General features: G+C 49.0%; 1 protein-coding gene and 2 pseudogenes across 1 annotated transcript; all 3 read right to left on the reverse strand.

The window, feature by feature from the left end:
* Positions 1–30,301: 30,301 nt before the first annotated feature.
* On the reverse strand, positions 30,302–70,025 carry LOC149367144 (uncharacterized; annotated as a pseudogene).
* Positions 70,026–80,822: 10,797 nt separating this feature from the next.
* On the reverse strand, positions 80,823–81,885 carry LOC149367145 (uncharacterized; annotated as a pseudogene).
* A 10,051-nt stretch (positions 81,886–91,936) lies between these two features.
* LOC149367146 (uncharacterized) lies at positions 91,937–96,190 on the reverse strand. The gene is made up of 6 exons (XM_089572805.1): positions 95,592–96,190; positions 95,094–95,471; positions 94,159–94,244; positions 93,519–93,699; positions 92,593–93,278; positions 91,937–92,385 (listed from the first exon to the last, which is right to left on the reverse strand). The coding sequence occupies exons 1-6, from the start codon at positions 96,092–96,094 to the stop codon at positions 91,937–91,939; spliced, it is 2,283 nt and encodes a 760-aa protein (XP_089428931.1). The 5' UTR covers positions 96,095–96,190.
* Positions 96,191–144,179: the final 47,989 nt, after the last annotated feature.

A 144,179-nucleotide genomic window follows, 5' to 3' on the forward strand; every position in this document is an offset into this window, starting at 1 on the left:
GAGTTATGTTGACCTGAAAGCTGTGTATTGCTCTTTTGATGTGTTTTTGAGTTTCCGTGCATGTTTGCGTTGGATCAGTTATTGCGCGAAAGAGTCCCCACGTGTTCCGGCTTGACATTTGCCACGCGGCCGTATTGCATCGGACCAATCAGTTGGAGTCGGTGAGTTGGGCCGCATACTCAGCCGCTCGTTGAGAGAGCTCGGCGATGCGAGCTCTAAGTTTCCGGTTGTGCTTTTGCCGGCGCCACCGACGGACGACGCAATGCCGGGCCTCCCACAGGTGGAGCAGGTGGTTGTCCACGTCCGAGACCACCTCTGAAAGCTGAATTTGAGTTTCGGAGGAGCGAAGGCCAGAGACCAATTGTTCTGACCAAGTCTGGTAGGCTTGCTCATGTATGGCTGTCGCAGAGCTATAATTCTGCTTGAACATTGTCCAATCTGGGAGTCGAGCTTGTGTTGTTGGTCGCGCGAAAGGATGGGTCCTAATCGTAGTGTTCAAGAGTCAGTGGTCGCTGCCGTGGGTTTCATCGGTGTTGGTCCAGTCTGCATACTGATTGCTGCGGGTGAAGGTCAAGTCCGGACATGTATCCCTAGTCACGGAGTGGCCTATAGGAGTTGGGTGGACTGGGTCGGTGTGAAGAGTGAGGCCCAGAGTTAAACGCAGGCTCCGCCAACGTGCGTCCCCGCTTCTCATCACGGCAGTAACCCCACATCCGAGCGGGAGCGTTGAAATCGCCCGCAGGCAGGAGGGGTTCCCGACCCGCAACTCTCAGCGCCCGGCTAAAGAGGTCCGCGAATGATATCTTCGGCAATTTCCGATTGCGGTATACATTTAGTATGTGTAACGGTGAATCCTGCTTGCGGAGTGGGAGGAGGGTCACCTTTACATCGGAGTATTCAAGTTGCATGTCTATGTCGATCTGGTTGGCGGTATAATTTCTATGGACGCATACACAAGACGAGGGGTCCTGCTGGAACGTTGTATAATTTGTTAGTGCGGCGCTTTCCCTGGCTCTTGGAGAGCAACCACGGCTGACAAATGCTCAAAGGTTGAAAGGAAAAGGCGGAGGTCGGCCCGCTTGGAACGGGACCGAAGCCCCCGACAGTTCCATTTAGTAATCGTAATGAGCAATCGTATGCGTGGAGACGTGATCGCCAGCAATATTCACTTCGTGCGATCTTCTTTCTGAGGTTCGTGCTTGCATGGCCTCCGAGACAATAAACACTCCTACCGAGGCAGCCTTCGATTCACTATGATTCTGTACTGGGATGCCTTCGATGGGCGTTCTTTTGTTGCGGCATAACAGAAAATCCGCGCTGTGTTGATAAAGAAAAAATATCGACAAGACATTGTTTTTCTGTCTTAAGTGGAAATTCTTTTGGGTAATGCACTATTCTACAGGGGTACTGTTAACTTTGCATTGCCGCACCATAGTAGGGAGTCGCACGTACGTAGCAAACGCAAGGTTTTGTTAATACACGCACAAGTTTTTGCTGATTGGCTGGAAGGGCGCTATTATTAATAAACAAGGCAATCACATGATGTCACGATAGCATACATCAAAAGCTGATTTGCTAGAAAGAAACCAAATCTCATAGGCAAGCAAGTGATACCAAGGTCGTACTTCGCCCTGTGCTAGTTGGCACTTTTTAGTAACTTACACGTTCAGTGCTAAGGGCTGGGACAAATAGGAAACAACACATGACTAGCGCCAGTCAGGTGTTGGGTGTTATTTGTCCCCCTCCTTAGTGGTAAACATTTCAGTTAGCATGAAATTATGTTTGGATGCCACAGAACCCACACTGATGTAGAGTAAAGAAACCAATCGTCGTTTTTGAACACTTTGTCAAGTGATGCATGACCGTCATAGAGGGAATGACTATTCGTAAGAGAAAAAACAAACTTTGACCGTAAAGCGACTCGATACGAAGGTATGACATTGCATATCTATCATTTATTTCGAAGAAACCCTTGCCTCTGGTCGCTTATTGTCTTGTGATGCTACGCCGTCAAAGATAATTCGGTTACTGACAGCCGTAACACCTCGAGCCGTACGGTGAATCATCGCACCAGGCAGAGCTGCATGCCGTGTTTTCTAAACAGCCTGTTGAGCCAACTTATCTAATTTTCGAAGACGTCCAAGCACCCTACGTAGCGTCATTGTGCGCTGTGTTGTACGGCATGACCGAAACTGCGCTGCAGTCGCTGGATCGAAATAACATCATCGTCATCAGCCACACCGAAAAGCTAAAAAATCATAAGGACATCTTCGCTATTACTCATGGTCTAAAGCTCTGTCCGCGACTTTGCAGCAAATTGGCGTCATTTAATCGGGACCAATGATTCCTGCTTGATGATTTTGCTCCAAGTTCGGCACTTTGTGGTATTCCATTGTGTGTTGAACCGTACTCGCACTTTCATTTTGTACCCATACAACATTAGCTGCATCTACCGCAGACAACCTTATCCGGTAGGGACAGGGCACCTCCACAAATATCGGCGCATGTGTTTTTGTTTCAGAGCCAAATCCTCAATGTACAACTTCCCGTTTCGATGTGGATGAGGCAATGGACTTTAATGCCTTAGAAGGTCAAGCTGATCTCAACTGCGTGGTCATATGGCCCAATCTATGGTAGTATGACAACGTGATCATATGACCATGACCAATGAATACCTGACTTTGATCTTAGACCTTGACCCTTGACCGCTTCCTTTGAGCTCGACTTGGACCTTGGCATTTTATTTGAGACAATGGGCACCACATTGACAATGACCTTCACTGACTCCCAAGGTAAAACCGAACTCAACTGCTTGGTTGTATGGCCCAAGCTATGGTAGTATGACCGCATGATCATAAGACTATGACCATTAGGTACCTGAATTTGATGTTTGACTTTAACCCTTGACCTTGAGTTTCGATTTGAGACAGTGGACATCACTTACCACAGAGTTTTCACCTCTGAGTTACCCAGCCTCTAAGTGGAAGCTATTACTTTACAGAGCGTAAAACAGCCTTCACCTTAGTCAAGCCACAGCAAGGTGGTGATGAAGAATTTGATTTGCAATAATAAAACGTTTATATCAAACGAACCATGTCTCAACATGCTAAACAATGCTTTCGCTCCTATAACGAGGTTCAAGTCACGTGGTTATCTAGGCGAATACGTGATTAAATGTTAAACCTGATAACGTGGTCAAATCTGTCTGGCTTTATCATCTGGTTATCGTCTAGTTTATCTGTCTGGCTAAATCGTTCATTGTATCCGCCATTAGCAGTCGGGACTGGTTTCCCCACCAGACGGCGCTACGAGGGGATATTGGTTGGGCATCGGTCGAACAACGGGAAGGTAAGAGTAAAATAGTATATGAAGAACGCATGAGGAAATTGGGCGATAACAGGTGGGCAGCTAAGGTATTTAAATATTTATACAGAAAGAGCGTTGACTCACAGTGGCGGAAAAGAGCTAGAAAACTAACCAGTAAGTATGCAGGTCATGATTACGGAGAAAGAAAGAGCATTAAACGACAGGTTAAAAACGCGGAAGTTAAAAATTGGATCAATTCAATGGAATAGAAACATAGTTTAGAACTATATCAATACTGGAAAAGGCAGAAAGCAAAGAATTTTTCTATGATAACTCAAGGGGCAGTGCCCTACATTTTGAAGCTAGGTCAGGGTGTCTTAGAACGCGCAGCTACAAAACGAAATTTAACGAAGAAAATGACAAATGTGCAGTGTGTGGTAGATCTGTGGAAACAATTGAACACCTCATAATCAAATGTGATGGTATCCATCCGGATGTCGATGCAGGCACAGTCACTCTTCCTGTGGCCCTAGGGTTTAAAGATAACAATGGTCATATAAATAAATCTCCAGTGGAAGTTAGCAAAAAGCGATTGGAGGATTGGTGGCTGAAAAACAGAGATGTGGCATAAGGTTAGAATTGTAGGAAACCGTAGGTAAAGATGATGGCGATTCTTAATGAGAAATTCTAACACAGTAAACAAAAAAATAAAAAAAGAAAACCTGAGCATGGTGGCAATTGCCACCACCCCGTTTCAAAGGGGGTGCTCTCGTCCGTCCATCCGTCCGTCCATCCGTCCGTCCACCGACCGACCGACCGACCGACCGACCGACCGACCGACCGACCGACCGACCGACCGACCGACCGACCGACCGACCGACCGACCGACCGACCGACCGACCGACCGACCGACCGACCGACCGACCGACCGACCGACCGACCGACCGACCGACCGACCGACCGACCGACCGACCGACCGACCGACCGACCGACCGACCGACCGACCGACCGACCGACCGACCGACCGACCGACCGACCGACCGACCGACCGACCGACCGACCGGCCGACCGACCGACCGACCGACCGACCAACCAAATCCAACCAACCAAATCCATGCATCCATCCGTCCGTCCGTCCGTCCGTCCGTCCGTCCGTCCGTCCATCCATCCATCCATCCATCCATCCATCCATCCATCCATCCATCCATCCAACCATCCAACCATCCATCCATCCATCCATCCATCCATCCATCCATCCATCCATCCATCCATCCATCCATCCAACTGCTGGTAACTACGTTACCAGCAGTTGTTCGCTAAACATTTCCTTCACCAGATGAATCTAATAAATTTGAGGCCCCGCTGAAGAATTGCGCGCAGAGTGCTAACTGTTCTCGTTATTGTTAAGTTCTGGTTATTGTTAAAGTTATCGGGTCCCGCTTCCATCGCCTACTAAATTACCTAGTTTCTAGTTCTTATACTAATAACTCATGTACGCATCAGTGCATGTCTCTAAATCACTTCACTGAGTCAAAGACCACAACACATTCACTTTGTTCATAATTAAATAGCTTTAAGGCACAAAAACAAACAAGACACATAGGTAGGTGACAGGACGAAGCGCCATCCTGCTTCGTTGTTGACACATAAGTAGGTGACAGGCGCTTCGTCCCGTCACCTACCATTGTGTCTTGTCTGTTTTTTGCGCCTTAAAGCTGTTTAATTATGAACAAAAACCAACTAGCCCAGAAAAAGCGCTCGTAGACGATATTCACTTGGTTCACACTTGTTCAGTTCGAACAAAAAAAGCAGACTTTTGTTGCCTAATAGTAGCGTGCCCACACCTATCTAAATTAACAAATTTTATTTTTAGGTCATTTATTTATTTATTCTTTCCTGCCAATGGGATCACTCGCTGACGGCCAACAAAGCCTACGACGGCACCGCGCTTTTCTGATGCATGGGACCCCTAAGGCAAACGCGTTAAAGCTCGAAGGAGATGGGGCCGCGGTGGGGAGTGAAAGAGGGGGAGCTTACGGCGCGAACAGGTGAGAGAAGTCGCGCTCAGTTTGCGCTGATTCTTGCGTAGTGACTTCTTAAACGCTTTTGCAGACAGCCGTCATGCTGCGAAAGACCCTTACGAAATTTTTTTACACAGTCCACAGAGTGTCCATAGACTTCTCTCTATAATGTTTACAGACTCTTTATAGACAGCCGCCGCGGTGGCTCAGTGGCTATGGTGCTCGGCTGCTGGCCCGAAAGACGCGGGTTCAATCCCGGCCGCGGCGGCTGAATTTCTTTGGAGGAGAAATTCGAGGCCCGTGTACTGTGCGATGTCAGTGCACGTTAAAGAACCCCAGGTGGTCGAAATTTCCGGAGCCCTTCACTACGGCGTCTCTCATAGCCTCAGTCGCTTTGGGACGTTAAACCCCATAAACCAACCAACCATCTTTATAGACAAATACAACGTTCACACCCTAGAATCCCGAAGGAAGGTCTGACGCCTCATCTTGCTTCATCACTGCCTGCAAGGAAAAATAAAATTTAAGTTGCCTAATTGGGTCAAAGCTCATTGTACGAGAAGAACCAGACAGAAGCAGGGACACTCACTACACAAATTTTCGCCCGCACAAGCACATTCAAAAATAGTTACTTCCCTAGAACTGTATCCGAATGGAATGCATTACCTTCTCATATTTTTCTGTCCAGCAATTTTGTAGCAGAGTTGGAACGTCATCTCTTTATTTCACGAGTTTGGTTTGTTTTGTGTTGCGATGCCTGTCTCTATCTTCAATTCTGATTGATTGTCTGACTTATTATTTTTTTTTCTCTATGCATATGCTTGTCATTTTTTGTATTGCAAAATATTTGAATGTGTCCCTCCTGCTAGGACCATGCATGGTCTGCTGTATTTCAAATAAAGTAAATAAAGAAATCCTAGAGAACAGTCTAGAGGCAATACAAATCCTCTGGACAGTCTATAGACAATCTTTAGATTTATGGCCATACACTTTAAGTTTACTTTTATCTATAGACAGTCTATAGACTATGACTAGACAAAAAATTATCTGTAGGAAGGCAATGGAGTCTATAAGAAGTCAATAGAATGTCTATACACGGCTTTCATAAGGGTGGACCGCAACCACCTGCGAAAAAACGACTGCGGTGGATGCAGTGTTTTATTTTGTTTTTCTTTATTTGTAGCTCACAGAACCCAAAGAGCATTGGGTGACAGGGGCATATAAAAAAAGAATTTCCCGAAAGCAGACGATACAACGGACGACCCACAAGGGAAATACACGAAAGAAACACAAAGTTGACCGAAAAGGAGTAAAAACAACACCTGAAGATGGAAATTGAACATACATACAAAAGTCAAAACGCAAATATTCGAAAAAATGATAGCCCAGTACAAATGAAACAGTGGTATATCAAAAGAGGGCTGAGTCGGTCTGGTTGGTTCACGTTGAATGTACGACGAAACAGCGTTGACAGACTGGACGGAAGAAGAAGAGACAGACACAGGCGCTGTCTCCAGCGCATGTGTGTCTCTTCTTCTCCCGTAAAGACCGTCTGCGCTGTTTTGTCGTATAACAGAAAAAAAAAAAACATTTACACAAACTGGAAACGTAGTACAACATTTACAACGATACTAAAGTGATAAATGCATATATACGAGGGGGGACCCAAAAGGAACCAGATTTTTTGCATAAAAACGTTATTTATTAACTCTTGCACAACATTCCTTCAGGCACCTTCAAAGCACCATCCATGAAATGCGATGCACTTGTCAAGTCTTTTTTACCACTGTTTGAAGCATCTGTGGAACTCTTCAACTTTGATATCGTCCAGTGCCCTTTGCGAAGCTCTTTGTAGAGCCTCCACATCACCAAAATGCTTCCCTTTTAGAATTTTATTCATTCTCGAAAAGAGAAAAAGTCGCACGCGGTTAGGTCTGGTAAATATGGAGGTTGGGGAACGACAGTCCATTCCCGAGAGGCCAAATAGTGGGTCACTCGTAAGGCCGTGTGTGCGGGGGCGTTGTCGTGATGAAGGCACTTGTCACCTGATCGCCAAAGTTCCGGGCGTTTCCTGGGCACATCCTCTCGCAGACGTCTTAAAACTTCCAAATAAAAGCGCTGGTTAACAGTCTGGCCAGGGGGAACAAATTCTTGGTGCACAATTCCGCGAACATCAAAAAAGACAATGATCATTGTCTTCACGTTCGACTTCAACTGTCTTGCTTTTTTCGGTCTCGGAGAGTTGGGAGATTTCCACTGGCTGGACGCCTGCTTAGTTTCTGGGTCATAGCCGTAACACCAACTCTCATCAGCTGTAATGACTTTGGTCAAGAAGTCTGGATCACTTTCAATCTCTTTTTTTAAATTCCGGCTCAAATTCAATCGAATGTTCTTTTGATCCTGTGTGAGAATGCAAGGAACAAATTTAGCGGAAACACGTCTCCTTTGCAACTGCTCAGTCAAAATTCGCTGACAGAGCTCCAACTCACACCTGTCTTTTCTGAAATTTGGTCGATCGTGAAACGACAATCTTCGTTCATTTTTTGACTGATTTTTCAACGTTTTCATCGTTTCGAGACGTTGAAGGACGCCCAGAACGAGCATGGTCTTCGACACTCATCTCACCACGTTTGAAGCGCCCAAACCACTCGAAAACCTGTGTGCGGCTCATAGCATCCTCCATAAAAGCCTGTTGCAACATTTGGTAAGCTTCTATCGCCGATTTTTCAAGCAGAAAACAAAACATCAAACACACTCTTTGTTCTTTTAAATTTTCCATAAAGATTTCGCAGGCGGAACAAAATGACTGCAAGCGAGACACAACACTACGCTCAAATGTTTACTTACAAACTTATGTCGTCTACGCAGCTGTTTCGTGAAGGTGTCTACTAACCCCATCTAGCGCTAGAACTCTCTACTACGACTACGAATGGCAGCGCGCTCTCAGTTCGGTTTTTTTTGGGTCCCTCCTCTTATGTGCTTTTAAAACACTCCACGATCAGAAAAAAAAAGATTATGTTGTCAGGAAAATCATTCCAGAGCTTAATTGTCCTGGGTGATGCAGGTGATTTAAATGGCTGACTTTTTCTACATAGTATACATACGGTTGAAGTTGAGAGTATTATGTAAGAGCCAGGAGGAGCGGGGAAGTGATTCCAGAGGCAAAAATGAAGGGCGGGTGTAAACGTATCTATGAAATAAACACTGATATGAAAATGGACGACGAAGTTCAAGTATCCGCATATCATTGAGGCGTTTAAGCTGGGAGACACTACAGAGGTAACTAGAACTGCTGAAAATGCACCGGGCTGCCCTGCTGTTAATGTCTCAAGCATTTGAATGAGATAGTTTTGAAGGAGACACCAGATATATAAAGAGAATTCAAATTGTGGACGAACAGATGTTAGATATGCTAGTTTACGAACAGAGCTAGGCGACCTTTGCAGGCTTCGGCGTATGAAACCCAATGCCCTCGATGCTTTGTTGCAGACCGTTGATATGTGACAAGACCATAAAATATTTGTTGTGAACTAAATTCCGAGATATTTGTGCGACCTAACTGTCCATAGGAAGTTATTTATAGGGTAGTTGAAGTTATAGATACAATGCTCGAAGCAAAAAGTCGTAGATATACATTTTAGTTAGGTTTAGAACCATGTGCCAGTTTATACATCATTCCATAATGGCGTTAACATCACTTTGAAGGCTTAGCTGGCCAGTCTCTAGAGTGTTCTTACAGTAAAAAACACAGTAATCTGCGAATAGACCTAAATGGGATGAAAAGTTGTTGGGAGGGCCGTTAATGTCAAATAAAAAAGTAATGGGCCACCGCTGTGGCTGAGCGGTTACGGCGTTCGGCTGCTGACCCGAAAGACGCGGGTTTGATGCCGGCCACGGCGGTCGAATTTCGATGGAGACGAAATTCTAGAGGCCCGTGTACTGTGTGATGTCAGCGCACGTTAAATAACCCCAGGTGGCCGAAATTTCCGGAGCCCTTCACTGCGGCGTCCCTCATAGCCTGAGTTGCTTTGGGACGTTAAACCCACACAAACCAATCAAAAAACAAACCTAAAAAATAAAGATCCAAGTTCACTTCCCTAAGTTACGCCCGAGGTTAAGTCACATAGTGATGAGCAAGAGCAATTAACAACTGTGAATTGTTGACGTAGTGAGGGAAAGTTAAGAAGCCAAAATAATTTAAGAGAATCAAGACGAAATGTAGATAATTTAGTAAACAGTCGGCCGTTTGCAACTCTGTCAAATGCTTTTGAGGAATGTAAAAAAAACAAGTCGGTTTACTGGTTATTATCATGTTCCTCAGCTGCTGGAGTATCAGACAGATACTCTAGCAACTTCTCTGTTTCAGGCTGTACACATTGAAAGGTTTGCGAAAAACCGCGCTCTGCCTTGCCCAAGTGAGCCGATTTTTTTTGTGTGTGAAAAGATTCTCGGCCTCTGAAATGTCGCTTAGGTAGGTGCATGGCTGATCATGTTCGATTTAGAGCAAGATCTATAACGAAATTGCTAATATCGGTTTTGAATCAGTCATGAATCGGCAGTTGAACACTGAACCGGAAGATACATAGACGTCTATGGGGGTCGTTCGCGGAGGTTACGCTGCTGATCACGGGAACGGGTTCACGTTATTCAAAATGTGCGGGCCTCGCACCTCGTGGCCCGTTCCAAACAAAGACGCGTCGTCCTTTGTGGCTTCAGCGTTCTTCCTTGAAGGAATGAGAAAAGCACGTTAGTGGTTTTTGAGAAGGCGAAATGACACAGTAACTGCCTCACTGTTCGGCGGATACCTCAACCGCGCCGTTAGGGAAAGAAGGAAGGTCGAAATGAAATAAGATGTGCCTTCTTTTTCTTCTTTTGTAGTTTTAATCATTAGGCGAATAATAAAGGAGGAAATAACCTTACTTTTCGGCGGATACCTCAACCGCGCCGTTAGGGAAAGAAGGAAGGTCGGAATGAAAGAAGATGTGTCTTCTTTTTTTCTTTTGTAGTTTTAATCATTAGGCCAATAATAAAGGAGGAAATAACCTCACTGTTCGGCGGACACCTCAACCGCGCCGTTAGGGAAGGAAATAATTTCGACCACCTGGGGATGATTAACGTGCCGTGACTTAGCAGGGCACACGTGCGCCTTATGGATTTCGCCTCCATCGAAACGCGGCCGCCACGGCTGGGTTGGAATCCGGATACACCGGCTCGATAGCCGCGGGCCCACTGAGCCACCACGGCGGGTACGTTGCAACTCGTTCTCGCCAAGGACAGGAAATCCGGGCGATGCCACCGCAACCGGGCAAGGGTTACGTCGCGCCGCTCTACACCACTGAGAGGTGTTCGTTCTGTGCGATAGCAGAGACCTTCAGCCACAAAGCGGCAACGCTTCGCCGCATTCAACTCTTAACGGTAGCTTAAGAATCTTCCAAGTTTCTGCCTCAGTATATCGGCAAATCAAGCTGTGTTCGAATTTCGGAGGAGGGAGTACCGTAATTGTGGGTCAAGTTTTAGTGCGAAAGCACATACTCCGATGGATCAACCCCGAGCAAGGTCTTGGGATGTTTGTATGCTAGCGGTGTTTGTATGTAAATTGGTAAATTGGTTTTTGAGGAAAGGAAATGGCGCAGTGTCTGTCTCACATATCTCGGCGGATACGTAAACCGCGCCGTAAGAGAAGGTAGGAAGGTGGAAGAGAAAGAGAGAAAGAGGTGCCGTAGTGGAGGTCCCCGGTATGATTTCGACCACCTGGGGATCTTTAACGTGCACTGACATCACGCAGCACACGGGTGCCTCTTGCGTTTCGCCTCCATCGAAACGCGGCTTGCTTGTGCTGTTCCTATGCTTTTGGTGTTTGTGAGTTTGTGCGAAGTGAAAGTAAGATATAAAAACAAATGAAATAAATATCCACGACTGGGATTCGAACCCACGGCACAAGAACAGGTCAGCTTCGCTGGCAGCTGCGCGAGAGCAGTGTGATATCGCCGCAGGACAACACGCCTGATTTATGTATTGTAGCATATGGAGGTATGCAGAGTCGGAGAGGTTCGCCAACAGTTTCACTGTTATGCGAACCCGACCCGGTGCCCCGCCTCGGCGCATTTCAACCAGGGCCGCCTTAAGGTCATGCAACTCAAAAGGGGCGTCTAAATCCTGATTTGGCTTGCCGGAGTACGTGTACTCGGGCCCAACCGGGTCATTTGTGCGGCAGAGATACCTTTCGCACAAAATGTCCGCAAGTTGCGCCGTCGTACCTTGGTACCCGTGCAGAGCCCGCCGGAGCTGTTTTTGCATGTCCCCTTTCGTTTGAGAAGGGTGGATGAGGATGCGCAACAGACGCCAAGCCCCCTTCGAGCTCATCTGACGCACTGCCGAGTTGCAGCGTTCTATCCAATTGGTGTCTGTGAGCTGGGCGGCACATGCCGCAGCCTGCTCCGTAAGTTGTGCAATGCGAGCTCTAAGCTTGCGATTCGTCTTGTGTTTCTTCCATCGTTTTGTTAAGCTCCGGCGCGCCTCCCACAGATGCACGAGGTGATTGTCCACTGCGGGGATCTCGTCGGTGGTGTGAAGTGTTTGCGTGTGTTGTTTCTGTATGTTGGTGACCTGTGTTGCCCACTCCACATAGCCGTCGGAGAATAGTACCGGAGGGACGTCCTGAGTTCGAAATTGGTGCCAATTGTTTATTTTCGCCTGGCCCCATTTTTTACGGGCTGCCTTCGCCAAAAGCGTGATGCGGAGAAGGCAGTGGTCGCTGCCCAGGGTATCCCCCAGGTTCTCCCATGTGGCGTTTGTAGTGTTCCTAACCAGAGATAAGTCAGGACACGTGTCCGCTCCCACTCGAATGGAAAACATCGCTTGTAACGTTCATCCCCAAAGCAGGTAAAGCCGTGACTACGGACAACTTGAGACCACTCTCATTAACCTCGTGTGTGGGAAAGCTCATGGAGACGATGGTCCGGGATCGCCTCTCTCCATACATGGAGGGTAAGGGCCTCTTTGCAGACACTATGTTCGGGTTCCGCCCGCACATGTCTGCACAGGATGTCCTACTCCAACTACACAGGGACATAATACGACCCACAGCCATGCAACAAAACGACAAGGCCATTCTCGCCCTCGATCTTAAGGGGGCGTTTGACAATGTTAAACATGGCACCATACTCTCTAACTTGAACACCACTAACTGCGGGGCGAAGGTCTTCGCCTATGTCAGAGACTTCCTCTCTGCGCGTCAGGCACTCCTCCGGATCGAGGACGAGGAATACGGCCCGTACTCTATGGGTACACGAGGTACACCAGGGGGGGGGGCGGTGTTATCACCGCTGCTTTTCAACATCGCCATGATGCACCTGCCCGGCCGACTGGCTCAGGTGGATGGCATAAAACACGCACTCTACGCAGACGACATTACAATCTGGACAACCGAGGGGAGCCTTGGGGAGATGGAGGACCGCCTTCAGCAGGCCGCGTCCATAGTCGAAGCATATGCTGCCGACTGTGGTCTCCAATGTGCTCCCGCCAAATCAGAGCTTCTACACGTCAGGACAAACCACAAGGACAACACGTCTCTACACATATCTCTGTCGGGCGGTCCCATCAGAGAAGTGGCGGAGCTCCGGATCCTGGGTCTGTTCATCAATAACAAAATTAGGCCGGACTCTACTATAGCGAAACTCAAGAGCATAGGTGAACAGGTAGGGCGCATGATCCGCCGTGTTTCCAACAAGCGGGGTGGTCTGCGGGGCAGGGACGCGCTACGGCTCGCCTATGCCTTCGTGACCAGCCGGATTCTCTACGCCGTGCCGTACCTGCGCACCACCAAACAACAAGACGAGCGCATTGACGCCATCATCAGGAAGGCAACAAAGCGAGCACTGGACCTCCCGGTGGCTACCTCCAACGCCAAACTGAAGGCGTTGGGAGTGGTAAACTCCTATCAGGAGTTGCGGGAGGCCCACCTCGTGAACCAATATACGCGGCTATCGCAGACGGTGCCTGGGCGCCGCCTGCTAAACCGCTTACACATCCAACACACATGCATACCAGAGGGGCGGAGAACATCCCGGTGCTGTGGCGCCACATGCTTTTGGTCGCTCCGCTCCCGCGTAACATGGACATGGCTTCACATGAAGGCAGACGACAAGCGCGGGTTCGCACGCTTGAGAGGCAATATGGCTCTAAAGAGGGCGTCTATTACATGGACATCACAGGGCCGTCGCCCGCGGGATTCTTCACGGCTGCCGTAGTCCACCGGGGAATGAATGTCGATGGGCTATCTTTTCGGGCCCCAAATTCAACACGAGCGGAGGAAGTCGCAGTAGCTCTCGCTGCCGCCGATCCAAAATCGGAAATGGTTATCACAGACTCTCGCCGGGCCTGTAAACATTATCTTGCAGGCGAAATATCACCTCTTGCCTCGCAAATTCTAAGACGCGCTCTCGCCGATCCAACTCGCACAAAAGTGATCTGGGCTCCTGGCCACCAGGGTCTACGAGGCAATGAGGCCGCTGATGCGGCCGCCCGAGCGCTCACACACCGGGCTCCTCATCCTAGCTCTCATGGCTCAGAAGCTCATAAACCGCTTCTGCGGTTCCGCGAAATCCTAACTTATTATTGCGACAGCCACCGTCTCTACCCGGCACCTGCCAAGGGGCTGAGTAAGGCGGATGAGCGAACTCTGCGGCGCCTGCAGACAGGAACCCTTCTCTGTCCTGCAATAGCAAAACACTTCGATCCGAAAACAGATGGGCGCTGCCCGCACTGTGGAGAGATCTGCGATATCTTTCACATGGTGTGGGCATGTACTCAGAATCCTCACCTTCCCCCCTCCCCCACCCCCACCCGAGAGGCATGGGAGACTGCCCTCCTCAACTGCTCCACACTGGGGTCCCAAAGGGCTCTGGTCAAGCGGGCGCGAGACGGGGCCTCGTCATGCGGTGTCCCGGACTAAGGATACCGACCATGCAGCAGGGTTTTTTTTTTACCCTCAAGCTCTCTTTCATTAAAGTTTTTCACCAACACCACCACCACCCAACACGCCTCGGGTTAAACTGCAACACACTCTCGCGCAGTGCATTAAACATCGCCTCCTTGAGCAACTAATACTGCTATAAAACTAATATTCGCGCTCTGAGCTATGCGGCGGTAGTGACAGAGGGTAGGTAGGTAAAAACTTTATTGATGAACCAAGTAAGGGAAGGAAGTAGGGAAGGTTTGGTTGACTTGGGTCTTAATCCCGGTTGGCGGCCATCAGTCCATGACTTCTGGCGACCTTCTTCGCCCGTTCCACCAGCTTCTTCTGTGAGGCCGGCTCGGAGCTAGAGACCGCGATCTCCCAACCTTCTAGGTCTGTGAGGTTCCAGCGAGATGGTGGTTGGAGGTCTCGGCATATGAAGAGTATGTGTTTAAAGTTTGCTCTCGGAGCCTCACAAAGAGAGCATTCGGGCTTGTATTGATCCGAGTGTATTAGTGCCAGATAGGCCGGTGAAGGAAACGTTCTGGACTGGAGTTGCCTCCATATAGTCTGTTGTTCCTTCGTGAGGGCGTGGTGTGGTGGTGGATATGTGAGCCGTTGCTTTGAATGAACATTCCCAGAATGCGGAGTTTATGTACCTCCGGTGCTGGGAGGACATCGACCTTCACTTGTATAGAGGGGTTTCCCTTTTTGTGACCGTCCGCGGTCGGGTGGAGCGGCAGGATTTCGGATTTGGTCGTCTAGCATGCGAGGCCTATACAAGCCGCGCACTCGGCTACCGCGTCCGCTCCCGCGTAGAGGGTTTCCTCCATTTCGCCGACATTTCCCGTGGTCGTCCACAGGGTGATGTCGTCTGCGTAGAAGGAATTGGACAAATGTGGGATGCGCTGTAATTTTCGTGCCATCGGTATGAGGGTAATGTTGAAGAGTTGTGGAGATAAAACGGAACCTTGGGGTGTGCCCCTGCTTCCTAGGGGGAAGGGGGAGGATTCCGCGGACCCAAAACTTATCTCCGCCGTTCTGTTATTGAGAAAAGCGGTTATGTAAGCGTGTGTTCTAGTTCCTACGCCTAAGTCAGATAGGGCGCTTAGTGTGGCTTTGTCCTGGACGTTGTCAAACGCTTTCGTGAGGTCCAGGGCTAGTAGTGCTCTCGTAGGCCTGGCGTGTCTGGGGTGTAGAATTTCTTCGGAGATCTGGAGCATCACGTCCTGCGTGTACAGGTTGCTTCTAAATCCCAGCATCGTATGGGGGAAGATATCCTGGTCGTGCATGTGGTTTTGGAGACGGTGGAGAATAACGTGTTCGAGGAGTTTTCCCAGGCATGAGGTGAGCGATATGGGACGGAGGTTCGACAGTTAAAGTCGTTTTCCTGGCTTTGTAATAAAGGTGACCTTAGGGTGGGTCCATTCCAAGGGGAGGGTGCCCTCCCTCCAGTGTTTGTTGAACAGTTTGGTTACGGCTTGGATCGAATTTTCGTCCAGGTTCCTTAATGTTTTGTTCGTGATTTTATCTCCACCCGGCGCCGACGTGGTGCGCAGTTTGTGCATAGCTGCTCTCACTTCCCACGTCGATATGTCTTCGTCGAGCTCGGGGTTCGGAGGGCTTGAGTATTGGGGGAGTGGGGTCCTAGGTGTGCTTGTGAGATGCCTGTCTTTTAAGTCTAGACCAGGGTGCTGTCGTCCACATCTAATTTGTGAGCGATGCGGGTTACGTAACGATTTTGGAAGGCTTTAGTGTTCTCTGGTTCCAAGAGGCAACATAGAAGTTTCCACGTGTCTTTGAGTCCCAGATTTCCCTCCATGCGGTTGCAAATCTGGCCCCACTGCTGACGGGTTAAGCTGCATGTGTCTCGATCTTTTTTACTAAGGCCGCTAGCCTTAGTTTTGGAGGTGTATTGTGTTTGTTTTTGAGCGACCTTTTTTGCATACTGGAGTGTGCTTCCCACACGTGAAGAAGTCTGCTGTCCACCATGTCCGTTTCCGGATGGCTGGGGACTTGGGATGTGGCATTTCCGACGTCCTTCGTGAGCGTATGCAACCATGTTGAAAGATGTTCTATCTCAGCAGGGTATTCCTTCCGAAGATTCCTGAATTTGTCTCAATCTGTGATTGTAAGTTGTCGTTTTACAGAGGGGGTGATTGAATTCAGTACGAAGGTTGTTTGAATGATGTAGTGATAGCTGCCTAGGGAGATCTGCATGTTGATCCACTGACATTGTGCGATGTTTTTGGTAATTGTGTGATCTGGGGTGGTGGTTAGCTGCACGCTGTTTCCTATGCGCGTGTGCTGTTGTGTATCGTTAACGAGGGTTAGGCCCTCATTTTGCATTAATGTCCAGGGTTGTGATCCATTTCTGCAGTTGTGCTTGTAGCCCCAACTTATGTGTCTCGCGTTAAAATCTCCTAGAATTATTAGCGGGTTTTTCGCGCTGATCTTTAACGCTTTTCTAATGACGGCGAGGAGGCGGGCTCCGCTGCTTTTTGGGGCGCTGTACGTGTTGAGGATGAATAAGCTAGAGCTTCGTCTAGTTTTTGGAAGGGGCTCTATCAAGTGGTAGTCTATATTTTCTTGTTAGAATCGGAGATCTGCAGCGGTGTAGGCTCTATGGGCAAGGGTGGCTATCCGCGGGGTGGTGCATGTGTTTGGTTGTTGAGGGTGTAGTTGAGGAGTTTTGCAGAGGTTTGCGTCTCCTGCAACGCGATTACCGCTGGGATCTCCGCTTCGGAGAGTGATTGTATGTAGAGCTGCAGGTTGCTGCGTTTAGAGCGGTAACCTCTGCAGTTCCACTGCCACACTCTAAGTTCCTTGCGTGTTGCTTCCATCATGAACTAGCTTAGCGGGGGCGATTCGGTTGAATGTGGGTTGGGTGGAGGAGAGTTTGTCTAGGCTGCTTTGATGGTGAGCAATGATACCATCTTGTGCACTCATCTTTTGCTCGAGCGATGCCAGGCGGCTATTGACTCTTGCACAAGTTTTGGTTTCCTCGGACATGTCTTCTATCTTTTGTTCGAGGATATTAATAGCCCTAAAGGTTGTCTCGAGGGACATTGCGCTATCGGCTGTGGTAGAGGTCGGTTCCTTAGCCTTGCGTTTCACGGGGAGGCATTGTGTGGGGGAGCTTGGTGTGCTGGCCACTGGTGTAGGAGTAGGTATATCTCTGAGGATATCCATCTTTTCTAGGGTGGTTTATTTTTGCATTAGTAGTTGAAGCTGCTTGCTAAGGTTCTCGATTTGTTGGATTTGTTGCTGGATTTGCTTGTTCTGTTTTTCTAGCTGTGTCTTTAGCTGGTTATTCTCCCGGACCAAGGAGGGAGATCGCGGGCTCCAACTCACCTGTTTTTCGGACGCTTGGCCTCCGCTGCCCAGGGTTGGGAAGGACGTTAAGCTGTTCCTTGTTCCTTTCGGTGGAGTAGAGTTGTTCCTCGTTCCAGACTTAGATCTGGAGCGGGAGTTGGCGCGGCCTCTCGAGTTAGACCGCTGCCGGCTTCGTGACTGTCGGTGGGTCGACGACTGCTCCCCCTCCGTTTCTTTGGTAGAGTTGGCGGTGGTGCCTGGTTTCTTGTTGCCCAGGCGGTTGTAGCGAACCTTGCATTCGTTTCAAGCCGTAAAGTGTGATCCGTTGCACAGGATGCATTTGACGTCGCACGTGGGTGGCTCGGCTGGTGGATGATTCTCCCCACATCTGCAGCAGAGATTTTGGCGAGGATCCGAACACACGTCGCTACGATGTCCGGGCTTCCGGCAGTTGAAGCATGCTTCGGCTTTCGCCAAGAAGGGGTAGCAGTTGTAGATCGCCCCGCAGAATTTGAGTTGCCCGGGGACCTTCTTGGTGTTGATGAAAGTGACAAGGATCGACTTCGTCTTGCCCAGTTGCCTCGCGTCGGAAATGGTGTAGAAATCACTCTTGTTGTAGGTTTGGAGGTCGTAGACGATCTCTCCTGCCTGCTGGTTATAGATGGCGTTGTAGAGTACGCCTCGGATGGCGTTGTCCGGTTGAGCTATGTAAGCTTTCACCGGGAACGTCGTGTCCCCGACGAGTAGGGAGGTGATCTGCACGTAGCGCGCCGTGCGCTCTTCTGAAGGCGTACTCACAGTGAACGAGTTGTTGCGGGTATTTATACGGATGATGTCCTGTTGACGTACAGCTTCCACGGGGAGATTCAATATGGTGCACAGAAAGGAGAGCAGGAAGCCCCCGTTGTGCTGGCGAAGGTCTAGGCCTCCGTTGGGTCGGAATATAACTTTCAGGTCTAGGGTAGGCAATTTCGGTAGCGGAGCCTGGCGATTGAGTTTAGGTAGAGTGGGCGAAGACGACTTGCGTTTTTGGGGCTGGGCCGGTGTGGCGAGACTGCCGGGTGGCGAAGACTTGGGTAGCCAGGCCGTGGCAGAGACGGCTTGCTTGGACGAGAACGAAGCTGGGTGCGCTAGCTTGCGGGCCGTAAATGCCGGGGTCCATCTCGGATCGGTAGCAGACTCTTGGGGCGTGATGTCTTCGCCTTCAACTTGGTAAGCCATGCTGCTGCAGGCACGCTCGACGTCGAGAGAGGACATGGCGGTGCACGAATCGTGTAGATAGGCCTGGGCTAGGCCAAGGCGTTCCGTGGTCGAGCTATGCCTGGCTCGAGGACAAGCGAGGCGTCCGCCCCGCGTTCGGAGCAATACTGGAAAATTTAACGCAAAAGTCGGGCTCAAAAGTCCCGAGACGTGGATGAAAACGATGTGCAACAACTTTACGAACAGACTGCAGCAGCTTTTAGGTCATGGGTCCTTGAAAAACCGCACAAAAGAGTAGAAAATTCCGGAGCCGACGCGACACACGTTCGCTCGCTCTAATGGCCACCTGGCAGTCTCCTGTAATTCTCTCGTAGTGACACAGAGAAGGGCTCTGCATGCATTGGTTTGGAGGTCATGGGTCCTTGAAAAACCGCACAAAAGAGTGGAAAATTCCGGAGGCGACGCGACACACGTTCGCTCGCTCTAATGGCCACCTGGCGGTCCCCTGTAATTCTCTCGTAGTGACACAGAGAAGGGCTCTGCATGCATTGGCGTGGGCAAAGTTGCGGCAGAAACACGGCACTGGAGCAATACCCTTTGGCGTTTACAACATTGCTGCAGAGACGTGGCACTAGAGCACAGGCCACCGGCGTACATTACAAGTATATTGACAATGACGATGAAGAAGTTGGAGGCGCGCATAACTGGCCCCCTGGTTGAGTGGACACCTCAATCGCGCTTTCAGATGCGCGGTGATGGTGTCCACGTGCGAAAAACTGCGATTTCGCACAATATTTCATGCTTAGCAATCCTAAAGCGCCTGCATTTTTTTCCCTAGGTCTCCATTTGCGGCCCCGTTGCTCTCAACCCTGCTCTGGGGGTTCATTCTTCACTATTTGTAAATCACTCGGTTTAGTACGTATCTTATTTCTCAGTCAACCTCCCTATCACAAAAATTTTAAGCTATTTTTATATTGTTCTATATATTGCTCCCTTGGATAGCCCTAAAAAAAGCAGACGCATGTTGACGTGCGTGGTCTCTAATTGGCATCTGAAAACATTCCTCTGAGGTAGAGAAGTCACAGAACAAAGTACTGGAATGCAGCAACAAGGAAACTGGCCAAAATTCAGGGGGAACTTTGACTGTCTAAAGTGGGTAGAGGCGGAAGCGTTTTCCGTACCACCTTCGCTGTTTCTGTGGCCCTGGTGGTGTCACATATATTTGAGTACTAATTACTAAGTGATGGCAAATCACTAATTGTTAATTACTGATTAATGCCTGCATACTAATTAACTGCTAATTAATGACGCTTAAGCTTCGCCTTTAGGAGTGGAACGCGACAGCGCGTTGTAGCGCTGCCAGGCAGTCCACGGAACGCCACCACCCGTTCGGCGCGATGCCTTGCCCTTTGAACGCAACGCTTTTTGAGGAAAGGAAATGGCGCAGTAATTCTCTGTCATCTCGGTGGACACCTGAACCGCACCGTAGAGGAAGGGAGGTGGGAGTGAAAGAAGATAGATAAAGAGGAGCCGTAAAGACGAAAATGAAAATTATATTTGAGGAAAGGAAATTACGCACTAACTGTCTCACATATCTCGGTGGACACTCGTCAAAATTCTGGGGGACACATTTTGACCTAAAGTGTGGTCACTGATGTGTGGTTAAGATGTTAAGCTTCGCCCCTAAGAGTGGAACGCGACAGCGTCTTGCAACGCTGCCAAGGAGTCCATAGAACGCCATCGGCCATTCGGTTCTACGCCTAGCTCGTCGGTAAATTGGCTTTTGAAGAAAGGAAATGTATGTGTGTGTCATTTGTCGGTGGACACCTAAACCTCGCCGGAAGGGAATGGAGGAGGATGAGAGTGAGTGAAGACACCGTATTCACTAGACGCGCCTTTGTTCATGTTCATGCGTGGAGAATTTTGAAAGCACGGTCTGGAATATACCCTGGCTCAATATTGCGGCAGGCGCCCCTGGAGTCCGTAATAATGACTCGGGACTGGATTTGCGGCGGCCAGTGCAATGGCGATCTTTTCCGCAAATGTGATGTTTGGGGCACGGAAAGTAAGGCCCTGAACTGTATTGTTTTGGTGGATGACGGCCGCCGTGTACCAACCCTCATGGTGTGGGCCGGCCGCATCCACATAGAAGACACCTGGCATATGGCCATATTGTTGAGAAATAGCCTCCGCCCGCGCGAGACGGCGACCATCATGGGTGTCTGCAGTCATGTTCTTCGGAAGGGGTCGCACCTGGAGTGCAAAGCGCCAGGCTTCAGGGATGCGAACCCGTTCTTCTGTATGTGTTGAGTAGGATATGTGTAAGCGGGTCAGAAGGCGGCTCCCCGCAGGTCTTTTGCTTAGGCGCAAGTATTGATTGTTAAGATGAGCTTCTCGTAACTCCCCAAATGTGTTGGTCATCCCCAGACCGAGGAGACGCTTGTTGGACGTCGTTATGGGGAGGTCGAGCGCTCTCTTATTAATCTTGCGGAGAACTACTTCTAAGGCATTCTCATCGCATTTGCGTAGGTGGAGGTAGGGAGCCGAATATAAAATCCGGCTGGTCACGAATGCATTGGCCAGCCGCAGGGCATCTTTGCATCGTAGCCCCCCCCCTTTTATTGGACACCCGGCTGAGCATCCGACCCACCTGGTCCCCCACCTTACGTAGCTTGTTTAGGGTAGTGTCTATCTTGCGCCTATGATGAATGAGGGTATCTGTTCTCGCTTCGGCGAGCGCGGCTTCGGCCGCATATCTGTTTTTTGAGCCGCGTCCGTTCCGGCGGACGCAGTTGTTGCTGCGACGCGCGTCTTTTCTTTCCTTTTCTCTTTCCTCTGATCTTTTGACTCTCCTCTATCTGCACGAGGCAGTGGTGTTGGCTTGGCTCGAGCCAGTAGCAGGCCCGTGCAATTTCCTTTTCATCCTTCTCTCAGTCACAACAACAACAACATGATGAATGAAAAGCCCCAGTACCCGGATCTCCTCGTGTTCAGGTATCGGTCCGCTAAGTAGGGAAAGGGCAATTTTGGTTGTGCACTTTGAGTTGGGGCGTATGTGCACAAATTCAGATTTGCTCGGGGAGCATTCAAGACCACAGCGACGAGCGTATTCGTCCACAATAGCTGCCGCTTGTTGCAGGTTGGTCTCGATGTCTCCAACCGATTGTTGTGTTGCCCAGAGGGGTATGTCGTCCGCATACAGAGCGTGTTGCACATCGGCGACCTCTGCCAGCTGGGTAGGGAGCTTCATCATGGCCAGATTAAATAGTAATGGCGAGAGGACAGCTCCCTGTGGGGTCCCTCGTGTGCCAAGTTGATATGGGCCATATTCTGTGTATTGCAGCCGGATATAGGATTGGCGATCTGTAAGGAATTGTTTGATATAATTGAAAGTATTGCGCCCACAATCTGTTTGCGACAAGTGGGATAGGATGATCTCGTGGGTCACATTGTCGAAAGCCCCCAGCAGGTCAGTGCGACGACTACTTTATCATTGCTGGGGTGCTCGACGGGGTCGAGAATCTCCTTGTGAAGTTGCAACAGGAGATCTTGTGCTGACCGGTGTGGGCGGAAACCGTACATGGTGTCTGCGAAAATGTTTTGCTGTTCCAGGAAAGCCGACAGTCTGTCGCGGACCATAGTCTCCATCAGCTTCCCAACACACGAAGTGAGGGAGATGGGCCGGAGGTTGTCGGTGTTAATGGCTTTACCTGGCTTGGGAATGAAAGTTACTAGTGCCGTTTTCCAATCTATTGGGAGTGGTGTGCCTCCAATCCAGATAGTGTTGAAGTAATCGAAGAGAGTTTCGTAGGCGAGATCTGGGAGGTTGGCAATAAGCTTTACCGTCACCTTGTCCCGGCCTGGTGCTGTACCTCGCTTCATTTTAGCCAGGGCTGCTTTTAGGTCATGGTGCTGGAACGGTTGATCCAAATCCGCGTTCTCGGAACCTGCATACGAGTACGCCTGACCACGGGGATCCTGGTGTATACTCAAATATTTGTCGCGGAGCGCATCGGCCAGTTTGGCCGTGTCTCCAGTGAAGTTATGTATAGCCCTTTGAAGCTGTTTTTGTGTCTCAGTACGGGTTTGTGCCGGATCAATAAGGGCGCGGAAGAGGCGCCACGTACTTTGACTCGACATTTGCCGAGCTGCAGTGTTGCATCGGTGCACCCAATTGGAATCGGCGAGTTGGGCCGCGTATTGTGCCGCCTGTTGGGTGATATCCGCGATGCGAATTTTGAGTTTCCGATTGTGTTTTTGACGGCGCCAGCGGCGGACTAGGCTGTGTCGTGCCTCCCAGAGGTGGAGGAGGTGGTTATCCACCGCCGGGCTCGCCTCTGAGAGTTGAACATTTTGCTCGACTGATTTCAAGTGGGATACTAGGTGTTGGGACCACGTTGAGTATCCTTGGTCCATTATCGATTGAAAATTGGTGTAGGTGCTCCTAAATTTGGTCCAGTCGGGTAGTTTTGCATTGGCCTGTGGTCTTGTGAGTGGCTTGGTATGGATTGTAGTGGTAATTATGCAGTGGTCGCTACCGAGGGATTCCTCGGTGTTCCTCCAATCTGCATAGCGAATATTTTTCGTAAAGGTGAGGTCCGGACACGTATCGCGTGTAACGGAGTTACCTATACGAGTGGGTTGCGCGGGATCCGTGTGAAGAGTAAGGCCCAGTGTGGAAACAAGCTCCGCCAACTTGCGTCCGCGTTTCTCTTCACGTGTGTACCCCCATAAGGTGCTAGGAGCATTAAAGTCCCCAACGATTATGAGGGGATCCCGATTCGCGACCTTCAAAGCCCGGCTGAAGATATCTGCGAATGTAACATTTGGTAGCTTTGGGGGACAGTAAATGTTGAGTATGTGCAATGACGGGTCCTGTTTGCGTAGCGGAAGGATCGTCACCATAACATAGGAGAAATTAGCGCTAAGATCCAGGTCAACCTGGGAGGCCGTGTAATTTTCATGTACGCAGAGGCAGCTCTGCGCATCCTGCTGGTACACCGTGTAACTGGCAAGGGTGGCGCCATTTCCTGGCTCCTGAAGGGCCACCACAGCAGGTAATTCTGGGAAAGTTGTAAGGAAAAGGCGTAGATCGGCTCGCTTTGTGCGTGCCTTGAATCCGCGACAGTTCCACTGTACAATTTGAATAGGGATCGAATTGCTTCGCGGATGCTTCCTATTTCTAGGGGCGCCCGCCATGATCAAGGGTAGAGTTGTGAGTTTGGAGAGAGGAGGCTTGAGAGCCAGTGGCTCCAAAGAGAGGAGCGTTCTCTATACTGAGGATGGCACAGGGGACCTCTTCTTCTTCTCCGGCGATTCGACGCCTAGACGCTTTGAGCTGCCGGCCTGCGAAGGTTTTGAGCAGGCCAGCGCGCTTGGGAGCGCGGGTGAGTTGAGCGAACTGAGCGGTTATGAGGTTTGGGATAGAGGCCGCAAGGTGGCTAATTTTGTTGAGTGCCGCCGTAAGTGTGGCATTGATTTGCGCTTCCAATGCGGATATTCTGTTGTTAACTTGAGTTTCGAGCGCGCTCACTCTCGCCTCGAGTGCCGTGAGGGCATGCGCAGCCCGTCCTGAAGGGGTTGCATCGCTTTCCATTGCCTCTGCTGCGGGTGAGGCAGATGTGTGGTTGGGGGAATTTTGCCGGGCCTCCGCTATTGCGAGGCGCTTTTGAAAATTTGCAACCTGCTCGCGCAGAGCAGATATTTCTTTTTGTTCGGCAGGGATTGGCCGTGGTTGGGATTGGGAAGGGGGATTGAAGGGAGAAGCTGCCCTGCCCGCGCCGCTCACCTGGGAGTGTTGCTTGACAACGTTTGCCCACGTCTTGGAGCCGCCGTTCTGGGGAGGTCCGAGGGGCTTCGCTGCACCGGCTTGAGGCGGCGGTGGCGCAGCTGGAGGTTTCCCCTGGCTCCCGGTAGAGGAATTCACAGGCTGGTCCATGTCTTGGTCGGCAGCCTTGGCCTTCAGCTTGTCCGGGCGACGCTTGCCACGCTTGCGTCGGTTCCGCTTCGATTTACGCCCGCGCTCGGCATGCGGGGGCTGGATAGCGCGATATTTAGCCGTACACGCAGGGCCCCCCGTGGCATGGGCCCCGCCGCACACTGAACACTTTGGGTTGCACTGGTGAGGGGCCCGCACCCCCTCAACGAGTAGAGCCTGCTGTCCGCACAGGCCACACCGGTCCAGCCTCGGGCCGGGGCAGGCGTCCACGCGGTGGCCGACCACACCGCAATGTCGGCAGGCTGGAATGGTTCGCTGGTAAGGCCTAACTTGTACAAGCTCCGAGTCGTAGTGCACGAAACGTGGCTTCTCTGTTCCGGCGAAAGTCAGTCTTGCTTTGTTGGATGTCCCAAATTTTCGCACTTCCACGATGGTGCCGTAGCGCCATTGGAGCCTAGTATGGAGCGACTCCGTAGTTTCAGAGTTACGGACGGTAATGACGCCGTAGCAGACGTCCTTGCCGTCTTTGCGCAGGTGCCCCACAAGGGGGACCCTCCCGTCAAGTCCATTAAGTTCAAATTCGCCGATGATACGGTCGGCTAGCTCAGGTTTCGCAGTCTGAACAATAATGAGGTTTTGTTCTCTTACCGGTATTATGGTAAGGTCTGTTGCGGGTTGCGTGCCCAGGAGAGCCGTGAACGCCCGGCCGTAGCCGGTCTCCTGGAAAGTCTCGTACAACGAGACGCGGGTCCGGGGCTTGATGACGACGACGTAGTCGTCTGGAGCAGGCTTGGGAATAACAGGCGGTTTCCACTTCGTGAGCAGTCGCCGACTGCGGCCCGCCGCGCGCGGGGCGGGTGACTGCTGGTTTCCGGCGTGAACGCCGGCCGCGTCTACGGACGCCGGCTTTAAGGCTTGGTCTTGCGCTCGGCGCAGCACTGCGGCGTTCAACGCGGCGCTGCGAAATCTTGCCGAATCTGGGCCTCTGGTTGCCGCTGGGGTAACCGTTGCCGAAACTGGGCCTTCGGTTGCCGCTGGGTTAACCGTTGTCCAGTGCATGTTTTCGGGGTCGTAGCCTCGGCAGAAGATTTTGCGTAGCAGCCATACTGGCGTCAGTGGCCAGAGGCCCCGATGTCTCAGAGGCGAAGCTGAACGTCTTTACCACACATCACTGACACAAGCAGCAAACCCGCGCGTAAGGCTTCCGCCTCACCGCACTTTAGGTCAACAAAGTGCCCCCTGAATATTTTTTTCCAAGATTGATCTCGAGAAAGCCTATTATCTGGTCTCGCTGCAGCCTGCAGACATCCCTGAGACAGACAATGTAACATCTTTTGGCCTCTTCGAGTGCGTCCTCATGCCTTTTTGTCTGCGGAACTGTGCTCAGAAATTCCAACTCTTCATCAACGAGTTTACTCGTGGCCTGCGTTTTGTGTTCGCCTACCTGATCTGCTGGACGCCAGTTCCTCGTCTGAAGAACACGTTGAACACCTGAGCCTGGTCTTTTCACGCCTCGAAGAACACGGTCTCGTCATCAATTTGGCTAAATGCGTTTTCGAGTCGGTTCGGAAGCTCCGAGAGTTTCTCGGCCTCTTGAACTTCCACACACGTATCCTGTCTTGAATTACACTCATTACCCTGCCCATCATCCATCTCCTAAATCGTCACGCGGTCCTCGTACTCCGTTTGAGTAGAAGTCAGCCGCCGAGGCTGCTAAGCGCACCCTTGCCAAAGGTAATCTACTCATGCGCCCACTGGCAGACGCCCCGTTGCGTCTCGTCACCGATGACCCCTGTGTAGCTCATGGCGCCTTTCTGCAACATGTTCACCACGACTTCTGGTGCCCACTGGGTTTCCTCTCCCAGAAAATCAAGGCCGCAGAAAGGTGCTATAGTACGTTCGGGCGTGAGTTCCTCGCTGTCTACCTCGCATTCAGCACTTCCGCCGCACCTTGGAAGGAGCCGTTTTTCATGTGCTTATGGACTGTTTTATATGGTTATGTGCTTGCATTTCGTAAGAATCAGAGCTCATAAAACCGCACGAGAAACAAGACACCTGAGGTTTGTTTGTGACTTTACGGTGGACATCCGATACAACGAAGGGCCCGTGAACAGCGCCGCCGAGTCGATTCCCCGTATCAATGCTCTTGCATCAGGCGCGCTGGAATTCGCAGCGCTGGCTCCAGCACAGAAGTTAGACAGCGAGCTTCAAGCCCTCCAGGCCTCCTCTGGCTACCTATTTTTGTCGCCAGCGGCTATGCCCTTCTGGTCGGGCAGTATCGTGGGCGAGGTCTCCAGTGGTTCTCCAAGTCCTTTTGTTCCCACCGCCTTCCACCGCCATGTCTTCGAACAGCTGCACAACGCTAGCCATCCTGGTATTCGTGCTATGCAGCGGCTCATGACGTCTAGGTTCGTCTCGCCTGACGTCAACCGAGATGTGCGTCGTCGGGCTCGTGAGCGCTTGCACTGCCAGCGTGCTAAAACAACGCGCCACAGGATGTCGCCTTACCACCTTTTCTTCTCTGCCGACTGCTGTCACATCGGCATTTGACACGCCGACATTGCCGGCCGTCTTCGCCCATCAAGAGGTTTCCGCTACATCCATACCTGTATCGACCGCCACACATGGTGGCCCGAAGCCTTTCCACTGCCTTAGATCACGGCGTCTACTGTGGCGTCATCATCATCATCATCATCAGCCTGACTACTCCCACTGCAGGACAAAGACCTCTCCCATGTCTCTCTAATTAACCCTGCCCTTTGCCAGTTGCGGCCACCATATCCACGCGCACTTCGTAATCTCATCCGCCCACCTAACTTTCTGTACATTGGCGCACACTTCGTTAAGTGGATGAATATCCCTCCTCGGCTGCCCCAGGGTAGTCGCGATGGACCGTGGCCACCAGTTCGAGTGCGCCTTGATTCGCACCCTGACCTCTCTGGTTGACATGCGCCGTATTCACGCAAACGCATATCATTCCTTCGCAAAAGGGCACGACTGGACGTTTGCACCGGCAGCTAAAGGCCGCCCTAGTTGCACGCGAAGTTCGCACTTCTTGGCCCGATTACCTGCCACTACTTCTCTTGGCTTTCGATAAGAATCTAAGGAAGACCTCCAGTGCACGATGGACGAGCTGGTCTACGGGCCTGCTCTCCGTTTGCCAGCCGAGTTGTTCGTTTCTGCGGGAACCGAGGCCATCTCTCCGCCTACTTAGGTCGAGCAACTATGCCTGCTCCTCTGGCGCCTGTACACGGCGATCTACTCGCGAAGACATCGTCACCAGAGAATTCGTCACGCCCAGACTTGCCTTCGTGCGGCGGGACAACGTCAAACCTTCACTGACATCCCCTTAGAATGGGCATTAGGCCATCTGTCAGTGCATTAAGAAGGCTGTGTAGCTGGCCACTGACGCCCGAGAATAGGTCGTCGTTATGGACCAAGTGACACGTGCATACATGGAGCATGTTTCTCTTTCGACCCCCCCCAGAAATATTTCAATTTTCAATTTTTTCAATTTCAATTTATTTTCCAATGTACACATGGTGAGGGCTGAGGGAAAAAACCCAGAAATTTTGGCTTCACGTGCCCCTCGGCCCCTACATTGCAGGGCAGCGGGTAACATAAATGTTTTAAACAAGTAGCATCTCAAAATGCAAACAATAGTTATCAAAAATGGTTTTGCGTATTATTAGAAAAATGACAAGGAAAGAAGTGTACAACAAAAAATGGTAACAAAAAAAGGAAACGAAAAATACACGTCATCCAACAACAGGAATTCGGTTACTGAAATCAGGTCAACACTATACGGAAACGAAACAGATAAAGAAGCAGTGAAGGGATAAAGAAGCAATGAATCTATAAAGTGGCACATACATCGTGTATAACTTGGCGGCATGCACGTGAAAGATCAACTTGTGCAGTTTCAAACTTATTTAGAAGACAGGGCAACGTGTTTGCTAGACTATGTGTACCATATATTGTGCGGCAGGTTGGAATATGCCACAGTTCGCTGTGTCTGCTAGGATAAACTTGTACATTTAGTGAAAGGCCTGCCGTATCACGCAAGTAATTTATATTTTGTTTTATGTTCTTCTTGTATCTTTCAGCTAGGCTAACATTATACATTTCAGATACTTTTATGGCATTGAACTCGTGGGATAAATCGCATGTGTTTATATGAGAACCGACATTAAGTACGGCACGGAGAGCCTTCTTCTGTAAAACATAAATCTTATTTTAATTGGTACCTGTAGTTGTTCCCCAAACTAAATGCGCATAGTTCACTTAGGACATAAAGAGCGAATTATATAGGAGAAGTTTAACTTTGCATGGAAGTAAGTGACGATGCCGGTTAATGATACCTGTGACACGAGAAAGCTTACTGATGACAGCGTTAACATGATTGTCCCAGCTTAGCCGGCTGTTGAAATGAACCCCTAATATCTTAATATTATCTACAACCTCGATCGTTTCCAAACCTAGCTTAAGATCGCATGGTAGAATAACGTTTTTATTTTTTGGTTTCAACATAATTGCCTTAGTTTTAGTTACATTCACTGATGGACTCGATCCGGGCTGTCAACAAGCATGTCTCCTGGTTGTTGTTACTTCCTTAAACTCTTGGTGATGATGATGATGTCGGGCGTAATGACACATAACCACAGCGGGTGATCGGCCAGGGTGCGTAGAGGATACAAACGCACTCTTGTACAAGAAGTGGAGGAATTGAATTATTTTGTCTTAGACTACTGCCCTGCTGACTGCCATTCTTCTTCTCCTTCCACTCTGCGGGAAACGGGAGTGGGCGGGCGGGGGGGGGGGGAGCTGTCATCGGCTGTAATGACGATTTCAGCATCGCATTTCTTTTTCGCTGCTGTCCATGCTACAGTCACCCGTTCATTTACCCTGGGTATTTTACTTCATTGTACGTAAAAAACTAACGTCTACAGACCGAACTAAACGAACATCATTTTGTTCTTAACAGCTATTAGGCATATCGCTCACCCAGAGGTACTTACTGAAAAGTACACCTTATTAAATATAACTACATTCTACCAGATGGAGCACGAAATTAGGTTACGGAATTTAACCTTCAACACATGTAACCAGGGGTACGGTCCATTTTAAAACCTCCTAGACAGAACTCAACTGCATGTACAGATTGTCACGGGGCTTATTTGAATGCCTCCGTATATCCCAATAAAAAGAGAACTTTTGGGCTCCCATTTCGAGAACTTTTAAGTGCCTCCCAAGAAAGCCTCAAACCTCTACTACACACTTCGGCAACACACCGTGCGCTCTGAGAGCCTTTCATGATGGTAGTCGCACAGCGCTGCTGTAATATACACGGGGTTTCGTTCACCGCAATTTGTGAAGAGTTTGAGCGTTCAGCTCATTCCTAGCTGACAACGATTCCGGTTTGCCTTTCTTCATCTAACCCCGTATGTACATGGGAGCGCCGATGCAGAAAGAACACGACCCCAAATAAACTGGCAAAATTGTTTCTCCTTGAGAACTCTTGCAAAGAATAGCACAAAGACTAACAGCAAGCCACGTTCGTTCTTTTCAGAAGAAACTTAGGGAATTAAACTGCTCCTTGGCAGGGCAGTCATTCTCGTCGGAGCCGTCCGGGCAGTCCTTTCGGTGGTCACAGCGAGAGTGGCCAGGAATACAAAGGCGTCCAGAACCACACGCAAACTCGTCACCCGAGCAGCCACGGCTACCTTTTGCGCCGCAGTTCATCTCGTCGCTGCGATCATTGCAGTCGTATCGGCCGTCACACTTCCACTGCTTCGAAATACATGTCCCGTTGTCGCATCTGAAGTAATTCCCTTTACATTCCAGCGCCATCTTTCGGCAGGAGTCCGGTTCGTCGGAGCCGTCCTCGCAGTCTTTGTGTCCGTCGCAGAAGCGCGTTTTGTTGATGCAAACGATGGATCCGTTTCGCGAGACGCATCCGAACTGCTTGCGAGGGCACGCCGCCGTCCTCGTGCAGTTCTCCTCGTCCGACCCAAATGAGCAGTCACTGTTGCCGTCCTTGCACGAGGACTTACCCCCCTGACAGAGCATACGGAATGTACAGTTCTGCTCGTCCGAGCCGTCTGAGCAGTCGCGCTCACCGTCGCAACGCCAAGTGTCTTTAATGCAGCGGCCGTTGAACACGCACGTGAACTCATATTTCGAACACTTCTCTACGTGGGTGCAATTCAGTTCGTCAGAACCATCTGCACAGTCGTTGTCACCGTCGCAGTGCCAATCATTCCTGACGCATCTGCTGCGGTCATTGCACGGCCACTTACCCGCCTCACAGCGCAATTCGGGTGTACAGTTCTGCTCGTCCGAGCCGTCTGGACAGTTGCGGTCACCGTCGCAAAGATATTTTTTCCAGAGGCAGTAGCTGTTGTCTTTGCATGCGAACTCATCTTTGCTGCAGCTAATTTGGGTAGGACAATTCAACTCGTCCGAGCCATCTGTGCAGTCATTGTCACCGTCGCACCGCAAAGTGTCTTTAATGCAGCGGCCATTGACTACGCACGGGAAGTGATCTTTCGAACACGCCTCTACGGAGGTGCAGTTCTGCTCGTCCGACCCATCTGTGCAGTCGCGGTCACCGTCGCACAGCCAACGTTCCCTGATGCATTTGCTGTTGTCTTTGCACCGGATCCTGCCTCCCTCACAGCGTATTGGAGATGTACAGTTCAGCTCGTCCGAAGCGTCTTTACAGTCACGGCGACCGTCGCACCACCACGTTTTCCGGATGCACCTGCTATTGTCTTTGCACGGCAGCTCTTCATTGCCACAGCTTGGTGCAGACGTACAGTTCTCCTCGTCCCCTCCGTCTGAACAGTCTCGGTAGCCGTCGCACAGCATATTTTCCACGATGCAGTAGCTGTTGTCTTTGCACGGAAACTGAAATTTTCCACACCGTAATCCGGATGTACAGTCCTGCTCGTCCGAGCCGTCTGAACAGTCGCGGTAACCATCGCAGCGCCAAGCGCCTTTAATGCAGCGGCCGTTGTCCACGCACGTGAACTTATCGTGCGAACATTTATTTAGAGAGGTGCAGTTCTCCTCGTCCGACCAATCTGAGCAATCGGGGTCACCGTCGCACCACCAATTTTTGTCGACGCACTCGGATTTGTCTTTGCAGGGGATCTCAAATGCCCGACAGGATGCACAGTTCTTCTCGTCCGAGCCATCTGAGCAGTGGAGTTCACCGTCGCAGCGCCTGTTGGGATAAATGCAACGCGAGCCGTTGTCGCACACGAACCCAACTTTCAAACATCTATGTCCGGAGCTGCAATTCTCTTCGTCCCACCCATCTAAGCAGTCGGGTCTGCCGTTGCACAGGTCCCATTTATGGATGCATTCCCAGCTGTCTTTGCACGGTAGCTGCCAAACCGAACAGCGCGGTCGGTATCTGCAGTTCCGCTCGTCCGAGCCGTCTAAGCAGTCGCGAATGCCGTCGCAGCGCCAAAGGTAACTAAGGCAGCGGCCATTGTCGCACCCGAACTCATGGTTCAAACATTTGGATGGAATTTCACAATCCTGCTCGTCCGACCCATCTAAGCAGTCACGTTCACCGTCGCAAAGCCAACTTTTCCTGATGCATTCGCTGTTGTCTTTACAGATGAATTCTCCGCGTCCACAGTTGTCCCCGTACATACAGTTGTCCTCGTCCGAGCCGTCTATGCAGTCACGATCACCGTCGCATCGCCAATACATGTTAATGCAGCGGCGGTTGTCCACGCACATGAAATGAGGCCAGTTACAAATCTGTAATGAAGTGCAATTCTCCTCGTCCGACCCATCTGAGCAGTCGCGATCACCGTCGCACAGCCAAGTTTTCGAGATGCACTTGCTATTGTCTTTGCACGGCAGCCTACCATATTCACAGCGTATCCGAGACGTACAGTTCTCCTCGTCCCAACCGTCTGAGCAGTCTCGGTAACCGTCACACAGCATATTTTCAATGATGCAGCTGCTGTTGTCTTTGCATGGGAAGTGAAATTTTCCACAGCGTAGTCCGGATTTACAGTCCCTCTCGTCCGAGCCGTCTGAACAGTCGCGGTAACCATCGCAGCGCCAAGCGCCTTTAATGCAGCGGCCGTTGTCCACGCACGTGAACTTACCGTGCGAACATTTCCTTAGGGAGGTGCAATTCCGCTCGTCCGACCAATCTGAGCAGTCCGGGTCACCGTCGCACCACCAATTTTCCCTGATGCACTTGCTGTTGTCTTTGCATCGGATCTCACCTACCCCACATAGTGTACAGTTCTCCTCGTCCGAGTGGTCATAGCAGTCGCGATTACCGTCGCAGCGCCCGCTGTCATTAATGCACTCGCCATCTCGACACATGAAGAGACCTTTCGAACATGGCGTCATGGGAGTGCAATGCTTCTCGTCCCACCCATTTGAGCAGTCGGGTTTGCCGTCGCAGAGCAAATCTTTATAGATGCATTCCGGGGTGTCCTTGCACGGCAACATACTTCCCTCGCAACGCATTCGGAATGTACAGTTCTGCTCGTCCGAGCCGTCTAAGCAGTCGCGAATACCGTCGCAGCGCCAATAGTAGTTGAGGCAGCGGCCGTTGTCGCACCTGAACTCATGTTGCGAACATTCCTTTAGAGATGTGCAATTAAGCTCGTCCGACCAATCTAAGCAGTCGCGGTCCCCGTCACACAGGTAAGTTTTAGAGATGCATTTGCTGTTGTCTTTGCACTGGAACTCATCTCTCTCACAGGGATAGAGGGATGTACAGTTCTGCTCGTCCGAGCCGTCTAAGCAGTCGCGCTCACCGTCGCAGCGCCAGTAGTGGTGAATGCAGCGACCGTTGTCCACGCACGTGAATTCATCTGTCGTGCACTTCATTACGGAGCAGTTCTGCTCGTCCCACCCATCTTTGCAGTCGCGGTAACCGTTACACAGATCAGTTTTATAGATGCAATTGCTGTTGTCGTAGCACGGGATATCTGAGTCGGAACACCGTATTCGGATTGTACAGTCCTTCTCGTCCGAGCCGTCTAAGCAGTCGCGAGTTCCGTCGCACATCCAATTTTTCTTGATGCATTTGCTGTAATCTTTGCAAGGTACGGTACCTGCCACACAGCTTAGTTTCGCTGTACAGTTCCTCTCGTCCGATCCGTCGGCGCAGTCCCGCTCACCGTCACATCGCAGCGTGGCCGGAATGCATGGCCCAACTTCTCTGCACATGTACTCGCCTTCATAACACGTCGTCTTGTTGGTGCAGATATATTCGTCCGACCCGTCGCTGCAGTGCTTCGTTCCGTCACAGACATGCGCCCAGGCGACGCACTGGTATAGTACCCTGCACTCGAACTGCTTCCCTGTGCAGTGGGGAAAGATTTGGGCAGCGCTTGGAACGACATGTGAAGTTCCAGATGCGAGGATGGCGGTCAGGAATAGCAGTGTCGAAGTAAACCGGAGGGATGTTGAAACCGCCCACAGCTCAGCTTTCATGATGTTCACGATGCAATGCCCACCAACTGCGGGGAAAATACAAAGGTCAAGTTCAGAAAGTCATGCGAATGAAGAGTACTCACGCGTTGAGGTCCCTGGTCGAATTCTCCCCGGCCTGCGCTGATAAGTGGCTCAACGAAGTGGCTGCTTCTGTATGGGACTGGATGTGCCGAGGGCTGTTCTCTTTGTGGCTAATGCTTAATCCCTCTGGCGAGGAATGCCATCAAAAGGGATCTGAGGATGTGCATTTCTTGATATGAAGCTAATCCTGATAAACGTCGGCACTTGAGATAACCGGCTGATCAAAGGCCGTTAGCCGGGAACGTATTTTTGATCTGCCGCCCCAGCAGGAAGTCGTACGGTTCAGGCCGATATGGAACGAGCCTCGCGCCGGAAGTGTCCGCTTTTCAATTTCTTCAACGCTGAATGAAGATCCTGTTCTTGACAGCGGTCGGGCGGTAGCTCATCGAAACAATTCTTTATATCTGCGCCAAATTCCACTGTAATTGTAATATTATCGAGTTGGACGATATTGTACGACATGTATTTGGGTGTGGTGCTGAGGAGGAAGACGAAGACTTTGTTCTCACGAGAACGCTGCCATTTTATTTGCCATTTTTCTTTGAGGCGAACCAACCAACCAACGCTGCCTTCACGTCTGTGTAGACTTTTCGGGATTTGTGCCGTAACCAGGAGGCGCCGGTCCCTTTTCCACACGGCGATGGAAGTGGAGGCTCAAGGGCCTCCCATGAAACCCGGTGGGTTGGCAGCGGTCGTCCATAGAAAACGCCCCTACAACGTTATGTTGGCAGCATCCAGGCCACCGCTGTTGCTGGGCCGCTAGTGATGACTCCTCAATCGGCGATGGGTTCGTATGGGTCCTCATCAAGAAGGGCAATAGGAAACTGCGCCGACGTGGACAGTCGTTCGCACCAAGCAAGGCTATGATCGTCACGGCGCGAGGTCCCCCAACACACACACTCTTGTTTGTTCCAGAGACGCCAAAAGACAACCTCAGCCTCCTTAACAGACAAGCCACGTCCATGTTCCTTGAAGACCTCGGCCCTGGAGGGATTAAAGACGTCAGAGTCCACCTCTACGATAACATAATCGTCCTCGATGCAACGGTGTGGAGCGCACTGCAAAGTTTGACCAGCGTAAAGAACCTCGACAGCATTGCGTGTGATCCCATGTCCTCCAAGACAGCGGAACAACTGCCGGCGTCATTTACAACGTCGACAAGGCGATCGCTGACGCTGATGATTTCTCTTTCATTATCAAGTCAACGTTCAACAGCATTTCATTAATAGAAGTTCAATGACTTCCGAAAACTAAATGTGTCAAGCTAACCTTGAAGAGCGACTGCATAACATCGTATGCGAAAGCTGGGCATTTTATACACCTGGTTCAGCCTTCCGTGCGCGAGTACGCGAAAGACAGCAGAGGAACGCGCTTCACGACTCGAAAAGCGCCGCAGATAACGCAACTGACCAGGCTTAGCCAGAGCTGAACAACGCCTAATTTTTTCTTCTCCACCTCCTCTTCGAGCTAAAGTTCATGGAGGTGAACCAAGGGCCTTCAGATAGCGAGGAAAAATTACGAGGAACTTTAGCGGCTGAAGTGGTGAAAGGCGAAAGCCTGAGTGCTGCATTCTGCTACGCGATTGTTCCCTGCACATTTTGTTGGTGCATTAATTAACTGCCAATTAATGACGCTTAAGCTTCGCCTTTAGGAGTGGAACGCGACAGCGTGTTGTAGCGCTGCCACGGAGTCCAAGGAGCGCCACCACCCGTTTGGCGCGATGCGTTGCACTTTGAACACAACGCATTTTGAGGAAAGGAAATGGGGCTGTAATTCTCTGTCACCTCGGTGGACACCTGAGCCGCACTGTACAGGAATGGAGGAAGTGTGACTGAAAGAAGAAAGAGGGGCCGTAAGAAAGAAAAGGAAAATTGTATTTGAGGAAATGAAATTACGCATTAACTGTCTCACATATCTCAGTAGACACCATTAGAAAATTGTATTTGAGGAAAGGAAGTTGCGCAGTAACTGTCTCACATATTACGGTGGACACCCGTCAAAATTTGCGCGCGGTGACGTCACGTACGACAATTTGGACCAATCTGAAACGCGGACAAATACGCCTCGCACGTCGGTAAATTGGTTTTTGGGGAAAGTAAATGTATCTGTCTCTCATATCTCGGTGGACACCTAAACCTCGCCGTAACGGGAAGGGAGAAAGATGGGAGTGAACGAAGACACCGTATTCACTAGACGCACCTTTGTTTATTCCAAACCATCGAGCTGGCATGGCGGAGTGGGCGAGGAAGAGGAAGAAGCCGTTCTGTGCGGCTGTGCATCAACATGCTCCTTGCTGGAAACAGCGCATCGGCCGTTGGCCGAGGTCTTCCGACGTCTCAGGACACTAGGGACTCGTACAAAGTTGTCCTTCCCCGATTGCCTAGCGGTAATGTTGTCCTTAATACCGTTTTCCTGCATGCTGACCTTAAGGGTCACCCGGCCGTACCGAGCACCTGACTTCCGTGACGCACTCGCACAGATATTGGATCTCCGGGAAATTTTGTGCATTGGTCAATACCAAAATGAGCCACGTGCTGATGGTTACCTGCGAGAGTAGTTCTTCCAAACAGAAGCTTGTTAACAAAGCGGAGTTTCCTGTAAAAGGACTGAGGTCCATGGTGTTCTACCCGGATACTAAGAACGTCAAGGTTAAGCTCCTTTGGCTTCCCCGCTATATGGAGCAGCGGAGGATTGTGGAAGCATTAGAGCCTTATGGCACGATTCAGTCTGTGGAGCGTGAAAAGTGGCGGTGCCCAGGGATGGAACATATGGAAACGGCGAACCGTGAAATCTCCCTCACACTCAAGGATGGAGTGTCAGCAAGCACAATTCCACACACACAATGTTTATGGCGTGCAGACATTAGTCCTTATCCCAGGGAGACCTCCACTGTGCCTCCTCTGTAGCCGGGTTGGAAATGTACGGCGCCAGTGTCGCACTCCTCGATGCACCCAGTGCCGACGCTTTGGCCATACTGTGGAGAACTGCGTCTTGAGTTACGCTAACAGGCTGCGTCAAGGCCAGTGGTCACGGGAAGATGACGGGGCATCAAAACACATAATGGATGTGTCTGAGGTTGTCGACGCGACCGGAGAACTAAGTCGTGAGCATCGAATAGATAAGGAACAGAAGGCTTCAACACCTCAAATCAACACGGAATCTGAAGCGACTGGCCATCTAGCATCCGCGCCTCCAGATCGAAAACCGCCGGACCCGGACCCCCCCCCCCCACCCCCCCCCGTGATTGCTACAGAGACGAAGTTTAACAGAGTACACTGTGGGGCCAGTTGGTCATACGTAATCTGAACGAACAAACGTAGCGTTTAAACAGGACACAGAAAGAACCGCACGAAGATTTTAGGAAGGGGTAAAGATCAATGGCCGAGGAAAATCTTGGTTGTGGTGGTGGTGTAAAACATATATTTATACTATATACAAGAGAGATATTGCTTGGACCCTGCCTGAAGGGCCCGGCTCTCACAATCACTAGGAGGGATCCCTAGTCCGGGACTTCTGTGGCCTCCGCGGCGGCCCGGGCTCTTGTCACCAGGGCTGGTTGGTCCTGGAGAGTTGAGCAGCCGAGCAGGGAAGCCTCCCAGTTCTCTCGGGTGGGGTGGGGGTGGGGTGGGAAAGCAGGATTGGCAGGGCATGCCCACACCATGTGATACGTGTCCGCAAACACTTCCCCACAGTGTGGACACTCGCCCGAAAAGGCCGAATTGAAATGTTTGAGCACTGCCGGGCACAGTACCGTGTTGGTGTAGAGGCGAAGTATCCAACGCTCCTCTGCCTTCTTGAGGCTTTTACAGGGGGTTGGGTATCGGCCGTGAGCATTTTGATACATGAGGGAGATCCCCCGAAAAGTAGCAGCCGGATTAAAGTCAGTAGCCGGATCAGGCGGCGAGAGAGGCGATGCCCGGTGGTTAAGCGCGCGGGCGGTAGTGTCCGCTACCTTATTTCCCTCTATCCCCGCATGTGCTGGGGCCCAGATGATGGTGCGCCGGTTTGGGAAATCCCGGTACTCACATCTGTGTAAAATTTGGAAGGCACGATCTGGAATTTGGCCCTGTTCAAAATTGCGGCAAGCTCCCCTTGAGTCGGTGATAATGACTCGGGACGCTGGATCCGCAGCTGCAAGTGCGGTAGCAACTTCCTCCGCGAATGTAGTGTTGTGGGCACGGAAGGTGAGGCCCTGAACTGGGTTGGTTTGGTGGACAACGGCAGCCGTGTAAAAACCCCCATGGTGTGGACCGGTCGCGTCCGTGTAAAACACCCCTGGTCGAGGACCATACTGCTTGGAAATGGCCTCCGCTAAGTATCACAACGCGGTAGTGACACGTGCATTAGCACACCATCTATTTATCTAATGGAAAAAGAAACAAACTTTCTAAGACGCACTTAATGTTTGTAAACAGTCTTCATGACTGGTGGCTATTCCTCGCCTTTTCGTCTCTTTTCCTTTACCGGATTTTTCTAGATTATCACAGTTTTGTCATTCTTTCAAGTTTGCGCATGCGTGTCTTTGCTCGAGAAGGGATGTGTCTTTCGTTTATCGATTTCATTCAGTTGTAAGTTGTAGCCCCGTCCTGTCCTCTTCTTTCTGTGTCCTGTTTAAACGCTACGTTTGTTCGTTCAGATTATGCTACAAAGACTGCTGTGCTTGCGGCACAGGAACACCTCGTCGCCACAGGACAACGTCCGGTTATGCCTCCTGTGGAGTCAGTCGAGGCGATACAGCCAGTGAATGCTCGCCGATCCACCTCTGTTGCTGATTCTGCTTCGTCGTTGGAGGGTAACGGTGAGCCGTGTGTGGAGTCGATCTCTGGCGTGTCCGGTTCTCTGTCGGCTGTCGGTGTGGCAGCGATTGATGTGCTCCCCTCGGGTTCGTGGGCCGAGGCCTTGGCTGTCTCAGAGGAAGACACGGACAGCACCGCACCTTTGAAACGTCCAGCAGATGCTGACGAGGTGTGTATCGATGGCGCTGACCACAAGGCACAATGTGTAGAGGCCACGGGAAGGGCGGCGTGAAAGAGGAAGGCGATGTCTGCCCAAGAGGCCGCCAATTTGGAGGCGGGCCACCCCATTCAAGGGGACGGCGTTTGTTAGGACTGGCACCAAAAATGGCGAGCGACGCAGCATATCAAGTCGCTACCGTTAACGTTAGGGGTATGCGTAATCGTAGGAGGCAGCAGCAGATACGGCATCTCTTAAAGAAATGGAGCGTGCGTGTAGCCGCTATCCAGGAAACAAAGTTGTCCTCTGATGAAGAGACAGAAGCTGCTCTCGAGCCTTTTTTGTCGGAATACAGCATTATTGTTAGCCACGCGAGAGGCTTATCCGGAGGTTGTATGCTATTCCTGGGGAACACGCTAAAAATGACAGCCATGTCTTATTGCATATATGACGAGGGGCGACTAATATGCTGTGATCTCACAATTTCAGGTGTACAGTGGCGGATTATTTGTGTCTACGCCCCCATAAAGCAGCGCGATAGAAGGCTTTTCTTTCTGTCATTAGTTGAACATTTGTGCACGGACCGCAAAACTATAAGATTTTAATTGCGTTTGTAGGGATGAGGACCGATCAGTGGTATGTAAGAGATAAGACCCTAGTGCTGCATTACTAACCAATTTGGTTTCTGAATATAATTTTGTGGATGTGGGACAGGAAAAAGGCGACAGTATACATTTCACTCATTTTCAGTTTTCCTCTAATGCTCGCCTTGACAGAATTTACGTTTGTGTACACGCGTTAGCAAGTGTGTTTGGCTACTGGGTGCGGCCCATCTTCTTCAGTGACCACTGTATGGTGTCTCTTCAGATAGGGAGGTACTCTCGGCTGTACTTCACCCTCGATGGGAGTTGTGGAACATGAATAACTGCCTGCTCTCAGACGAAATCTTTCAGCGTGCTGTTCCTACTTGTTTGAAAGACGTATGGTCACGCCGTGATCTGTCCGTTTTTCAAAAGTGGGACTTGTTTAAACAGGAGATCAAAAACTTGGCAATTGATGCCTCAGCAAGAATCGCTTTCCTGAAGAGACATCACCTTCGTGAGCTTGGGCGCACCCTAACGGAGCTACATGAGCTAGAGAGGGTTAGCCCCGGTGCCTATCTCGAAGAGGTTAATAACGCAAAAGCAGAGCTTCAACAATTTGCGACAGAAAGATATAAGGAGGCCTTGATAAGATCTAGGTCCCGAAGGTTTCTTGGCGAGCAACCTTCTCGTCGGGCCCTGAGTGATGAAAGAGAGAATGCTCTTGCGAAGGAAATATTGGAAATTCAGTATGGTGATTGCACATACAGCGATGCGTCTGGTATTCTTGCTGCTCTCTTCGACTATTATCGGAAGGTGTTTCGGAAGGTATCGGAAGGCAGTTGCGAAGATCCAAATCAGGGTTTCGATTACAGTTCCTTACTCGGAAACTTCCCTCGACTTGACGATGAGAAATGTGCTATAGTGAAGGGACCTATCACTTTTGGGTGAAATTCAATCAGCCATTTCTGCCCTGCAGAGCCAGAAATCTCCTGGGCCAGATGGTATTACTAGCGAATAATATAAAACATTTTCGCCTTGCCTAGTGCCTGTTTTGATGGAAGTTTTCCAAGCATCTTATGATGTGGGTGTCCTGCCTCCCACTTTCTATTCTGTGCACACAATATTAATTCCCAAAAGCATAAAGATGCTAATCGGTTGAAAACTGTTGAGGGATATCGTCCAATTTCTCTCTGCAATGTTGATTACCAAATTTTTGCCAAGGTTCTTTCCAGTCGTCCGCAGCTCGTCATTATGGACTTGATAGGTTCGCATCAGGTCTGTGGTATTAGAGGTCGCAGTATTCAAACACATATCCATGTTGCACGTTCAGTATTAGCGACAGTATCAGATGAGACAGGCCAAGTGGGTCTGATTCAAATTGACTTGGCGAAGGCGTTTGATAAAGTTCGGCACAATTTCTTGTTCGCGGTCTTGGAGTATGCGAATATTGGTGACGTCTTGCTCAAAGGCATAAGGCTGTGCTATAAGAACTCCTATACAAGGGTTATTGTTAATCAGGAGCTAACGAAACCAATGCCACTAGAAGCATCTGTTCGTCAAGGATGTCCACTGTCTCCATTGTTGTTTGCCCTATACCTGGAACCCCTCTGTCTCAGTATTATTAACAGCGCAGCTATCCGCGGTTTCTCTCTGCCTCAATGTGAAGTTTTGGCCTACGCTGATGATGTCGCCCTCTTTTGTTCTGACAAAAAGAGTGTACTTAAAGCTCTAAACTTGGCTAAACAGTTCTGCGATGTATCAGGCGCAGCTCTTAATTAGAGAAATCTAAAGGCTTTTGGTTGGGTTATTGGGGAACTAGGCCAAGGCAGTTCGGTGGCATATGCTGTGACTGTAGCCCTCTTGAGTACCTAGGCGTTCCGCTGCACCAAATTCGCAACAGTACAGCCTACTGGGATTCAAAAATTGTAACTCTACGGCGGCAAACACAGGCTTGGATGGGTAGGGAATTCTCAGTGTTTGCGATGGCACAGTTCTGTAACATATTTTTGTTTGCAAAGCTCGCGTATGTCCTTCAAGTCCTGCATTGTGCGTGGAGGAAGGTGCAAGCAATACACAAAATATTTGCAACATTCGAGTGGCGCTCTCAATGGGAGCCCATGAGGCGTGACAACTTGTTCCTTCCCTTAGAGGGTGGGGGAGTGGGCCTTGTTCACCTGTTCGTGCATCAACTTGTTTCCCGTTATTTCTTTTTCAAATCGGCAAACCACTCGTTTCTGTTAGCTGTGCTCATTAGGCGGCTTAGTTTTCATTTGCCTTACTTATTCGCACCCACTGTGCAGGCTCGTGAGGGGACTTTGTGGGGATTCCTTAAGGAGGTTGCTGACACTTTCAATTTCCTCACTGTGGGCTTCTCTTTAAATTTCCTGTATAGCCTCTCGAGAAAACAGATGACCCAGGCTCTCACTGAGTCCTTGTTCCCTACACCATTGTATCGGAGGCCTTATCTGGGGTCTTTGGACATCAGTGTTCTAAAGCGTGTTAGGCGGATGTGCATTCAGGCAGCCGCTAAAACGTTCTTTTTCAAACTACATTCAGCGACGCTGCCTGTCAAGACATTTCTTAGTGACAAGGGGATGTTTGTACCCTGGAATGTGAATTGCCGTCTATGTAACGTGCCTGAGACAATTGATCATTGCTTCATCCTGTGCCGTGATGCCATGTTCTTTTGGGACATACTACAACGAACTCTTTTGAAGGACATTGAAATTACACCATACACTAAGATTTCTGCCTGTTGGCAAAAACTCTGTTGTGCCTTATGTTCTGTTTGTGTTGATGGGACTATTCAGTCTTTGGAAAAGCCGTATGATGGACAGACATGCCGAGCCACCAAGATCGTCCAAATCTGTGTTTCGTGAACAGTGTGCTTTGGTGAGGAGTGTATATGCTACACGCGAAGAACCTCCAAGCTGGCTACCATGCCCAGATGCATGTGTGTGCCTCCCTGAATTTTGATGTTTTGATGGGGATGCAGTGTTGAGTTAGGGCTATGGCGGGCTCCTATTAAGCAGCCTGGTAACTTGAGACGCGAACCAGTCTGATTGAAGTTTTCCTCCTTTCTACGGAAGTACTTCCATGCAATAAAGAAGAAAAAGAGCTGGCATGGCGGAGTGGTAGCGTGCTCGACTCGCACTCCGGAGACCGGGGTTCGATTCCCAAGCTCGGCCATTTCTTACTCGGTTTTATTTATTTATCTGCTCTGACTAGAAAGGTTAATTAGACTAATTGGTTAAGTAAGCAATTAACTAAACTCAGTCAAACTTACTTGGAGCATCACTATACGGTCCATTTAATTGGTTGCATGGCTAGTAGCCAAAGTACAATTGGCCCCATTTGAAATTCGCGCACTGCGACGTCACGACCGTTTCCACCAATTGAAAAGCGTGACATTTCTGTCGACAGCTCCTGCTCACAACGATGAGGCATTAAAGGCTTGCGCCTTAAAACACGTAATCGATTAGCCCCAAAACCGCGTTGCTTCTTAGCGAATAAAGGAATAAAGGAGAACCTAGTGTATGCGTTACCTTACGACTGTATGCTAATGGGTAGGTGTCTCACTAGATGGGGAGGAAAAATATAAATTATAAAATTAAATTTTCCGCTCCCAAAGCACCTAAACAGTCTCAAGTGCCTCCGTACTTTTTCTCTCTGACCGCCTAGTGGCTGTAAACTTCTTCCGTATATTTTTTAATACATGACAACCGAGTAGTCAGTTATGGGTTTACCTTATTTTGGCAGAACAATAGCTGAATCAGCAAAACATAAAAATGCTGTCACCTGAACTGCAACAAGGGCACAAGTCAGCCAAATGGTGCACTGCAGTTGCTTCGGACCGCAGGCAGGTGAAAAGCAATCTTTCATATTTCTGCAAGCGTAAAGGTTGTTTTTAATCGCTAACATTGTGAAAAATTTTGATTCTGCTTCGTGCCCTCGGGTAACAATGTCCGCGCTCAGCCCTGCAAAGTGCGCCCGCGATGGTGAAAATGAAGTTCTCGGGCATCACAACCCGCTTTCCTCCATATGAGATTTAAGGGGCCGTACATCCGGGTGAGAGAACAAGAATAACACGCATGTTTCCTAACAGGTTCCGTTCTTTCAGCGGGCGTGCATCCTGCTTGCACAAACGGTAATCGAAAAAAGCTACTAAGCGCAGTTTACGCTCCGTCGCAAGATTAAGGTTTCCTGGCACGAGCATTATACGGGGCGTCTTGACGACCGAGGGGACACGAGGGCCGACGTATCGCGAGTGGAAATAAATTATCCGAGAAAGCGGAACATGATCGCGCTCGGGCTCCGAACCTGCGTCGTCTGCTACGCACGCGGCCCCAAGGGCCGCAGACGAATCCTCGCTCGGCGACAGGGAGCGCTTGAGTGTGTTAGAAAAAAAGAAAAAGCCACGCCACAATTTCGTATTAAGGCGGAAGCCTTTAATGCCTCATCGTTGTAAGCAGGAGTTGTCGACAGAAATGTCACGCTTTTCAGTTTGTCGAAACGGTCGTGATGTCACAGTGCGCGAATTTCAAACGGGCCAATTGTACTTTGGCTAGTAACCATGCAACCAATTTAAAGGGATCGCAGAGTGATGCTCCAAGTAAGTTAATTGCTTAATCACCCAATTAGCCTAATTAACCTTTCTTATCAGGCCAGATAAATAAACAAAACCGAGTAGGAAATTGGTTGACAACGGGAATCAAAGCCCGGTCTGCGGAGTGCGAGACGAGCATGCTAACCACTCCGCCATGCCAGCTCGATGGTTCGGAATGAACAAAGGCGCGTCTAGTGAATACGGTGTCTTCATTCACTCCCATCTCCCTCTTTTCCCGTTATGGCGAGGTTCACGTGTCCACCGAGGTTTGCGAGACAGATACATATCCTTTCCTCCAAACCCAATTTACGGACGAGCAAGGCGTAGAACGGAACGGGCGATGGCGTTCTGTGGACTCCCTTACAGCGTGGCAAGAAGCTTTCGCGTTTCACTCTTAGAGGCGAAGCCTAACATCTTAACAACGCATCAGTGACACAAGCAGCAACACCGCGCTTAACGCTTTCGCCTCACCGCACTTTAGGTCAAAGTGCCCCCCTGAATTTTTCCACAGGCGTTCGCGTCGAGAGACGCTGAATAACGTTTCCCGCTGGAGGAATAAACAAATGTGTATAACAAGGGGATAGTTCGGTAGGTTGAACACAGAGGAGCCGCAAGGCGTACGTAACAACGACGAAGGTAAATAGGGCTTTCAATCGTGGAGAACAGAAACCCAAGAAATGACATTTGGAGGTGGGGGATGGAGGCAGGAGGGAGTGGATATGCGTGGTGGTGGTGGAAAACATTTATATACAGATACACTTAAAAAGGTTATGTACGAGCTGTCCCAGAGGGGGCCGGCCCATACAAGTTCTAGGTGGAGGTCCCTAGTTCGGGACCCCAGTGGCGTTGGCCGCCGCCCGGGCTCGCGCGACCAAGGCCCGTTGGGCTTGCAGGTCAGAGCAGCCGAGCAGGGTCGCCTCCCAGTCCTCCCGGGTTAGGTTGGGGTGAGGGGAGAGAGCAGGGTTGGAGCGGCAGGCCCACACCATGTGGTAGATATCCGAAGACTTCTCCGCACAGTGAGCACAGCTGCCCGAGAAAGAAGGGTCGATGTGTTTGAGAGCTGCCGGGCACAGCAAAGTATTAGTATACAGGTGAAGGAGAAGCCGCTCCTCCGCCTTTGAGGGGCCTTTACACGGGCGGGGATAAAGACCATGGCCAAATTGATAAAGTAAAACAATGTCTTTTCAGGTGGAAGCTGGAGCGAATTCGAGTTCCTGATCGTCGGGGTCGGAGGGGAATGTCCGGTGAGAGAGCGCGCGGGCGGCGGCGTCAGCTGCCTCATTTTCCTCAAGGCCCATGCGAGCGGGAGCTCAAACGATACGCCGGTGAGCGGTGTGTCCGATGTAGACGCTGTTTTGGAGAATGCGGTAGGCTAGGTACGGTACCCAGCCCTGCTCGACGTTCCGACAGGACCCTCGCGAGTCCGAAATAATTGTTTTTGAAGTCGGATCAGATGCAGCCAATGCAATGGCGACCTCCTCCGCGTGTGTTATGTCAAGGGCTCGGAAAGAAAGGCCGTTCACTGTTTTGGATTGGTGCACGACTGCGGAATTGTACCATCCCCGATAGTGGGGGCCGGAGGCATCAACGTAGAATACGCCGGGTTTCGATCCATAGTGGCGGGCCAGGGCTTCCGCCCGTGCAAGGCGCCGGCCATTATGGCCATCACGGTTCATGTTCGTGGGAAGAGGGCACACGTGGAGGGCGCATCTCCACTGGGATGGAATACGTACGCGCTCTTCCATGAGACTGGTGTGTTGGGTGTGTAGTCGGGCAAGGAGGCGGGGACCCGACGATGTATTCGGGAGACGTGTGTATTGGTTGGTCAAGTGAGCCTCCCGGAGCTCCTGAAATGTGTCCACCATGCCCAGCACCAGGAGGCGCTTGTTGGAGGTGTTCACTGGGAGGATCAGAGCCCGCTAAATAATTTTGCGGAGGATGACTTCGAGTGAATTCTCGTCTTGCTTCCGCAGGTGGAAGTCGAATATAGAATTCGTCTGGTTACAAATGCATGCGCCAGCCGCAAGGCGTCCTTACATCGTAACCCCCCGCGCTTGTTAGAAACCCGGCGGACCAAGCAGCTCACCTGGTACCCCACCTGACTGAGTTTGGCCAATGTTGTTTCTGACCGTCTGTCTTGATATATAAAGTGCCCTAGTACCCAGACTTCAGCATTTTCAGGGATCGGACCTGTCTCAAGAGACGATGAAATTTTGGCTGTGGGCTTTGGTGAGGGGCGTATGTGCACAAATTCAGACTTTTGGGTGGTTTTCTGGAGGCCGCAGCGGCGAGCATAACGGTCCACTATGGTCGCCGCCTCTTACAGGTTGGCCACAATGTCTCCGAGGGAACCCTGTGTGGCCCACAGGGTAATAAGAACGGTAATCTGGGTAGTTGGTAGGAATTCATACTGAAAACTGCGCAAAAAACGAAGACACAGGGTGATGTCATCGGCGTACCGCGCATGCTGCACACCGGCCACATCGCCCATCTGGGCCGGTAGGTGATTCATAACCAGATTGAATAACAGGGAAGAGAGCACCGCGCCCTGTGCCGTACCCCTTGTTCCTGAAAGAAAACGGTCATGTTCCTTATCCTGGATTCGAATGTAAGATTGTCTGTCGGTCAAAAATTGCCGAATGAATTGAAAGGCGTTTCTGCCGCACTTAATTTGGGAGAGGTGGGCGAGAATGATCTCGTGGGTAACGTTGTAGAATGTTCCCTCCAAATCCAAGGCGAGTACGCCCTTGTCATTGTGGCGGCATTCGACGGGGTCAAGAACAGCCCGATTGAGTTGTAGCAGGACATCCTATGCAGATCTGTGTGGGCGAAACCCGAACACGGTGTCTGCGAAAAGGTGTTTGGATTACATGAACTAGGACCACCTGTCGCGTACCATCGTCTCCATGAGTTTGCCCACACAGGATGTTAGAGAAATGGGGCGGAGGTTGTCCGTATTGATGGCCTTGCCAGCTTTAGGGATGAAGGTGACCAGGGCGGTCTTCCAGTCGATGGGGAGTTGCACTTCCCCAAGCCAAATTGAGTTAATGTAATTCAATAAAACCGCTAAGCCGGGTCAGGGAAGTTGGCTAACAGTTGGACTAATTTTGTCCCGACCCGGAGCGGGGCCACGTTTCATTTTTGCCAGGGCCGCCCTCAGGTCATGGAGGTGGAACGGTGGATCCATCTTAACGTTCTCAGAGCCTGGATAAGAGTACGCCGGCCCGCGGGGGTCCTGGGTGGTGCACAAGTACTGGTCCCTGAGCTTGTGCGCCAACTGAGTTATGTTGACCTGAAAGCTGTGTATTGCTCTTTTGATGTGTTTTTGAGTTTCCGTGCGTGTTTGCGTTGGATCAGTTATTGCGCGAAAGAGTCCCCACGTGTTCCGGCTTGACATTTGCCACGCGGCCGTATTGCATCGGGCCAATCAGTTGGAGTCGGTGAGTTGGGCCGCATACTCAGCCGCTCGTTGAGAGAGCTCGGCGATGCGAGCTCTAAGTTTCCGGTTGTGCTTTTGCCGGCGCCGCCGACGGACGACGCAATGCCGGGCCTCCCACAGGTGGAGCAGGTGGTTGTCCACGTCCGAGACCACCTCTGAAAGCTGAATTTGAGTTTCGGAGGAGCGAAGGCCAGAGACCAATTGTTCTGACCAAGTCTGGTAGGCTTGCTCATGTATGGCTGTCGCAGAGCTATAATTCTGCTTGAACATTGTCCAATCTGGGAGTCGAGCTTGTGTTGTTGGTCGCGCGAAAGGATGGGTCCTAATCGTAGTGTTCAAGAGTCAGTGGTCGCTGCCGTGGGTTTCATCGGTGTTGGTCCAGTCTGCATACTGATTGCTGCGGGTGAAGGTCAAGTCCGGACATGTATCCCTAGTCACGGAGTGGCCTATAGGAGTTGAGTGGACTGGGTCGGTGTGAAGAGTGAGGCCCAGAGTTAAACGCAGGCTCCGCCAACGTGCGTCCCCGCTTCTCATCACGGCAGTAACCCCACATCCGAGCGGGAGCGTTGAAATCGCCCGCAGTCAGGAGGGGTTCCCGACCCGCAACTCTCAGCGCCCGGCTAAAGAGGTCCGCGAATGATATCTTCGGCAATTTCCGATTGCGGTATACATTTAGTATGTGTAACGGTGAATCCTGCTTGCGGAGTGGGAGGAGGGTCACCTTTACATCGGAGTATTCAAGTTGCATGTCTATGTCGATCTGGTTGACGGTATAATTTCTATGGACGGATACACAAGACGAGGGGTCCTGCTGGAACGTCGTATAATTTGTTAGTGCGGCGCTTTCCCTGTCTCTTGGAGAGCAACCACGGCTGACAAATGCTCAAAGGTTGAAAGGAAAAGCCGGAGGTCGGCCCGCTTGGAACGGGACCGAAGCCCCCGACAGTTCCATTTAGTAATCGTAATGAGCAATCGTATGCGTGGAGACGTGATCGCCAGCAATATTCACTTCGTGCGATCTTGTTTCCGAGGTTCGTGCTTGCATGGCCTCCGAGACAATAAACACTCCTACCGAGGCAGCCTTCGATTCACTATGATTATGTACTGGGATGCCTTCGATGGGCGTTCTGTTCTTGCGGCATAACAGAAAATCCGCGCTGTGTTGAAAAAGAAAAAATATCGACAAGGCATTGTTTTTCTGTCTTAAGTGGAAATTCTTTTGGGTAATGCACTCTTCTACAGGGGTACTATTAACTTTGCATTGCCGCACCATAGTAGGGAGTCGCACGTACGTAGCAAACGCAAGGTTTTGTTAATACACGCACAAGTTTTTGCTGATTGGCTGGAAGGGCGCTATTATTAATAAACAAGGCAATCACACGATGTCACGATAGCATACATCAAAAGCTGATTTGCTAGAAAGAAACCAAATCTCGTAGGCAAGCAAGTGATACCAAGGTCGTACTTCGCCCTGTGCTAGTTGGCACTTTTTAGTAACTTACACGTTCAGTGCTAAGGGCTGGGACAAATAGGACACAACACATGACTAGTGCCAGTCAGGTGTTGGGTGTTATGTGTTCCCCTCCTTAGCAGTAAACATTTCAGTTAGCATGAAATTATGTTTTGATGCCACAGAACCCACGCTGATATAGAGTAAAGAAACCAATCGTCGTTTTTGAACACTTCGTCAAGTGATGCATGACCGTCATAGAGGGAATGACTATTCGTAAGAGAAAAAACAAACTTTGACCGTAAAGCGACGCGATACGAAGGTATGACATTGCATATCTATCATTTATTTCGAAGAAACCCTTGCCTCTGGTCGCTTATTGTCTTGTGATGCTACGCCGTCAAAGATAATTCGGTTACTGACAGCCGTAACGCCTCCAGCCGCACCGTGAATCATCGCAGAAGGCAGAGCTGCATGCCGTGCTTTCTAAACTGCCTGTTGCGCCAACTTATCTAATTTTCGAAGACGTCCAAGCAAGCTACGTAGCGTCATTGTGCGCTGTGTTGTATGGCATGACCGAAACTGCGCTGCAGTCGCTGGATCGAAATAACATCATCGTCATCAGCCAGACCGAAAAGCTAAAAAATCATAAGGACATCTTCGCTATTACTCATGGTCTAAAGCTCTGTCCGCGACTTTGCAGCAAATTGGCGTCATTTAATCGGGACCAATGATTCCTGCTTGATGATTTTGCTCCAAGTTCGGCACTTTGTGGTATTCCATTGTGTGTTGAACCGTACTCGCACTTTCATTTTGTACCCATACAACATTAGCTGCATCTACCGCAGACAACCTTATCCGGTAGGGACAGGGCACCTCCACTAATATCGGCGCATGTGTTTTTGTTTCAGAGCCAAAGCCTCAATGTACAACTTCCCGTTTCGATGTGGATGAGGCAATGGACTTTAATGCCTTAGAAGGTCAAGCTGATCTCAACTGCGTGGTCATATGGCCCAATCTATGGTAGTATGACAACGTGATCATATGACCATGACCAATGAATACCTGACTTTGATCTTAGACCTTGACCCTTGACCGCTTCCTTAGAGCTCGACTTGGACCTTGGCATTTTATTTGAGACAATGGGCACCACATTGACAATGACCTTCATTGACTCCCAAGGTAAAACCGAACTCAACTGCTTGGTTGTATGGCCCAAGCTATGGTAGTATGACCGCATGATCATAAGACTATGACCATTAGGTACCTGAATTTGATGTTTGACTTTAACCCTTGACCTTGAGTTTCGATTTGAGACAGTGGACATCACTTACCACAGAGTTTTCACCTCTGAGTTACCCAGCCTCTAAGTGGAAGCTATTACTTTACAGAGCGTAAAACAGCCTTCACCTTAGTCAAGCCACAGCAAGGTGGTGATGAAGAATTTGATTTGCAATAATAAAACGTTTATATCAAACGAACTATGTCTCAACATGCTAAACAATGCTTTCGCTCCTATAACGAGGTTCAAGTCACGTGGTTATCTAGGCGAATACGTGATTAAATGTTAAACCTGATAACGTGGTCAAATCTGTCTGGCTTTATCATCTGGTTATCGTCTAGTTTATCTGTCTGGCTAAATCGTTCATTGTATCCGCCATTAGCAGTCGGGACTGGTTTCCCCACCAGACGGCGCTACGAGGGGATATTGGTTGGGCATCCGTCGAACAACGGGAAGGTAAGAGTAAAATAGTATATGAAGAACGCATGAGGAAATTGGGCGATAACAGGTGGGCAGCTAAGGTATTTAAATATTTATACAGAAAGAGCGTTGACTCACAGTGGCGTAAAAGAACTAGAAAACTAACCAGTAAGTATGCAGGTCATGAGGACGGAAAAAGAAAGAGCATTAAACGACAGGTTAAAAACGCGGAAGTTAAAAATTGGATGAATTCAATGGAAAAGAAACACAGTGTAGAACTATATCGATACTGGAAAAGGCAGATCAGCAAAGAATTTTTCTATGATAACTCAAGGGGCAGTGCCCTACATTTTGAAGCTAGGTCAGGGTGTCTTAGAACGCGCAGCTACAAAACGAAATTTAACGAAGAAAATGACACATGTGCAGTGTGTGGTAGATCTGTGGAAACAATTGAACACCTCATAATCAAATGTGATGGTATCCATCCGGATGTCGATGCAGGCACAGTCACTCTTCCTGTGGCCCTAGGGTTTAAAGATAACAATGGTCATGTAAATAAATCTCCAGTGGAAGTTAGCAAAAAGCGATTGGAGGATTGGTGGCTGAAAAACAGAGATGTGGCATAAGGTTAGAATTGTAGGAAACCGTAGGTAAAGATGATGGCGATTCTTAATGAGAAATTCCAACACAGTAAACAAAAAAATAAAAAAGAAAACCTGAGCATGGTGGCAATTGCCACCACCCCGTTTAAAAGGGGGTGCTCTCGTCCGTCCGTCCGTCCGTCCACCGACCGACCGACCGACCGACCGACCGACCGACCGACCGACCGACCGACCGACCAACCAAATCCAACCAACCAAATCCATCCATCCATCCATCCATCCATCCATCCATCCATCCATCCATCCATCCATCCATCCATCCATCCACCCACCCACCCACCCACCCATCCACCCACCCACCCATCCATCCATCCATCCATCCATCCATCCATCCATCCATCCATCCATCCGTCCGTCCGTCCGTCCGTCCGTCCGTCCATCCATCCATCCATGCATCCATCCATCCATCCATCCATCCATCCATGCATCCATCCATGCATCCATCCATGCATCCATCCATGCATCCATCCATGCATCCATCCATGCATCCATGCATCCATGCATCCATCCATGCATCCATGCATCCATCCATGCATCCATGCATCCATCCATGCATCCATCCATCCATCCATCCATCCATCCATCCATCCATCCATCCATCCATCCATCCATCCATCCATCCATCCATCCATCCATCCATCCAACTGCTGGTAACTACCAGCAGTTGTTCGCTAAACATTTCCTTCACCAGATGAATTTAATAAATTTGAGGCCCCGCTGAAGAATTGCGCACAGAGTGCTCACTGTTCTCGTTATTGTTAAGTTCTGGTTATTGTTAAAGTTATCGGGTCCCGCTTCCATCGCCTACTAAATTACCTAGTTTCTAGTTCTTATACTAATAACTCATGTACGCATCAGTGCATGTCTCTAAATCACTTCACTGAGTCAAAGACAACAACACATTCACTTTGTTCATAATTAAATAGCTTTAAGGCACAAAAACAAACAAGACACATAGGTAGGTGACAGGACGAAGCGCCATCCTGCTTCGTTGTTGACACATAAGCAGGTGACAGGCGCTTCGTCCCGTCACCTACCATTGTGTCTTGTCTGTTTTTTGCGCCTTGAAGCTGTTTAATTATGAACAAAAACCAACTAGCCCAGAAAAAGCGCTCGTAGACGATATTCACTTGGTTCACACTTGTTCAGTTCGAACAAAAAAAGGAGACTTTTGTTGCCTAATAGTAGCGTGCCCACACCTATCTAAATTAACAAATTTTATTTTTAGGTCATTTATTTATTTATTCTTTCCTGCCAATGGGATCACTCGCTGACGGCCAACAAAGCCTACGACGGCACCGCGCTTTTCTGATGCATGGGACCCCTAAGGCAAACGCGTTAAAGCTCGAAGGAGATGGGGCCGCGGTGGGGAGTGAAAGAGGGGGAGCTTACGGCGCGAACAGGTGAGAGAAGTCGCGCTCAGTTTGCGCTGATTCTTGCGTAGTGACTTCTTAAACGCTTTTGCAGACAGCCGTCATGCTGCGAAATACTCTTACGAATTTTTTTTACACAGTCCACAGACTGTCCATAGACTTCTCTCTATAATGTTTACAGACTCTTTATAGACAAATCCAAAGTTCACACCCTAGAATCCCGAAGGAAGGTTAGTCGCCTAATCTTGCTTCATCACTGCCTGCAAGGAAAAATAAAAATTAAGTTGCCTAATTGCGTCAAAGCTCATTGTACGAGAAGAACCAGACAGAAGCAGGGACACTCACTACACAAATTTTCGCCCGCACAAACACATTTAAAGATAGTTACTTCCCTAGAACTGTATCCGAATGGAATTCATTACCTTCTCATATTTTTCTGTCCAGCAATTTTGTAGCAGAGTTGGACCATGATCTCTTCATTTCATGAGTTTGGTTTCTTTTGTGTTGCGATGCCTGTCTCTATCTTCAATTCTGATGGATTGTCTGACTTATTATTTTTTTTCTCTCTATGCATATGCTTGTCATTTTTTGTATTGCAAAATGTTTGAATGTGCCGCTCCTGCTAGGACCATGCATGGTTCGCAGTATTTCAAATAAAACAAATAAAAATATCCTAGAGAACAGTCTAGAGGCAATACAAATCCTCTGGACAGTCTATAGACAATCTTTAGAATTATGGCCATACACTTTTAGCTTACTTTTATCTATAGACAGTCTATAGACTACGACTAGACAAAAATTATCTGTAGGAAGGCAATGGAGTCTATAAGAAGTCAATAGAATGTCCATACACGACTTTTATAAGGGTGGACCGCAACCACCTGCGAAAAAGCGACTGCGGTGGATGCAGTGTTTTATTTTGTTTTTATTTATTTGTAGCTCACAGAACACAAAGAGCATTGGGTGACAGGGGCATATAAAAAAAGAATTTCCCGAAAAACAGACGGTAAACGGACGACCCACAAGGCAAATACACGAGGGAAACCCAAAGTTGACCGAAAACAAAGTAAAAACATCATCTGAAGATGAAAATTCAAAATACATACAAAAGTCAAAAGGCGAATAATCGAAAAAATGATAACCCAGTACAAATGAAACAGTGGTATATCAGAAGAGGGCTTAGTCGGTCTGGTTGGTTCATGTTGAATGGTTCGAAGAAACAGCGCTGACGGACGGGACGGAAGAAGACGAGACAGACACAGGCGCTGTCTCCAGCGCATGTGTCTGTCTCTTCTCCCGTACCGTCCGTCAGCGCTATTTCGTCGTATAACAGAAAAGAAAACATTTACAGAAACTGGAAACGTAGTAGAACATTTACAACGATACTAAAGTGATAAATGCATATACGCCTCCAGGAACGCCTGGACCAGAATGCTGTTTAGCTCCCTCGTCACGGTCTGTTGAACCACCTCGACCGATCAGTGATGTTTCCCCTCGAGCGTCGATTTTATTCTCGGGAATAGAAAAAGTCTGGCAGGGTCAAGTCGAGGCTGTAGGGGGGCTAAGACAGCGTTGCCGCCTTCCCTTATAAAAATTTCTATAGACAGTCCATAGACTGTCTATAGACTTTAGTCTATGAAGTCTATAGACTGTCTATAGACAAATCCTTTAGACTGGTCTATAGACAGTCTATAGATTTATGGCCATACACTTTTAGTAGACTTTTGTCTATAGACAGTCTATAGACAAATGTCTACTGAAAGTCTATAGGTCTATAGGAAGTCTATAGACACATGTCTATAGACAGTCTATAGACGATCTATAGACTTATGGTTATAGATTTCCTATAGAGCTGTCTATAGACACTTGTCTATAGACGGACTATAGACGACCTGTAGACTTATGGCCATAGACTTCCTGTAGATTACTGTCTATAGACAGTCTACAGACAAAAGTCTACTGGTCCAGTAGACATATGTCTATAGACTATCTATAGACATTCCATAGGTGTGTGGCCTGGCAGTGGTATAGACCTTTGTCTATAGACAGTCTATGGACCTCTGTCTACTCAACTATTGGTAGACCATTATCTATAGACTGCCTATAGACTGTCCACAATCATTGAAAAAGGTCACCAGACAGAGTTCACACATGAAACAATCAATATACTTACAAATTTAGTTTATTTCCAAGCTATCCAGGCTGGGAATATGCAATACATGCACCATAAGAATGCACCACAGTAACATAAAAGTTGAAAGTAACAGTCCGGCTGATTTCCTCAGAAGCATTCTTGTGGCCTGTTGTCTGCAGTAAATCATCCGGGCATGTTCATCTGTACAGCACAAAGGAAAAAAATAATGTAAGAGGAACTGAAAAAAAAAATCCCATTCCATGTCGACACATGTGCTTTACAATGCAAGGCATATCCTGGCTATGCCATTCTAGAAAGGCAATCTTGATCTTTTGGTTTGGTTTTATGGGGTTCAAAGACCCAAGGCGACACAGGCTACGAGACGCTGAAGTGAAAGGCTGGGGAATAATTTCGGTCACCTGTGCATAGTACACAGGCCTGTAGCATTTTGCCTCTAATAAAATGCGGCCGCCTAGGCCGGAATCGAACCTGCATCTTTCAGGTCGCCATACGAACATGATAGCCACTGAGCTATCACGCCGGCTCAATCATTTCAGTAAATACACGACAGATTATAAGTGTCGTCATAAAACATTGTAACAAAGACCCCTAATCCCTGGACACTCTACTCTGAATCTAGTACTGATATTGATTTCTGTATGGCAATACTGTTACAGCCAATACTGATCTCTTTATGGCAATCCTTTTACGCTATTTGTAGCAGAAGACTTCGAACAATAGTGCCACATATCTGCATTGACTCGCAAGGAGCTGTTAAGAATGTCACCTCCATAAAATACAGATTCAGTGCACCTTACAGAGGGATCCAAAAAGGAGAATGTTGCAGCATTTATTTTTATGACCGCTATAGAAGAAGCGCTTCAGAATACCCTGCGTGAATTAAGCCTGGTACACCCGGCCAAATTTTTAACTGGCTCGGGTGTTGCATCGCTAAATGCACCTTGTAAAAAAGGTGCCTTTCGGCTACACTGCTGGCGTATTCATGATGTAATTTAACGAGTGAAATGTCATTTCGTGGTTCCTTTTTGTTCATATAATGTTTGAGTGCAGTACTTGCGTGTTTAGATCAACGTTATCAGTACCATTCGTCGGCCACTACGAACAGCTGAAACAAGCGGCATACGCAGCAATGGATCTGGTCCATATGGCCTCATCCTCTGGGTAAAGTATTACTCCTTTCACGGCAGACAAGTCGTTTACCCAGATTAGTGCAAATGCGCTACCAGAACCGTTGCTGCGTATTCCGCTTTTTTCGGCTCTTCGTAGCGGCAGACGATGAATATTTCTGATAACTTTGATCTAAACATGCAACTACTCCACTCAAACATAATATTAACAAAAAGAAACTATGAAATGCCATCTCACGCGTCAAATTACAACATGAATATGCCACCAGTGTAGCCAAAAGGCACTTTTTTACAAGGTGCATTTAGCGATGCAACACCCGAGCCTGTTAAAGATTTGGCCGAGTGTACGTAAGCCGATACTCAAACGGGCACAAGCTATACAAAACCAGCAGGCAGAAGCAACCAGTTCACCACAGATTTGCGCCTATAACTTGAAGCACAAAGACGGAACAGCATACTCGTACATCTGCGCGCGCTCTTAGAAACAAGCGGGTTGCAGCGCTTCCATGCCGCGCTCATTATTCAGAAAACTAATACAGCACACAGAGGCTGCAGCTGCGCCGTTTCAAAAGCAGTCGCGAGGCTGAGACTGCAAATTACTGTCACGACAAAATACCGTCTGAAATTCACTTAGTTTTTCCTTCAAGTGCAGCTCCAACAGCGCAGTAAAGAGGTGTGTTTCTTGCATGGAGGCAGCCTAACCCAACGCTGCTAGAAAAATCAGCGAAAGCATTGAACGTGCTCAAAGTAGGAAGTATTTCAATGAAACAATTAACGCCTTCAACAGGCGCAGCTATAATAACACGAGAGCTTAATTTAATTTTAGGCGCAAATAAGCGGCGAGTCACATCGGCGCTTTCGTAACGTAGCTGTCTGAAATGAGAAACACATACTTTCCCTCTCGCGCAAATGGTATTCGAGAAATCTGTGCACGCGTGAGCGGGATTCATGAACGAACCACTCGGAACGAAATGTAAGCCACCTCTTGTCGAGCCGCAAGCCAGCGGCGGCGGCCAACGGCTCTGATGACAGACACGGACGAATCCATACGTGTGCAACGAAGGGGAGATGGGATGGAGCTCGTGGGTTCTTCGCGGTGTTAGAGCACGCCGGCCATTCGCGCCGGCAACGAATTTTATTCACCCATCACACTACAAGCATTCCTCCAGCGCCGCTTGAATACAACTTTGACAAACGTCTCGCGCTCCAGTCTATAGCGTTACAAGACACCTTTGCTGAAACGTCGGCGTACACGACGCGCACCGAACGAGCGTCCATACGTAGCAAGCAATGCACACCTCAAAAAGAACAGCACTCCATGGTCCAGACAGGCGATAACACAAAGATAAAAAAATAAATGTAATCCACCACTGAACGAGACTGTATGTAAGTACGTTTTCGGATGTGCAAAGTAAATTGAGCTCACACGGCGCTAACTAAAACACAATTCCATTTCGGCCGTTATTCACAGGCTAAACGACATTCTGGCCGCGCATCTACCTTTAAACACGAAAAATCTAGTAGACAGCTCGCGAGGAGCGGCTTATCATCAAGGGCATCGCACAGACTGCCTTTTCGCGCGTTAGTAAAGACAGCGGGACAGAGATAAGCGGCATTAGTCGAGAACCCGATGGCTTCCGCCTTAGAAACGAAGATAGGACGTTTGTAACTGCGCACATAATCTGTTCTGCACACACACATCTGCTTAGAGTGGTTTAGAAGACCAAATTATTAAACTATAAACGTGTAGACTTACCGTAAGCGGACGATGAAGCTGGATTTTGAAGAAAACGTAATCCGCGAAAAACACGCCAACGCCATTGATGCAGCCACGCACAGGGTTGTTTGCAGCCCGAATGATTTTCCGCCGTCTCGCGGTAAAATGGGTAAAACGTGAAACAGAAACCCATTTCACGGTCGTATCTTTATCGCTCGCACTCTTGTCGTGTGCAGCTTGATCTGATATCCAAGACCACAGAAGGAAATTGGTTTATAAGCTTAAATTCTTCGCTTACCCTCTAAAAATCTTATTGTTTTCGTGAAAACAGAACCGAAATCTAACTTCTTGTCGGTATACGCGCCGCATCTCCCACCGAATAGTATGTGGTACAATTCTCAAATAATAATTATAAGGTTGCATAGCATAACGTCTTTTTTGCGTGTGTTCGTGTTTAGAAAACTGATATGCGCCACATCAGCGTGTCATCGGCTCCGAAGCAACAGGTCCAAGGGTAGGAACGAAAAAATACTGGCTTTGTGATTGTTGCGTCGCAGCACTTATTCACGTGAATACAAACTGCAAAGGTAGAAATGGCAGATGTTAATCGCACAGAGGACCAGGCTCTTTGAGATTAATCTAAGATGTGTCTAAGGGATGGGCGCTTCCTTGAATTCTCACACCCGTATTTCCCCCTTTATTTTCAGGACGTTTTAAAGAGAAATGTAGAACCGTTGATGAAATGTTTCTGATTTCAGCGCGTTGGACAGTAACGATCGAAAGATGGAATGGAATTGTGTAGAGCGATTCCTTTAAGGGACAGCGTATTCGTTCGATGTAGTACAGTTTGCGGGCGCCCTTACTTCAAGAACGGCTGCCTTTCCTCGCCTTACTTGTTAGCATTAAATATCTAATTGCATTGACAATGTACGTCATGGTATAACGAAAAGGAGCTTGTCAAGGCTCCTGAAAACAATAAACAGGAGGGTGTTGTAATGGCCTTACGCAATACTTTTTAATTTCCGTAATAGCGAAGGACGTGGGGGACTCCCGACATAGTTGCGGTCACTAGATGCAGGTCCCCTCAACATGCAGTGCAAAAAGAAATTGACATTGTTCTGGACTTAGCTGAAAGTCAGTGTATCGAACATAGTTAGATAAAATTACGATTGTTATAGACTGGTCTATAGGCAGTAGACTATCTATAGTGTACAGTCTATAGACGAAAGGAAATTGAGGTAGTTGTAGACTGTAGTCTATAGAGAGTCTATAGACCGTCTATAGACGAAAGGAAATTGAAGCAGCTATAGACCGTAGTCTATAGAGAGTCTATAGACCGTCTATAGACGAAAAGAAATTGAGGCAGCTATAAACCTTGGTCTATAGAGAGTCTATAGACCATCTATAGACGAAAGGAAATTGAAGCAGTTATAGACTTTAGTCTATAGAGAGTTTATAGACAAAAGAAAATTGAGGCAGCTATAGACCTTAGTCTATAGCGAGTCTATAGACCGTCTATAGACGAAAGGAAACTGAAGCAGTTATAGACTTTAGTCTATAGACAGTCTATAGACAAAAGGAAATTAAGGCAGCTATAGACCTTAGTCTATAGCGAGTCTATAGACCGTCTATAGACGAAAGGAAATTGAAGCAATTATAGGCTTTAGTCTTTGACAGTCTATAGACAAATGGAAATTGAGGCGGCTATAGACCTTAGGCTATAGCGAGTCTATAGACCGTCTATAGACAAAAGGAAATTGAACCAGCTATAGACTTTAGTCTATAAAATGTCTATAGACAGTCTATAGACAAAAGGAAATTGAGGCAGCTATAGACCTTGGTCTATAGAGAGTCTATAGACAGTCTATAGACAAAAGGAAATTGTGGCAGCTATAGACCTTAGTCTATAGAGGGTCTATAGACAGTCTATAGACGAAAGTAAATTAAAGCGGCTATAGACCTTAGTCTATAGAGAGTCTATAGACAAAAGGAAATTGAAGCAGCTATAGACTGTAGTCCATAGATTTTCGATAGACTGTCTATAGACAAAAGGAAAAGTCTATAGGATGGCTATAGAGTCTATAAAAAGTCTATAGAAAGTCTATAGACCATTTTTATAAGGGTTGTGCTGGACAAAAAATCGGGGTCCTCATTCAGATGACGAAGAAGATCCTACCGGTTGGCCTTTTCCTCCTCTGACAACACTCTCGGCACCAACTTCGCGCACGCTTTCCTCATGGATAAGTTTTCTGTCACGATCCCAAAAACTTGGGTTTGAGGAATGTTCAAGTCATCACAAAATCATTCTGACACTCATTCTACGATCACTGTTAAGTAAATGTTTCCCTCGCTACACATTTTCGTTGGTCTTGCTGGTCGAAGGGCGTCTGAAGCGGTCGTCTTACTCCACTCTTTCCTTACCTTCTCGGAAAAGCTTGTGCCTATCAAAAACACCTGATCTACCCATGGAAGCGTCGCCGTAGGCCTCCTTAATCATGTTGTGAGTCTCTTTGCCCGGTTTACCAAGATTTACTCAAAACTTGATCGCGGATCGCTGATCTGGTAAACGCTCGACGATTCTGCTTGACGAGACGTTTCGACAGGGGTTCACAGTACAAGCGACCTCCTCTTTTTAACGGCCGAGAGCCGACTGCCGATTTTCCCCAGCATTCCCAATATCCCCCTTCAACGATCCTGCACGCGCAGACCACCTCTCGTCCGCCCGTTCGCCCAGGAAAAAACCAGTCCTACTACTTTCAGAACAGACCATGTATACGCGTATGTGCTTTTAAAACACTCCACGATCAAAAAAAAAGATTATGTTGTCAGGAAAATCATTCCACAGCTTAATTGTCCTGGGTGACGCAGGTGATTTAAATGGCTGACTTTTTCTACATATTATATATACGGTTGAAGGTGAGATTATCTTGTAAGAGCCAAGAGGAGCGGGGAAGTGATTCCAGAAGAAAAAACGAAGGGCGGGTGTAAACGTATCTATGAAATAAACACTGATATGAAAATGGACGACGAAGTTCAAGTATCTGCATATCATTGAGGCTTTTAAGCTGGGAGACACTACAGAGGTAACTAGAACTGCTTAAAATGTACCGGGTTGCCCTACTGTTAATGGCTCAAGCATTCGAATGAGATAGCTCTGAAGGAGACACCATATATATTGTTACGCCCAGGGTTTATTGAGACCGGCACGGAGGACTGAAAGCAGCTGGGTCCGCTTGCCGAGCACGAGACACCACCAACATCGTTCTCCTCATCTTCGGCTCAGTCAGCAACGCCGACCATGTAGAATAATAATAGGTAGAATAGGCCTTTTCATGGGCGTCACAAAATAAAGCGAACTCAAATTGCGGACCAACAGATGTTAGATATGCTAGTTTACGAACAGAGCTAGGCGAACTTTGCAGGCTTCGGCGTATGAAACCCAATGCCCTCGATGCTTTGTTGCAGACCGTTGATGTGTGACAAGACCATAAAATATTTGGTGTGAACTAAATGCCGAGATATTTGTGCGACCTAACTGTCGATAGGAAGTTATTTATAGAGTAGTTGATGTTATAGATACAATGCTCGCGGCAAAATTCGTAGATCAACATTTTAGATAGGTTTAGAACCATGTGCCAGTTTTTACATCAATCCATAATGGCGTTAACATCACTTTGAAGGCTCAGCTGGTCAGTCTCTAAAGTGCTCTTACAGTAAAAAGCACAGCCATCTGCGAATAGACCTAAATGGGATGAGAAGTTGTTGGGAGGGCGCTTAATGTGAATTAAAAAAGTAAAGGGCCACCGCTGTGGCTCAGTGGTTACGGCGTTCGGCTGCTGACCCGAAAGACGCGGGTTCGATCCCGGCCGCGGCGGTCGAATTTCGATGGAGGCAAAATTCTAGAGGCCCGTGTACTGTGTGATGTCAGCGTACGTTAAAGAACCCCAGGTGGCCGAAATTTCCGGATCTCTTCACTACGGCATCCCTCATAGCCTGAGTTGCTTTGGGACGTTAAACCCACACAAACCAATAAAAAACAAACCTAAAAAAGTAATGATCCAAGTTCACTTCCCTAAGTTACACCTGAGGTTAAGTCACATAGTGATGAGCAAGAGCCATTGACAAATAAGAATTGTTGACGTAATGAGAGAAAGTTAAGAAGCCAAAATAATTTAAGAGAACAAAGACGAAGTATAGATAATTTGTAAACAGTCGGCCGTGTGCAGCTCTGTCAAATTCTTTTGAGGAATGTAAAAAAATCAAGTCTGTCAGCTGGTTATTATCATGTTCCTCAGCTGCTGGAGTATCAGACAGATACTCTAGCAACTTCTCTGTTTCAGGCCGTACACATTCAAAGGTTTGCGAAAAAGCCCGCACTGCCTTGCCCAAGCGAGGCGATTTTTTTTGTGTGTGAAAAGATTCTCGGCCTCTGAAATGTCGCTTAGGTAGGTGCATGGCTGATCATGTTCGATTTAGAGCAAGATCTACCACAAAATTGCTAATATCGGTTTTGAGTCAGTCATGAATCGGCAGTTGAACACTGAACCGGAAGATACATAGACGTCTATGGGGGTCGTTCGCAGAGGTTACGCTGCTGATCACGGGAACGGGTTCACGTTATTCCCAATGTGCGGGCCTCGCACCTCGTGGGCCGTTACAAACAAATACGCGTCGTCCTTTGTGGCTTCAGCGTTCTTCCTTGAAGCAATGAGAAAAGCACGTTAGTGGTTTTTGAGAAGGCGAAATGACACACTAACTGCTTCACTGTTCGGCGGATACCTCAACCGCGCCGTTAGGGAAAGAAGGAAGGTCGAAATGAAAGATCTGTCTTCTTTTTTTTCTTTTGTAGTTTTAATCATTAGGCGAATGATAAAGGAGGAAATAACCTTACTTTTCGGCGGATACCTCAACCGCGCCGTTAGGGAACGAAGGAAGGTCGGAATGAAAGAAGATGTGTCTTCTTTTTTTTCTTTTGTAGTTTTAATCATTAGGCCAATAATAAAGGAGGAAATAACCTCACTGTTCGGCGGACACCTCAACCGCGCCGTTAGGGAAGGAAATAATTTCGACCACCTGGGGATGATTAACGTGCCCTGACTTCGCAGGGCACACGTGCGCCTTATGGATTTCGCCTCCATCGAAACGCGGCCGCCACGGCTGGGTTGGAATCCGGATACACCGGCTCGATAGCCGCGGGCCCACTGAGCCACCACGGCGGGTACGTTGCAACTCGTTCTCGCCAAGGACAGCAAATCCGGGCGATGCCACCGCAACCGGGCAAGGGTTACGTCGCGCCGCTCTACACCACTGAGAGGTGCTCGTTCTGTGTGATAGCATAGAGGCCTTGTGCGACAAAGCGGCAACGCTTCGCCGCATTCAACTCTTAACGGTAGCTTAAGAATCTTCCAAGTTTCTGCCTCAGTATATAGGCAAATCAAGCTGTGTTCGAATTTCGGAGGAGGGAGTACCGTAATTGTGGGTCAAGTTTTAGTGCGAAAGCACATACTTCGATGGATCAACCCCGAGAAAGGTCTTGGGATGTTTGTATGCTAGCGGTGTTTGTATGTAAATTGGTAAATTGGTTTTTGAGGAAAGGAAATGGCGCAGTGTCTGTCTCACATATCTCGGCGGACACCTGAACCGCGCCGTAAGGGAAGGTAGGAAGGTGGGAGTGAGAGAAATGGCCGGAAAGGCAGGGAGGTTAGCCAGATGATGCCCAGTTTGCTACCCTATACTTGGGGAGGCGAACAAAGGGGAAAAAACGAATAACAGCGGCAATGAATCAGTTTTCTAAGTGTCCAGCGACCATCATGTCACGGGGACAGAGGGCGCGCACTGAAAACTTAAAAAATTATAAACGGGAATACAACCCCGAGTCCCTTAAGAATCTCAGGAGCGCTTACAACGCTTTTCTTTGCGAGGAAGGTTGTGTCCAAGGCCCCAGAACGTTGGACTCTGTTAAAGGACGCGAGTCCAAGCGGTACAAAGAAGCAATTAGGAAAGCGCGCTCTCGCTCAAAACGAGGGCAGTCACAAAGGAGGTGTCCGATCGTTTCATCACAACCGCACAGGTCACACGCTGGAGAGTCTGCCATTGAGATGAGATGGGAATAGGCGTTTGTGAACGCCACTCCCAGCCACAGGCGGCACAACAGCGTAGTATCACCGCGGGGGAGGCCGAAGGGTATATGATGTTGAAGCAAGAGGTTGAAGTGGTGCGAGCGGGGTGTCCAACCTCCTGGGGCAGAGCACGACGTTAAAGTCAGGTTTCGGGCGAGCAGTGAAAAGAGAAAGAGAGAAAGAGGTTCTATAGAGGAGGTCCCCGGAATGACTTCGACCACCTGGGGATCTTTAACGTGCACTTGCGTTTCGCCTCCCTGCTTGTGCTGTTTCTATCCTTTTGGTGTTTGTGAGTTTGTGCCGAGTGAAAGTAAGCTATAAAAAGAAATGAAATAAATATCCACGACTGGGATTCGAACCCGCGGCGGCACCAACAGAGCAGCTTCGCTGGCCACTGCGCGAGAGAGTACTGTGCTATCGCCGCAGGCCAACACGCCTCGGGTTAAACTGCAACACACTCTATCGCAGTGCATTAAACATCGCCTCCTTGAGGAACCAATACTGCTATGAAACTAATATTCGCGCTCTGAGCTATGTGGAGGTAGTCACAGAGGGTATCTAGGTAAAAACTTTATTCGTGAACCAAGTAAGGGAAGGAAGTAGGGGAGGTTTGGTTGGCTTGGTTCTTAATCCCGGTTGGCGGCCATCAGTCCATGACTTCTGGCAACCTTCTCCGCCCATTCCACCAGCCTCTTCTGTGAGGCCGGCTCGGAGCTAGAGACCGCGATCTCCCAACCTTCTAGGTCTGTGAGGTTCCAGCGTGATGGTGATTGGAGTTCTCGGCAAAGGAAGAGTATGCGTTCAAAGTTTCCTCTCGGAGCCCCACAAAGAGAGCATTCGGGCTTGTATTGAACCGGGTGTATTAGTGCCAGATAGGCCAGTGAAGGAAACGTTCTGGACTGGAGTTGCCTCCATATAGTCTGTTGTTCCTTCGTGAGGGTGTGGTGTGGTGGTGGATATGTGAGCCTTTCCTCTCTATAGTGTAGCGTGATTTCATTGCAGGTGATTAGTCTGTCCCGCGCGCAATCCCTCTCCACTGTTCAGCCTGCTCGGTTGACGTACGCTCGAGCAATAGAGTGCGCCTCCTCGTTTCCGGGGTTGTCTCCGTGGGCTGGCACCCAAACTAATTGAATTGGTCTGGGGTCGTGGGGGTTTGATTGGAGAATTTTGTAGGTGGCAGAATGGATCCGTCCCTTTGCAAAATTCCTGAATGCAGTTTTGGAGTCGCTCATTATGAGTGTGGCAGTGGAAGATGCTATGGCCAGTGCTAAGGCCGCCTCTTACGCTTCAAGAGAGGTGTTTGCCCTTATCGAGGCCGAAGATTTGTGTTTGAGGTCGTGTGACACCACGCTTAGGGCGTACGCTGGGTTGCATGGATATTCTGCCGCGTCTACATAGGCTGCGTCTTCGTTGTCCACGTGTTTTTTATACAGGGCTTTGGCGCGTGCTTCGCGTCTTTCCCGGTTGTGGGTTGGGTGTAAGTTCTTGGTTAGTGGGTGGACGATTAGCTTTTCCTTGATTTGCTTACGAATGATGTGGGTGTTGTCCGGAGGAGCACCCGTTGGTTTAATGTTTAGTGCGGCTAGAATGTGTCTGCCCGTGTTTGTGGAGGATAGTCCGTCCAATTGTGTTGTGCGGTGGGCTTCAGTCAGTTCTTGTAGAGAGTTGTGGACCCCCATGCGGAGGAGTCTGTTGTTAGAGGTCCATTGTGTGAGAGTTAGGGCCCATTTGTAGGCCGGTCTTATTAGCGAGTTTACTTTTTCGCTTCTTTGTGAGGTGAAGATAGGGGAGTGTGTATACCATTCTGCTAATCACAAATGCTTGCACTAACTTCCTTAGGTCATGTTCTCCCATGCCTAGGTGCTTGTTTGCTATTCTTTTGATTAGCCTGATGGTTTGATGTGTCATTATCGTGAGTTTGGAGAGTGTCCCTCTATTGAGGCCGTTGCTTTGAATGAACATTCCCAGAATGCGGAGTTTCTGTACCTCGGTACTGGGAGGCCCTCGACCTTCACGTATATAGAGGGGTTTCCCTTTTTGCGACGGTCCGCAGTCGGGTGGAGCAGCAGGATTTCGGATTTGGTCGGCGAGCATGCGAGGCCTATACAGGCCGCGCACACGGCTACTGCGTCCGCTCCCGCTTGGAGGGTTTCCTCCATTTCGCCGACATTTCCCGTGGTCGTCCACAGGGTGATGTCATCTCCGTAGAAGGAATGGGACAAATGTGGGATGCGCTGTAATTTTCGTACCATCGGTATGAGGGCAATGTTGAAGAGTAGTGGAAATAAAACGGAGCTTTCGGGTTTGCCCCTGCTTCCTAGGGGGAAGGGGGAGTATTCCGCGGACCCAAACCTTATCTCCGCCGTTCTGTTATTCAGAAAGGCGGTTATGTAAGCGTGTGTTCTAGTACCTACGCCTAAGTCTGATAGGGCGCTTAGTGTGGCTTTTTGCTGGACGTTGTCAAGCGCTTTCCTGAGGTCTAGGGCTAGTAGTGCTCTCGTGCGCTTGGTGTGTCTGGGGTGTAGAATTTCTTCAGGGATCTGGAGCATCACGTCCTGCGTGATGTGGTTTTGGAGACGGTGGAGAACAACGTGTTCGAGGAGTTTTCCCAAGCATGAGGTGAGCGATATGGGACGGAGGTTCGCCAATTGAAGTGATTTTCCTGGCTTTGGAATAAAGGTGACCTTAACGTGGGTCCATTCCGGAGGGAGACTGCCCTCCCTCCAGTGTTTGTTGAACAGTTTGGTTACGGCTTGCATCGAATTTTCGTCCAGGTTCCGTAATGTTTTGTTCGTGATTTTATCTCCGCCCGGCGGCGACGTGGTGCGCAGTTTGTGCATAGCTGCTCTCACTTGCCACGTCGATATGTCTTCGACGAGCTCGGGGCTCGGAGGGCCTGAGTATTGGGGAGTGGGGTCCTAGGTGTGGTTGTGAGATACCTGTCTTTTAAGTTCTGGATCAGGGTGCTGTCGTCCACATCTAATTTGTGAGCGATGCGGGTTACGTTACGTTGTTGGAAGGCTTTAGTGTTCTCTGGTTCCAAGAGGCAACGTAGAAGTTTCCACGTGTCTTTGAGTCCCAGATTTCCCGCCATGCGGTTGCAAATCTGGCCCCACTGCTGACGGGTTAAGCTGCACGTGTCTCGATCTTTTTTACTAAGGACGCTATCCTTAGTTTTAGAGGTCTATTGTGTTTGTTTTTGAGCCACCTTTTTTGTATACTGGAGTTTGCTTCCTACATGTGAAGAAGTCTGCTGTCCACGATGTCCGTTTACCGATGGCTGGGGACTTGGGATATGGCACTTCCGACGTCCTTCGTGAGCGTATCCAACCATGTTGAAAGATGTTCTATGTCAGCAGGGGATTCCTTCCGGAGATTCCTGAATTTATCCCAATCTGTGATTGTAAGTTGTCTTTTTACAGAGGGGGTGATTGACTTCAGTACGAAGGTTGTTTGAATGATGTAGTGGTCGGTGCCTAGGGGGATCTGCATGTTGACCCCCTGACATTGTGCTTTGTTTTTGGTGATTGTGAGATCTGGGGTGGTGTTTAGCTGCACGCTGTTTCCTATGCGCGTGTGCTGTTGTGTATCGTTAACGAGGGTTAGGCCCTCATTTTGCATTAATGTCCAGAGTTGTGATCCATTTCTGCAGTTGTGCTTGTAGCCCCAACTTATGTGTCTCGCGTTAAAATCTCCTAGGATTAGTAGCGAGCTTTTCGCGCTGATATTTAACGCTTTTCTAATGACTGCGAGGAGGGGGGTCCGCTGCGTTTTGGGGCACTGTACGTGTTGATTATGAATAAACTTGAGCTTCTTCTAGTTTTTAGGAGGAGCTCTATCAAGTGGCAGTCTATATTTTCTTGTTCGATTGGGTGATCTGTAGCGGTGTAGGCTCTATGGGCAAGGGTGGCTATCCGCGGTGTGGTGGATGTGTTTTGTTGGTGAGGGGTGTAGTTGAGGAGTTTTGCAGGGGTTTGCGTCTCCTGCAACGCGATTACCGCTGGGACTTACGCGTCGGAGAGTGATCGTATGTAGAGCTGCACGTTGCTTCGTTTAGAGCGGTAACCTCTGCAGTTCTACTGCCAAACACTAAGTTCCTTGCGTGTTGCTTCCCTCATGAACTAGCTTAGCTGGGGCGATTGGGTTTAATGTGGGTTGGGTGGAGGAGAGTTGGTCTAGGCTGCTTTGATGGTGAGCAATGACAGCATCTTGTGCACTCATCTTTTGCTCGAGCGCTGCCAGGCGGCTGTTGACTGTTGCTGCCCAAGTGTTGGTTTCCTTGGACATGTTTTCTATCTTTTGTTCGAGGATATTAATAGCCCTAAAGATTGTCTCGAAGGACATTGCGCTATCGGCTGTGGTTGAGGTCGGTTCCTTAGCCTTGCGTTTCACGGGAAGGCATTGTGTGGGGGAGCTTGGTGTGCTGGCTACTGGTGTAGCAGTAGGTATATCTCTGGGGATATCCATCTTTTCTGGGGTGGTTGATTTTTGCATTACTAGTTGAAGCTGCTTGCTAAGGTTCTCGGTTTGTTGGCTTTGTTGCTGGATTTGCTTGTTCTGTTTTTCTAGCTGTGTCTTTAGCTGGTTATCCTCCCGGACCAAGGAGGGAGATCGCCGGCCCCAGCTCACCTGTTTTTCGGACGCTTGGCCTCCGCTGCCCAGGGGTGGGAAGGACGGTGATCCCTTCCTTCTTCCTTTCGGTGTAGTAGAGTTGTTCCTCGTTCCAGACTTGGATCTGGAGCGGGAGTTGGCGCGGCCTCTCGAGACTGACCGCTGCCGGTTTCGTGACAGTCGGTGGGTCGACGACTGCTCCCCCTCCGTTTGTTTGGTAGATTTGGCTGTAGTGCCTGGTTTTTTCTTGCCCGGGCAGTTGCAGCGAACCTTGCATTCTTTTGAAGCCGTAAAGTGCGATCCGTTGCACAGGATGCATTTGACGTCGCACATGGGTGGCTCGGCTGGTGGATGATTTTCCCCACATCTGCGGCAGAGATTTTGGCGAGGATCCGTACACACGTCGCTCCGATGTCCGGGCTTCCGACAGTTGAAGCATGCTTCGTCTTTCGCCAAGAAAGGGTAGCAGTTGTAGATTGGTCTATAGAATTTGAGTTGCCCGGGGACCTTCTTGTTGTTGATGAAAGTGACAAGGGTAGACTTGCCTAGTTGCCTCGCGTCGGAAATGGTGTAGAAATCACTCTTGTTGTAGGTTTGGAGGTCGTAGACGATCTCTTCTGCCTGCTGGTCATAGATGGCGTTGTAGAGTTCGCCTCGGATGGCGTTGTCCGGTTGAGCTATGTAAGCTTTCACCGGGTACGTCGTGTCCCCGACGAGTAGGGAGGTGATCTGCACGTAGCGCGCCGTGCGCTCTTCTGAAGGCGTACTCACAGTGAACGAGTTGTTGCGGGTATTTATATGGATGATGTCCTGTTGACGTACAGCTTCCACGGGGAGATTCAATATGGTGCACAGAAAGGAGAGCAGGAAGCCCCCGTTGTGCTGGCGAAGGTCTGGGCCTCCGTTGGGTCGGAATATAACTTTCAGGTCTAGGGTAGGCAATTTCGGTAACGGAGCCTGGCGATTGAGTTTAGGTAGAGTGGGCGAAGACGACTTGCCTTTTTGGGGCTGGGCCGGTGTGGCGAGGCCGGCCGGTGGCGAAGACTTGGGTAGCGAGGCCGTGGCAGAGACGGCTTGCTTGGACGAGAACGAAGGTGGGTGCGCTAGCTTGCGGGCCGTAAATGCCGGGGTCCATCTCGGATCGGTAGCAAACTCTTGGGGCGTGATGTCTTCCCCTTCAACTTGGCAAGCCATGCTGCTGCAGGCACGCTCGACGTCGAGAGAGGCCATGGCCGTGCACGAATCGTGTGGTTAGGCCTTGTTTCGCCAAGGCGTTCCGTGGTCGAGCTCTACCTGGCTCGAGGACAAGCGAGGCCTCCGCCCCGCGTTCGGAGCAATACTGGAAAATGTAACGCAAAAGTCGGGCCCGAATGTCCCGAGACGTGGATGAAAACGATGTGGATCAACCTTACGAACCGATTGCAGCAGCTTTCAGGTCATGGGTCCTTGAAAAACCGCACAAAAGAGTAGAAAATTCCGGAGCCGACGCGACACACGTTCGCTCGCTCTGATGGCCATCTGGCGGTCCCCTGTAATTCTCTCGTAGTGACACAGAGAAGGGCTCTACATGCATTGGCGTGGACAACGTTGTGGCAGAAACATGGCACTAGAGCAATCCCCGTTGGCGTTGACAACATTGCTGCAGAGACGTGGCACTAGAGCACAGGCCGCCGGCGTACATAACAGGTATATTGACAATGACGATGAAGAAGTTGGAGGCGCGCATAACTGGCCCCGTGGGTGAGTGGGCACCTCAATCGCGCTTTCAGATGCGCGGTGATGGTGTCCACCTGCGAAAAACTGCAATTTCGCACAATATTTCATGCTTAGCAATCCTAAAGCGCCTGCATTTTTTTCCCATGGTCTCTATTTGCGGCCCCGTTGCTCTCAATCCTGCTATGGGGGTTCATTCTTCACTATTTGTAAATCACTCGGTTTAGTACGTGTCGTATTTCTCAGTCAACCTCTCCATCACAAAAATCTTCAGCTATTTCTATATATTTCTATACATTGCTCCCGTGGATAGCCCTAAAAAAAGCAGATGCGTGTTGACGTGCGTGGTCTGTAATTGGCATCTGAATACATTCCTCTGAGGTAGAGAAGTCACAGAACAAAGTACTGGAATGCAGCAACAAGGAAACTGGCAATAACAACACAAACTGCAAAGGGTGTGTAACCAAAGCAGTTAAAAAGATGCGTGACTTGGGTATTCAATGTACTGAACCGAATCGCGATGCATAAATGAAACTGCCTGCAAGAATAAATCCCCCCGATATAGAAGTGTGACATTTTTGTTAAAAAATGGGGCCTCAGGTCAGCACTTAAACAAAATTAGTTCCAAGTACACTTGCTCCCAGCAGGGAGCAATTTGGTCACAACATGCCGAACTTGTACCACCAGACGGGGTTCTTTGTTAATTGTTTTAAATTTGTTAATTTGTTGTTGTTTTTATCGCTGGCTAGCTCCACAAACGTAGATGGGGGCAAACAGAAGAGTTGGAGTAATTTGAAATGGGCATTGCACTGGCTTGTATTCATCCCGAACGTTAGACATCGAAAAGATGGCGACTAGATGGGTTAAAGTTTAGCAGGGAAAAGTTTGACTTATGCAGTATTTTGCATTTAATTACTTACTCATACGTCACACCACATGAATATGACCCTCAATAACCAGTCTAAGCAAAATTCGCTCTTTTTTTGCAAAATTCGCTACCTTTCTTTTTCTGCAGTCGCAGCATAAACAAAAGAAGTAAGAAAAACAAGTGTCATACTATTTCGTCCGCAAACGAGGAATGTCGGGAAGAAACCTTTATGCTTTTGGCACACTGAGCGTTAAAGTAGTTTTGTGATCCCGTTCCGGCTTTGGTGTCCTTTACAGTATTCAAAATTATCACAAAAACAAACCAGCGCTCTCATCAGCAGCTCAAATCTGCCCAATATACAGTGCACATGCATGAAATGATGGAGAAAGCTCAAGCCGCTTAATTAGTGCCACTTCTCTGCATTAATCACCGACAGTACCGTATACGGGAGGTGCAGGGTTCGATTCCCAAAGCCACCGGGCAAGAAAAGGCTACCAATAGGCACAAGCTCTACCCTGCCTTGGCGCTCGGCTTCTTTGGTGTGAAATGCTTGTAATAGGCCTTGTAATAGGCTGCGCCTCTGCAAATAAAACTAACACTCTACAAAACATTTGTGCGGCCAAAGGTAGAATATTCGTGTGCAGTACGGGATCCCAGTCAAATCACATTGATCAACACACTTTAATCCATTCAAAATCGCGCAGCACGTTTCATCGTACCAAACAATTCCCGCCATGCCACCATTACTTCCATGACAAACACCCTTACCCTGCCGGACCTGTGTTCATGCCGTAAATGTTTTCGACTCCGTCTTTTCCATAGAATGTATCATCACAACCCTGTATTAAAGGATCATATTTCTGCTCGCTCATCATACATATCATCCCGTTCTGACCACATGTTTATAGTTGCTGTTCCATTTTCAAGAACAAAAGTGTGCCATTATTCATTTGTTCACAAAACCAGCGCAGACTGGAACGACCTTCCACTGTCCATCGCTGCCATTTCTGATATCTACAATTTCAAGACTACTGTATTTTCCGCCGTTTTGTAAAACAATATTGTATAACACGCACTGTTTATTTCATATACCTAACCACTCCTTTCTGTATTTCCTTCGGGCCTGGAAAGTATCCGAAATAAATAACATACATACTGTTTGGCACCGTTCGGCATGATTTGTACTTGCGGTATTAAAATCCGTGATCATCAGCATCAACATGATTGACTTCAGAGCATGGTGCAGGCAAAAGCTGGAGCGTCAAACTTGAACCTTTCGCTGCCATTGCAATTTTGGTGTCATTTACCTATACGTCGTGCCTCTGCGATTACGCAACAAATGTGGTACGTTAAATATCAGACAGACGGCATCATTTATCAGGCTGTCTTTGACCATCGAGGGAAAGATATTAACGCTCCATGTGCATAGATATTTCTTCCCTTCCACGTTCGTATCGGTTTTCATCTCGCTTATCGCAGGAACTACGTACATATTAATATCATAGGCGCATTACTCCGGTAAAATGCGGTATGCGAGTGGCGCTGATAACTTAAGCAGCATTGGGAAACCTATTTTCCAGAAATGGAAGAAATTAAAACAAAACGGGAACACTTTGCAGCACGCAGTCTGTCTAAGCATTTTTTTTTTCAAACGCACATGATAAATCTAAGGCCCTGTGCGGAAGGAGCATGATCAGTCACAGAGGCGCCCGGCTGGGGTGCCGAAAATATTTACTTAGTTTCACTTGATGTTGAAAAGCTAAAGCTCTCGTGTTTGTCCACATTTACTGTCAGGTTGTCCTGAATCCCGGCTGCTGCTTCTTCAGTAACAGTACTATCCCTCGGGACCATTAACCTCCTAGCTCTTTCCCATAACAGTTGCGTAACACTCATAGCGCGGGCGCAAGAGACTCATTTCTGAAACGTAGTCGGCGCCCTACAACGCTTACACTTACGGCGGCGCTCGACCTTAACTTTTCTCCTAGTTTATGATTTTTTCTTCAAACCTGATGGGTTCGGGACAGAAAAATTCAGGGGGGCACATTGTTGACCCAAAGTGCGGTGAGGCGAAAGCCTTAAGCGCGGTGTTGCTGCTTGTGTCACTGATGCGTGGTTGAGATGTTAAGCTTCACCTCTAAGAGTGGAACGCGACAGCGTCTTGCAACGCTGCCAAGGAGTCTATAGAACGGCATCGCCCGTTCGGGTCCAGGCCTTGCTCGTCGGTAAATTGCTTTTTGAGGAAAGGGAATGTATCTGTCTCTCATATCTAGGTGGACACGTAAACCTCGCCGTAACGGGAGGGGAGGAAGGTGGGAGTGAGCGAAGACACCGTATTCGCTAGACATGCCTTTGTTTATTCCAAACCATCGAGCTGGCATGGCGGAGTGGTTAGCATGCTCGTCTCGCACTCCGGAGACCAGGGTTCGGTTACCGCGCTCGACCAATTTCCTAATTGGTTTTATTTATCTGGCCAGACTATAAAGGTTAATTAGGCTAATTTGGTAATTAAGCAATTAACTAAGCTCAGTCCCACTTACTTGGAGCATCACTATACGATCCCTTTAATTGGTTGCATGGTTACTAGCCAAAGTACAATTGGCCCCGTTTGAAATTCGCGCACAGTGACGTCCCGACCATTTCGACCAATTGAAAAGCGTGACATTTTGGTCGAACCCTCCTGCTTACTACGATGAGGCATTAAAGGCTTCCGCCTTAAAAACGCATCAATCGCCTTACAAATGGCCTCACCGAGCAAATTCAAATTTGAAGTTCCCATTGTACAGTCGCCCAGAGGCGTGTCTAGAAAGCTCGAACGGCACACGGGGGATACACGCGCGCGTCATTTACGAGTGGCCTATAGACCTTTTTCAGGTGCGCGTGGCCATCTTTCGGCAGCAGCGGCGTCGGCGTCTGGCCGATTTCTCCGCCATGTTGGCCTGGGTGGCCGCCGCAGCAATACAGGCAGCGAGTACTCGCCGCGCTGTTCAGCCTTATCCGAGTGTTGATTTTTGCATGATTTTGACCTGCAAAGTGTTGCGCTGCCGGCCGGTATGCACTGAGCAACTGTGATCAAAATGGCCCGCCAGAAAGCCGCTAAACGAATTGCGCAAACGTGCATAGAAGCGCACCTCCAGTGTTGATTTTCGGCACAACTTGCAGGGAAGCATCTGCGTCGCCGCTCGCCGAAGCGCGGACCATTTGTGCCGAAAATCAACATTGGAGGTGCGCTTCTATGCAAGTTTGCGCAATTCGTTTAGCGGCTTTCTGGTATTTATAATGGAGACATTTATTAATGCGAGCACGAAACTTGCTGAGCGCTTTTATGTTGTAGTTATAATTATAAAAGTAAAACTGCTTCGTTCCGAGCTAACAGCAGTGTTGCTGTCAAGCGCTTAAGCGGTCTGCTCTGCGGTGCGCCGGTCACACGAATAGAATGAAACTGCGTTCGACTGCATCTTTCACTACATTTTCCCTCTTCACTGTCCTAAAAAACGGTACTTTCTGTAATGCTACATGGATTAAGCATCGCTGAAGCGCATAAGCGCACTGAATTCTGTTGCGGCTTTTGGCTTTGCATAAATTTCTTGATTACTTCGTACTAACGGTAAAATAGTTGGTGAAGCGTGCAAATGTAGGGTGGTCCACTCTTAGAGTGAACATGCGAGTGTGTGGCCGCGCTCTTCGGAGCGCCAGTGCGTCCGTCGGCGCCGCGTGGCGAAGCAATGTGTCACAGGAACAGATTAAACTGGATTGGAGCTTCGCGTCGTCTGACATTTCGCTAAACTCCGAAAAAGATGTAGTAGAGAGGCACCTTGCCTTCGAGCGCGATGTAATTTATACACTCGAAACTGGTGCACCTGCTGTGACAGTTCCTGAGGGGCCTATCTGCTTGGTCCGTCTCGGGTGCGGCCGCTGATTAATGCCGAAAGAGCGAGAAAGCGCGTGCGTGTGGTCGGGTGGGCACTGCGGGCCTGCTGATCGCAGGTCCTTAATAGGCACATTTTTTTTTAAACAATCTGCACTTTGCATTATGGCGTCAGGTGAAAATCGTATTTGGTCGAAGCATGCGATGTCACGATGCAAGGTGCACACGTCAAAGCTGCGGCCTTCAGATTTTTAAGTCCTGCTGGTTTATCGGATATTTACTGCAAGCAAACAGGTGTGGCATTTGTGCAATGCATCATGGCTTTCAAGTACTGTCAAATAGCTATATTTACAGTGCCGTTGTCGTTAATTATCAGTCGCCAGTGTCGGTTTTATAACAGAAATGTTTCATGTAACCCGCAGTGCTGCTGCATCATTTACCCAAATTATTACTTAGGTTTTGATTTTGCAAGGGTCACAGACGACACATATCTTAGCGACATCAGCAGTAGGTGCTCGCGTGTAAGGTATGTGTAGCTGCAACAGCCCGCAACCGCACTGCCACCATGGCCATCTGTGTTCTTCACACTGCTCCGCTTCAAGCCGCCTTCGCTTCCTGTAGTTGTTTGAACAGCAGACGACTGCGCAGTGGTTTCGCGAAGACCTCGTTGCAGCTTTAATCGCACATACACCCAAATCGGGCCACTACAGCTAAGCAACCGCAACAAGTAAACACGGATAACCGCAGAGAACGCACGGGCACGGACACCGCCTTTCCGAACCAGCCAGAGAGGAGGAAAGCAACATGGCAGTGTTCGGCGCCCTGGGAGCGAGGCTGAAACTGAAAAAGGTCGATAGCTCTAAACAAGACTTCATAGAGCATACACATTTCCATGGATCGTGTTGAACTATCCATGCCTTTAAAAGCTATATCGAACGAGCATAAATGCACAACAGGGCGCGCCGTTCCATCGCTCTAGGTCTATGGAAGAATGCTCATCGCTCATGTCATGTTCCTCACTTCATGTTGCTCCATAAGCTCTCCTTTCTTGGTGTAACAAATGACGCATATCAATGGATTAAAAATTATCTTGAAGGGCGCAAGCAACGCGTCTTGGTCGACGGTTGTTTTTCAGATATGGCGACAGCCACTTCGGGAGTTCCGCTGGGGTCGGTGTTAGGGCCATTGCTGTTTTTAATTTATGTCATTGACATAGCAGGAAATGTTAATTGCCGGGTGCGGTTGTACGCCGATGATTGTGTTTTGTACCACTCAATTAAATGGCATTGTGACACAGATTACCTTCAACAAAATATAGACCGCATTCAAGAATGGTGAGATAAATGGAGCATGGAGCATGAGGCTGTGTTTCCTTTACGCACAGGCGCACTCCAATTAACTCTGAGTAAGTTTTAAATCAGCAGCTTTTATCTAAAGTCTCGGATTATAAACATCTTGGTATTTACTTTACGGCTGACCTTACCTGGAGAAAACAGGTTGAATACATAGCAACAAAGGCGTCGAGAAGGTTTAACATCAGGTCAATCATGGAGTATGTCTGTGCTGCATGGGACCCATTGTGCTATTCTGGAGCGTGTTCAGAATCGTGCTGCGCGGTTTGTTACTAACAGCTATAGTTTTGATGTTCTTAGTAGCAGCATTAAGGGGGATTTGGAGTGGGACTCCCTTAAAAAGCGCCGATTACAGATTAAACTGGAATTTCTCTACCACATCTATTTTAATAAAACTTTCATAAACCCTAAAACTTATTTGCTGCCAACCTATTTTACATCGAAAAGTTGCGATCATGAATGAAAAATACGCGAGAGGCAATGTCGTTGCGATGCTTTCAAGCACTCCTTCTTTCCGCATACCACCAATAAATGAAATAAGCTTTCTCTTGCTGTTGTTGAATGTCGGTCTCATTCTTTGCAGTTCGCACCCCGCCTGTGAAGTTCGCTGAACTTTCCGATGTGTCATCCAGCCTCCAGCACAGTGCACGGAGCGAGGCTTTGACATGTGCACCTGTCCCCGATCAAAGGCATTCCGAATTCAGGGAACCGTGGACGCACGACGGAGACTCGGTGGCTGCTCTATTGTTGCTGGCGGCATCGTCGCCATAACACTCGTTCTCTCTCCGTCTTGCCTCTCCACCACAGATACTTTCTAGCGCGCAGCTTTCTACAGTGCAGTGTTTGAATGCCTGCAGTCGTCGTGTTTGTGGCCAGTGGATGTTTTTTTTAACCTTCTCGCGTCCCTACGGATTACTGTGAGGACAGGTGTACGGTGGACGTTCGCTACGCGATGCGGCGCCGATGGGTCTATGAGCGTCGGATACTCAGAAAGGGCCCATAGTTAAACTGCAGTTGCCACTGGACGCTGGACCCCTCAGCGACAGCTTTCCTTATTTTTCATAACTAACCTAACTAACTAACTAACCTACCTAACTAACTAACTAACCTACCTAACTAACTAACTAACCTAACTAACTAACTAACCGTGCCATACGTGTGTCCCGTATGCACGTGCGCGGAGAGGGAAACGAAGAGGAAGGCAGAGGTTCGGAACGCACTGAGTTTTGTGCTGTTTGTATGCGTGCTCGGAACCTCTCTTTTCCCAAGTATGCCATTAGCAAACATCCTTTCCCCAGTCTTTGATTGGCTGACGGAAACTTTATTGTCCTTTCCCTAAGCATTGATTGGTGAGAAGTGTCGCCTATTTTACTATTGGTTGCTGTCCCCGCAAAGGGCGGAGAGAGAAGGCTTAAAACGGTACGCTCTCGGTTAAGTGGGGCTGATTTCGTGTAATCAGTGGTTCAGTCATGTTGTAAATACTTTTCTCCTTGCTTGTTTCTTCTCGTTTTTTTATGTGTTAATAAATAGTTAACCTCCTTATCCCGCCGTCGAGTAATGTGATTGCTTTCGAGTCCGAACCATCAATCCATCAAGAAATCCGATTTCATCATCATCAAATGTTTTCTCACATCTCCACTTGAAGAGAAACTCAACTGCAGCAACGCGATTTCAGCGTACAAAGGGGACATCTCCATGTTACGTTGCAGAAGGTCATGGTGCAAATCACAGTCCTTGGACCTCTTCGTTAAAATCACGCGAGTAGAAATAAAGCACTGCAGTAGTTGGTTCTTGTTACCTGACTATACCTCAAAAAGCACAAATTCCACATGCGAAAATAGGTAATTTTAACATTGAATGAAGAAGTGTGTACGCGCGAAAAGTTCAGGCTAGAACATCTGGAACACTTATTTGCGCCTATACGCGTACATAAAGCCTTTCGCTTGCGCATAGCCGCGCATTATGCATAGTGTTCTTGCGTTTGCAGTCGGTCCAGACTGTTGTGCAGATCTGTTTCATTGCGGTGTTATGTTTATAACTGAAGTGTAAGTACAACTTTAAATAATTATTTTTGATTCTTTATTTCATCGCAGACATCAATTCGAATAAAATGAAAAACATATTCTATTGGGTTGTACAACAAACAAGAAGTTATAAATTAAGGTTCGCAGTATGTGCCTATTCAAAGAGCCTGTTATTATATAAATTCAATGCGCTGTGCTATTTGTAACAGAACTTCGCAAATTCTACTCGACGCCGGATTCAGTTCTGTTAAATGTGGCGGACGAACTACTTTGGATTGAATATTACAACTAGCATAGAGAAGACTTTTAAATGGACCTTTGGGCAAGAACCTGTCCCAAGTTTGTACAGGTGATTTCAATATTTACTAATGTTGAGGAGGGCTCCATTTTCACAAATGAATTTCATGCAAGAAACAGTTTCAGGCGCAGTCAAGACACACTTTCGTAGCTTTGTTGAGTATTCCAACCAGGTACAGGGGACATGTTAGTGTACGAAGACAAGTCCGCCTGCATGTCGTTCAAAGGTTATTTCAAAGTGTAATTTGCTTTGAACCCTTCCATTTAGATTACAAGAGGCACTCAGAGCTTACATTAACCGAATAAAACGTACATGGAGCCATTTAAACTCAGGTTTGGAATAACTTCGTAGCCTGGCGAAATATATATGAGAAGTAGAATTTTTTGCTGACGTGATGAGTAAACTAGTGCTGTTGGCTTATGCGTGCATGTCTGATCTGCTGAAGTTCAAGGTTAACTTCTGGGGTACACTGCAGCCATCACATAACAAGCTGAACGCACATGACTTAAGAGAGCATTTTCTAGAACACTCACAGAAGCGTTTTAATTCTCTGCGTTTTATTTATAAAACTCTTGTTCACTCACTAAAATCTGGGAGAAAAATAACTCGCTTATGCTCCAAGCTAACGATATATATGCACATAATTACCTATGATTTAATCCTAACTGAATATGAATGCAAAAAAATTCTGCGTCAACACTGCCTCAGCGTTCGCCTTAAGAGCGTTAGCTACGAGGGCTTCAAGTGTTTACATCATTGTGCTCACCAAACGTGGAGAAGATCAAATCCAAACATCAGCGGATATTTCATTTCCGGAAGAATCTTTTCTAAGACACAAGCAACACCATCTGCCTCATGGATTTCGCACTCCTATTGCGATTTACAGCCACGTTAGCGACATAGTTCATATTTCTTCATTATATCAGCTAATAAATTTTATAAACATGTGCATAACAACACGACGAATTGTTTGACATCATCCGGAACCCAATGCGACAGACGGTTCGGCCGTAATGGCCGTCTGAAGGTCCTCGGAAGGCTCGCTTTGGGGGCGGAAAGGTCGTCGGTGCAAATCTCACACATACTTTGGGCTTCATCTCCGTTAGTACTTTACCATCAAGAACATGATATGTCATCTGACATCGCTTAGAGCATTCTTCGCCAAATGGGTGGCCCACAAGTTTTATGCAAACGGTGGTCCAAGGGGGGGGGGGGGGGGGGCACTTCGATGGCCGCTATACTGGGACATATGCAATGATTTGAAAGTAAAGGTGTCCAGTGAGGCGCTACGGGCCCACTTTTGATATGTGATATAGTGTGGTCACGTGGTTTTGGTCAATTTGAGCTGCACTGCAGACAGACGCGTCCTTGAAAAACGTAAGTAGCAAGAACTAACGCTCTTACAAATGTCCAGTGCGTATCTACAACACCATAATGCTATCCTATATCGCTTTCGAACACGTGGTCTGAAAAAGCTTTCATGCGCCACTATTACATCAACGCGCATAAGCTAACAGGAAGGGGCAACCCCTGTCGCCAGCACACCCCTTTCAACGTTAAAGGTCTCCTTAAAAGCCATCGGACACATTTCGCTCCCTTAAAACTTGTCAAGGTTCCTTGTCAACGTGTTGCATTGTCTCCTGTGAGCAACACAGAGCACAGAAACTTCGTTAAACCTCGCCACCTAGACCCCGGGCACTAAGCCTTGCCTGATTTTTGGCGGGGAACTGGGGTCATTGTCATCGTCATCGTTAATTCTTTTAGCTGATGCGGATATCTTTAGGCACAGCATTCTTGGATGCGCCAACGTCAGCAGTGAGGTCAAAAAATCTTAGGTGACGTTCGCAATGGACCCCTGCGTATATGTACAGAAATTGAAGCATGCATGCCTTGCTGATGAATTCACATCACCCAATCCTTTCGCAACCCTGCTCATCGGACCCGTCTTCACAGTCCTTACAACCCTCGCATACTAAGATACGCGATATGCAGGTGCCATTGCCGCAGGTAAATTCCTGCTGCGAGCAGGTTGGTCCGCAGTCATTTTCGTCGGAACCGTCGTGACAGTCAACATCTCCAGCACACACGAATTCCTGCCAAATGCAAAGACCATTCCCGCAGGTGAACTGTGACTGCGAGCAGGTCAGCGTTTGGCAGCCTTTCTCGTCGGAACCATCGGGGCAGTCTTCGTCCCCGTCGAACTGGAGCGAGTTCAGAATGCTGCGACTATCTCCGCAAGGAAACCCCGACTGTGAACAAGTCGTATTCCCGCCATTCTTTTCGTCCGAAGCGTCAGTACAATCGTTGATACTGTCGCACTGCGAACACTTTCGGCGCTGAGTGGTCCGGACATAAAATCTTCAGGCCTGTAGATACGGGCCTCGCAAGCTAACGCACCTTCGTCCGAGTGGTCGTTGCAGTCGGGAAGGCCATCGCACTGAAGTTGGTCCCAAATGCACTGGCCGTTTTGGCATGCCAATTGGTCCTCCATACACGGGCAGTCATTCTCATCAGAGCCATCAGAGCAGTCTTTTTCTCCATCGCACAGCCATTGAAGGAGAACACACCTGCCACCGTATGCTCCGCTGCAGGCGAATTGGTCTGAGTTGCAGGTCTTGGGAGGACACGTTGCCGTATGTTCGTCCGATCTGTCCACGCAGTCTGGATGCCCATCGCAGAACCGCCAGCTCGGTATGGATTGACCATTGAGACATGCGAATTGTCCCTGCATGCAGTTTGGAGGTGAACAGTTTGTCTCGTCGGAAGCGTCGCCGCAATCGTCTTCGCCGCGCACCCTCATTTGAGAGGGATGCACTTGCCCAGTAGTGCGCAACTGAACCAGTTCGTCAGACAAGGTCGGGGCGTTGGAGTCGTGCTCAGGCAGTACGAATCTGTGGTCCTTAGTAGGAAAGCGAAGACCAGGAGCGACAATAGGCTCATGAACAAAACAGCTGGCCTGGAGTCATTCATAGTTCTGGCAACGCACGACTGCGAGGTTTTCTGCCGGTCACTTTTCTCCTTCTCGAACGACGTGTAGGAGTCAACACTGTCTTCGAGCAGTAGCCTTCTTAAGGGCTACTGTGAAACTCTTCGATGACGGACGAGTTACTCAGAGGGCCGAATGTCACAAACACCAGACAGCCCCGAAGAAATCACATCTATCTCTCTCCAGGGAAATTCAAGCGTGTTCAGTCCAGGCCACCTCAGTTGCTCCGCTTCTGGGTCGTGTATAACTGGCCCAACTGAACGAAGCACGGGACCGAATTGTGTTCCGCTAACCTGACAGTTGCAGCGGCACGCAGATAAACTGCAGCAAACGATGTCCTACGCACCTTCGGGCGGTCTCCTGCAGTCGGCAAGGCGAACACTGGAAAAATGGGTTCATGCGTTTCGAGCTCATGCAAAGCGCCTCGCAAGCCGGACGCTTTCTTCACCGCACGTTCAATAAACGTTGTTAGAAAGAGCAGTCGCAAGAACAGGCCGCCCCGTGCTGTGATGACGCGTTTACGGCGTTTGCTGACCGCATAGAGAAACGACTGTTTATTGTCCCTCACGGCAGTGACGCCATTTCCGGCCTGAGAGATGACAACTACATTTTACGCCATGGAGAATCGCACTGCACTGGGGAACGGTAGGGGCGCATGCGATCAAGTTTGCACGCCCCTTGGAAGTGTACGCTTTAGCATCAGGCCCACAGAACACAGGAACCCTCTGAGTTGTCGAATAAAATAAGGCCTGAACAAGCAAAAATTAAAAATTCACAGGGACACCTTATTACCTTGTGCTGTCAATAGTATAACATTAGAACCTGTTGACGCCTTTACCCGATGTCGCGTCACTTCCGGTGTGGTGATGATATTTTCGGTCTGACGATGTCACTTTACTCCAGCCAAAAGGAATTATTCGCTCTGGTGACGTTACTTTGTCCAGCCAATTGTAATTACCCGGCCTCCTGACGTCACTTTTCTTCAGCCAATGGGCCAAAGGTATAATGAATCAGATATTTTGTCCCTCGTGAGACTTCTAGTGCTATGGTATTAAAATAAATCCTGCAGAAATCAAACACAAAGCAAGCAATCCTTTCCCTCCTCAGCCTTGCGGGCTCACTGATAAGTACCCTACGCGGTGATCCGTACTCCATATGGCGCGTGGATGCCGAGTCTGAGGCAATGCGATGAATCCCTGAAGCGAAATAGTCCTCCCCTAGGCTGTCATTTTGCGTCCATGTCCAACATTGTCGAACAAAAATTTTAAAAATTGCAAAATTGTAAGACACTGCTCTGGAAGTATGCAAGGTAATGGTCAAATCTTCTGATCTGTTGCAAAACCTTCCAAAAGCGCCTGTCCCGTAGTCTTCTTTTCTTGTGTCCCTGTTCCTACGCTGTTTTTTTCGCAAAAGCTTTCTTTTAAAGTATTTCTATCGACGCATCGAACAGTCAAGAGTGCCATAGAGAACCGATGGGGAGTGGTGTTGACAATAGCAAATACTTTAATAGAAAAAAAAAAATACAGGACTGCCGTCGGGTGATCTACAAATATACTGACTGTTATATTGATATCTTACACCATATGAAAAAAACCTGCGCTCAAAAACGGTTTCTCGCTCAAAACGCTTTTGTCCATAACTGTACGGTATGTTTCGGTAAATTACAGTTTAAGGGAGCACCAAAAGGTTGTTTACCACTGTCCGGCGGTAGTTCATTGGCGAAGCACTGAAAGGATTGCAAAGGTTGTTTCTGGCGCTTCTTCTGTGATCCACGCGGGAAGCTAAAGAAAAGAACGATAGGTAATCGAAGCGCTTGAAATTCATAGGGTGGAGTGTTAGCACTCCGTCCGTAATATTGGTAAAGAAGGAGACAGATTACCTCTGCGAGCTTATGCCACGCTTGAGAGAAGCGCGACACTGGTGAGTACAGATTAAAATGTATATAATGGCATATAAGCGCAAGTAAAGTATTAGTTGATGTCCAGCGAGTCTTCTGTATTGTTATGTGTAGGGTGCAGTAGTATGCGTGCGTGTGTAAGCGCGCGTATTGTATGCTCACGCTCGCTAGAAGAAATGAATCTCGGAAGCGGTTACCAACTCTCCAAACTGAATGCATTAGCGAGGTTTCAGCGGTTGTCTTTGACATCTACGACTTGGTAAAACAGAGTGAATTTGAATCGAACAGATTAAGCTAAGCAAAAAAAAAATCCGAGGTTGCAAAGAAATTGCCATTTCTCAGTATTCACCCTTATATTCCATATTCCGGTGGCCTGAGTAAATATACAAAATGCGTCTCATTACAGACCTCATGTGGTTGTAATTAAGTAGAATGATTTTTATTGAAGCAATTTTCGTTTTAGATGAGAAAAATTATTGAATGGCATCACTACCGATGATTGTTGTCACTTAATGCAATGGCACTGCACAACGCAGTGGCTCCGCCTCGAAACCTTAATCTGCCGCGTACTCTTACAATCAGGCGTTCATGCTCCCACGTTCTGATCGTAGCCGACACCATCTTTTCTCATGCGCCGTGCTAGCACGAGCAGTGACGCGCGGAGTGTCAAGGGATTCCGGAATTCGGCTCAGCGCACTTACAGGTTGCTGAAACTAACATTTTGCACAAATGGTTTTAAATAATCTTTCCAAGTTAGATGAGTGCTTTTTCGGCATAGCAATGTCAGCTGTGTAGTACATCACAATACAGCTAAGACGTGCTAATTAGCAGGATAGCTAACTAATACTGAATACTGATCTTTTTAAGTACTAGTTTTAGGCTCCCCAATTATGGAGATGCGTGTATGCAAGCCTAAGTAAAACCCGTATCAGCCTTTACAATCTCAGAAACCTGGCTACCTTCGGCGCTGTGGCCCAACAAATTTTGTCTACATCGCGCCAAAATTCATGCATTTTCTAGAAGCTTGCCGACAAAGCAACCTCTCCAGTGCATGTAACTCGCAGAAATACCCAAATTTGTTGGGCCACATCGCCGAGGGCAACCGAGATTTCGAAATTCTATGAACTGATACGAATATTATTTACGGTGGCCAACACAGAAAACGGGGGGGGGGGGGGGGGGGGTGTTCCTAAGTGATGGAGAAAGGTTGTACAACTTTCCCTCTGGAGGAGTATGCAGGCAAGAAACTTTTTAAAGTTGAAAAGAAACAGGAACATAAAACAACGAAGGCACGAAAATGACTACGGGGAGTAGAAGAAGAAGATGACTATCCGCAGAAAAACTTTCTTGGCGTTCACCGTTTGTTATTATTTTGAGGACAACAACAACAACAACAACGACACCACCACCGTACCTTGGTCAATCCTCCTGCGTGGGTATGTGTCATGTTTACTTAGGTAAACAACAACAACAATCAGAAAGGGAACGACGCCCACTATCGCGGATAGGAGGAAACTAACCATACAAATGTCTGAACTTATTCTTAAGAAGGTTAATAGAAGCGACGCTGACTAAGAGGTACGCTTTTTCTTCCATCTGGAATGCCTCAAGAATTAACTTCACCACGCGATCCCTGTAACCCCTGCAAATGGAGACTTTGAAGAAAATTAGGCTCACTCGTTGTTTCCGGAGCTAGTCCAAACCGCTGTAATTTTCAGCGCCGAAAGTGCAAGCGCTGCGCGCGCTAGCAGCGTCAATAGTGAACACACTAAGCTTTGGCCCTGACAGTGTACTAAGCGCAAAAATTTCCGTTCATCCATATTTCCGGCGGCCCGTACGGCCCCCATAGGAATGGATCAGAACATTAGAACATTACGAGATCGATAACTTTCCAATTCTTTTGGAATGGGCTGTGAAACATAGATGTGTGAAAATATCTCACTGAAGGCTTTCCAATGGCAGCACTTGGAAATATCGTTACAACGAAAGAAGAGGTATCGAAATAATGAGAAAGGCAGAAACACTCCTCCTTTTTTTAGCGGAGAGTATCAGTCGGTTTCGTCACTTTAGTTCGGTGCCCTTTCTTAAAAAAAAATAATAAAACACGTTTTTGTCTTATTCGGCCCGCGGCTTCTAACTGTTCTTAAGCAACATTGCTGACGCGATTAGTGATTGCTTCCAAGCCTCGGCCATAGCAGTACCTTAACAGCAGCTCAGCGTTCTCCAGCGAATAGCTGTCAAGTCTCAGGATCAATGTGACGGCGTTTGTGTGTCTGCGTGTGTGTGTGGGGGGGGGGGGAGCGGGTGCCATGGCGACTAATTTAGAGAGGTGAGGGGGCACACAATTCCCCTTACTGAAGAAAGTTACATGATGCCAGAGCCCCATACAGTTTGTCGTACAAATATTAAATTATCACATGCCCTACAAATGTCCTACACATGTCCAACAAATGTCATTCATTTTTAAAAAATCATCGTTTGACCAGCAGATATCATACAATGTCATACAAATTTTATGCCATTTGTATGACGAAGCCTGTATGACTTCATTGCATCATCGTTAAAGAACCCCAGGTGGTCAAAATTTCCGGAGCCCTCCACTACGGCTTCTCTCATAGCCTTAGTCGCTTTGGGACGTTAAACTCCATAAACTAAACATCATACTTTTTCAGGCGCTCCCCCCCCTCCCCCTCCTCTCCCACCAAAAAAAAAGGTTTACTTAACCGTGCCAGACGACGTTTCGGTATAGATACAAATATAGACACTATAACTAAGAAAACTCTCTCCCCTGAGGTGACTGACGAGTCTGACGGTGTTTTGAAGACGCCTGACCCCTTCTCCGCATGTGACCGTTTCAAGGGTACGGTTCTGGTCCTCGGAGCGCAGCCGCCTGTAGGAGTTGCTCAGTGCCGAAGCGACAGTTGACCCTCACAGCTCATCTATAGCATGCGACAGCTGCTATGGAGCAGGAAGAGCCGGCTACTTCACGAGCTGCTCCTCCTGCACCTCCCTGAGAACCTCGTGGTCGTCCTGGCCGCAGCAGGTTACCTTGGAGACGCTCCCGAAGCTGGTTGAACGTGTCTCGGACTGCTCCGGCCCGCGTTTTGTGGCTGGAATTCCGTCCCGTCGTCCAGTGTCGACGACCGGCAGTCAGGTGTCGAGGATGAAATCTACCAGCTCGCGAACACCGGTGCCGCACTTCGAGTGTCCATTCCTCATCGCTGCACCGACGGTAGGGCCGTCATTCCAGTTCCAGCCACCGATCAACCCTACACCATGATGGGCTCTGCTGGTACCACCGCAAGTTCGGCACCGCTGCCCCCCAGTTCCGGCAGCCTTGCCTGTGCTCAGGCGAGTGACTGATGGCTCTGCACCCAGCTGCCTGCTGCTCTACGTCACCGAGAGGATATCGAGATGCCGCTTCCTGGCGGACATCGGTGCCGAGGTTAGCGTCGTGCCCGCGTCGTGCCGACTCGATCGGCAACGCGCTATGCCAGGAGCGCCTTTGCAGGCGATGTACACCTCCCAGATCGCAACCTGCCGACAGCGCTCATTCACCGTCGATTTGGGCTTACGCCGCACCTTCCATGGGATTTTTATTATCGCGGACGTGTGGTTCACTAGACTTGAAGTGGACTTCCTCGCCAATTTTGGCCTGGCTGTAAACACTTGTTCTCGCCCACTTGTGGACCACACGACTCACCTGTCCGTGAACTGCATTCTCGCCTCTGTGCCCGCCACCACCCTCCAAGTTGTGCCGTGGCTGCCATCGCCAGCTTTCACTCTGATTCTTGTCGATTTTCCTGCCATCACGAGGCCCAGCTACCTCGAGTTTCCGCTTCGAAACGCCGTCACACACCACATACTCACTACGGGCCCGCCAGCATTCTGGCCGCCGCGTCGTCTTGCTAGCGACCGCATCTCCAATGACCGCCGCAAAATTCATCAAAATGCTGCAATTGGGCATGTTTCGGCCGTCATCCGGCAGCTGGTCTTGGGAGCTGCATATGGCGAACTTGTGGCGACCTTGTGGCGACCTTCGCGCCGTGAACGCCCGCACCATCCAGGATTGATATTCCCTCTCTCGTCCACCACTTCGCGGCCAATATAGATGGCATGGGAAATTTAAGGCGGAAGCCTTTAATGCCTCATCGTAGTAAGCAGAAGTTGTGGACAGAAATGTCACGCTTTTCAATTGGTCGAAATGGTCGTGACGTCGCAGTCCGCGAATTTCAAACGGGGCCAATTGTACTTTGGCTGGAAAGGGACTGCAAAATAGAGCCACCTCCGGGTGATCTAGTCACAGCTCCTTCTCTTGAGCGGTGGGAGACAGTGCTGGCTAGCTCTGACCCCAGAACGCAAGTTTTGGCGGTGGAGTGGGCTGACAAAGTCGTCGAGGGCTATGTACTCTCGACCACTTAACGCGACCTCTTGCCAAGCTCTTCCCGGCGAATAAAATGTTTTACAATCAATGGAAACCATGCAACCAATTAAAGGGATGGTATAGCGATGCTCCAAGTAGATAGGTTTCAGTTAATTGGTTAATTAACCAGTTAGCCTAATTATCCTTTCTAGTCAGACAAGATAAATAAATAAAATCGAGTAGGAAATTGGTCGAGCTCGGGATTCGAACCTCGGTCTCCAGTGTGCGAGACGAGCACGCTACCACTCCGCCAATCCAGCTGGATGGTTTAGAAGGAACAAAGGCGCGTTTAGTGAACACGGTGTCTTCATTCACTCCCATCTTCCTCCCTTCCCTCACGGCGAGGTTCAGGTGTCCACCGATATACGCGAGACCGATGCATTTCCTTTCCTCAAAAGCGAATTTACCGACGAGCAAGGTGTACAGCCGAACGGGCGATGGCGTTCTGTGGATTCCCTGGCAGCCTTGCAAGACGCTGTCACGTTCCACTCAGAGGCGAAGCTGAACGTCTTTACCACACATCAGTGACACAAGCAGCAACCCCGCGCCTAATGGTTCCGCCTCACCGCACTTTAGGTCAACAAAGTGCCCCCTGAATTTTTTTTCCAAGATTGATCTCGAGAAAGCCTATCATCTGGTCTCGCAGAAGCCTGCAGACATACCTAATACAGACATTGTAACACCTCTTGGCCTCTTCGAGTGCGTCCTCATGCCTTTTTGTCTGCGAAACTGTGCTCATAAATTCCAACTCTTCATCAACGAGTTCACTCGTGGCCTGCGTTTTGTGTTCGCCTACCTGATCTGCTGGACGCCAGTTCCTCGTCTGAAGAGCACGTTGAACACCTGAGCCTGGTCTTTTCACGCCTCGAAGAACACGGTCTCGTCATCAATTTGGCTAAATGCGTTTTCGGCGACAGCGATATCGAGTTCCTTGGCCAACATGTAACGGCGCAGGTGATAAGGCCTTTGGACCGCAAAGTAGGGCCGTCCGGGACTTTTCTCACCCCGAGTCGGCTCGCAAGCTCCGAGAGTTCCTCGGCCTCTTGAACTGACACACACGTAACCTGTCTTGAATTACACTCATTACCCTGCCCATCATCGATCTCCTGAATCGTCACGCTGTCCTCGTACTGCGTTTGAGTAGAAAGCCGCCGAGGCTGCTAAGCGCACCCTTGCCGAAGGTAATCTACTCATGCGGCCACTGGCCGACGCCCCGTTGCGTCTCGTCACCGATGACCCCGGTGTAGCTGTAGGCGCCTTTCTGCAACATGTTCACCACGATTTGTGGTGCCCACTGGGTTTCTTCTCCCAGAAAATCAAGGCCGCAGAAAGGTGCTATAGTACGTTCGGCCGTGAGTTCCTTGCTGTCTACCTCGCCATTCAGCACTTGCGCCGCACCTTGGAAGGAGCCGTTTTTCATGTGCTTATGGACTTTTTTATATGTTTATGTGCTTGCATTTCGTGAGAATCAGAGCTCATAAAACCGCACGAGAAATAAGACACCTGAGGTTTATTTCTGACTTTACGGTGGACATCCGATACATCGAAGGGCCCGTGAACAGCGCAGCCGAGTCGATTCCCCGTATCGATGCTCTTGCATCAGGCGCGCTGGAATTCGCAGCGCTGACTGCAGCACAGAAGTTAGACAGCGAGCTTCAAGCCCTCCAAGCCTCCTCTGGATACCTATTTTTGTCGCCAGCGCCTATGCCCTTCTGGTCGGGCAGTATCGTGGGCGAGGTCTCCAGTGGTTCTCCAGGTCCTTTTGTTCCCACTGCTTTCCACCGCCAAGTCTTCGAACAGCTGCACAACGCTAGCCATCCTGGCATTCGTGCTATGCAGCGGCTCATGACGTCTATGTTCGTCTCGCCTGATGTCAACCAAGATGTGCGTCGGTGGGCTCGTGAGCGCTTGCACTGCCAGCGTGCTAAAACGACGCGCCACAGGATGTCGCCTTACCACCTTTTCTTCTCTCCCGACTGCTGTCACATCGGCATTTTACACGCCGACATTGTTGGCCGTCTTCGCCCATCAAGAGGTTTCCGCTACATACATACGTGCATCGACCGCCACACACGGTGGCCCGAAGCCTTTCCACTGCCTTAGATCACGGCGTCTACTGTGGCGTCATCATCATCATCAGCCTGACTACTACCACTGCAGGGCAAAGACCTCTCATGTCTCCTGGTCTTTGCATGTCTCCTGGTTGTTGTTACTGCCTTTGTGATGATGATGATGATGTCCGCGGGCGTAATGACACATAACCACAGCGGGTGACCGGCCAGGGTGCGTAGCGGATGCAAACGCACTCATGTACAAGATGTGGAGTAATTGAATTATTTTGTCTTAGACTACTGCCCTGCTGACCGCCAGTCTTCTCCTTCCACTCTGCGGGAAAGGGGGGTGGGCGAGGGAGCTGTCATCGGCTGTCACGACGATTTAAGCATCGCATTTCTTTTTCGCTGCTGTCCATGCTATAGTCACCCGTTGATTTACCCCTGGTAATTCAGTTCATTGTACGTAAAAAATTATGGCTGAGGCTTAGCTAAGCTTAAGCCTAGTCAGATGCGAAGCATATTGGTGCCTAGGCTTGGTAATACATGGCTTTCCTTGGTTGCATACTTGGTCATTTTAATAGAACCACTAGAAACCTTCGTCGTGGGGGAAGACAACGGCATGGCTACAGCGGAACGCCTACTAACCCCGAGACGCGCGTTGGGTGAGCGCCTGGATTGCCACGGAAGCCGCGTCTGCCTGCCCGGTAGAGCGAGCGTTTCACCTACACCGATTGTGAACGCGCGTTCGAAATGCGCGGGAATTCCGCTCGAGGACATTCCGGCGTCTGTGCAATGGCATCGTCACGACGACGTCACGGTGTCACGTGGCGTGACGGCTAGGGGTCCCACGGCGATGGCGCGAGGTGGAGGCCGCCTCTCTCATCGGATGTCATGTGGTGTGACGTCACGGTGTCACGTGGTGTGACGTCACGGTGTCCCGTGCTGTGACGTCACGGTGTCACGTGGTGTGACGTCTAGGGGTCCCACGCCGACGGCGTGAGTGGTAGCTCTAGCAACATGCTTCGCATAAAAACTAACGTCTACAGACCGAACTAAACGAACATTCTTTTGTTCTTAACAGCGATTAGGCATATCGCTCACCCAGAGGTCCCTACTGAAAAGTACACCTGATTAAATATAACTACATTCTACCAGATGGAGTTCAAAACTAGGTTACGGAATGTAACCTTCAACACATGTAACCAGGTGTACGGTCCATTTTAAAACTTCCGAGACAGAACTCAACTGCATGTACAGATTGTCACGGGCTTATTTGAATGCCTCCGTATATCTCAATAAATAGAGAACTTTAGGGCTCCCATTTCGAGGACTTTTAAGTGCCTCCCAAGAAAGCCTCAAACTTCCACTACCCACTTCGGCAACACACCGTGCGCTCTGAGAGCCTTTCATGCTGGCAGTCGCACAGCGCTTCTCTAATATTCACGGGGCTTCGTTCACCGCAATTTGTGAAGGGTTTGAGCGTTCAGCTCATTCCTAACTGACAACGATTCCGGTTTGCCTTTCTCCATCTAACCCCGTATGTACATGGGAGCGCCGATGCAGAAAGAGCACGACCCCACATAAACTGGCAAAATTGTTTCTTCTTGAGAACTCTTGCAAAGAATAGCACAAAGACTAAGAGCAAGCCACGTTCGTTCTTTTCAGAAGAAACTTAGGGAATTAAACTGCTCCTTGGCAGGGCAGTCATTCTCGTCGGAGCCGTCCGGGCAGTCCTTTCGGTGGTCACAGCGAGAGTGGCGAGGAATACAAAGGCGTCCAGAAGCACATGCAAACTCGTCACCCGAGCAGCCACGGCTACCTTTTGCGCCGCAGTTCATCTCGTCGCTGCGATCATTGCAGTCGTATCGGCCGTCACACTTCCACTGCTTCGAAATGCACGTGCCGTTGTCGCAGCTGAAGTAATTCCCTTTACATTCCAGCGGCTTCTTTCGGCAGGAGTCCGGTTCGTCGGAGCCGTCCTCGCAGTCTTTGTGTCCGTCGCAGAAGCGCGTTTTGTTGATGCAAACGAAGGATCCGTTTCGCGAGACGCATCCGAACTGCTTGTGAGGGCACGCCGCCATCGTCGTGCAATTCTGCTCGTCCGACCCACCTGAGCAGTCACGGTACCCGCCCTTGCAGGAGGACTTACCCCCCTGACAGAGCATACGGAATGTACAGTTCTGCTCGTCCGAGCTGTCTGAGCAATCGGGGTCACCGTCGCAGTGCCACGATTTGGGGATGCACCGGCTATTGTCTTTGCACGCCAACTCGTCGTCCGTACAGCGGATTTCCGAAGGACAATGCTGCTCGTCCGAGCCGTCTGAGCAATCGGGGTCACCGTCGCAGAGCCAATATTTGGGGATGCACCGGCTCTTGTCTTTGCACGCGAACTCATCTTTACTGCATCGTATTTCCTTACAGTTCCGCTCGTCCGAGCCGTCTGAGCAGTCGGGCTCACCGTCGCAACGCCAAGTGTCTTTAATGCAGCGGCCGTTGAACACGCACGTGAACTCATAATTCGAACACTTGTCTACAGAGGTGCAATCCAGCTCGTCCGACCCATCTGCACAGTCGCGGTCACCGTCGCACCGCCAATCAGACCTGACGCATCTGCTGTGGTCTTTGCACGGCTCCTTACCATCCTCACAGCGCAATTCAGGTGTACAGTTCTGCTCGTCCGAGCCGTCTGGACAGTTGCGGTCACCGTCGCAAAGATATTTTTTCCAGAGGCAGTAGCTGTTGTCTTTGCACGCGAACTCATCTTTGCTACAGCCCATTGGGGTAGGACAATTCCACTCGTCCGAGCCGTCTGTGCAGTCGCGGTCACCATCACAGAGCCAAATGTCTTTAATGCAGCGGCCATTGACTACGCACGGGAAGTGATCTTTCGGACACTCCACCACGGAGTTGCAGTTCTGCTCGTCCGACCCATCTGTGCAGTCGCGGTCACCGTCGCACAGCCAACGTTCCCTGATGCATTTCCTGTTGTCTTTGCACCGGATTCTGCCTCCCTCACAGCGTATTGGAGATGTACAGTTCAGCTCGTCCGAAGCGTCTTTACAGTCACGGCGACCGTCGCACCACCACGTTTTCCGGATGCACCTGCTATTGTCTTTGCACGGCAGCTCTTCATTGCCACAGCTTCTTGCAGACGTACAGTTCTCCTCGTCCCCACCGTCCGAACAGTCTCGGTAGCCGTCGCACAGCATATTTTCCACGATGCAGTAGCTGTTGTCTTTGCACGGGAACTGAAATTTTCCACACCGTAATCCGGATGTACAGTCCTGCTCGTCCGAGCCGTCTGAACAGTCGCGGTAACCATCGCAGCGCCAAGCGCCTTTAATGCAGCGGCCGTTGTCCACGCACGTGAACTTACCGTGCGAACATTTCTTTAGAGAAGTGCAGTTCTGCTCGTCCGACCAATCTGAGCAATCGGGGTCACCGTCGCACCACCAATTTTTGTCGACGCACTCAGAATTGTTTTTGCAGGGGTTCTCAGATGCCCGACAGGGTGCACAGTTCTTCTCGTCCGAGCCGTCTGAGCAGTCGGGTCTACCGTCGCAGAGCGAGTCCGGATAAATGCAACGCGAGTCCTTGACGCACAAAAACCGATCATTCGAACATTTATGTATGGGGGTGCAATTCTCCTCGTCCCACCCATCTGAGCAGTCGCGTGTGCCGTCGCACAGCTGCCATTTTTCGATGCATTCCATGCTGTCTTTGCACGGTAGCTCCCAAAACGAACAGCGTGGTCGGTATCTGCAGTTCCGCTCGTCCGAGCCATCTGAGCAGTCGCGAATGCCGTCGCAGCGCCAAAGGTAACTAAGGCAGCGGCCATTGTCGCACAAGAACTCTTGTTTCGAACATTTGGTTGGAATTCCACAATCCTGCTCGTCCGACCCATCTAAGCAGTCACGTTCACCGTCGCAAAGCCAATTTTGCCTGATGCATTTGCTGTTGTCTTTACAGCTGAAATGATCGTGTCTACAGTTTTCCCCGTATATACAGTTGTCCTCGTCCGAGCCGTCTATGCAGTCACGATCACCGTCGCATCGCCAATACATGTTAATGCAGCGGCGGTTGTCCGCGCACATGAAATTAGGCCAGTTACAAATCTGTAATGAAGTGCAATTCTGCTCGTCCGACCCATCTGAGCAGTCGCGATCACCGTCGCACAGCGAAGTTTTCGAGATGCACTTGCTATTGTCTTTGCACGGCAGCCTACCATATTCACAGCGTATCCGAGACGTACAGTTCTCCTCGTCCCAACCGTCTGAGCAGTCTCGGTAACCGTCACACAGCATATTTTTCATGATGCAGCTGCTGTTGTCTTTGCATGCGAAACTAAATTTTCCACAGCGTAGTCCGGATTTACAGTCCCTCTCGTCCGAGCCGTCTGAACAGTCGCGGTAACCATCGCAGCGCCAAGCGCCTTTAATGCAGCGGCCGTTGTCCACGCACGTGAACTTACCGTGCGAACATTTCCTTAGGGAGGTGCAATTCCGCTCGTCCGACCAATCTGAGCAGTCTGGGTCACCGTCGCACCACCAATTTTCCCTGATGCACTTGCTGTTGTCTTTGCATCGGATCTCACCTACCCCACATAGTGCACAGTTCTCCTCGTCCGAGCCGAGATAGCAGTCGCGTATACCGTCGCAGCGCCGGTTGTCATTAATGCACTCGCCATCTGGACACATGAAGAGACCTTTCGAACATCGGTTCATGGGAGTGCAATGCTTCTCGTCCCACCCATTTGAGCAGTCGGGTTTGCCGTCGCAGAGCAAATCTTTATAGATGCATTCCGGGGTGTTCTTGCACGGCAACATACTTCCCTCGCAACGCATTCGGAATGTACAGTTCTGCTCGTCCGAGCCGTCTAAGCAGTCGCGAGTACCGTCGCAGCGCCAATAGTAGTTGAGGCAGCGGCCGTTGTCGCACCTGAACTCATGCTGCGAACATTCCCTTAGAGATGTGCAATTATGCTCGTCCGACCCATCTAAGCAGTCGCGGTCCCCGTCACACAGATAAGTTTTAGAGATGCATTTGCTGTTGTCTTTGCACTGGAACTCATCTCTGTCACAGGGATAGAGGGATGTACAGTTCTGCTCGTCCGAACCGTCTAAGCAGTCGCGCTCACCGTCGCAGCGCCAGTAGTGGTGAATGCAGCGACCGTTGTCCACGCACGAGAATTCATCTGTCGCGCACTTCATTACAGAGCAGTTCTGCTCGTCCCACCCATCTTTGCAGTCGCGCTGAGCGTCACACAGAGAAGTTTTATAGATGCATTTGCTGTTGTCGTAGCACGGGATATCTGAGTCGGAACACCGTATTCGGATTGTACAGTCCTGCTCGTCCGAGCCGTCTAAGCAGTCGCGAGTTCCGTCGCACATCCAATTTTTCTTGATGCATTTGCTGTAATCTTTGCAAGGTACGGTACCTGCCACACAGCTTAGTTTCGCTGTACAGTTCCTCTCGTCCGATCCGTCGGCGCAGTCCCGCTCACCGTCACATCGCAGCGTGGCCGGAATGCATGGCCCAACTTCTCTGCACATGTACTCGCCTTCATAACACGTCGTCTTGTTGGTGCAGATATATTCGTCCGACCCGTCGCTGCAGTGCTTCGTTCCGTCACAGACATGCGCCCAGGCGACGCACTGGTATAGTAGCCTGCACTCGAACTGCTTCCCTGTGCAGTAGGGAAAGATTTGGGCAGCGCTTGGAAGGACATATGAAGTTCCAGATGCGAGGATGGCGGTCAGGAATAGCAGTGTCGAAGTAAACCGGAGGGATGTTGAAACCGCCCGCAGCTCAGCTTTCATGATGTTCACGATGCAATGCCCACCAACTGCAGGGAAAATACAAAGGTCAAGTTCGGAAAGTCATGCGAATGAAGAGTACTCACGCGTTGAGGTCCCTGGTCGAGTTCTCTCCCGGCCTGCGCTGATAAGTGGCTCAACGAAGTGGCTGCTTCTGTATGGGACTGGATGTGCCGAGGGCTGTTCTCTTTGTGGCTAATGCTTAATCCCTCTGGCGAGGAATGCCATCAAAAGGGATCTGAGGATGTGCATTTCTTGATATGAACCTAATCCTGATAAACGTCGGCACTTGAGATAACCGGCTGATCAAAGGCCGTTAGCCGGGCACGTATTTTTGATCTGCCGCCCCAGCAGGAAGTCGTACGGTTCAGGCCGATATGGAACGAGCCTCGCGCCGGAAGTGTCCGCTTTTCAATTTCTTCAACTCTGAGTTAAGATCCAGTTCTTGACAGCGGTCGGGCGGTAGCTCATCGAAACAATTCTTTATATCTGCGCCAAATTCCACTGTAATTATAATATTATCGAGTTGGACGATATTGTACGACATGTATTTCGGTGTGGTGCTGAGGAGGAAGACGAAGACTTTGTTCTCACGAGAACGCTGCCATTTTATTTGCCATTTTTCTTTGAGGCGAACCAACCAACCAACTCTGCCTTCACGTCTGTGTAGACTTTTCGCGATTTGTGCCGTAACCAGGAGGCGCCGGTCCCTTTTCCACACGGAAATGGAAGTGGAGGCTCAAGGGCCTCCCATGAAACCCGGTGGGTTGGCAGCGGCCGTCCATAGAAAACGCCCCTACAACGTTATGATGCCAGCATCCAGGCCACCACTGTTGCTGGGCCGCTAGTGATGACTCCTCAATCGGCGATGGGTTCGTATGGGTCCTCATCAAGAAGGACAATAGGAAACTGCGGCGACGTGGACAGTCCTTCGCATCAAGCAAGGCTATGATCGTCACGGCGCGAGGTCCCCCAACACGCACACTCTTGTTTGTACCAGAGACGCCAAACGACAACCTCAGCCTCCTTAACAGACAAGCCACGTCCATGTTCCTTGAAGACCTCGGCCCTAGAGGGATTAAAGACGTTAGAGTTCACCTCTACGAAAACATAATCGTCATCGATGCAACGGTGTGGAGCGCACTGCAAAGTTTGACCAGCGTAAACAAACTCGACAGCATTGCGTGCGATCCCATGTCCTCCAAGACAGCGGAACAACAGCCGGCGTCATTTACAACGACGACAAGGCGATCGCTGACGCTGATGATTTCTCTATCTTTATCAAGTCAACGTTCCACAGCATTTCATTAATGCAAGTTCAATGAGTTGCGAAAACTAAATGTGTCAAGCTTACCTTGAAGTGCGACTGCATAACATCGTATGTGAAAGCTGGGCATTTTATACACCTGGTTCAGCCTTCCGTGCGCGAGTACGCTAAAGACAGCAGAGGAACGCGCTTCACGACTCGAAAAGCGCCGCAGATAACGCAACTGACCAGGCTTAGCCAGAGCTGAACAACGCCTAATTTTTTCTTCTCCACCTCCTCTTCGAGCTAAAGTTCATGGAGGTGAAGCAAGGGCCTTCAGATAGCGAGGAAAAATTACGAGGAACTTTAGCGGCTGAAGTGGTGAAAGGCGAAAGCCTGAGTGCTGCATTCTGCTACGCGATTGTTCCCTGCACATTTTGTTGGTGCATTAATTAACTGCCAATTAATGACGCTTAAGCTTCGCCTTTAGGAGTGGAACGCGACAGCGTGTTGTAGCGCTGCCACGGAGTCCAAGGAGCGCCACCACCCGTTCGGCGCGAAGCGTTGCCCTTTGAACACAACACTTTTTGACGAAAGGAAATGGGGCTGTAATTCTCTGTCACCTCGGTGGACACCTGAGCCGCACTGTACAGGAATGGAGGAAGTGTGACTGAAAGAAGAAAGAGGGGCCGTAAGGAAGAAAAGGAAAATTGTATTTGAGGAAAGGAAATTACGCATTAACTGTCTCACATATCTCAGTAGACACCATTAGAAAATTGTATTTGAGGAAAGGAAGTTGCGCAGTAACTGTCACACATATTTCGGTGGACACCCGTCAAAATCCGCGAGCGGTGACGTCACGTAGGACAATTTGGACTAATCTGAAACGCGGACAAATACGCCTCGCTCGTCGGTAAATTGGTTTTTGGGGAAAGGAAATGTATCTGTCTCTCATATCTCGGTGGACACCTAAACCTCGCCGTAACGGGAAGGGAGTGAACGAAGACACCGTATTCACTAGACGCACCTTTGTTCATTCCAAACCATCGAGCTGGCATGGGGGAATGGGCGAGGAAGAGGAAGAAGCCGTTCTGTGAGGCTGTGCATCAACATGCTCCTTGCTGGAAACAGCGCATCGGCCGTTGGCCGAGGTCTTCCGACGTCTCAGGACACTAGGGACTCGTACAAAGTTGTCCTTCCCCGATTGCCTAGCGGTAATGTTGTCCTTAATACCGTTTTCCTGCATGCTGACCTTAAGGGTCACCCGTACCGAGCACCTGACTTCCGTGACGCACTCGCACAGATATTGGATCTCCGGGAAGTTTTGTGCATTGGTCAATACCAAAATGAGCCACGTGCTGATGGTTACCTACGAGAGTAGTTCTTCCAAACAGAAGCTTGTTAACAAAGCGGAGTTTCCTGCCAAAGGACTGAGGTGCACGGTGTTCTACCCGGATACTAAGAACGTCAAGGTTAAGCTCCTTTGGCTTCCCCGCTATATGGAGCACCGGAGGATTGTGGAAGCATCAGAGCCTTATGGCACGATTCAGTCTGTGGAGCGTGAAAAGTGGCGGTGCCCAGGGATGGAACATATGGAAACGGCGAACCGTGAAATCTCCCTCACACTCAAGGATGGAGTGTTAGCAAGCACAATTTTACACACACTTAATGTTTATGGCGTCCAGGCATTAGTCCTTATCCCAGGGAGACCTCCACTGTGCCTCCTTGGTAGCCGGGTTGGACAAGTACGGCGCCAGTGCCGCACTCCTCGATGCACCCAGTGCCGACGCTTTGGCCATACTGTGGAGAACTGCGTCTTGAGTTACGCTGACAGGCTGCGTCAAGGCCAGTGGTCACGGGAAGATGACGTGGCATCAAAACACATCATGGATGTGTCTGAGGTTGTCGACGCGACCGGAGAACTAAGTCGTGAGCATCGAATAGATGGGGAACAGAAGCCTTCAACACCTCAAATCAACACGGAATCTGAAGCGACTGGTCATCTAGCATCCGCGCCTCCAGATCGAAAATCGCCGGACCCGGGCCCCCCCGTGAGTGCTACAGGGACGAAGCTTAACAGAGTACACTGTGGGGCCAGGTGGTCATACATAATCTGAACGAACAAACGTAGCGTTTAAACAGGACACAGAAAGAACCGCACGAAGATTTTAGGAAGGGGTAAAGATCAATTGGCGAGGGAAATCTTGGTGGTGGTGGTGGTGTAACACATTTATTTATACTATATGCAAGAGAGATATTGCTTGGACCCTGCCTGAAGGGCCCGGCCCTCACAATCACTAGGAGGGATCCCTAGTCCGGGACCCCTGTGGCCTCCGCGGCGGCCCGGGCTCTTGTCACCAGGGCTCGTTGGTCCTGGAGAGTTGAGCAGCCGAGCAGGGCAGCCTCCCAGTTCTATCGGGTGGGGTGGGGGTGGGGTGAGAAAGCAGGATTGGCAGGGCATGCCCACACCATGTGATACGTGTCCGCAAACACTTCCCCACAGTGTGGACACTCTCCCGAAAAGGCCGAATTGAAATGTTTGAGCACTGCCGGGCACAGTACCGTGCTGGTGTAGAGGCGAAGTAGCCAACCCTCCTCTGCCTTCTTGAGGCCTTTACAGGGGGTTGGGTATCGGCCGTGAGCGTTTTGATACAGGAGGGAGATCTCCCGAAAAGTAACAGCCGGATTAAAATCAGTCGCCGGATCAGGCGGCGAGAGAGGCGATGCCCGGTGGTTAAGCGCGCGGGCGGTAGTGTCGGCTACCTTATTTCCCTCTATCCCCGCATGTGCTGGGGCCCAGATGATGGTACGCCGGGTTGGGAAATCCCGGTACTCACATCTGTGTAAAATTTGGAAGGCACGATCTGGAATTTGGCCCTGTTCAAAATAGCGGCAAGCTCCCCTTGAGTCGGTGATAATGACTCGAGACGCTGGATCCGCAGCTGCAAGTGCGGTAGCAACTTCCTCCGCGAATGTAATGTTGGGGGCACGGAAGGTGAGGCCCTGAACTGGGTTGTTTTGGTGGACAACGGCAGCCGTGTAAAAACCCCCATGGTGTGCACCGGTCGCGTCCGTGTAAAACACCCCTGGTCGAGGACCATACTGCTTGGAAAATGCCTCCGCTAAATATCACAACGCGGTAGTGACACGTGCATTAGGAGGGTTGAAATGCGGGCCAGTTGGTACATCGTAAACTGAGAAAAAACCAGTCACACAAGACGACGGACAAGAAGAGTGTACACACCACAACGACTGGACTAACAACTGAAGTTTATTGGAAAATACATGGTCCGAGCAAGGCCAGCAGAGCATGCGCAACAGCATCATCACTAATCACTGCGCAAAAGAGACAAAGACAAGAAATCTAAACTATCGTGGACGATCTAAAAAAGCAAATTCTTTTTCAAGTAAGCTCACCGAAGTTGTGCTTATACAATCAGAGCCTAACAAACCGATATGATATGCCTCCAGAATTTCCCGCTCCTGTTTTCCCTTGCCTCTACCAAGAATGGTGGCATTGCTAAACAAAGGATAACAGCCACATTCGTTGCAATGGCGAGGCAAGTTTGCACCGCCACCGGACCCCAGGGAGGAGTGATGCTCACGAAGCCGGTCATTAATACACCGGCCAGTTTGGCCGATGTAAACTCTCTCGCATGTGAGGGGGAACTTGTACACCACCTGTGCGACACATGTCGAGAAGCGATTCTCATGCTGCGTTGTGCACACGTGGTTCCTTTCCCTGCCTCGAGAAATGCGCGAACACAGTCCCGACAGCTTGCAAGGAGCAGAGAACACCATGCTCACTCCCTGCTTGGCCGCCACTTTTTTCAAGTTGTGGCTCACTTTGTGCACGTACGGCATGACCTCGAACTTCTTTCGTTCAGTTGGCCCAACGTCAGTCCTCTTCGTGCGTCCTTTCTTGAGGTTCTGAAGCAGCGATTCAGCCACTGCCTTCAAAAGGGGTTTAGGGAACCCCGCGGCTTCCAAACCTTTGCATTGATTGTCAAGGCTGGTTTTGATGGTATGGTGACAGCTTTTTCCCAGTGCATTGCGGAAACAGTTCATCGCAATCCCTCTCTTTACAATCTTAGAGTGCGCAGAACCGAAAGGTAACAAAGCTTTCTTGCTTCTAGGCGAAAACATCCAGCATAAATGGCCATCGTCAAGGAATGTTAGTTGCAGTTCTAGGAACCTGATAGAATGATTGCTAGGGAGTTCATGAGTAAAATTAAGAGTGCGTGAAGAAGCTTTAAAAGCAGTCAAAACATCGTCTACTGCTGCGGGCAGAGTGTCATTAGGTGAAAGGTCTAAAAATACTAAAAAATCGTCCACGTACCTAAAAACTTTGCACACACGCTTGTCATGAAGTAAGTTTTGAAGTGTTCTGTCAAATTTTGCTAAAAATATCTGGGAAAGCACTGGGGCAACGCTAGAACCAATACATATTCCATTTTTCTGAAGGAACAAGGAACCTTTGAATTCAACAACAGTAGATGACAGGTAAAAAGATAACAACTCCAAAAAAGAATCAACCGGCATGCCACATGCGTTCTGAAAGTTCACAGGACTACAATAATCAATAAGATCACGCACGGCTGCAAAGAGTTCATCGTGGGGAATGCTGTAGAAGAGGTCCTCAATGTCAACCGAAAAAGCCGTGGTGGCACCGGGGATGCCGAGATTAAGTGCGTCAACAACCGCAGCCGAGCTGGCCACGCTATAAGGGTCCTGTACAGGAAGGGCCGTCAACTGCTGCTGAAGAAATTGGCTCACTACCTTCTGCCATGAACCATTCTCCGTAACGATGGCTCTCAGAGGGCAACCCACCTTGTGTGTTTTAGCTGAAAAGAACACTTGCAGGCGGTCACCCTTGCTTTTCATGACACCATTCGAAAGTTTCTCCAAGTTGTTTTCTTTCAGGAGCTTCATGGCGGCGGTCTTTATCCTTGAGGGCTTCCGACTAGTAGCCACGAAGTTCTTCGACACAGCAGCCAATGCCTTCTCTCCAAAAGACTTTGTCGGGAGGACCACGAAGCCACCTTCCTTGTCCGCTTGGAGGAGGGTCAGGTCATTTTCGATGAAGTGGTCGACAACTCGGTTTAGCGCTCGTTTGCTCTGCACTAACTGCTTGCCATCAACCTTCAAAAGAACGTCCACCCCTTCAGACAAACAGCGCTGTTTCTCATCCTTGTGTGCTTTATCAGCCAGCCGATGTACGGTGGCTAGCAGCTCATGGCTCCTTAAGTTTGGTGTGAGGCTGTACTTAGGGCCATTTTTCAGCAGGTCATCAACATCCTTGGGCACTGTCGCACCTTCCAGGTATACAACTGAGGCTCTGTTTTCCTTTGCCCGTTCTTTTTTTGGCAGATGCACCCTCAGCTGATTCCAGAACGCTTCCGTTGCCTGGCCTGCCAAACGGCGGTGCTCCTGGAGGCAGCGAGCTCCTGACAGCTCGTCACGTCCCGCGAAGCACAACACTCGCAACCAATCGTGCAGAAGCCTCACTTGCCTCCAGCACTCCGATTTCCAGATCTTGACCATTCTCTTCCAATGGCCGGTCGAAGGCTCCAGCAACCCGAAGAACACCACCAGCTCTGGTGGAGCAATGTTGACCTTGAGGCAATGGGAAAGGGTGCGCGCTCGACAAGTGATGGAAGCAATTGCACTAACACAAAGCGTAGCCTGACTGCGCGGAGTATGAACATTTAGAAAGACGCCCACTGAAGAAGAAATAGTATGCAGAAGGGTTGAAATGCGGGCCAGTTGGTATTCTCGAGGCAGGGAAAGGAACCACGTGTGCACAACGCAGCATGAGAATCGCTTCACGACATGTGTCGCACAGGTGGTGTACAAGTTCCCCCTCACATGCGAGAGAGTTTACATCGGCCAAACTGGCCGGTGTATTAATGACCGGCTTCGTGAGCATCACTCCTCCCTGGGGTCCGGTGGCGGTGCAAACTTGCCTCGCCATTGCAACGAATGTGGCTGTTATCCTTTGTTTAGCAATGCCACCATTCTTGGTAGAGGCAAGGGAAAACAGGAGCGGGAAATTCTGGAGGCATATCATATCGGTTTGTTAGGCTCTGATTGTATAAGCACAACTTCGGTGAGCTTACTTGAAAAAGAATTTGCTTTTTTAGATCGTCCACGATAGTTTAGATTTCTTGTCTTTGTCTCTTTTGCGCAGTGATTAGTGATGATGCTGTTGCGCATGCTCTGCTGGCCTTGCTCGGACCATGTATTTTCCAATAAACTTCAGTTGTTAGTCCAGTCGTTGTGGTGTGTACACTCTTCTTGTCCGTCGTCTTGTGTGACTGGTTTTTTCTCAGTTTACGATGTACCAACTGGCCCGCATTTCAACCCTTCTGCATACTATTTCTTCTTCAGTGGGCGTCTTTCTAAATGTTCATACTCCGCGCAGTCAGGCTACGCTTTGTGTTAGTGCAATTGCTTCCATCACTTGTCGAGCGCGCACCCTTTCCCATTGCCTCAAGGTCAACATTGCTCCACCAGAGCTGGTGGTGTTCTTCGGGTTGCTGGAGCCTTCGACCGGCCATTGGAAGAGAATGGTCAAGATCTGGAAATCGGAGTGCTGGAGGCAAGTGAGGCTTCTGCACGATTGGTTGCGAGTGTTGTGCTTCGCGGGACGTGACGAGCTGTCAGGAGCTCGCTGCCTCCAGGAGCACCGCCGTTTGGCAGGCCAGGCAACGGAAGCGTTCTGGAATCAGCTGAGGGTGCATCTGCCAAAAAAAGAACGGGCAAAGGAAAACAGAGCCTCAGTTGTATACCTGGAAGGTGCGACAGTGCCCAAGGATGTTGATGACCTGCTGAAAAATGGCCCTAAGTACAGCCTCACACCAAACTTAAGGAGCCATGAGCTGCTAGCCACCGTACATCGGCTGGCTGATAAAGCACACAAGGATGAGAAACAGCGCTGTTTGTCTGAAGGGGTGGACGTTCTTTTGAAGGTTGATGGCAAGCAGTTAGTGCAGAGCAAACGAGCGCTAAACCGAGTTGTCGACCACTTCATCGAAAATGACCTGACCCTCCTCCAAGCGGACAAGGAAGGTGGCTTCGTGGTCCTCCCGACAAAGTCTTTTGGAGAGAAGGCATTGGCTGCTGTGTCGAAGAACTTCGTGGCTACTAGTCGGAAGCCCTCAAGGATAAAGACCGCCGCCATGAAGCTCCTGAAAGAAAACAACTTGGAGAAACTTTCGAATGGTGTCATGAAAAGCAAGGGTGACCGCCTGCAAGTGTTCTTTTCAGCTAAAACACACAAGGTGGGTTGCCCTCTGAGAGCCATCGTTACGGAGAATGGTTCATGGCAGAAGGTAGTGAGCCAATTTCTTCAGCAGCAGTTGACGGCCCTTCCTGTACAGGACCCTTATAGCGTGGCCAGCTCGGCTGCGGTTGTTGACGCACTTAATCTCGGCATCCCCGGTGCCACCACGGCTTTTTCGGTTGACATTGAGGACCTCTTCTACAGCATTCCCCACGATGAACTCTTTGCAGCCGTGCGTGATCTTATTGATTATTGTAGTCCTGTGAACTTTCAGAACGCATGTGGCATGCCGGTTGATTCTTTTTTGGAGTTGTTATCTTTTTACCTGTCATCTACTGTTGTTGAATTCAAAGGTTCCTTGTTCCTTCAGAAAAATGGAATATGTATTGGTTCTAGCGTTGCCCCAGTGCTTTCCCAGATATTTTTAGCAAAATTTGACAGAACACTTCAAAACTTACTTCATGACAAGCGTGTGTGCAAAGTTTTTAGGTACGTGGACGATTTTTTAGTATTTTTAGACCTTTCACCTAATGACACTCTGCCCGCAGCAGTAGACGATGTTTTGACTGCTTTTAAAGCTTCTTCACGCACTCTTAATTTTACTCATGAACTCCCTAGCAATCATTCTATCAGGTTCCTAGAACTGCAACTAACATTCCTTGACGATGGCCATTTATGCTGGATGTTTTCGCCTAGAAGCAAGAAAGCTTTGTTACCTTTCGGTTCTGCGCACTCTAAGATTGTAAAGAGAGGGATTGCGATGAACTGTTTCCGCAATGCACTGGGAAAAAGCTGTCACCATACCATCAAAACCAGCCTTGACAATCAATGCAAAGGTTTGGAAGCCGCGGGGTTCCCTAAACCCTTTTTGAAGGCAGTGGCTGAATCGCTGCTTCAGAACCTCAAGAAAGGACGCACGAAGAGGACTGACGTTGGGCCAACTGAACGAAAGAAGTTCGAGGTCATGCCGTACGTGCACAAAGTGAGCCACAACTTGAAAAAAGTGGCGGCCAAGCAGGGAGTGAGCATGGTGTTCTCTGCTCCTTGCAAGCTGTCGGGACTGTGTTCGCGCATTTCTCGAGGCAGGGAAAGGAACCACGTGTGCACAACGCAGCATGAGAATCGCTTCACGACATGTGTCGCACAGGTGGTGTACAAGTTCCCCCTCACATGCGAGAGAGTTTACATCGGCCAAACTGGCCGGTGTATTAATGACCGGCTTCGTGAGCATCACTCCTCCCTGGGGTCCGGTGGCGGTGCAAACTTGCCTCGCCATTGCAACGAATGTGGCTGTTATCCTTTGTTTAGCAATGCCACCATTCTTGGTAGAGGCAAGGGAAAACAGGAGCGGGAAATTCTGGAGGCATATCATATCGGTTTGTTAGGCTCTGATTGTATAAGCACAACTTCGGTGAGCTTACTTGAAAAAGAATTTGCTTTTTTAGATCGTCCACGATAGTTTAGATTTCTTGTCTTTGTCTCTTTTGCGCAGTGATTAGTGATGATGCTGTTGCGCATGCTCTGCTGGCCTTGCTCGGACCATGTATTTTCCAATAAACTTCAGTTGTTAGTCCAGTCGTTGTGGTGTGTACACTCTTCTTGTCCGTCGTCTTGTGTGACTGGTTTTTTCTCAGTTTACGTGCATTAGCACACCATCTATTTATCTAATGGAAAAAGAAAGAAATTTTCTAAGACGCACTTAATGTTTGTAAACAGTCTTCATGACTGGTGGCTATTCCTCGCCTTTTCGTCTCTTTCTTTTACCGGATTTTTCTAGATTATCACAGTTTTGTCATTCTTTCAAGTTTGCGCATGCGTGTCTTTGCTCGAGAAGGCATGTGTCTTTCGTTTATCGATTTCATTCAGTTGTAAGTTGTAGCCCCGTCCTGTCCTCTTCTTTCTGTGTCCTGTTTAAACGCTACGTTTGTTCGTTCAGATTATGCTACAGAGACAGCTGTGCTTGCTGCACAGGAACACCTCGTCGCCTCAGGACAACGTCCGGTTATGCCTCCCGTGGAGTCAGTCGAGGCGATACAGCCAGTGAATGCTCGCCGATCCACCTCTGTTGCTGATTCTGCTTCGTCGTTGGAGGGTAACGGTGAGCCGTGAGTGGCGTCGATCTCTGGCGTGTCCGGTTCTCTGTCGGCTGTCGGTGTGGCAGCGAGTGATGTGCTCCCCTCGGGTTCGTGGGCCGAGGCCTTGGCTGTCTCAGAGGAAGACATGGACAGCACCGCACCTTTGAAACGACCAGCAGATGCTGAGGAGGTGTGTATCGATGGCGCTGACCACAAGGCGCAATGTGCAGAGGCCACGGGAAGGGCGGCGTGAAAGAGGAAGGCGATGTCTGCCCGAGAGGTCGCCAATTTGGAGGCGGGCCACCCCATTCAAGGGGATGGCGTTTGTTAGGACTGGCACCAAAAATGGCGAGCGTCGCAGCATATCAAGTCGCTACCCTTAACGTTAGGGGTATGCGTAATCGTAGGAGGCAGCAGCAGATACGGCATCTCTTAAAGAAATGGAGCGTCCGTGTGGCCGCTATCCAGGAAATAAAGTTGTCCTCCGATGAAGAGACAGAAGCTGCTCTCGAGCCTTTTTTGTCGGAATACAGCATTATTGTTAGCCACGCGAGAGGCTTATCCGGAGGTTGTATGCTATTCCTGGGGAACACGCTAAAAATGACAGCCATGTCTTATTGCATATATGACGAGGGGCGACTTATATGCTGTGATCTCACAATTTCAGGTGTACAGTGGCGGATTATTTGTGTCTACGCCCCCATAAAGCAGCGCGATAGAAGGCTTTTCTTTCTGTCATTAGTTGAACATTTGTGCACGGACCGCAAAATTATATTGTTGGGAGATTTTAATTGCGTTTGTAGGGATGAGGACCGATCAGTGGTATGTAAGAGATAAGACCCTAGTGCTGCATTACTAACCAATTTGGTTTCTGAATATAATTTTGTGGATGTGGGACAGGAAAAAGGCGACAGTATACATTTCACTCATTTTCAGTTTTCCTCTAATGCTCGCCTTGACAGAATTTACGTTTCTGTACACGCGTTAGCAAGTGTGTTTCGCTACTGGGTGCGGCCCATCTTCTTCAGTGACCACTGTATGGTGTCTCTTCAGATAGGGAGGTACTCTCGGCATGTACTTCACCCTCGATGGGAGTTGTGGAACATGAATAACTGCCTGCTCTGAGACGAAATCTTTCAGCGTGCTGTTCCTACTTGTTTGAAAGACGTATGGTCACGCCGTGATCTGTCCGTTTTTCAGAAGTGGGACTTGTTTAAACAGGATATCAAAAACTTGGCAATTGATGCCTCAGCAAGAATCGCTTTCCTGAAGAGACATCACCTTCGCGAGCTTGGGCGCACCCTAACGGAGCTACATGAGCTAGAGAGGGTTAGCCCCGGTGCCTATCTCGAAGAGATTAATAACGCAAAAACAGAGCTTCAACAATTCGCGACAGAAAGATATAAGGAGGCCTTGATAAGATCTAGGTCCCGAAGGTTTCTTGACGAGCAACCTTCTCGTCGGGCCCTGAGTGATGAAAGAGAGAATGCTCTTGCGAAGGAAATATTGGAAATTCAGTATGGTGATTGCACATACAGCGATGCGCCTGGTATTCTTGCTGCTCTCTTCGACTATTATCGGAAGGAATTTCGGAAGGTATCGGAAGGCAGTTGCGAAGATCCAAATCACGGTTTCGATTACAGTTCCTTACTCGGAAACTTCCCTCGACTTGACGATGAGAAATGTGCTATAGTGAAGGGACCTATCACTTTTGGCTGAAATTCAATCAGCCATTTCGGCCCTGCAGAGCCAGAAATCTCCTGGGCTAGATGGCATTACTAGCGAATTCTATGAAACATTTTCGCCTTGCGTAGTGCCTGTTTTGATGTAAGTTTTCCAAGCATCTTATGATGTGGGTGTCCTGCCTCCCACTGTCTATTCTGTGCACACAATATTAATTCCCAAAAGCATAAAGATGCTAATCGGTTGAAAACTGTTGAGGGATATCGTCCAATTTCCCTCTGCAATGTTGATTACCAAATTTTTGCCAAGGTTCTTTCCAGTCGTCTGCAGCTCGTCATTATGGACTTTGTAGGTTCGCATCAGGTCTGTGGTATTAGAAGCCGCAGTATTCAAACACATATCCATGTTGCACGTTCAGTATCAGCGACAGTATCAGATGAGACAGGCCAAGTGGGTCTGATTCAAATTGACTTGGCGAAGGCGTTTGATAAAGTTCGGCACAATTTCTTGTTCGCGGTCTTGGAGTATGCAAATATTGGTGACGTCTTGCTCAAAGGCGTAAGGCTGTGCTATAAGAACTCCTATACAAGGGTTATTGTTAATCAGGAGCTAACGAAACCAATGCCACTAGAAGCATCTGTTCGTCAAGGATGTCCACTGTCTCCATTGTTGTTTGCCCTATACCTGGAACCCCTCTGTCTCAGTATAATTAACAGCGCAGCTATCCGCGGTTTCTCTCTGGCTCAATGTGAAGTTTTGGCCTACGCTGATGATGTCGCCCTCTTTTGTTCTGACAAAAAGAGTGTACTTAAAGCTCTAAACTTGGCTAAACAGTTCTGCGATGTATCAGGCGCGGCTCTTAATTAGAGAAATCCAAAGGCTTTTGGTTGGGTTATTGGGGAACTAGGCCAAGGCAGTTCGGTGGCATATGCTGGGACTGTAGCCCTCTTGAGTACCCAGGCGTTCCGCTGCACCAAATTCGCAACAGTGCAGCCTACTGGGATTCAAAAATTGTAACTCTACGGCGGCAAACACAGGCTTGGATGGGTAGGGAATTCTCAGTGTTTGCGAGGGCACAGTTCTGTAACATATTTTTGTTTGCAAAGCTCGCGTATGTCCTTCAAGTCCTGCATTCTGCGTGGAGGAAGGTGCAAGCAATACACAGAATATTTGCAACATTCGAGTGGCGCTCTCAATGGGAGCCCATGAGGCGTGACAACTTGTTCCTTCCCTTAGAGGGTGGTGGAGTGGGCCTTGTTCACCTGTTCGTGCATCAACTTGTTTCCCGTTTTTTCTTTTTCAAATCGGCAAACCACTCGTTTCTGTTAGCTGTGCTCATTAGGCGGCTTAGTTTTCATTTGCCTTACTTATTCGCACCCACTGTGCAGGCTCGTGAGGGGACTTTGTGGGGATTGCTTAAGGAGGTTGCTGACACTTTCAATTTCCTCACTGTGCGCTTCTCTTTAAATTTCCTGTATAGCCTCTCGAGAAAACAGATGACCCAGGTTCTCACTGAGTCCTTGTTCCCTACACCATTGTATCGGCAGCCTTATCTGGGGTCTTTGGACATCAGTGTTCTAAAGCGTGTTAGGCGGATGTGCATTCAGGCAGCCGCTAAAACGTTCTTTTTCAAACTACATTCAGCGACGCTGCCTGTCAAGACGTTTCTTAATGACAACGGGATGTTTGTACCCTGGAATGTGAATTGCCGTCTGCGTAACGTGCCGGAGACAATTGATCATTGCTTCATCCTGTGCCGTGATGCCATGTTCTTTTGGGACATACTACAACGAACTCTTATGAAGGACATTGAAATTACACCATACACTATTAGATTTCTGCCTGTTGGCAAAAACTGTGTTGTGCCTTATGTTCAGTTTGTGTTGATGGGACTATTCAGTCTTTGGAAAAGCCGTATGATGGACAGACATACCGAGCCACCAAGATCGTCCAAATCTGTGTTTCGTGAACAGTGTGCTTTGGTGAGGAGTGTATATGCTGCACGCGAAGAACCTCCAAGCTGGCTACCATGCCTAGATGCATGTGTGTGCCTCCCTGAATTTTGATGTTTTGATGGGGATGCAGTGTTGAGTTAGGGCTATGGCGGGCTTCTATTAAGCAGCCCGGTAACTTCAGACGCGAACCAGTCTGATTGAAGTTTTCCTCCTTTCTACGGAAGTTCTTCCATGCAATAAAGAAGAAAAAGAGCTGGCATGGCGGAGTGGTAGCGTGCTCGACTCGCACTCCGGAGACCGGGGTTCGATTCCCAAGCTCGGCCAATTTCTTACTCGGTTTTATTTATTTATCTGCTCTGACTAGAAAGGTTAATTAGACTAATTGGTTAAGTAAGCAATTAACTAAACTCAGTCAAACTTACTTGGAGCATCACTATACGGTCCATTTAATTGGTTGCATGGCTAGTAGCCAAAGTACAATTGGCCCCGTTTGAAATTCGCGCACTGCGACGTCACGACCGTTTCCACCAATTGAAAAGCGTGACATTTCTGTCGACAGCTCCTGCTCACAAAGATGAGGCATTAAAGGCTTCCGCCTTAAAACACGTAAACGATTAGCCCCAAAACCGCGTTGCTTCTTAGCGAATAAAGGAATAAAGGAGAACCTAGTGTATGCGTTACCTTACGACTGTATGCTAATGGGTACGTGTCTCACTAGATGGGGAGGAAAAATATAAATTATAAGATTAAATTTTCCGCTCCCAAAGCACCTAAACAGTCTCAAGTGCCTCCGTACTTTTTCTCTCTGACCGCGTAGTGGCTGTAAACTTATTCCGTATATTTTTTAATACATGTCAACCGAGTAGTCAGTTATGGGTTTACTTTATTTTGGCAGAACAATAGCTGAATCAGCAAAACATAAAAATGCTGTCACCTGAACTGCAACAAGGGCACAAGTCAGCCAAATGGTGCACTGCAGTTGCTTCGGACCGCAGGCAGGTGAAAAGCAATCTTTCATATTTCTGCAAGCGTAAAGGTTGTTTTTAATCGCTAACATTGTGAAGAATTTTGATTCTGCTTCGTGCCCTCGGGTAACAATGTCCGCGCTCAGCCCTGCAATGTGCGCCCGCGATGGTGAAAATGAAGTTCTCGGGCATCACAACCCGCTTTCCTCCATATGAGATTTAAGGGGCCGTACATATGGTTGAGAGAACAAGAATAACACGCATGTTCTCCTAACAGGTTCCGTTCTTTCAGCGGGCGTGCACCCTGCTTGCACAAACGGTAATCGAAAAAAGCTACTAAGCACAGTTTACGCTCCGTCGCAAGATTAAGGTTTCCTGGCACGAGCATTATACGGGGCGTCTTGACGACCGAGGGGACACGAGGGCCGACGTATCGCGAGTGGAAATAAATTATCCGAGAAAGCGTAACATGATCGTGCTCGGGCTCCGAACCTGCGTCGTCTGCTACGCACGCGGCCCGAAGGGCCGCAGACGAATCCTCGCTCGGCAACAGGGAGCGCTTGAGTTGGTTAGAAAGAAAGAAAAAGCCACGCCACAATTTCGTATTAAGGCGGAAGCCTTTAATGCCTCATCGTTGTAAGCAGGAGTTGTCGACAGAAATGTCACGCTTTTCAGTTTGTCGAAACGGTCGTGATGTCACAGTGCGCGAATTTCAAACGGGCCAATTGTACTTTGGCTAGTAACCATGCAACCAATTTAAAGGGATCGCATAGTGATGCTCCAAGTAAGTTAATTGCTTAATCACCCAATTAGCCTAATTAACCTTTCTTATCAGGCGAGATAAATAAACAAAACCGAGTAGGAAATTGGTCGACAACGGGAATCGAAGCCCGGTCTGCGGAGTGCGAGACGAGCATGCTAACCACTCCGCCATGTCAGCTCGATGGTTTGGAATGAACAAAGGCGCGTCTAGTGAATACGGTGTCTTCATTCACTCCCATCTCCCTCTTTTCCCGTTATGGCGAGGTTCACGTGTCCACCGAGGTTTGCGAGACAGATACATATCCTTTCCTCCAAACCCAATTTACGGACGAGCAAGGCGTAGAACGGAACGGGCGATGGCGTTCTGTGGACTCCCTTACAGCGTGGCAAGAAGCTTTCGCGTTTCACTCTTAGAGGCGAAGCCTAACATCTTAACAACGCATCAGTGACACAAGCAGCAACACCGCGCTTAACGCTTTCGCCTCACCGCACTTTAGGTCAAAGTGCCCCCCTGAATTTTTCCACAGGCGTTCGCGTCGAGAGACGCTGAATAACGTTTCCCGCTGGAGGAATAAACAAATGTGTATAACACGGGGATAGTTCGGTAGGTTGAACACAGAGGAGCCGCAAGGCGTACGTAACAACGACGAAGGTAAATAGGGCTTTCAATCGTGGAGAACAGAAACCCAAGAAATGACATTTGGAGGTGGGGGATGGTGGCAGGAGGGAGTGGATATGCGTGGTGGTGGTGGAAAATATTTATATACAGATACATTTAAAAAGGTTATGTACGAGCTGTCCCAGAGGGGGCCGGCCCATACAAGTTCTAGGTGGAGGTCCCTAGTTCGGGACCCCAGTGGCGTTGGCCGCCGCCCGGGCTCGCGCGACCAAGGCCCGTTGGGCTTGCAGGTCAGAGCAGCCGAGCAGGGTCGCCTCCCAGTCCTCCCGGGTTAGGTTGGGGTGAGGGGGGGATAGCAGGGTTGGAGCGGCAGGCCCACACCATGTGGTAGATATCCAAAGGTAAAAGACTTGCGCAAACAGTAGAAGAAGAAGGAGACGGTACAACAGGACAGTCAACAACAGTACAACAGTACAACAGTACAACGGTACAACAGGACAGGTCTCCTTCTTCTTCTACTGTTTGCGCAAGTCTTTTACCTTTGGAAATTATGAACCAACTCGCCCAGAAGAAAGTACTTATTGGGTAGATATCCGAAGACTTCTCCGCACAGTGAGCACTGCTGCCCGAGAAAGAAGGGTCGATGTGTTCGAGAGCTGCCGGGCTCAGCAAAGTATTAGTATACAGGCGAAGGAGAAGCCGCTCCTCCGCCTTTGAGGGGCCTTTACACGGGCGGGGATAAAGACCATGGCCAAATTGATAAAGTAAAACAATGTCTTTTAAGGTGGAAGCTGGAGCGAATTCGAGTTCCTGATCGTCGGGGTCGGAGGGGAATGTCCGGTGAGAGAGCGCGCGGGCGGCGGCGTCAGCTGCCTCATTTTCCTCAAGGCCCATGCGAGCGGGAGCTCAAATTGGATTGGATTGGAGTAAACTTTATTTGTGCCTGCAGTTGGACGCTCGCGCGCCCCGACGAGGGCCTACGTCGTCTACGAGGCTGCCGTTACTCGGCGCGGGTCTCCGCTCGCCGTTGCCGGCTCGCTGGATCCCTGCCTTTCGAGCGCCCCGAGGACCTGCTGGACGGCCCATAGCTGTTGGTCATGGTCGTTGCTCTTCGCGGCTGCCTCCAGCCGCGGCGGGATTGTTCCTGATCTTGCTTCATTTGGATTTTTGATGCAGTCCCACAAGATGTGCGTGTGATCTGCCGGCTCCCTCCGGCAGACTCTACACGTATCGGTCTGGTAGGTCTCGGGGTACATGCGATGCATCAGTCTCGGGCTCGGTAGCGATCCGGTCTGGAGCTGTCTCAGTAGTACCGCCTCCGCTCGACTCAGCCTCGGGTGCGGGGGTGGGAGAGTCCTGCGAGCCAGGCGGTAGGCCTTCGTGATTTCGCTGTAGTCGGTCATGCGGTCCTTGGCTCCGAACCACGTCGGACGGTGTGTTGCCGGGGCGCGGTTGGTTAGCTATCGCGCCGCTGCATGTGCCGTCTCATTGTGGTTCGCACTGCGTTCCGACGCGTCGCCCGCGTGCGCCGGAAACCACTTGATTCTTACTCTTCTGTCTTGCAGTTTAGTCGCTCGTAGTACGCGCTCGGCCTCCCTGCAGACTTGGCCTTTGGCGAAGTTTCGCACCGCCTGTCTCGAGTCACTCAGCACCGTGTAGCAGTCTGCGTCGGCAATGGCCAGGGCGATGGCCACCTCCTCCGCTTGTTCCGCTCCGGCGCCTCTCACGCTCGCTGCCGTCCTCGTGGCGCCGGTCGACGCCTCTATGACGACCGCTGCGAAGGCGTTCCGTTGGTATTCGGCCGCGTCCACGTACCGCGCGTGCTCGTCGTTGGCGTGCAGGTCGATGAGAGCCTTGGCCCTCGCCGCTCTTCTTTCCTTGTTATACTCGGGGTTCATGTTCTTGGGTATGGGGTCGATTCTGGTCTGGCGTCGGACCTCTTCGGGGACGGGGAGCTTCGTCTGCGCGTCGTTCGAGTGTCCTATTCCCAGGTCGTCCAGTATCTTCCTCCCGGCTTTGGTCGTGGACAGCCGCTCCAGTTGAGAGGTCCGTTGCGCTTCGGCTATTTCTTCGAGCGTGTTGTGGATCCCGAGTTGTAAGAGGCGGGTCGTGCTCGTGGACTCGAACAGGCCCAGCGCCGCCTTGTACGCTCTCCTGATGATTACATTAATTTTGTTGCGTTCGTGTTGCAGCCATCTATGGTAGGCTGCAACGTACGCGACGTGGCTGATGATGAAGGATTGGACGAGCCTGATTAGGCTCTCCTCTCTCATGCCAGCCTTCCGGGAAGTGACTCTTTTGAGGAGTCGCATAGCGTTGGCCGCTTTTGCCGTGAGACGGGCGATGGTTTCGCCGTTTCTTCCATGCTTTTCGATGACCATGCCTAGGATCCTGATTTTGCTGACCTCGGGGATCACGTTGCCGGATTTGGTTACGATTCTAATTTTTTCGCATTCGCGTTGTCTGGTCTTGCATCTGCCATTGTTGGTAGGTGGGAGTATGAGGAGCTCCGATTTGCTCGGCGAACATCTCAAGCCGGTGCCTTCCAGGTGGTCTTCTATCGCGTCGACGGCTGCTTGCAGAGCGCCCTCGATGTGGGCGTCACTGCCGCCGGTCACCCACAGTGTGATATCGTCCGCGTAGATGGTGTGCCTGACGTCTTCGATGTCCGCGAGCTTCTCGGCCACTCCGATCATTACCAGGTTGAACAGCATCGGCGAAATGACCGATCCCTGCGGTGTGCCGGTGCTCCCGAGCTTCTTCTCTTGCGTTTGTAGGTCGCCTGCTCGTAGCTGGGCGGTCCTGTCCGTGAGGAAGTCCTTGATGTAGTTGTAGGATCTTTCGCCCATGTTGAGCTTAGAGACTTGGGACAGAATCGCCGAGTGTTTCACATTATCAAAGGCGCTTTTTAGGTCGAGACCCAGGATTGCCTTGTTGTCGCGGGCGCTGCCGCCATTGTCTATGATTTGGTATTTGAGCTGCAGCATCGCGTCCTGCGTGCTGAGGTGCTGTCTAAAGCCGATCACCGTGGCCGGATACAGCCCCTCTCGTTCCAGGTAGTCTTGCCACCTGTTGAGCAGGACGTGCTCCAGCACCTTGCCTACGCAGGACGTGAGCGAGATGGGCCGAAGGTTGTCCGTGTCCGGTGGCTTCCCCGGCTTGGGTATCAGGATAGTCTTGGCTGTCTTCCACTGCTTTGGTAGCGCGGCCGCTCTCCAGCACTTGTTGAAGTATTTTGCGAGGTTCTCAATCGAGCCGTCGTCGAGGTTCTTGAGCGCCTTGTTCGTGACGAGGTCCGGGCCAGCTGCCGACCGGCTGTTGAGGGCGTGCAGGGCCGCGCGGACCTCCTCGACGTCGATGTCACGATCGAGCTTCGCGTTGGGTAGGCCGCCGTACGGCGCGTGTTGTTCGGTGGGCGTAGTGGGCAGGTATTTGTCATTGATGCGCCTGGTGACTGCATCAGCACCCTGTACCGAGACAGCCCGATGTATGAGCTTGGCGAGTCTATCCCTTTGGTGCGACTTGGTCTTGGTTTCGTCGAGCAGGTGCCGCAGCAGGTTCCACGTCTTCCCGCTATGCATCTGCCCGTCTGCCGCGTTGCAGATCTCGTTCCACTGTTGCGTGCATAGAGCGCGGCAGTGCTCCTCGATCGCTCGGTTGACCTCCGCCACCTTCTTTCTGAGTCTGCGGTTGAGCCGTTGGTTCTTCCAGCGACTGAGTATTGACTGCTTGGCTTCGACGAGATGCGCCAGCCGGCTGTCTACTTTATCAATCGCAGCGTCTGTTTCAATTTCTTTGGTCGCGTCGCGTACGCTCTTGGTGATTTCGGCCGTCCACGTCTCTATGTCTTCGATCTCGCCGTCAGCGTCTGTCTTCTGGCTTCTGGCGTCTCGGAAGGCATCCCAGTCTACCCATCTGTGTGTTTTGATGCTGGTGTCGTTGTGTTCCGGTATGCTGATTTCCACGATGGTGTGGTCGCTGCCGAGGTCGGTTCCCGTGTTTCGCCAGGTGATCGCGCCCCGGACGTCGTTCTTGACGAACGTGAGGTCCGGAGTGGTGTCCCGGGACACAGAGTTACCGATTCTCGTCGGGTGCGTCGGGTCCGTGATGAGGGTGAAGTCGAGTTCCATGGCGTCTTGGTACAGGTCGCGGCCCTTTGCTGTGTACTTGTTGTAGCCCCAGGCTGGGTTCATCGCGTTGAAGTCGCCGCAGACGATTAGCGTGTTGCGGCCTGCCGCGGTGCTGGCTCTGTGTAGTATTGTTTTGAATCTCTGTTTTCTCTGCGATGGGTTGCTGTATATGTTGAGCAGAAAAATGCTTCCTTTTCTCTTCTTGCCCGGGATGATTTCGGTGAGTGTGTGCTCGATCTTGATATTGCTTTGCAGCTCGTGCTCAACGAACGTGATTCCTTTCCTGACCAGGGTGCACAGGCCTCTCCCGTCGGGCTGGCCCTTGTGCACTCTGTAGCCGGGCAGGGACGGTGCGTCGGTGAGCGTTTCTTGTAATAGGATCACGTCTGGTTTGCGCGCGGCATGTGCGATGTGCTGTTGGATGACTGCCTTCTTCCTTCCGAGGCCGCGACAGTTCCACTGCCACGCTGTTACGGCTGCTGCTGTTGTTGCGTTGGCAGCCATGGTTGCGTTGGTGTGTACGCGGTTCCCTGGTTGGGTGGGTGTTGCGCGAAGAGGGGCGCAAACGTCGGGTGGCTCACTATCGGCTGTAGGGTCCTTTCGATGTAGGCGAATCTGTTCGTGTTCTCGGCTTGGTAGATCTCCATTGTTTGTTTCATTGCTGTCACTGCTGCGATGTTCGCCGTGATTAATTGTTCGAGTTTGGTGAACGTCGCTTCGAATTTGGCCTCGGGGTTGTCGATTCGATTGTTCTCTGTTTGCTTGCGCGTGGCGTCGACGGCTCGCTTCTTAGGTGCCGGTTCCTCTACGGCTGTCTCCTGGGTGTTCATGGTTGTTTCGTCGGTCGTGCTTGTGCTTGGCGTGAGTCTCTGTGGAGGCTCGTTGTTGCATTGCAGCAACTTACGGATCTCGGCGATCTCTCTCGTGAGGCTGTTGATGGTCGTGCGCAGCGCCGCGTTCTCTTGTCTTAATGTCTCGTTGGCTTCTCGCATCTTGTTTATATCGTCTTTCTTCGTGGCTTCGGTGATTTTATGCGCGTTCCTTATATTGTTCCCTTTAGCTGCGTCAGCCCAGCTGACTCGCTCACGTGATGGTGACCTTTTCCTACTGAGGCTTCTCTTGCAGCTGCTGGCTCTGGAATTTGGCGCGCGGTTCTCAGATGGAGTCCTTGACTTTCCCGCAGCTGGCGGCTTGTCGAGTGGCGGGAAATCGCTCTCCGACAGCAGCTGGCGTTCGGCCTGTCGGCGCTCCCATTGTCGCTTGCGCACTACGTAGGGGATCTTGTATTTCGCCTTGCACGTTCGGTCTCCGGTCGGGTGTTCGTCCCCGCACAGCTTACATTTAGGGGTACAGCGATGGTCTTCTTTGGGGTTGGCGAGTCCGCAGTCCAGGCACGTCTTCATATTGGGGGTCGGGCACACGTCCTTTCGGTGTCCCACTCGGCCGCACTGCTTGCAAACGTCGATCTGTTTCCTGTAGAGGCGGCACGGTATCAGGGTGACTCCGTATCGGACGAAGTTCGGTACCTTGGGTCCCTGGAACACCACGATCGCGGTGGTCGTGCTGCCGATCCTCTTTGCGCCCACTGCTAGCGGGTTTCTCTCGTTGACGATGTTCCTATCTATCTCTTCGGTGCTCGCATCGATGGGGATGCCTCTGATGATGCCCTTTACGGTGTCGTGAGGAGCCGTGCGATATGCGCTGACTTCGTAGGAGTTGTCTTGAATATAGATTTCCTGGATTTTAGCGTACCTAGCCGCGTTGTCTTCGTTCGGTGTACTGACGACCATGATGTTCTGTTGCGTGTTGGGGCAGATGGTGTCCGCGGCGCTTTCCTCGCTCGTGATCTTGGCCGCGGCGAGTATGGCCGCAGCGACGGTGGTGGTGCCGGTCTTGACGATGTCCAGTCCCCCTCTGGGTCTGACGACTATCTTGCTCTCTTCCAGTGGCATGGCTGGAATGCGTGCTGCCTTGATGGCCGAGGCTCTGACGTTCTTGTGGAATTTCGATTTCGGGCTTGTTTGACTCCCGCCGGGTCCGTCAGGCTTGCCGCCGTCGGGGGTCCGCTGGCGCAGCCTCGACATGCGTTCCCCCGCGAGCGTCCATCCGGCGTCGTTGTGGTATTCCTCTGGTGGTATCTCTTTGCCTTGAACTTGAACGCACATTTGGTTGTCCACGATCATTGTAGACGTAGCGGACGCCTCCCTCGTCGTAACGGACGCCTCCATCTCGGCCGCCACCGAGGAGTACGGTTGAACTTGAACGCACATTTGGTTGTCCACGATCATTGTAGACGTAGCGGACGCCTCCCTCGTCGTAACGGACGCCTACATCTCGGCCGCCGCCGAGGAGTGCGGCAGGCGGCGACCGGTGCGACGGTGCTGGGCCTAGCGTCCGCGGGACAAGCTTAGGCCTAGCACTCTTTCACACGGCAGCGGTAGAAAAGGTCACAAAATTTGGCAAAGAAAAACGCACCTCTAGGGTCAGCTGGTACCGGTCGATGCCACTCGCCTTCACGGACACATTGGTGCAAGGAAAACTTTGTTTCGAGGCAATTAGCACTGCGTAATTGGTTAGCAGTGACAGAGCCGATGTGAACACGTCTGCTCCGGCGGCATGGAGCCAGCGTTCCTCGCGGGAGCTCAAACGATACGCCGGTGAGTGGTGTCTCCGATGTAGACGCTGTTGTGGAGAATGCGGTAGGCTAGGTACGGTACCCAGCCCTGCTCGACGTTCCGACAGGACCCTCGCGAGTCCGAAATAATTGTTTTTGAAGTCGGATCAGATGCAGCCAACGCAATGGCGACCTCCTCCGCGTGTGTTATGTCACGGGCTCGGAAAGTAAGGCCGTTCACTGTTTTGGATTGGTGCACGACTGCGGCCTCGTACCATCCCCCATGGTGGGGGCCTGAGGCATCCACGTAGAATACGCCGGGTTTCGATCCATAGTGGCGGGCCAGGGCTTCCGCCCGCGCCAGGCGGAGGCCATTATGGTCCTCACGGTTCATGTTCGCGGGAAGAGGGCGCATCTCCACTGGGATGGAATACGTACGCGCTCTTCCATGATAGTGGTATGTTGGATGTGTAGTCGGGCAAGGAGGCGGCGACCCGACGATGTCTTCGAGAGACGTGTGTATTGGTTGGTCAAGTGGGCTTCCCGGAGCTCCCGAAATGTGTTCACCACTAGCCCCAGGAGGCGCTTGTTGGAGGTCGTCACGGGGAGGCCTAGACCCCGCTGAATAATTTTGCGGAGGATGACTTCGAGTGAATCCTCGTCTTGCTTCCGCAGGTGGAAGTCGAATATAGAATTCGACCGGTTACAAATGCATGCGCCAGCCGCAAGGCGTCCTTACATCGCAACCACCCGCGCTTGTTAGAAACCCGGCGGACCAAGCGGCCCACCTGGTACCCCACCTGACTGAGTTTGGCCAATGTTGTTTCTGACCGTCTGTCTTGATATATAAAGTGCCCCAGTACCCCGACTTCAGCATTTTCAGGGATCGTACCTGTCTCAAGAGACGATGAAATTTTGGCTGTGCACTTTGATGAGGGGCGTATGTGCACAGATTCAGACTTTTGGGTGCAATTTTGGAGGCCGCAGCGGCGAGCATAACGGTCCACTATGGTCGCCGCCTCCTACAGGTTGGCCACAATGTCTCCGAGGGAACCCTGTGTGGCCCTCAGGATAATAAGAACGGTAATCTGGGTAGTTGGTAGGAATTCATTCATTCATTTATTGTACCCTTAAAGGCCCTTTTCGGGCATTACATAAGGGGGGGGGGGGAACAGTTGAAATACAAAGTAAAGAGAATAACAATGTTAATACAGTAAAATACAACACAATGCAATGCAAGAAGAATAAAAAACAAAAAAAAACAAAAAGAACTGGAGTACACTAGGAAATGTTAAAATGCAGTTCTAATCAATACATGGTGGCGGATAGGCTAAAGGAAGGAATAGTAACAAGAAAAGTAAATGGTAAAAATCAAAGCATGCGGTTGTTTTTTCATTTGCTGTAATGTTCAATTAGTGCGTCTCTAAATTTAGTAGCGTCACGCTTGTTTACAATGTGGTCTGGTAACTGGTTCCAATTTTCTATTGCTGTAGGTAGAAATGATTTATTAAAGGCGATTGTAGAACCATGTAAACGCTGAACACTCAGGGAATTGAAGAGGCGACGCGATGTTCTGATGGGAGGTAGGAGTAATGAGTCGCGGAGGTAAGGAAAGTTGTAATACAACTTGTGAAAAAAGCAAAGTCGTGAGATTTTTCGACGGTTCTCAAGTGGTAGAAGGTTGAGTGTTGATTTAATCCTGGTGATGCTGCAGTATCTGTCATAATTTGAGGTAATGTAACGTGCTGCGCGGTTCTGAATAGCTTCTAGGGTGTTAATTAAGTACGCCTGATGAGGGTTCCATATAGAAGATGCATATTCAAGTTTACTACGGATGAAGGTTTCATATGCTAATTTACGGACAGAAGGAGGAGCCAAGTATAACGATCGTCTGATGAAGCAGAGTGATTTGGATGAATTGGCTGCTAATTTCAAGATGTGATTGGACCAGGTTAAATTGCTGGAAATGGTGACTCCGAGGTATCGGTAGGATTGCACGTTTGTTAATGTGTTTGAAAGCAATGAATAAGCGTAAGTGAGGTTGGAATGTTTGCGAGACACTTGCATGTATTGGCATTTTGAGATGTTTAGCGACATAAGCCACTCAGAGCACCATCGTTCAATTATGTTCAAGTCGTTCTGGAGTAATAATTGGTCCCTGTTAGCAGCAATGCGGCGATAAAGAATGCAATCATCTGCAAAGAGGCGAATTGTGGAAGAAATACCAGAGGGAAGATCATTAATGAAGATGAGAAAGAGAAGAGGGCCAAGGACCGACCCTTGTGGTACACCAGACAGCACTTTAGTAGGACCTGAACAATGATTGTCTATTACCGTGTACTGAGAACGATCTATTAGAAAACAGTGTATCCATGCTACAATTAGAGGGTCAATGGACAGACCGGAAAGTTTAGACATGAGACGATGGTGGGGTACGCGATCGAAAGCCTTAGAAAAGTCTAAAAAAATGATGTCAGTTTGGAATGAAGAGTCTAGATTTAAGTGAAGATCAGTAGTCAATTCAAAAAGCTGAGTTTCGCAGGAGAGACCGGAGCGGAAACCATGCTGTTTAGTGAAAAAGAAAGAGTTATGATCGAGATGCGATGCCACTTGTGAGTATATTATGTGTTCGAGAAGTTTACAGGCAATGCATGTCAAGGAAATGGGGCGATAATTGGATGGGTCTGATCGGTTACCAGCCTTAAACACCAGCACAACTTTACTTATTTTCCAATCTTTAGGTAGTTCACCCGTTGATATAGACTGTTCAAAGATTACTTTCAGAAATTGACTGGAAATGTCCTTAGTATTTTTAAGTAATTTCGCGGGTATCCCATCAGGCCCAGGTGCGCTCGATGTTTTAAGATTTTCAATTAATTTTGTAATACCATCTGCTGTGATGCAAACTGGGGGCATCTGAGAAAAATTTGAATCTGGAAATGATGGTACGTTCAAAGGAGGTTCGTGGGTGAAAACTGATGAAAAATATGAATTCATGACGTCTGAACGGTGTTCAATGGGAACAGATGATCCATCTTGGTTGACCAAGGTGATGCTTTGTGAACGACTGGTGCTTGGTGTCAGTAAGGTCCAAAACTTCTTCGGGTTTGTGTGAATAATATTCATCAGGTCCTGGTGGAAGAATTTTTTTTTAGTGCTCCGTAACAAACCTGTATATTGGTGAAGACATGTAAAGTATTTTTTCCATTTTGAAGGAAAATTCGAATTTTTGGCGTCACTGTAAAGGCGTTTTTTTCGTTGTGATAGTCTTCTTAGCGTGCTAGTGTACCACGGTCTTCGAGCATCACCACGTATACGAATGAGGGGAACGTACGTGTCAACGAGTGATAATAGTTTGTTTTTATAAAGTAGCCAGTTCTCATCCACTGTTCGACTACATGAAGATAATCGGAAGTGCGATAAGAACTGGCTCAGCTCGGTGTTGATCTTAGCGAAATCGGCTTTCTTGTTTCTGCGGATGTATTTTATGGAAGGTTCACTGACGGGAATAGAAATCGAGAGATCGAAAAGCAACATTTTATGATCACTCAGGAAATCAACACATGACAATGACTGGATGAGTTCGGGATCTGATGCAAAGATAAGGTCAAGAATGTTTTTGCCACGGGTTGCTGTTTTAACTGTTTGGGTAAGGTTGAATGAGAGAGTCATATCAAGAAATTCGTTCGACTGATGAGAAGGTGCATGCAGTTGATTCCATTCAATGTCTGGGAAATTGAAATCCCCACAAACCACGTGATCAGCGTTTGGAAAGAGGGAGTGCAAGTTCAAAAGGACACTGTTAAGCTCGTCAACAAAAGAGCGGTCACAATCAGGCGCGCGGTAGCAAGCAGTAATAATGACTGTAATTGCCGGTAGGGATATTCGTACACACATTATTTCGTGGCTGCAATTAAGTTTGACAGGAAATGAGGGTATACTAGATTTTATGAAAACAAGCACTCCGCCTCCCCTGCGCCCCTCCCTGTCAAGCCTATGAATGGTGAACACTTTGTCATCATGAAGTAGCTCGCGGTTTTCGATGTCGGAACTTAGCCATGATTCAGTAAAAATGGCGATGTCGGTGTTGTTATCATGCAGGAGGGATTCTATGCCTTCTCTTTTCGATAAATAACTACGGATGTTTGCGAGCATAACTGCCATGGGCTTATAAGCAGGTTTTCTATTCCGACCTGTTGAATAGGGAGGACGAGGGGAAAGCGCAGGCATAGCCGCCGGCGATAACCGCTATGACTTGGTCTCTAAAACGAAATCAGACTCGGCATCGTAGAAAAACTGCTTTTCGTCCATGAGAAGTTTATCGAAGCGGATCTTGTACTTTCCACCACGCTCCTGAGCAAAATTGTACAGTTTTTGACGGGCTAATCGGACACGTGCTGAGTAGTCTTCTCGAATTGAGTAGGCTGAATTTTTTAGCTTTGGGGTAGCGGACAAAATATTTGTCTTATCTTTAAAGTTAGCAAATGCGGCAATAATGGGGCGGTTCTTTCCGGGTTTGAAATGGCCAAGTCTGTGAGCGCGTTCAATCGCATTCTCACTGATGGTTATGTCTAGTTCCTTTGAGCAGACAGAGATTACATGCGACTCAGACTGTGTCCATGCTTCGTCACTGGAATCAGGAATTCCAAAGAACAGCAGGTTTGATCGGCGAAGACGGTTTTCCGCGTCATCGCATTTGTCGTTAAGCCGTTTAACTTGCGCTGTTAGTTTTTGCACACAATCTGAGTCTACATTGCTTGACTTCTGATTTTCTGCTTTTTCCAATGCGTCTACCCGCAAAGAAAGGCTGCTCACAATGTTCTCGATGTTTGTCTGAGCTGAACGGATAAGTGCAAGTTCTGAGAGTACGGAATTTTGTGCGACTTCTAATCGGGCTATTGCCTCAGCAATTGTTTCAAGTGAGACACCTGCGCCATTTTCGTCGGGTCCGGGATTGAGTTCCACATCACCAGACACGACAAGCCGTAAGTACACAGAATACGCATTGAGCGAGGTCCAACATACATAACATAATAGACGACGGCAAAAATCACTCGTGTCTGGGGGGCACGACACCGCGAGAAAGAACGGATCACTAGTGCGAACGCAAGCAGCGTGCGGAAAGTAACTGACCTGCATTGCAAAGGGCATGTTCATGACCGTATCCCCTGCGGCGTCGTGCCCCAACTGATTCCAAGGTGTCGGTGGCTTTTCTAGTAGTCGAGTAACGCCTCCCGCGCAGGTAGCGGGGTTAGGTTGCCAGACAGGTGGTTGGTAGAGTGCTGCAAATGGCGGGCGGGAAGTGGCCTCAGCTGCAGGATAATTCTTTGCCCGTAGGTTCCAAGCAGATCCGTTGCTGTGGTCAGCCGGGAAATCGCTGTCGCTGGCGTTGAAGACGAGCGTTATGCTCCACAGGATAGCCTGCATTGCAAAGGGCATGTTCATGACCGTATCCTCTGCGGCGTCGTGCCCCCTGAAAACTGAAAACTGCGCAAAAAACGAAGACACAGGGTGATGTCATCGGCGTACCGAACATGCTGCACACCGGCGACAGCGCCCAGCTGGGCCGGTAGGTGACTCATAACTAGATTGAATAACAGGGAAGAGAGCACCGCGCCCTGTGCCGTACCCCTTGTTCCTGAAAGAAAAGGGTCATGTTCCTTATCCTGGATTCCAATGTAAGATTGTCTGTCAGTCAAAAATTCCCGAATGAATTGAAACGCGTTTCTGCCGCAGTTAGTTTGAGAGAGGTGGGCGAGAATGATCTCGTGGGTAACGTTGTAGAATGTTCCCTTCAAATCCAAGACGAGTACGCCCTTGTCATTGTGGCGGCATTCGACGGGGTCAAGAACAGCCCGATTGAGTTGTAGCAGGACATCCTATGCAGATCTGTGTGGGCGAAACCCGAACACGGTGTCTGCGAAAAGGTGTTTGGATTACATGAACTCGGACCACGTGTCGCGTACCATCGTCTCCATGAGTTTGCCCACACAGGAAGTTAGAGAAATGGGGCGGAGGTTGTCCGTATTGGTGGCCTTGCCAGCTTTAGGGATGAAGGTGTAAAGGGCGGTCTTCCAGTCGATGGGGAGTAGCACTTCCCCAAGCCAAATTGAGTTAATTTAATTCAATAAAGACCGCTAAGCCGGGTCAGGGAGGATGGCTAACAGTTTGACTAATTTTGTCCCGACCCGGAGTGGGGCCACGTTTCATTTTTGCCGGGGCCGCCCTCAGGTCATGGAGGTGGAACGGTGGATCCATCTTAACGTTCTCAGAGCCTGCATAAGAGTACGCCGGCCCGCGGGAGTCCTGGGTGGTGCACAAGTACTGGTCCTTGAGCTTATGCGCCAACTGAGTTATGTTGACATGAAAGCTGTGTATTGCTCTTTGGATGTGTTTTTGAGTTTCCGTGCGTGTTTGCGTTGGATCAATTAGTGCGCGAAAGAGTCCCCACGTGTTCCGGCTTGACATTTGCCGCGCGGCCGTATTGCATCGGGCCAATCAGTTGGAGTCGGCGAGTTGGACCGCATACTCAGCCGCTCGTTGAGAGAACTCGGCGATGCGAGCTCTAAGTTTCCGGTTGTGCTTTTGCCGGCGCCACCGACGGACGAGGCAATGCCGGGCCTCCCAGAGGTGGAGCAGGTGGTTGTCGACGTCCGAGACCACCTCTGAGAGCTGAATTTGAGATTCGGAGGAGCGAAGGCCAGAGACCAATTGTTCTGACCAAGTCTGGTAGGCTTGCTCATGTATGGGTGTCGCAGAGCTATAATTCTGCCTGAACACTGTCCAATCTGGGAGTCGAGTTTGTGTTGTTGGTCGCGCGAAAGGATGGGTCCTAATCGTAGTGTTCAAGAGCCAGTGGTCGCTGCCGTGGGTTTCCTCGGTGTTGGTCCAGTCTGCATACTGATTGCTGCGGGTGAAGGTCAAGTCCGGACATGTATCCTTAGTCACGGAGTGGCCTATAGGAGTTGGGTGGACTGGGTCAGTGTGAAGAGTGAGGCCCAGAGTTAAACGCAGGCTCCGCCAACGTGCGTCCCCGCTTCTCTTCACGGTAGTAACCCGACATCCGAGCGGGAGCGTTGAAATCGCCCACAGTCAGGAGGGGGTCCCGACCCGCAACTCTCAGCGCCCGGCTAAAGAGGTCCGCGAATGATATCTTCGGCAATTTCTGATTGCGGTATACATTGAGTATGTGTAACGGTGGATCCTGCTTGCGTAGTGGGAGGAGGGTCACCATTACATCGGAGTATTCAAGTTGTATGTCTAAGTCGATCTGGTTGGCGGTATAATTTCTATGGACACATAGACAAGACGAGGGGTCCTGCTGGAACGTCGTATAATTTGTTAGTGCGGCGCTTTCCCTGGCTCTTGGAGGCCAACCACGGCTGACAAATGCTCAAAGGTTGAAAGGAAAAGCCGGAGGTCGGCCCGCTTGGAAGGGGACCGAAGCCCCCGACAGTTCCATTTAATACTCGTAATAAGCAATCGTATGCGTGGAGACGTGATCGCCAGCAATATTCACTTCGTGCGATCTTCTTTCCGAGGTTCGTGCTTGCATGGCCTCCGAGACAATAAACACTCCTACCGAGGTAGCTTTCGATACACTATGATTCTGTACTGGGATGCCTTCGATGGGCGTTCTGTTCTTGCGGCATAACAGAAAATCCGCGCTGTGTTGAAAAAGAAAAAATATCGACAAGGCTTATTGTTTTTCCGTCTTAAGTGGAAATTATTTTGGGTAATGCACTCTTCTATAGGGGTACTATTAACTTTGCATTGCCGCACCATAGTAGGGATTCGCACGTACAGGCGCGGCCATTAGTAAACGGAGCATGCTATTGCGTTCAAAGTGCAATCACGCTTTCTCCATTGGTAATGAAGAAGCGTTGTTTGTCTGCAAGAAAGCCCACCAACCTCATCTACCATCATGCGCGTACCACTGCTGGAAATTTCAATTAGGTGACGCGTGAAAAATATTCGAAGACAATGGCGTGCTCCGTTTACTTTTGTCCGCGCCTGTACGTAGCAAACGCAAGGTTTTGTTAACACACGCACAAGTTTTTGCTGATTGGCTTGAGGGGCGCTACTATTAATAAACAAAGCAATCACGTGATGTCACGATAGCATGGATCAAAAGCTGATTTGCTAGAGAGAAACCAAATCTCATAGGCAAGCAGGTGATACCAAGGTCGTACTTTGCCCTGTGCTAGTTGGCACTTTTTAGTAACTTACACGTTCAGTGCTAACGGCTGGGACAAATAGGAAACAACACATGACTGGTGCCAGTCAGGTGTTGGGTGTTATTTGTCCCCCTCCTTAGTGGTAAACATTTCAGTTATCATGAAATTATGTTTTGATGCCACAGAACCAACGCTGATATAGAGTAAAGAAACCAATCGTCGTTTTTGAATACTTCGTAAAGTGATGCATGACCGTCATAGAAGTAATGACTATTCGTAAGAGAAAAAACAAACTTTGACCGTAAAGCGACGCGATACGAAGGTATGACTTTGCATATCTATCATTTATTTCGAAGAAACCCTTGCCTCTGGTCGCTTCTTGTCTTGTGATGCTACGCCCTCAAAGATAATTCGGCTACTGACAGCCGTAACACCTCGAGCCGTACCGTGAATCATCGCACCAGGCAGAGCTGCATGCCGTGTTTTCTAAACAGCCTGTTGAGCCAACTTATCTAATTTCCGAAGACGTCCAAGCACCCTACGTTGTGTCATTGTGCGCCGTGTTGTATGGCATGATCGAAACTGCGCTGCAGTCGCTAGATCAAAATAACATCAACGTCATCAGCCAGACCGAAAAAGCTAAAAAATTATAAGGACATCTTCGTTACTACTCCTGGTCTAAGGGTCTTTCCCTGACTTTGCAGCAAACTTGGCGTCACTTAATCGAGGCCAATGATTCCTGCTTGATGATTTTGCTCCAAGTTCGGCACTGTGTGGTATTCGATTGTGTGTTGAACCGTACTCGCCCTTTCATTTATACCCATACAACATTAGCTGCATTTGCCGGAGACAACCTTATCTGGTAGGGACAGGACGCCTCCACAAATATCGGCGCATGTGTTTTTGTTTCAGAGCCAAAGCCTCAATGTACAACTTCCGGTTTCGATGTGGATGAGGCAATGGCTTTAATGCCTTAGAAGATCAAACCGATCTCAACTGCGTGGTCATATGGCCCAATCTATGGTAGTATGACAACGTGATCATATGACCATGACCAATGAATACCTGTCTTTGATCTTAGACCTTGATCCTTGACCGCTTCCTTTGAGCTCGACTTGGACCTTGGCATTTTATTTGAGACAATGGGCACCACATTGACAATGACCTTCATTGACTCCCAAGGTAAAACCGAACTCAACTGCTTGGTTGTATGGCCCAAGCTATGGTAGTATGACCGCATGATCATAAGACTATGACCATTAGGTACCTGAATTTGATGTTTGACTTTAACCCTTGACCTTGAGTTTCGATTTGAGACAGTGGACATCACTTACCACCAAGTTTTCACCTCTGATTTACCCAGCCTCTAAGTGGAAGCTATTACTTTACAGAGCGTAAAACAGCCTTCACCTTAGTCAAGCCACAGCAAGGTGGTGATGAAGAATTTGATTTGCAATAATAAAACGTTTATATCAAACGAACTATGTCTCAACATGCTAAACAATGCTTTCGCTCCTATAACGAGGTTCAAGTCACGTGGTTATCTAGGCGAATACGTGATTAAATGTTAAACCTGATAACGTGGTCAAATCTGTCTGGCTTTATCATCTGGTTATCGTCTAGTTTATCTGTCTGGCTAAATCGTTCATTGTATCCGCCATTAGCAGTCGGGACTGGTTTCCCCACCAGACGGCGCTACGAGGGGATATTGGTTGGGCATCGGTCGAACAACGGGAAGGTAAGAGTAAAATAGTATATGAAGAACGCATGAGGAAATTGGGCGATAACAGGTGGGCAGCTAAGGTATTTAAATATTTATACAGAAAGAGCGTTGACTCACAGTGGCGGAAAAGAACTAGAAAACTAACCAGTAAGTATGCAGGTCATGAGGACGGAAAAAGAAAGAGCATTAAACGACAGGTTAAAAACGCGGAAGTTAAAAATTGGATGAATTCAATGGAAAAGAAACACAGTGTAGAACTATATCGATACTGGAAAAGGCAGATCAGCAAAGAATTTTTCTATGATAACTCTAGGGGCAGTGCCCTACATTTTGAAGCTAGGTCAGGGTGTCTTAGAACGCGCAGCTACAAAACGAAATTTAACGAAGAAAATGACACATGTGCAGTGTGTGGTAGATCTGTGGAAACAATTGAACACCTCATAATCAAATGTGATGGTATCCATCCGGATGTCGATGCAGGCACAGTCACTCTTCCTGTGGCCCTAGGGTTTAAAGATAACAATGGTCATGTAAATAAATCTCCAGTGGAAGTTAGCAAAAAGCGATTGGAGGATTGGTGGCTGAAAAACAGAGATGTGGCATAAGGTTAGAATTGTAGGAAACCGTAGGTAAAGATGATGGCGATTCTTAATGAGAAATTCCAACACAGTAAACAAAAAAATAAAAAAAGAAAACCTGAGCATGGTGGCAATTGCCACCACCCCGTTTCAAAGGGGGTGCTCTCGTCCGTCCGTCCGTCCGTCCACCGACCGACCGACCGACCGACCGACCGACCGACCGACCAACCAAATCCAACCAACCAACCAACCAAATCCAACCAACCAAATCCATCCATCCATCCATCCATCCATCCATCCATCCATCCATCCATCCATCCATCCATCCATCCATCCATCCATCCATCCATCCATCCACCCACCCACCCACCCACCCACCCATCCACCCACCCACCCATCCACCCACCCATCCATCCATCCATCCGTCCATCCATCCGTCCGTCCGTCCGTCCGTCCGTCCGTCCGTCCGTCCGTCCGTCCATCCATCCATCCATCCATCCATCCATCCATCCATCCATCCATCCATCCATCCATCCATGCATCCATCCATCCATCCATCCATCCATGCATCCATCCATGCATCCATCCATGCATCCATCCATGCATCCATCCATGCATCCATCCTTGCATCCATGCATCCATGCATCCATCCATGCATCCATGCATCCATCCTTGCATCCATGCATCCATCCATCCATCCATCCATCCATCCATCCATCCATCCATCCATCCATCCATCCATCCATCCATCCATCCATCCATCCATCCATCCATCCATCCATCCATCCATCCAACTGCTGGTAACTACGTTACCAGCAGTTGTTCGCTAAACATTTCCTTCACCAGATGAAATTAATAAATTTGAGGCCCCGCTGAAGAATTGCGCACAGAGTGCTCACTGTTCTCGTTATTGTTAAGTTCTGGTTATTGTTAAAGTTATCGGGTCCCGCTTCCATCGCCTACTAAATTACCTAGTTTCTAGTTCTTATACTAATAACTCATGTACGCATCAGTGCATGTCTCTAAATCACTTCACTGAGTCAAAGACAACAACACATTCACTTTGTTCATAATTAAATAGCTTTAAGGCACAAAAACAAACAAGACACATAGGTAGGTGACAGGACGAAGCGCCATCCTGCTTCGTTGTTGACACATAAGTAGGTGACATGCGCTTCGTCCCGTCACCTACCATTGTGTCTTGTCTGTTTTTTGCGCCTTAAAGCTGTTTAATTATGAACAAAAACCAACTAGCCCAGAAAAAGCGCTCGTAGACGATATTCACTTGGTTCACACTTGTTCAGTTCGAACAAAAAAAGGAGACTTTTGTTGCCTAATAGTAGCGTGCCCACACCTATCTAAATTAACAAATTTTATTTTTAGGTCATTTATTTATTTATTCTTTCCTGCCAATGGGATCACTCGCTGACGGCCAACAAAGCCTACGACGGCACCGCGCTTTTCTGATGCATGGGACCCCTAAGGCAAACGCGTTAAAGCTCGAAGGAGATGGGGCCGCGGTGGGGAGTGAAAGAGGGGGAGCTTACGGCGCGAACAGGTGAGAGAAGTCGCGCTCAGTTTGCGCTGATTCTTGCGTAGTGACTTCTTAAACGCTTTTGCAGACAGCCGTCATGCTGCGAAAGACTCTTACGAATTTTTTTTACACAGTCCACAGACTGTCCATAGACTTCTCTCTATAATGTTTACAGACTCTTTATAGACAAATCCAAAGTTCACACCCTAGAATCCCGAAGGAAGGTTAGTCGCCTAATCTTGCTTCATCACTGCCTGCAAGGAAAAATAAAAATTAAGTTGCCTAATTGCGTCAAAGCTCATTGTACGAGAAGAACCAGACAGAAGCAGGGACACTCACTACACAAATTTTCGCCCGCACAAACACATTTAAAGATAGTTACTTCCCTAGAACTGTATCCGAATGGAATTCATTACCTTCTCATATTTTTCTGTCCAGCAATTTTGTAGCAGAGTTGGACCATGATCTCTTCATTTCATGAGTTTGGTTTCTTTTGTGTTGCGATGCCTGTCTCTATCTTCAATTCTGATGGATTGTCTGACTTATTATTTTTTTTCTCTCTATGCATATGCTTGTCATTTTTTGTATTGCAAAATGTTTGAATGTGCCGCTCCTGCTAGGACCATGCATGGTTCGCAGTATTTCAAATAAAACAAATAAAAATATCCTAGAGAACAGTCTAGAGGCAGTACAAATCCTCTGGACAGTCTATAGACAATCTTTAGAATTATGGCCATACACTTTTAGCTTACTTTTATCTATAGACAGTCTATAGACTACGACTAGACAAAAATTATCTGTAGGAAGGCAATGGAGTCTATAAGAAGTCAATAGAATGTCCATACACGACTTTTATAAGGGTGGACCGCAACCACCTGCGAAAAAGCGACTGCGGTGGATGCAGTGTTTTATTTTGTTTTTATTTATTTGTAGCTCACAGAACACAAAGAGCATTGGGTGACAGGGGCATATAAAAAAAGAATTTCCCGAAAAACAGACGGTAAACGGACGACCGACAAGGCAAATACACGAGGGAAACCCAAAGTTGACCGAAAACAAAGTAAAAACATCATCTGAAGATGAAAATTGAAAATACATACAAAAGTCAAAAGGCGAATAATCGAAAAAATGATAACCCAGTACAAATGAAACAGTGGTATATCAGAAGAGGGCTTAGTCGGTCTGGTTGGTTCATGTTGAATGGTTCGAAGAAACAACGCTGACGGACGGGACGGAAGAAGACGAGACAGACACAGGCGCTGTCTCCAGCGCATGTGTCTGTCTCTTCTCCCGTACCGTCCGTCAGCGCTATTTCGTCGTATAACAGAAAAGAAAACATTTACAGAAACTGGAAACGTAGTAGAACATTTACAACGATACTAAAGTGATAAATGCATATACGCCTCCAGGAACGCCTGGACCAGAATGCTGTTTAGCTCCCTCGTCACGGTCTGTTGAACCACCTCGACCGATCAGTGATGTTTCCCCTCGAGCGTCGATTTTATTCTCGGGAATAAAAGTCTGGCAGGGTCAAGTCGAGGCTGTAGGGGGGCTAAGACAGCGTTGCCGCCTTCCCTTATAAAAATTTCTATAGACAGTCCATAGACTGTCTATAGACTTTAGTCTATGAAGTCTATAGACTGTCTATAGACAAATCCTTTAGACTGGTCTATAGACAGTCTATAGATTTATGGCCATACACTTTTAGTAGACTTTTGTCTATAGACAGTCTATAGACAAATGTCTACTGAAAGTCTATAGGTCTATAGGAAGTCTATAGACACATGTCTATAGACAGTCTATAGACGATCTATAGACTTATGGTTATAGATTTCCTATAGAGCTGTCTATAGACACTTGTCTATAGACGGACTATAGACGACCTGTAGACTTATGGCCATAGACTTCCTGTAGATTACTGTCTATAGACAGTCTACAGACAAAAGTCTACTGGTCCAGTAGACATATGTCTATAGAATATCTATAGACATTCCATAGGTGTGTGGCCTGGCAGTGGTATAGACCTTTGTCTATAGACAGTCTATGGACCTCTGTCTACTCAACTATTGGTAGACCATTATCTATAGACTGCCTATAGACTGTCCACAATCATTGAAAAAGGTCACCAGACAGAGTTCACACATGAAACAATCAATATACTTACAAATTTAGTTTATTTCCAAGCTATCCAGGCTGGGAATATGCAATACATGCACCATAAGAATGCACCACAGTAACATAAAAGTTGAAAGTAACAGTCCGGCTGATTTCCTCAGAAGCATTCTTGTGGCCTGTTGTCTGCAGTAAATCATCCGGGCATGTTCATCTGTACAGCACAAAGGAAAAAAATAATGTAAGAGGAACTGAAAAAAAAAATCCCATTCCATGTCGACACATGTGCTTTACAATGCAAGGCATATCCTGGCTATGCCATTCTAGAAAGGCAATCTTGATCTTTTGGTTTGGTTTTATGGGGTTCAAAGACCCAAGGCGACACAGGCTACGAGACGCTGAAGTGAAAGGCTGGGGAATAATTTCGGTCACCTGTGCATAGTACACAGGCCTGTAGCATTTTGCCTCTAATAAAATGCGGCCGCCTAGGCCGGAATCGAACCTGCATCTTTCAGGTCGCCATACGAACATGATAGCCACTGAGCTATCACGCCGGCTCAATCATTTCAGTAAATACACGACAGATTATAAGTGTCGTCATAAAACATTGTAACAAAGACCCCTAATCCCTGGACACTCTACTCTGAATCTAGTACTGATATTGATTTCTGTATGGCAATACTGTTACAGCCAATACTGATCTCTTTATGGCAATCCTTTTACGCTATTTGTAGCAGAAGACTTCGAACAATAGTGCCACATATCTGCATTGACTCGCAAGGAGCTGTTAAGAATGTCACCTCCATAAAATACAGATTCAGTGCACCTTACAGAGGGATCCAAAAAGGAGAATGTTGCAGCATTTATTTTTATGACCGCTATAGAAGAAGCGCTTCAGAATACCCTGCGTGAATTAAGCCTGGTACACCCGGCCAAATTTTTAACTGGCTCGGGTGTTGCATCGCTAAATGCACCTTGTAAAAAAGGTGCCTTTCGGCTACACTGCTGGCGTATTCATGCTGTAATTTAACGAGTGAAATGTCATTTCGTGGTTCCTTTTTGTTCATATAATGTTTGAGTGCAGTACTTGCGTGTTTAGATCAACGTTATCAGTACCATTCGTCGGCCACTACGAACAGCTGAAACAAGCGGCATACGCAGCAATGGATCTTGTCCATATGGCCTCATCCTCTGGGTAAAGTATCACTCCTTTCACGGCAGACAAGTCGTTTACCCAGATTAGTGCAAATGCGCTACCAGAACCGTTGCTGCGTATTCCGCTTTTTTCGGCTCTTCGTAGCGGCAGACGATGAATATTTCTGATAACTTTGATCTAAACATGCAACTACTCCACTCAAACATAATATTAACAAAAAGAAACTATGAAATGCCATCTCACGCGTCAAATTACAACATGAATATGCCACCAGTGTAGCCAAAAGGCACTTTTTTACAAGGTGCATTTAGCGATGCAACACCCGAGCCTGTTAAAGATTTGGCAGAGTGTACGTAAGCCGATACTCAAACGGGCACAAGCTATACAAAACCAGCAGGCAGAAGCAACCAGTTCACCACAGATTTGCGCCTATAACTTGAAGCACAAAGACTGAACAGCATACTCGTACATCTGCGCGCGCTCTTAGAAACAAGCGGGTTGCAGCGCTTCCATGCCGCGCTCATTATTCAGAAAACTAATACAGCACACAGAGGCTGCAGCTGCGCCGTTTCAAAAGCAGTCGCGAGGCTGAGACTGCAAATTACTGTCACGACAAAATACCGTCTGAAATTCACTTAGTTTTTCCTTCAAGTGCAGCTCCAACAGCGCAGTAAAGAGGTGTGTTTCTTGCATGGAGGCAGCCTAACCCAACGCTGCTAGAAAAATCAGCGAAAGCATTGAACGTCCTCAAAGTAGGAAGTATTTCAATGAAACAATTAACGCCTTCAACAGGCGCAGCTATAATAACACGAGAGCTTAATTTAATTTTAGGCGCAAATAAGCGGCGAGTCACATCGGCGCTTTCGTAACGTAGCTGTCTGAAATGAGAAACACATACTTTCCCTCTCGCGCAAATGGTATTCGAGAAATCTGTGCACGCGTGAGCGGGATTCATGAACGAACCACTCGGAACGAAATGTAAGCCACCTCTTGTCGAGCCGCAAGCCAGCGGCGGCGGCCAACGGCTCTGATGACAGACACGGACGAATCCATACGTGTGCAACGAAGGGGAGATGGGATGGAGCTCGTGGGTTCTTCGCGGTGTTAGAGCACGCCGGCCATTCGCGCCGGCAACGAATTTTATTCACCCATCACACTACAAGCATTCCTCCAGCGCCGCTTGAATACAACTTTGACAAACGTCTCGCGCTCCAGTCTATAGCGTTACAAGACACCTTTGCTGAAACGTCGGCGTACACGACGCGCACCGAACGAGCGTCCATACGTAGCAAGCAATGCACACCTCAAAAAGAACAGTACTCCATGGTCCAGACAGGCGATAACACAAAGATAAGAAAATAAATGTAATCCACCACTGAACGAGACTGTATGTAAGTACGTTTTCGGAGGTGCAAAGTAAATTGAGCTCACACGGCGCTAACTAAAACACAATTCCATTTCGGCCGTTATTCACAGGCTAAACGACATTCTGGCCGCGCATCTACCTTTAAACACGAAAAATCTAGTAGACAGCTCGCGAGGAGCGGCTTATCATCAAGGGCATCGCACAGACTGCCTTTTCGCGCGTTAGTAAAGACAGCGGGACAGAGATAAGCGGCATTAGTCGAGAACCCGATGGCTTCCGCCTTAGAAACGAAGATAGGACGTTTGTAACTGCGCACATAATCTGTTCTGCACACACACATCTGCTTAGAGTGGTTTAGGAGACCAAATTATTAAACTATAAACGTGTAGACTTACCGTAAGCGGACGATGAAGCTGGATTTTGAAGAAAACGTAATCCGCGAAAAACACGCCAACGCCATTGATGCAGCCACGCACAGGGTTGTTTGCAGCCCGAATGATTTTCCGCCGTCTCGCGGTAAAATGGGTAAAACGTGAAACAGAAACCCATTTCACGGTCGTATCTTTATCGCTCGCACTCTTGCCGTGTGCAGCTTGATCTGATATCCAAGACCACAGAAGGAAATTGGTTTATAAGCTTAAATTCTTCGCTTACTCTCTAAAAATCTTATTGTTTTCGTGAAAACAGAACCGAAATCTAACTTCTTGTCGGTATACGCGCCGCATCTCCCACCGAATAGTATGTGGTACAATTCTCAAATAATAATTATAAGGTTGCATAGCATAACGTCTTTTTTGCGTGTGTTCGTGTTTAGAAAACTGATATGCGCCACATCAGCGTGTCATCGGCTCCGAAGCAACAGGTCCAAGGGTAGGAACGAAAAAATACTGGCTTTGTGATTGTTGCGTCGCAGCACTTATTCACGTGAATACAAACTGCAAAGGTAGAAATGGCAGATGTTAATCGCACAGAGGACCAGGCTCTTTGAGATTAATCTAAGATGTTTCTAAGGGATGGGCGCTTCCTTGAACTCTCACACCCGTATTTCCCCCTTTATTTTCAGGACGTTTTAAAGAGAAATGTAGAACCGTTGATGAAATGTTTCTGATTTCAGCGCGTTGGACAGTAACGATCGAAAGATGGAATGGAATTGTGTAGAGCGATTCCTTTAAGGGACAGCGTATTCGTTCGATGTAGTACAGTTTGCGGGCGCCCTTACTTCAAGAACGGCTGCCTTTCCTCGCCTTACTTGTTAGCATTAAATATCTAATTGCATTGACAATATACGTCATGGTATAACGAAAAGGAGCTTGTCAAGGCTCCTGAAAACAATAAACAGGAGGGTGTTGTAATGGCCTTACGCAATACTTTTTAATTTCCGTAATAGCGAAGGAGGTGGGGGACTCCCGACATAGTTGCGGTCACTAGATGCAGGTCCCCTCAACATGCAGTGCAAAAAGAAATTGACATTGTTCTGGACTTAGCCGAAAGTCAGTGTATCGAACATAGTTAGATAAAATTACGATTGTTATAGACTGGTCTATAGGCAGTAGACTATCTATAGTGTACAGTCTATAGACGAAAGGAAATTGAGGTAGTTGTAGACTGTAGTCTATAGAGAGTCTATAGACCGTCTATAGACGAAAGGAAATTGAAGCAGCTATAGACCGTAGTCTATAGAGAGTCTATAGACCGTCTATAGACGAAAAGAAATTGAGGCAGCTATAAACCTTGGTCTATAGAGAGTCTATAGACCATCTATAGACAAAAGAAAATTGAGGCAGCTATAGACCTTAGTCTATAGCGAGTCTATAGACCGTCTATAGACGAAAGGAAACTGAAGCAGTTATAGACTTTAGTCTATAGACAGTCTATAGACAAAAGGAAATTAAGGCAGCTATAGACCTTAGTCTATAGCGAGTCTATAGACCGTCTATAGACGAAAGGAAATTGAAGCAATTATAGGCTTTAGTCTATAGACAGTCTATAGACAAATGGAAATTGAGGCGGCTATAGACCTTAGGCTATAGCGAGTCTATAGACCGTCTATAGACAAAAGGAAATGGAGGTAGTTATAGACTTCAGTCTATAGAGAGTCTATAGACCGTCTATAGACAAAAGGAAATTGAACCAGCTATAGACTTTAGTCTATAAAATGTCTATAGACAGTCTATAGACAAAAGGAAATTGAGGCAGCTATAGACCTTGGTCTATAGAGAGTCTATAGACAGTCTATAGACAAAAGGAAATTGTGGCAGCTATAGACCTTAGTCTATAGAGGGTCTATAGACAGTCTATAGACGAAAGTAAATTAAAGCGGCTATAGACCTTAGTCTATAGAGAGTCTATAGACAAAAGGAAATTGAAGCAGCTATAGACTGTAGTCCATAGATTTTCGATAGACTGTCTATAGACAAAAGGAAAAGTCTATAGGATGGCTATAGAGTCTATAAAAAGTCTATAGAAAGTCTATAGACCATTTTTATAAGGGTTGTGCTGGACAAAAAATCGGGGTCCTCATTCAGATGACGAAGAAGATCCTACCGGTTGGTCTTTTCCTCCTCTGACAACACTCTCGGCACCAACTTCGCGCACGCTTTCCTCATGGATAAGTTTTCTGTCACGATCCCAAAAACTTGGGTTTGAGGAATGCTCAAGTCATCACAAAATCATTCTGACACTCATTCTACGATCACTGTTAAGTAAATGTTTCCCTCGCTACACATTTTCGTTGGTCTTGCTGGTCGAAGGGCGTCTGAAGCGGTCGTCTTACTCCACTCTTTCCTTACCTTCTCGGAAAAGCTTGTGCCTATCAAAAACACCTGATCTACCCATGGAAGCGTCGCCGTAGGCCTCCTTAATCATGTTGTGAGTCTCTTTGCCCGGTTTACCAAGATTTACTCAAAACTTGATCGCGGATCGCTGATCTGGTAAACGCTCGACGATTCTGCTTGACGAGATGTTTCGACAGGGGTTCACAGTACAAGCGACCTCCTCTTTTTAACGGCCGAGAGCCGACTGCCGATTTTCCCCAGCATTCCCAATATCCCCCTTCAACGATCCTGCACGCGCAGACCACCTCTCGTCCGCCCGTTCGCCCAGGAAAAAACCAGTCCTACTACTTTCAGAACAGACCATGTATACGCGTATGTGCTTTTAAAACACTCCACGATCAAAAAAAAAGATTATGTTGTCAGGAAAATCATTCCAGAGCTTAATTGTCCTGGGTGACGCAGGTGATTTAAATGGCTGACTTTTTCTACATATTATATATACGGTTGAAGTTGAGATTATCTTGTAAGAGCCAAGAGGAGCGGGGAAGTGATTCCAGAAGAAAAAACGAAGGGCGGGTGTAAACGTATCTATGAAATAAACACTGATATGAAAATGGACGACGAAGTTCAAGTATCTGCATATCATTGAGGCTTTTAAGCTGGGAGACACTACAGAGGTAACTAGAACTGCTTAAAATGTACCGGGTTGCCCTACTGTTAATGGCTCAAGCATTCGAATGAGATAGCTTTGAAGGAGACACCATATATATTGTTACGCCCAGGGTTTATTGAGACCAGGACGGAGGACTGAAAACAGCTGGGTCCGCTTGCCGAGCACGAGACACCACCAACCTCGTTCTCCTCATCTTCAGCTTAGTCAGCAGCGCCGACCATGTAGAATAATAATAGGTAGAATTGGCCTTTTCATGGGCGTCACAAAATAAAGCGAACTCAAATTGTGGACGAACAGATGTTAGATATGCTAGTTTACGAACAGAGCTAGGCGACCTTTGCAGGCTTCGGCGTATGAAACCCAATGCCCTCGATGCTTTGTTGCAGACCGTTGATATGTGACAAGACCATAAAATATTTGTTGTGAACTAAATGCCGAGATATTTGTGCGACCTAACTGTCGATAGGAAGTTATTTATAGAGTAGTGGATGTTATAGATACAATGCTCGCGGCAAAAATTCGTAGATCTACATTTTAGATAGGTTTAGAACCATGTGCCAGTTTTTACATCAATCCATAATGGCGTTAACATCACTTTGAAGGCTCAGCTGGTCAGTCTCTAAAGTGCTTTTACAGTAAAAAGCACAGCCATCTGCGAATAGACCTAAATGGGATGAGAAGTTGTTGGGAGGGCGCTTAATGTGAATTAAAAAAGTAAAGGGCCACCGCTGTGGCTCAGTGGTTACGGCGTTCGGCTGCTGACCCGAAAGACGCGGGTTCGATCCTGGCCGCGGCGGTCGAATTTCGATGGAGGCAAAATTCTAGAGGCCCGTGTACTGTGTGATGTCAGCGTACGTTAAAGAACCCCAGGTGGCCGAAATTTCCGGATCTCTTCACTACGGCATCCCTCATAGCCTGAGTTGCTTTGGGACGTTAAACCCACACAAACCAATAAAAAACAAACCTAAAAAAGTAAAGATCCAAGTTCACTTCCCTAAGTTACACCTGAGGTTAAGTCACATAGTGATGAGCAAGAGCCATTGACAACTAAGAATTGTTGACGTAATGAGAGAAAGTTAAGAAGCCAAAATAATTTAAGAGAACAAAGACGAAGTATAGATAATTTGTAAACAGTCGGCCGTGTGCAGCTCTGTCAAATTCTTTTGAGGAACGTAAAAAAATCAAGTCTGTCAGCTGGTTATTATCATGTTCCTCAGCTGCTGGAGTATCAGACAGATACTCTAGCAACTTCTCTGTTTCAGGCCGTACACATTAAAAGGTTTGCGAAAAAGCCCGCACTGCCTTGCCCAAGCGAGGCGATTTTTTTTGTGTGTGAAAAGATTCTCAGCCTCTGAAATGTCGCTTAGGTAGGTGCACGGCTGATCATGTTCGATTTAGAGCAAGATCTACCACGAAATTGCTAATATCGGTTTTGAATCAGTCATGAATCGGCAGTTGAACACTGAACCGGAAGATACATAGACGTCTATGGGGGTCGTTCGCGGAGGTTACGCTGCTGATCACGGGAACGGGTTCACGTTATTCCCAATGTGCGGGCCTCGCACCTCGTGGGCCGTTACAAAGAAATACGCGTCGTCCTTTGTGGCTTCAGCGTTCTTCCTTGAAGCAATGAGAAAAGCACGTTAGTGGTTTTTGAGAAGGCGAAATGACACACTAACTGCCTCACTGTTCGGCGGATACCTCAACCGCGCCGTTAGGATAAGAAGGAAGGTCGCAATGAAAGAAGATGTGTCTTCTTTTTTTTACTTTGTAGTTTTATCAATAGGAGAATAATAAAGGAGGAAATCAAACAACTACATGCCACAGGCAAGTGCGAAAGAGGTGGAGGTCGAAATAACTTCGGCCACCTGGGGATGATTAACGTGCCCTGACTTCGCAGGACACACGGGCGCCTTATGGATTTCGCCTCCATCGAAACGCGGCCGCCGCGGTCGGGTTCGAAGGCGGGTACTCCGGCTCGATAGCCGAGGGCCCACTGAGCCACCACGGCGGGTACGTTGCAACTCGTTGTCGCCAAGGACAGCCAATCCGGGCGATGCCACCGCGACCGGCCAAGGGTTACGTCGCGCCGCTCTACACCACTGAGGAGTGTTCGTTCTGTGGGATAGCATAGAGGCCTTGTGCGACAAAGCGACAACGCTTCGCCGCATTCAACTCTTAACGGTAACTTAAGAATCTTCAAAGTTTTCTGCCTCACTATTTCGGCAAATCAAGCTGTGTTCAAATTTCGGAGGAGGGAGTACCGTAATTGTGGGTCAAGTTTCAGTGCGAATGCACTTACTCCGATGGATCAACCCCGAGAAAGGTCTTGGGATGTTTGTATGCTAGCGGTGTTTGTATGTAAATTGGTAAATTGGTTTTTGAGGAAAGGAAATGGCGCAGTGTCTGTCTCACATATCTCGGCGGACACCTGAACCGCGCCGAAAGAGAAGGTAGGAAGGTAGGAGTGAGAGAAATGGCCGGAAAGGCAGGGAGGTTAACCAGGTGATGCCCAGTTTGCTACCCTATACTTGGGGAGGCGAACAAAGGGGAAAAAACGAAAAAGAGCGGCAATGAAATGAGTTTTCTAAGTGTCCAGCGACCATCATGTCACGGGGACAGAGGGCGCGCACTGAAAACTTAAAAAATTATAAACGGGAATACAACCCCGAGTCCCTTAAGAATCTCAGGAGCGCGAGGAAGGTTGTGTCCAAGGCCCCAGAACGTTGGACTCTGTTAAAGGACGCGAGCCCAAGCGGTACAAAGAAGCAATTAGGAAAGCGCGCTCTCGCTCAAAACGAGGGCAGTAACAAAGGAGGTGTCCGATCGTTTCATCACAACCGCACAGGTCACACGCTGGAGAGTCTGCCATTGAGATGAGATGGGAATAGGCGTTTGTGAACGAACGCCACTCCCAGCCACCGGCGGCACAACAGCGTAGTATCACCGCGGGGGAGGCCGAATGGTATATGATGTTGAAGCAAGAGGTTGAAGTGGTGCGAGCGGGGTGTCCAACCTCCAGGGGCAGACCACAACGTTAAAGTCAGGTTTCGGGCGAGCAGTGAAAGGAGAAAGAGAGAAAGAGGTGCCGTAGAGGAGGTCCCCGGAATGACATCGACCACCTGGGGATCTTTAACGTGCACTGACATCGCACAGCACACGAGAGCCTCTTGCGTTTCGCCTCCCTGCTTGTGCTGTTTCTATGCTTTTGGTGTTTGTGAGTTTGTGCCAAGTGAAAGTAAGATATAAAAAGAAATGAAATAAATATCCACGACTGGGATTCGAACCCGCGGCGGCACCAACAGAGCAGCTTCGCTGGCCACTGCGCGAGAGAGTACTGTGCTATCGCCGCAGGCCAACACGCCTCGGGTTAAACTGCAACACACTCTATCGCAGTGCATTAAACATCGCCTCCTTGAGGAACCAATACTGCTATGAAACTAATATTCGCGCTCTGAGCTATGTGGAGGTAGTGACAGAGGGTAGCTAGGTAAAAACTTTATTCATGAACCAAGTAAGGGAAGGAAGTAGGGGAGGTTTGGTTGGCTTGGTTCTTAATCCCGGTTGGCGGCCATCAGTCCATGACTTCTGGCAACCTTCTCCGCCCATTCCACCAGCCTCTTCTGTGAGGCCGGCTCGGAGCTAGAGACCGCGATCTCCCAACCTTCTAGGTCTGTGAGGTTCCAGCGTGATGGTGATTGGAGTTCTCGGCAAAGGAAGAGTATGTGTTCAAAGTTTGCTCTCGGAGCCCCACAAAGAGAGCATTCGGGCTTGTATTGAACCGGGTGTATTAGTGCCAGATAGGCCAGTGAAGGAAACGTTCTGGACTGGAGTTGCCTCCATATAGTCTGTTGTTCCTTCTTGAGGGCGTGGTGTGGTGGTGGATATGTGAGCCTTTCCTCTCTATAGTGTAGCGTGATTTCATTGCAGGTGATTAGTCTGTCCCGCGCGCAATCCCTCTCCACTGTTCAGCCTGCTCGGTTGACGTACGCTCGAGCAATAGAGTGCGCCTCCTCGTTTCCGGGGTTGTCTCCGTGGGCTGGCACCCAAACTAATTGAATTGGTCTGGGGGTAGTGGGGGTTTGATTGGAGAATTTTGTAGGTGGCAGAATGGTTCTGTCCCTTTGCAAAATTCCTGATTGCAGTTTTGGAGTCGCTCATTATGAGTGTGGCAGTGGAAGATGCTATGGCCAGTGCTATGGCCGCCTCTTACGCTTCAAGAGAGGTGTTTGCCCTTATCGAGGCCGAAGATTTGTGTTTGAGGTCGTGTGACACCACGCTTAGGGCGTACGCTGGGTTGCATGGATATTCTGCCGCGTCTACATAGGCTGCGTCTTCGTTGTCCACGTGCTTTTTATACAGGCCTTTGGCGCGTGCTTCGCGTCTTTCCCGGTTGTTGGCTGGGTGTACGTTCTTGGGTAGTGGGTGGACGATTAGCTTTTCCTTGATTTGCTTAGGAGTGCTGTGGTTGTTGTCCGGAGGGGGACCCGTTGGTTTAATGTTTAATGCGGCTGGAATGTATCTGCCTGTGTTTGTGGAGGATAGTCTGTCCAATTGTGTTGCGCGGTTGGCTTCAGTCAGTTCTTGTAGAGTGTTTGGACCCCCATGCGAAGGAGTCTGTTGTTAGAGGTCCCTTGTGTGAGAGTTAGGGCCGATTTGTA

Source organism: Amblyomma mixtum, chromosome 1 (genome assembly GCF_055824585.1).
Source record: "Amblyomma mixtum isolate Tamu chromosome 1, ASM5582458v1, whole genome shotgun sequence".
In the NCBI taxonomy this organism is placed as follows: Eukaryota; Metazoa; Arthropoda; class Arachnida; order Ixodida; family Ixodidae; genus Amblyomma; species Amblyomma mixtum.

What these genes read in the sequence shown, in the direction of transcription:
- LOC149367146 (XM_089572805.1), bottom strand. Translation starts at nt 96,094, where the DNA reads ATGAAAGCTGAGCTGCGGGCGGTTTCAACATCCCTCCGGTTTACTTCG. An exon ending in TGGGTCGGACGAGCAGGATT is followed by an intron (nt 93,700 to 94,158) that starts GTGGAATTCCAA and finishes CCGATTGCTCAG; the next exon opens with ATTGGTCGGACGAGCAGAAC. An exon ending in TGACCCCGATTGCTCAGACG is followed by an intron (nt 92,386 to 92,592) that starts GCTCGGACGAGC and finishes GTGACTGCTCAG; the next exon opens with GTGGGTCGGACGAGCAGAAT.